A 144,179-nucleotide genomic window follows, 5' to 3' on the forward strand; every position below is an offset into this window, starting at 1 on the left:
AAGCATCCGTGCCAATAGGAAATGCAAGCATTACTATAGTGGCTTTTAGTGCCGCTGGCTTTGGAAGTCTTTGGTAGTCTACAAATGACTTCTGTGAAGCTAATTTCATGTGCTTCTGCATCCTTCTGGATCTGCAGCAAGCGAAAAATGTCTGTCAGAGTTTCGTGACTTCTGCAGATAAGTCACAATTGCAGTGGTTTCATTTGTATTAACTGGTCTGACATATGCTACGAAATGATTGCCACTTTTACAATAACTTAGTTCTTTCTTTTGGAGCTCACCTTCGATGTTCAGTTCTTCTTACTTGTTAGTCGTGAAAACTCAAATTATCGTCACTGTTACCGGTCAGAAGAATAGCAGAGCTTTCTTGAGTTCCTCTTTGGCTGAAGTTGCCTTCTGACACGTTTAGAAACGGGCGCGTTGGTTGTTTAATGTTGAGAGTTTGACCAGTTTGTTTTCTTCCCATTTTCACGTTCTAGAAACTCCTGTTTCTCCGGGCTGTCAGTTAAAAATTCTTGTTCCTCCTTTTTTTCTTCCATAATAGAGCTGCTGTAGTTGCTTTTGGAAAAGGCGGAAATTCCTTCAGTGATTCCAAGTATATTGAGCTATTTAAACAGTTACTAATCACAGGCAGAGTTACAACTGGAGCAGTGCCTGTGTTACTGGTGTCTGTTGTATCTGTCTTGTCGGTATCATTATCAGTATTTTTTGGTACATTTCCAACTACTGCACCTTCTTTACTGTTGCTCTATGAGGATAAGTAACCTTTCTAGAGACTGTCTACAGATCTTATATTGCAAAGCTGCTGACAGAACTTTTGTGCCTTCTTGAATTACACAGCCTATTCACAGCTTTCATCATTTCTTCTGTAGGTTGTTGTCGTTGTTGTTGTTGTTGTTGTGGTCTTCAGTCCTGAGACTGATTTGATGCAGCTCTGCATGCCACTCTCTCCTGTGAGCTTCTTCGTCTCCAAGTACCTACTGCAGCCTACATCCTTTTGAATCTGCTTAGTGTATTCATCTCTTGGTCTCCCTCTACGATTTTTACCCTCCATGCTGCCCTCCAATACTAAATTGGTGATCCCTTGATGCCTCAGAACATATCCTACCAACCGATCCCTTCTTGTAGACAAGTTGTGCCACAAACTTCTCTTCTCCCCAATCCTATTCAATACCTCCTCATTAGTTATGTGATCTACCCATCTAATCTTCAGCATTCTTCTGTAGTGCCACATTTCGAAAGCTTCTATTCTCTTCTTGTCCAAACTATTTACCGTCCATGTTTCACTTCCATACATGGCTACACTCCATACAAATACTTTCAGAAATGACTTCCTGACACTTAAACCTATACTCGATGTTATCAAATTTCTCTTCTTCAGAAACGCTTTCCTTGCCATTGCCAGTCAACATTTTATATCCTCTCTACTTCGACCATCATCAGTTATTTTGCTCCCCAAATAGCAAAACTCATTTACTACTTTAAGTGTCCCATTTCCTAATCTAATTCCCTCAGCATCACCTGACTTAATTCGACTACATTCCATTATCCTCGTTTTGCTTTTGTTGATGTTCATCTTATATCCTCCTTTCAAGACACTATCCATTCCGTTCAACTGCTCTTCCAAGTCCTTTGCTGTCTGACAGAATTACATTGTCATCGATGAACCTCAAAGTTTTTATTTCTTCTCCGTGGATTTTAATACCTTCTCCGAATTTTTCTTTTGTTTCCTTTACTGCTTGCTCAATATACAGATTGAATAACATTGGGCTGCAACCCTGTCTCACTCCCTTCCAGCCACTGCTTCCCTTTCATGTCCCTTGACCTTTATAACTGCCATCTGGTCTCTGTACAAATTGTAAATAGCCTTTCGCTCCCTGTATTTTACCCCTGCCCCCTTTAGAGTTTGAAAGAGAGTATTCCAGTCAACATTGTCAAAAGCTTTCTCTAAGTCTACAAATGCTAGAAACGTAAGTTTCCCTCTCCTTAATCTAGCTTCTAAGATAAGTCCTAGGGTCAGTATTGCCTCACGTGTTCCAATATTTCAACGGATTCCAAACTGATCTTCAATGATGTCAGCTTCTACCAGTTTTTCCATTCGTCTGTAAGGAATTCGATTTAGTATTTTGCAGCTGTGACTTATTAAACAGATAGTTCGTTAATTTTCACATCTGTCAACACCTGATTTCTTTGGGATTGGAATTATTATGCTCTTCTTGAAGTCTGAGGGAATTTCGCCTGTCTCATACATCTTGCTCACCAGATGGTAGAGTTTTGTCAGGACTGGCTCTCCCAAAGCTGTCAGTAGTTCTAATGGAATGTTGTCTACTCCCGGGGCCTTTTTTCGACTCAGGTCTTTCAGTGCTCTGTCAAACTCTTCACGCAGTATCATGTCTCCCATTTCATCTTCATCTACATTTTCTTCCATTTCCATAATATTGTCCTCGAGTACATCGCCCTTGTATAGACCCTCTATGTACTCCTTCCACCTTTCTGCTTTCCCTTCTTTGCTTAGAACTGGGTTTCTATCTGAGCTCTTGATATTCATACAAGTGGTTCTCTTTTCTCCAAAGGTCTCTGCAGGTAGGAAGCCAAAAGTAGCTTTTCTCTCTCTGTAGCGAACCATTTTTATTTTCATCAAGTACACTGATCAGCCAAAACATTATGACCACTGCCTATGGCGACGTCGGATGCCACCTAATGGCGTTGCGGGCACGTGACACGGTATCTGAGGTATGTAGAAAATGGGTCAAATGGCTCTGAGCACTATGGGACTTAACACCTATGGTCATCAGTCCCCTAGAACTTAGAACTGCTTAAACCTAACTAAGCTAAGGTCATCACATACATCCATGCCCAAGGCAGGATTCGAACCTGCGACCATAGCGGTCACGCAGTTCCAGACTGAAGTGCTTAGAACCGCACGGTCACACCGGCCGGCTGAAGTATGTAGGCGGAGCAGACACGAACGGGGGATCAACCTAGCGAAGATGGGCTGCAAACGTGGAAATCCACTGAGACAAGCGAAGTGAGAAAGGGGATATTATGGTTACATAGACCTGTGAACGAGTATCTTCGAAACGCCGAAGCTAGTCAAATGTTCACGTGCTACTGTCGCGAGCATCTACGGAGAGATGTAGGAAGTGACGACTGCGATTCTACGCTGTCACCAAGTATCGCCAAAATACCCGAAAAGTACCGTCTTAACTAATGCAGTCAAAATAAAGTCGTATCTAAATAGACGTTTCTCCAAATTTTACTTCCCACCACAGTATGTGACCGAGCATTTATCCCAGTTTAGCATAAAATAACCGTATTAAATAAGATTTAAGGACATTGAGAAAAAATTTGCTTCTATCATCAATAAACAAAAGAATACCAAAGTTGAGTGATGAACCCACAATTTTACACTACTCTCATTCAAAGTAATCACAACCCATGTGATTTGACAGCTACCCACCTTTGAATTACCCACTATAGAATGTTAGCACCAATAGCAAGCGAGCTTCACTGTCATTGGTCGACGTTCAAGAAATTAATGGCGGGCGCCCTTGTCCAAGTAGCAAAGTATTACAATATTTCTGGTAAATGTTCCGGCACACGAATTTAGACACATACCCTCCAAAAGTTATAAAAAATACACACGCAGCGGCAGCGGATTTAAAATGAAAAAAAATGGAAATAATTAAAAGGGAAATGGCTATTGCTAATGAAAGTCGACAATGTCTACATAGAACACACCACTTCGTGGAGAACACTTTTATTCTAAGGAAGACAAATGTTATGTGAAAGTCAGCCAAAAGGAAAAGATATTACAAATTAAAATTGTTTGCAATAATTTTGAGTCTATGACAGGAGAGCGCTGCTTTTAAATCTTATCTTGTGTGTTGTGACGATGGTCGCGATATCGACGGCAGCTGGCTGGTCCTGGCGAAACGCTGACATCTGCTCCCACGGTCGTGTGATTGCAGCTGATGATGTTTTCCTCGTAATCTGGCGGGCGGTGGTATTCACTAAGCTGCAAATCTGATTACAGTAGCGTTTCACAGGCCACAGGCTGGTCGATGTAATTGTTGTTACGGATGTCCGTATGTGCACAGTTTTAATGTTTCTGGCGCACACAATTTAAGTTTACTCATGCCACACACAGTTTATAAAACTTGCCGACCGCGAATTCTGTAGTAAGTCAATTCGTTTTAATGGAGCGCCGCGATCGCGAAAACGCGTCCTGGGCGGGAATATACTCACACACAATAGACAGTTCGCGTAAGTTCAGAAAAACTGTTACTGATTATAGGCGTCCGGTAGTTCATCGAAACGCGAATAAATACGCAAGTTCACAGTACTTGAGTGTACGAAAACGCAGTCAAAATACAAGCGCAGTTCAAGTCATAGACACAGAGCTGCAATACCGTCCATTCTCGGTTGCATTGTCATAGTTACTTCGTCTCACGCCACAGTCTCTGTATTTACTTCGCCCAGTTTCTACACTCACTATTATCATATCACGTCCTGGTATAAAACAGTCATTAAAAACATACATCGCTTGCCACTAAACTCAATCTTCACCAGCTCGTAAAAGTCACGACTCCCACAGTGAAACATGTGTCCGCCTCTCTCGCTACCCAACAATACCCCCCCCCCTCCCCCCGTTTTCTCGGATCGACTATCGATATTGCTCTCTCTCTCAATACTCTCGCCCACAGTTTATACAACATCAAAGTAAATTACATCTATGTTTACACAACTATTTTCTACCAAACTTATTACAGTAAACGATAAACAAAAAAATTAAAGCTTTCCACGATCAATAAACTCTAAACATATTTCCCTACTTGCAAAAAGAAATAATTTCCAATATATATATATATATATATATATATATATATATATATATATATATATATATCGCAAAGTAATGATGTCTTCACAAGAAGGAAAGTAAAACTGCCACTAAGCGCTAAATGGTTGGACGTCCACGACCCTTCGCAAAACGTGCGGTTCGGAGGCTTGTCTGCTCTGTAGAGCGGTATAGACGGTGATCTGTGGCATCTCTGCCGAAAGAGCATAATTCTGGTGCCGCACAATTGTTTTGGAGCACACCGTCCGTCGTACATTGGCGAACATGCAGCTCCGTAGCAGACCACACCTGCGTGTTCGCATGTTCACCCAACATCGTCAGCTACGATTGCAAAGGGTGCGGGACCATCGGGATTCGACAGTCGGTCAGTCAATCACATTTTTGCTACACTAAGTCGACGGTCGTCTCCACAAACGCCGTCATCGAGGTGAACGGCGGCTCGAAACGTGCAGCGCCCCACGGACGCAGGCTGGTGCCAGCAGCATTACGCTATGGGAGACATTCTCCTGCGCTTCCGTGGGACCTGTGGTGTGAGCGTGTAGGTGCTAGTCTGTCATTCTGGGCAACGGATTAATCTGAGATGGACCCTTTACCCTGTGGCTCTTGCAAGATGAAATTTCCACCCCCACACTACTACAGAAGTCAGACAGACGCTCCTAACGTTCTAAAGAGAAGAGCCTGAAAAACTTTCTTCTGGAGTAGTCCGCTGTAGGGAAATGACACAAAAATTCCCAAAATTTCTTACGTAACTAGTGGGATACTTGGGTACTGGAGTAGTGCTAGTTAGTGTAAGAAAAACATGGCACTAACGAAAATTATTATTTTTTTTTGCTAAAATTATGAGAAATCACAATGGCACTTTTAGTTATGAACTGAACAAGTTATTTCCGGGTTCTTTTCGGAATGTGAAATTACCTCTTAAGGATAGGATTCGCTAATGAAATTTCTATACTAGGTTTAAGATTGTCACTGTCTTGGCAGAATGGCTGAGAGCCGCACCTACTCAACTTGAATAATTATTTGTTAGAAAGTTGCTAGGTACGGTCGAGGCTGTAGTGTATGAAATGCAGTGAAGTGTAGTGTTGTGGAGGAAATATGGGGCTTGCGAGAGCTGTAGCGCACAATACCGTAAGCTGCGATGACTGCTGTCTGCGCCGCTCGCTGCTGACAAATAAGAGAACTCTCGTTCTATCTGGACTGACTTTCGCCAATCAAACTCTGCCTACGCCTCGATGAAGTCGAGGATCCCTGTTCGCCCCTAGTCTAACTATTGGCGTGGTACACCGGTCAGATAACCAGTCCACCGCGATGCCACTCAAAAATTCGCTCGCAGGCGTTTAACTGTAACTCTGTCCGTTCACACCGCACAGTAAGTGTGGCGGCCAACACAGTGAACAACACTTAATCGCAAGGACTCGATATAGAGTTGCACTCCGATTCGCTCTCGACAGAGGTGCTCCCCCAGTGAAGTACTGAGGAGAGACTTGTTCCTCGCTCCAAGAGCAACAACGGAACGGCCCCTCTCCACGCCAGACGTGAAGGGGTATATCTTTCGGTCTCTTCCATTACTCCTTCAGCTCGAGGCGTCAGGAATATCGTCTGCCAATCAACATTGCTCTTCTAAAACGGGAGAATGACGTTTCGTTTAAGGCGACCAATTCGGAAATCTGTAGCATCGGCGTTTGGCGTTTGCTGTCTCCCTGTGAAAACCTCTGAAACTGCGTGCTATGTTTGTAAAAGAATGCGTAGGATGGACCCTCCCACACAAAGTAGCGGAATTTGCTTTTAAGCCGAACACGGGGCCGTTCTCCCTTTCACTCGGGCAAACGCTGTCTGCTCTACGGGCGGTTGCCGGCCGACGTAGATAGGTTGACTCGTCCTCTGAATGGACCGGCCTCCTGGCGTGCAGTTTGCCTTTCCCGAACTAAAAGCTTTTGTGACCGTCGTGTCTTGAATGTGTGTGTGTACGCCAGCCTCGAGTATTCCAACCTCGGTGCGCACTCGCGATGTACTTGTTATTTGCATATCGTTTACATGAATTCATACAAAATTGACTTTATCTTATCGAGTTTGGGTTCGAATCAAGCGTCTTGATGTGCAGAATATGATTGTGAGGGCGTAATGTGTAAGCAATGAAGGTCAGGAGACCACGACGTCTTACAGTGGTAGTAATCGAAGACATGCAGACAACTGCGAACCACCTGCATCCTTTCTTACTCGATGTCTTCCCCGGCAGTGAAGTCATCTCTCAGCAGTGTAACTGTCCACGTCTTGGAGCCACAACCACGCTGCTGTGGTTTGAGGAACATCATAGTGAACTCCTGTTTGCTGTCTCGGCGACGAAATCCCCTGATGTAAATCCCATGGGACCCATCTGGGTCGCTGTCTGGTGAATCACTCTGTACTAAATTCAGTGGCCTGTCATTTAGGCGAAATGCATCTACATCTAATGCCACATTCCTCCACAAACCTACCAACAAACTGTCGGATCCCTGACACGCACAATCAGTGATGTATTTCGTTCCAAACACGGACGAACAAGTTATTACGCAGGTGGTCATAATGTTTTGGCTCATCAGTTTATGCTCACTGTGACCCAGAAAAAATTGCTCACTCTGCACAGCGACTTCCTTCCCCATTCTTCCCTATCCCGATGACATTTTTGTCCCCTGCCCCACATCACCAACCAACATATTCATTCAGTCACATATAGATATTATAACTCAGTTTTTAATATGGTATGAAGAGACAATGCCCATGATAACTGCTTGCCTTCTTGAAATTTGTTTTCTGGAAGATGAGGAAGTACAAATAATTCAAATCAAATGTGTGTGAAATATTATGGGACTTAACTGCTAAGGTCATCAGTCCCTAAGCTTACACACTCATCATCATCATCATCAGTTATCTGCTATATTAGAAGGTCCTTTGCCTCTCCATTTTCTGCGATCCATTGCTTCCTTCTTAAGGCTGCTGTATGTTGTACCGTCCATCACGTCATCCAGTATCTGGAATCTCTTCCTTCCTCGCTTCCTTTTCCCTTCTACATAACCTTCTAAAACTGTTTTTATCAGTCAGTCATTCTTTCTTAGTATATGCCCAATCCAATTTCTTTTTTTCTCATTATTACATCTAGTAACTGTCTTTTCTCTCCCACTCTTCTCAGTACCTCTTCATTTTTTACTCTGTCCATCCAACTCATTCTTTCCATCTTCCGCCATGTCCAGATCTCAAAAGCCTCCAGCCTTTCTCTGTCTTTTTTCCTCATAGTCCACGTTTCAGCGCCATATAGAAGAACACTGCACACAAGACATTTTATGAGTCTCTTTCTGAGTTCTCTGTCCAGACCGCTGCAGAAGATTCTCCTTTTCTTATAAAACGCCTCTTTTGCCATTGCTATGCTTGTTTTAATTTCTGTGGTGCACTTCGAGTCGGTGTCTATCCTGCTTCCAAGATACTTAAAATTTTGTACCTGTTCTAGTATTTCTCCATTCAGCATAATTTTTATTTCCTCCTAGTGCCAATACTTTTGTTTTATTTGTGTTAATTTTCATTCCATATTTTTTTCCGTTAGTTGCAATGGTGTCCACCAAATCCTGTAATTCTTTCCCCCTGTGGCTAGAAGGACCATGTCATAAGCAAATCTCAAACACCCTACTCTTCTTCCTCCAATTTCTACTCCTTTGTCATCTAATGAGCATTGGTCAATCATATTTTCCAAGTAGAGGTTGAAAAGAGTAGGTGATAAACAGCATCCTTGTCTTACTCCTTTTCCTAGTCTGATCCAGTCTGTACTTTCTCCTCTCACTTTAACTGAGACTTTTTGATTAAATATAATGAGTTTATAAGTCTTCTGGTTTTCCAGTCCACTCTCTTTCCCTCATTATAGTCGCCAGCTTCCACACTACTTAACCTAAATTATCCTAAGGACCAACACACACCTATGCCCGAGGGAGGACTTGAACCTCCGCCGGGACCAGCCGCATATACAAACGTGTCAAAATTTGCAGAGGAAAGTAGTAAAACACTAGACTCACAACTTCAGTACTCTAGCATCATTCATCCATCTAGTTTTCAGTCTCCTAGATGTTAAGAGAGTGTAGGCTACATGTGCAAAATTATGACGGTATCCTGACAGTCACAGATTTAATATAACCAAATGCTCACTGTGTCCCAATACTGTGTGGCCCAGTCTCCCCTACGCATAAACGTTTTTGGCGATTGGCAGCCGAGTTTTGGGCATTTAAAGGGCATTTAATGATCGTTGCTCGACCTAATCCTGCCGACAGCCCACAGAAATTTACAGGTATAAGGCTGACATGACCCTAAAAGAACCAAGTGTTTACCTTCTCGTAGGGTAAATGTTCGTCACAAATAGTGCTACTGTATTTGGGGTAAAATTATACACTTTGCTTTGAAACTGTAGAGGGAACAATGTAATAGTTATTGAAACCAACTGATGCATGTCCAGTATTTGCCACCCACCACTGTGAAAACTCTCTGAGCCAAATTATCTCATTCAGTGTGCTTTGTCAGAATTAGTGGGTCTTACAGAATTGCGATCTCATTCTCACGGTTTGTCCCCATCTACATCACGTACACCACATCTGCATCTACATGGTGATAGTTACTGAGCTATATGAAATAAAATCTTCATAACTTCTGAATGGTTTACCTTAGGACGTTCAAACTGCACGGTTGGCCGCGGGGCATGATGGGAATTAATATACGCCTTGTTGTTTCGTTTAATGATGAAGCCCACTTCCATCTGGATGGGTTCGTCAGCAAGCAAAACTGGCGCGCGATCGAGAAGTCTCTTCACCCTCAACGTTTGTCTGTGTGATGTGCAGTGGCCAGTCATGGAATAACCGGTAACGTATTCCTCGATGGCACGGTGACTGCATGAAGGTTTTTGAAGATGGTTTCATCCCCACTATCCAAAGCAACCCTGATTTCGACACGTTGTGCAAGACGGAGCTCGACCCCATCGAAGCAGGAGAGTGTTTGATGTCCTCGAGGGGCACTTCAGGGACTGCATTCTGGCTCTGGAGTATCCAGAGGCCACTAGTATGGTCCTCGATTGGCCGCCATATTCTCCTTTTTGTGGGGCTATATTAAAGGCAAGGTGTACAGCAATAACCCCAAAACCACTGTTGAGCTGAAAACAGCCATTCAGGCTGTAACAGTTCTTAGTGTTTCTTCCCGTTCCATTCACGTATTGAGTGCGGGAAGATTGTTTGTTTGAAGCCTCTGTGCGTACTGTAATTTCTCTATGTCAGCCAAGCGTAGGGGACTGTAGTATATTCCTAGAGTCATCATTTAAAGCCGTCTCTTGAAACTTTGTTAATAGACATTCTCAGGGTAGTTTACGTCTATCTTCGAGAGTCTTCGAGTTCAGTTCCTCCAGTATCTCTGTGACACTCTCCTATGCACTAGTCAAACCTGTGACCTTTCGTGTTGCCCTTCTCTGTACACGTTCAATATCTCCTCTTAGCCATATTTGGTACCAGTCGTACACACTTAAGCAATTTTCGCAGGCTGGTCGCACAAGTGATATAAGCAATCTCCTTTGTAGTCCGACTGCATTTCCCCGGTATTCTACCAGTAAACCGATGTCTACCATCTGCTTCACCCATGACTGAGCCTATGTGATCATACTATTTCATGTTCGTACAAAGTGTTACACCCAGGTATTTGTGTGAGTTGTCCGATACCAACAGTGACTCTCTGGTATTATAGTCATAGGATATTACGTTTTTGTTTTGTGAGGTGCACAATTTTACATTTATGAACATTTAAAGCAAGTTGTCAGTCTCTGCACCACATTGAAATCTTATCAATCTTAATATTCTTGCAGCGTCTTTCAGATAGTACTTTGTTATACAGTACTGTACCATCTGCAAAAAGCCTCATTTTACTATTAATATTGTCTGCAAAGTCATTAATGTACAACAGGAACAGCAAGGGTCCCAACACTTTCCCCAGAGGTAAACCTGAGGTTGCTTCTACATCTGACGACGATTCTCCATCCATTCTGAATAACACAAGCATTGCAGTATCGCATTTAGCAGCTGATATTGGGCAAGTGACTTTCAAGTAAAACGTCTTCTCTTTACGAGTATATACATAACGGATTCACAACTGCGAAGACATTTCATATATTTCATAACGGCTTAGTCACTGCAGTGAATGACCGATGGAACACTGAATCTTAATTCGGAATAACACAGGTATTGCCCATATTGGATGGACTACTAGTTCCAAAACTGCTGAGGAATTGGCTATTGCATTAAAGGTAAGATGACCACTGGTTTGACTGAATGCAACTGATACGTAGGTGTTCTCGTTGCATAATTTCCGACTGGAGACAATTTCTCTAGAGCTCTCGCAGCCTCTGGGAAATGTTGAAAAAATAGTCTGATAGTTTATATCTTTCAGGCTATCTGGTGTCACACATTCATGATAAATTGGAAGCATATTTTCAACGCGTAGTCGATTCTCTAAAAGTAGTTTATAGCGTCGTTTACAATGACAACAGTATTCGTAATTTCTGGCACTGCATTTGCATTGTTACCTTCAAGTTTGAGTTTGTGGCTTGAGCAAAGAAATTGTGAGGATCGAAATATTTCTTTCTGAAAATGGCCTGTACACCGCTCTCTCTGGCTTCCATTGTAGAACAGCCATCGAAGACAAATCCTACACAATCTCTTGCGGTGCGCAATAACCCTTCCCCAGTGAAGTAGACACCCCGTTCCTTGAAATGACCCGGGCGTCACAGATCTTGTGTCTAACCGCGACCAGAACGAAACTTGTTGCACCATTCCACAATGGTTTCCGACAGACATGCTTCCTCACAGACATTCTTCATTCTCTGACTGATGTCTACCGTTGTTTGCCCTTCGGCAGTGAAGAAAAGAACAACAGCACGTAGTTGCTGTTTGGACGCATTTGGTGATAAGTCGTCATAGTTCACGTTTCGGCATTTTCTACACGCACGTCAGGAAGGCACAAATATCACACCAGTCCCTTGCCTACATGTCGGAGCTTATATACCCGCATCGGAGTTGCGCTACGTTGCATATGTTCTGTAGTAACGCCTTCAAACGTAAACTTTTTGGTCTGACCTTGTATAAGGATGTTGGATATTTCTCGTTCTTGTTGATGCTGGCTAACTACAACACAGCACATACTCTGAACATTACAGACAAGAAATCAATGTGAGCCCTTTAATAGGCCGTTCACTGTGTTATCATTTAAACTTGAGGTGCCATGGATAAACAAATGTCGATTGTGAATGATGTGGACTGCTGAGTGTTCTCTTTTGTCTTTGACACAGTTGCTGATGCCTGATAACACCCCTTGTCGTGAGATACTTTTAAAAACCACATACCAAACAGGAATAAATCAGAGACACGCGACTCTTGTGTAAATATTGATTTTTTATGTGAATAAACAAAGGGTTTAGCAGAAGATTACAACTTTAATACGCAGATCTGTAACAAAGAAAGAAAAAGTAATATCCACGGTTCTTTTGGGTGCACGTTTAGCTATCGGTAACACAAAATCTCTGCTATAAACTTCAGACTGCAGCGCTAAGTCCCTCAAGTTCGAATGTCGGGTAATTTCCGAGAATGATTGCGAATCGAAGTTGCGGTGTGCAAACGATACAGATCGAACGTGCGATCGTAAATCGATCATGCGACTATGGTGGCGAGCGTTATGAGTATGTTTAAGGCGTTCGCTACAGCAACGACATAAGAAGGCGTTACAAAAATACTTGTAATTGCAAAGGAGACGACATACCTTACTCGTCGTCGGTGTTGTCATCATGTGAAAGTCCATTACGGTGGTCTGGATGGATAATTTGGAAGAGTCGAACCGTGTATTCTTCCTGATATTCGTTCGTTTCCCGTACTGTCCGCAATGAAATTGTCACAGTATTTCAGTACTGAAACTGTTCTTGCGAAGTTTTATACACTTCGCACCACCACAGTCTATACAGTCCCTTCTTCCCTCGTCTGGTAGTGCTCTATATCGAGACAAAAAGTCAAACCATTTTCTACGCTGGATAAACATGGAACTGGATTCTTCCATGTGAGAGAATCCGCGGAAGAAACGTCAAGAACACCAGACCTCCCACTCACTACAGACATAAATCGACTGGGATTCCCTAGCAACTCACAAATAATTCGCGGGGGTTTGTAATTTAGAGCAACTAAGGTAACGACGGAAAACAGATAAAAAGGACGATCACATATAATTGATCACAACCCCCGCCACCAGAGTCGCATGATCGATTTGCGATCGCACGTTCGATGTGTATCGTTTGGACACCGCAACTTCGATAGTCAATCATTCTTGGAAGTTACCGAATGTCGAATCTTTGATCTTTATAATTACAGTCATATTAATGTCTTTAAGCATTTGGGGGATTGTTTCTGTAAATATACAGGTGGGCAGAGGGCTAGTGCAATCGACGTTACTATTTACAAAACAATACACTACTTCAGTTCAAATATTTTATTTTTAGCTCATGTCAAAATTCTGTACGACTGATGCGCAACTTTCAGTCACGAGATTGTTTTCGCGCCACGTACTATTTTCTCTATGTTTTCCCGCGACGAATAATTGCTCTTTGAACGGCGTAGGTGTTGTGGCGTAACAAGCTTGCTACGCTACACTGGGAAGGGAGCCGAAAGAAAGGCACGCGTACACACACGCCGACTGGCGTGAATTCTGGAACAAGATAGTATTGAATGGTAGCAAGAAAAGTACGTAGCTGCTTTATACTTAACTTTTAATCTTTGTTGGTTACACGTTCTTCTTGAGACATTTACACGATAACTCTCAAACTAGGTAAGGCTAATGGCGCCTTGCTAGGTCGTAGCCATGGACTCAGCAGAAGGCTATTCTAACTGTCTCTCGGCAATTGAGAGGAAGGCTTCGTCCGTATTGTCGCTAGCAATGTCGTCCGTACAACTGGGCGAGTGCTCTATCGTATATCGAGACCTGCCTTGTGGTGGCGCTAGGTCTGCGATCACACAGTGGCGACACGCGGGTCCGACATGTACTAATGGACCGCGGCCGATTTAAGCTACCACCTAGCAAGTGTGGTGTCTGGCGGTGACACCACATTCCTCCCCCGCAAATCGGCGAACGGTCGTGAGATAAGGCTTCCGCCCGCCGTGGGGAGGACCCCATGTTGACGTATGCGATGAGGTGGGGAGCCTAACAACAGGCGAGGCTGTGCCACCCGCACCCGGCCATTCGGTCCGAGGGGAGCTAGGAACCGCCTGAAAACCTAGTCCAGGGTGCACGTCAACATGCGGTGTATGCGCCCGGAAAGAGACAGGAGGGGCCGAAGGGTTGACCTCCATTGCGTCGGGGTACCCGACGCGTGAAGACGCCATGTGGTCCGGAGCGGGCAAGAGTTCCAAGGCGGAGGACGGCTGGTCACGGGAAGCGATCGGCGGCGCGTGACCCAGGGAGGCGCTTGGCGGCTGCAGCGAAGCGTCCACTGCAGGCGGCGCCGGCGGGTGGCTGCGGCGGCGCGTCGCCAAGGGGCAAATTGGAAGGCATCGTCGGTAACACCTGGGGATGAGGCGAGCCAGTAGATGGGTCCCCAGGGCGCTGACCGGACGGCACCGTCGCTGAAAGCAGACGGGGAGCGGCAGAACCCGTGCGACGACAGAGGCGCAGCTGATTGAGATGCCGACGCACCTCACCAGAGGCCCCCAAAACCAAATACATTGCGCGGCCGAGGCAGCGAAGAATGCGCCCTGCGAGCCAACGCCGTGAACCGCGATAGGTGCGATAGAATACAACGTCGCCTGGAGCGAAAGCAGGAGTCTGCCGCTGCACAGGAACCTGATGCGGCGGATGCAGCAAAGACATCAAGGTTCGATGAGGACGACCATGGAGCAACTCAGCCGGCGAGCTGAGAGCGATACGATGACAAAAAGAGCAACAAGGCGTCCTCCCGAGACTGCGACTCTTTCAACTTCAACATCTGTGACTTGAAAGTCCGGACCAATCGTTCAGCGGCACCGTTGGATTGAGGCGAAAACGGCGCGGATGTCAGATGTTGAATACCATTGGCCTGGCAGAATGACTGAAATTCTGCGTACATGAATTGTGGGCCATAGTCGGAAACAATAGTCTGCGGAAGACCTTCAATGCAAAACATAGCAGACAACGCGTGGATGGTGGCAGAGGACGTCGTGGAAGACATCCGGACAACAAAAGGAAAATTACGGAAGGCATCTACCAGAACCAACCATCGAGCATTCCAGAATGGACCAGCAAAATCGATGTGCAAGCGTTGCCAAGGGGAAGTGGCTTTTGGCCATGCAAAAACTTTCCGCAGCGGTGCGGATTGTTGTTCGGCACACGCCATGCAAGAAGAACACATATTCGTAATTGCAGCATCGATTCCGAACCAAGTACAGTGCTGACGAGCAAGTTGTTTCGTTCGCACTATACCCCAATGTCCTTGGTGAAGAAGCCGTAAAACAGAGGACTGTAACGAACGTGGGACCACTACTCTGGACTGATCATTATCAGAACGCAACAACAAAACACCACGTCGAACAAAAAGTCTCTCCTTGTGAGCCAAAAATCGGCGAACTAACGGATCCTTGATCCGAGACTTTGACAAAGGCCATTGCGTAGCAACAAAACGCAAAGCGGTAGCAAGGACAGGGTCAGCAGCTGTGGCTGTAGCTACACGACGAAAATCAATCGGAAACGATTCGACCACTTCATCGGTTTCCGAATCAATGAACATGCAAGCAAGTTCGGAAGAATCGAATGCTTTATCCTGAGCAACAGGCAAACGGGACAACGCATCGGCGTTTCCGTGCTTAGCAGTGGACCGATACAAGATATCGTAGCGGTACTGCGAGAGGAAAATAGACCAGCGAATGAATTTCTGCGCTGTACGTGGAGGTACAGGCTCGGTCGGATGAAAAAGCGATGTCAAAGGTTTGTGGTCTGTGATGATGGTAAAGTGACGACCATACAAGAAATCATGGAACTTAGTAACACCAAACACGAGAGCCAAAGCTTCTTTCTCTATCTGTGAATAATTGCTTTGCGCAGACGAGAGCAATTTGGACGCAAAGGCAATAGGGCGATCATGGGAGCCAACTTTGTGCGCAAGCACAGCACCGATCCCGAAATCCGATGCATCTACCATCAACAAAAGTGGTTTCCGGGGATCGAAAGGCGTGAGGCAAGTATTAGAGAGCAACGCCGATTTCAACTGGCGAAAGGCGCGTTCGCATTCTGGCGTCCAGACGAACGGAACACCTGTACGGCGTAAGAGATGAAGCGGAGCTGAAATGGAAGAGGCATTGCGCACATTCACACACACCTTGTGATGCTAAATCGTGTAATGTTCTTGCGACTTCATCACGCAATGCGTGGGGAACATAGCGCGCTCTGAAAAATCTCGGTTGCGCGTTGACTTTCAGTTCCAAATGTGCTTCATAGTTTTTAGCGCAACGTAAGCCCGGTGCAAAAATGTCTGCAAATTCGTCACACAGACGAGAAACACTGTCTGCAGGCACAGTCTGATTCACTGATAGGACCTGATTTACAATAGACTTGTTAAACAATTGAAATAAATCTAAACCAAACAAGTTCACTGCAGTAGAAGAACGAAGAACGTAAAATGACACAAGTTTTGTTTGTCCCTTGTATGTTGCAAGAAGAGTGCACTGTCCTAACACAGGGATCGGCTGTCCTGAATAACTTTTTAACTGAACATTTGCGGCACGCAACGGAGGTGCGCCCAGTTGTTTGTACGTGTCGTGATTGAGCAATGAAACTGCAGCTCCGGTATCGAGCTGGAATGGTATGACCTTGCCATTAAAGTCCAAATCTACAATAAGTTTAGTGTCCTGCTGACGACAAGAGCGACTGTTTTGTGCCAATTGAACTGATACAGGCACAGCATCACTTGCTAATTGACGTGATTTCCGGCGACGTCGACGCACAGTTTTTGTGGGACGAACACAGTCACTGTTAGAGAAGTCACTGTTAGAGAAAGTGGCACTGGACGAAGCGGAAGTAACGACATGAATATCAATGGGCGAAGGTCCACAAGCCTGAGTGTCCTCGGTTCGATTCCGGCGCGATGCAAAGGGCCTGGAATGGTTGTGATTGTCTGATCTGAGCTTTTTCTGGCAAACACTTTGAACATGTCCTTTCCTACTGCAGAAATAGCAAATAGCTTGGCGTGACGGGCAATGTTCACGCGAATGTCTAGTAGCACACCGCGGGCATGATTTCACTGCACTTGTGTGCTGGCGCGGCACACCTGGTTTAAAGCATGGCGGCAGCTGTGCGGACGTGTGCGAGGGCAGTTTACCGGGTCGCGCAGCGCGCCCGGCGGGCCGGTTAATGTTACACACTGCTGGCGAAGTTTCAAAAGATTCCTGAGCACAGTCAAGTGTGTCTTGTCTATCCAATATGTCTATCACTTGTTGAAGGGAGGGATTAACCAGTTTCAAAATTTGCTCCCGTATGCGAACATCAGAAACGTTCTGTGCAATTGCATCACGCACCATTGTATCTGAATAAGAAAGGCCACAGTCACATTCAAAGGCACAGTCCCTAGTAAGTCCTTGCAATGTTGCTACCCACTCCCTATTACTTTGACCGGCCATACGTTTCGTACGAAAGAAAGTATACCTTTTTGCAACCACATTAACTGTTTCTTTGAAATAGGCATCTAAAGCAAACAAAATTTCTTCGTAGGACAGAGTTGCTACGTCGCGTCGGGGAAACAATTTCACTATCACACGGTAGGTGGACACACCGACACAAGAAAGCAAAAACGGCTGCCGCTCATTACCTTGAATTCTGTAGGCGGCGAGGTGGAAGCCGAACTGTCGGGACCATTCTGGCCACGACTCGTGGTTCGGGTCGTAGTTCCTAAAAGGCGGTGCAACTGCGAGTTGTGGCTGCGGTAGCGGTGAAGCGGCGGCGGCCGCATCGGTTTGAATGGCACGTTGACCCTGGACGAGCTGTCCAAGGGCATCCAATAACGCCTGCGTCTGCTGATTCTGCCAGCGATAAAATTCGGACAGTACATCTGGCGAAGCCATGACACAAGTAAATGTAAGCAATTAGAAAGAACAAGACCCTTTCCGTTGTCTCGTCGCCAATCTGTTGTGGCGTAACAAGCTAGCTACGCCACACTGGGAAGGGAGCCGAAAGAAAGGCACGCGTACACACACGCCGACTGGCGTGAATTCTGGAACAGGATAGTATTGAATGGTAGCAAGAAAAGTACGTAGCTGCTTTATACTTAACTTTTAATCTTTGTTGGTTACACGTTCTTCTTGAGACATTTACACGATAACTCTCAAACTAGGTAAGGCTAATGGCGCCTTGCTAGGTCGTAGCCATGGACTCAGCAGAAGGCTATTCTAGTAGGTATTCGAGCAGCCGTGCCTTCGAGACACTTGTCTTGTTTTGTCTGTCTTCGACAGTTACATACGAGGCGGATTCGGAGCCTCCAGTATTCTACACAAGAGTTCTATTACACAAGATTTTATTTTCGGTTTCCAGAGTCCAGCAGAAAGTTCTCTTGGCGATAAGGTAAGAGATAATTAACTTTTGTAGCGCAAAATGAGAGTTACGCGCAATTAGTAGCGATTGTTCTCATAGATAGTTACGAAAATGTGTGATGTTTGTGTTCTTCGAGGATGTTAAGGTTGTGTTGTTATTGCACATGTCAACATATATGAAAAACATACGTGGTCGAATTGGATGCAGTTTCTCGTGTTCTGCAGCTTCTGCGACATTCATTTCCTTCACGATCACCCCATAGGCAAAATACCTACGGTACTGAAATGCTGTTTCTTTCGGTTGTCAGTGGCCTGGAATAGATGACAAACTAACTGCGGGTGTTTTTAATGTCGCTGCTCCATAGTTTTACGTACATAATCTGCTGCCTGGCAAGCTAATGGTTGTAAGTTGCAAACATTCTCTTAATGGTGCTAACTGCCTTGTACGTTTAGTACCGCTCAACTGTTGCAATGTTCCGTGAAGTGTTTTCTCTAGAATGTGTTTAGTCAATCTTGGCATTATGTTTAATAAATGCAAATTATTCGTTAGCAGGTTGCGTAAAAGTTTCATGTGTTCCTTTTTTGACATCGTATACGAGCGCGCAAGCTCGCGCATGCGAACACGTACACACGCTCGCGAGTGTTGTGTGTGTGTGTGTGTGTGTGTGTGTGTGTGTGTGTGTGTTTGTATTTCTCAAGATCGAAATATATTAATTTTGCTCCCTCAACCCCTTTTCAGGGTGTAAGATTAGTTTCGACTCCAATTAAATAAATTCGGATTGCACTGTTGCAAGTTTGAACACACAAATATAACGCAGATCTCCATCAGTTACGTACTTTCGCGCCATAATATAATAAACGGTAGTTTCCTTATGTTTAGTGATCATTTCTGAGACTGTATCAGTTAATGTGTGGTTGCAATTGTGTGGTTGTAGATTACATCGTGAAAATTATTGGCCTACAAATTCTGCTTCACTTCCATCCAAACTGCCTGCTCTGTTTAGTCATTTTGATTTAGTGACCGCTTTTTCTCAGCAGTTGTTCACTGATCCATACAACCATCCTGAACAGGTATTCAGATACTCCCGATCTCTGCTGAAAGCCCGATGGAATCTCTCAATACATATACAGCAGAGTTGATATCTCGGCAATAAGTACAGATCGCGCCTCTAGCTCACAGTTACAACACAATGCAAACTGTCCTTCTGCAGTATTTGTTGATCACAATCGTGATCTTTCGTGTTACGTGGTGAACGTAGAACAACTTCTTAATAATTCTAAACTGCAGGTTATCAGAAACCGAATGAGGCGGCGTAAGAAGCAGCGATCTTTCAGGTACGAATACGTCCTCTGGGAAGTACAGTAAAAGAACACTCGCTGTTATGTAACTTGGTGCAACTGCAAAATCTAATTTACTGTGCAAGGATTAATTGTATGTAACAGGGTTGCGGCAGCTGTCCCAGATGCTCAATGGCTTCCAACCATTTTTGAGGAGACGGATGTCCGACGCCTTTGGTGAGTGAACTTTGTTCGATAATTGAACGTTCGTGCCATGTAGATCAATATGAAATACCTGCCACATTGGGTCTTTGTGCTGCAACAGTCACCAATCTCTACACCATACGCAGTTTGATTCACGAAGATATGCAAATATTTTGATATGTTATTCTACAAGTAAAGCGAAAGAAAAAAGTGCGTATAAACATAGGCCCGCAAATGTTAAGTTACGGAGTACGGATAATAAAATACTTTGCCTGAAATTTAGCAACTTCGCTAACATAACTGTATGAGGTTAAAGTAAAGCACGATTTCCACTATATTAAAACATGTCCTAGGCGTGTATCTGCAGTAGTTTTCCAGAACATGCAGAGAAGCAAAGGCGTAATTACGTAATTTTTTAATTTATGAACTACTCAGCCCTATTTGTTTTTTAAATTCCAGACAGTTGCACAAAGTTTTCAACAAAAGTTTTAGAGAATTTAATTTTGGAAAAATGATGGTAATAACGTTAACTGAAACTGTATGAATGTGTCAGATAAGCTGCTTTTATTAATACCACAGCACACGTGAATTCATGTTAAACCAGAAAAAACGAAGCTCAGTGTTATGGAAGTTGTACAGTGTACATAAAATTTCACAATACATTCAGAATAAATGTTGAAAAATATATCCACCGAGTTCAATGCATTTAGCTGCACGTGAATGAACATATTTTGTTGCTCGTTTCAGTTTCACAGGTTTGTTCTTCATTTCGTGTATTGCATTCATAATGCGAACATTTAAATTTTTACGAAATTATGTCTTTGCTTCTCTGGTTGTTCTGGAAAACTGCGGCATATACACGTCTGAGACATGTTTTATTAGATTCACCAGATTCATAACAACTAAATAAATGGAAATTGTGGTTAACTTTTACCAAACACAGTTTTGTGATGGCTTCATATTAGCAAAGTTGCTAAATTTCAGGCAAAATCTTTTATTGGCCGTAACTCCGTAACTAAACATTTGCGGACCTATGTTTATATGAACATTTTCTTTCGTGTTACTTGTAGAATAACATATTAAAGTATTTGCATATCTTCGTGAGTCACCCTGTATGTTTTTGCATTCCAAGTCACAAAATTCCTGACTTGATTCAAATGGCTCTGAGCACTATGCGACTTAACTTCTGAGGTCATCAGTCGCCTAGAACTTAGAACTAATTAAACCTAACTGACCTAAGGACATCACAGACATCCATGCCCGAGGCAGGATTCGAACTTGCGACCGTAGCGGTCGCTCGGCTCCAGACTGTGGTGCCTAGAACCGCACGGCCACTCCGACCGGCTAAAATTCCTGACTTCATAAACAAACATCATATGCTTGTTTTCTCCTCGACAATGACAACCGAGAAAACTGAGTGTCGGAATCCACGCAGATTTTGAGCAGTCTGTCAGGATAATTTGAGTAACGTCAGGATCATTTAACACGACCATCGTTCTACTGAGAAAGGAAAAATTTGTGACAGTTAACCGTAAGCGGCAGCATTTCAGACGAATGTGTGACGTGTTTATCAATTTAATCCACTAATACAATTCAGTAATAATATTGCAACATAATTTATGTGATGATCAAACCTACATCAGATAAGGTCAAAAACCATCAATTTCTGTTCTGTGCAGCTACTCCTCTTTACTTAATGTCTGCGTAATCAATGAATACATGATCGAAATTACAGAATTGCGATATCACAAACTTCAACTCGCTAAAGACTCTTACGGAATGATAAACGATTGTTGGTAGACGTGTTTCTACATCTGAAAAATGACGTCTATTCCAGTGTCTTGCCAGCTGCAAGAAATGGTTCAAATGGCTCTGAGCACTATGGGGCATAACATCTGAGCTCATCAGTCCCCTAGACTCAGAACTACTTCAACCTAACTAACGTAAGGACATCACACACGTCCATGCCCGAGGCAGGATTCGAACCTGCGACCGCAGCATCCACGTGGTTCTGGACTGAAAATCCTAGAACCGCTCGGCCTTTGCCAGTTGCATAAGAGGCGATAGTAGCGCTACAATAAGAGAGCAAATTAGCTGTAACGGTCGCGAGCGTTAGTTACCTTAGACATACGACGTGATGAGTAGATGTTAGTCAAGAATGCCTTTAAGGCGACAGAGATGCCACTGAATTTGAACGAGGTCGTGTAACTGGGCTTTGAGAAGCTGGATGTTCCTTCTACGATACTGCAGAAACATTTGGGCAGAATGTAGGTACTGTACATGACTGCTAACAGCGTTGGTCTCGAGAATGTAGGAAGACAGCGCTCCAGACGGCCACGTGGCGCTACCGAGAACGAGGACCATCGTGTTCAGTATATGGTTTTGGTGTGTCATACTGCATCTGCAGTAGAAATCTGAGCAGTAGTTGGCACCACAGTCACGCAACGAACTATAATAAATAGGTTACTTTCAGGACAGGTCCAAGCCAGACGCGCTGTATAGTTTATTCCACTGACCCCAAAACACAGCCATTTTCAACTTCAGTGGTGTCAACCGAGAGCTCAGTGGAGGCCAGAGTGGAGGTATATTGTGTTTGTCAAAGAAAACCGGTTCTGCCTCGGTGCAAGTGACGGCCGTGTGTTGGACAGAAGGGAATTACATATCGTCTTTATAGGAACAATAGTTCAGGGACACAAATATGATTAGGCCAGTATAGAACAAATGTAATATAAGGAACCTGGCACATCATCGTCACAAGTCTTTTAATGAATGTCATCGGTCGTTTTATGCTGCTGAAAACGCTTCCCGAAAGTCGGAAAAACCACCATAACACATCACTGTACAGATATCTGCACCTATTAAAAAATACTGATAGCAAGGAGTTGTGCTTTGTCAGACTCCTTTATCCAGCATAACGATGTGCTCAGGGTTCGATCCTGAGCGTCGTCCTCTTTGCTAACACCGTTAAGGGGGGTTGGACGTCAAACGGCCCGACTTGGAGCAGGAGAGGCACCACAGGACATTTCAATTTCCACTGTCTATACTTCTACAAATAAATTTATAAAACTTTGTCAGCATGACCAGGAAGGATTCAGAATTCACACTCTTAGCAGTGGAAGTTCGAAAACATAACGAAATAATTTTTTTACATGTGAAATTTCATCATTTTTTTTTCACTTACTAATGGCAGCATTTGTTGCACAGCATGCAAACCATACTTAAAGGTGTATGAAACTCTAGAATGTTACAAATCTATTAAAAACTGTGGTAAAAGTTGAGGTAATTAACTATAGACTTTGTGTTTTTTCTAAACATGATGTTTAAAATATAACAGCTCATCCGTTTTTCATAAATTTAATAAATTCTAGAATTTCGTACACCTGTAAGTATGGTACGTATGTTGTGGAAAGTTCATCGAAGAATCTCTCTAACTTATTAATAAAAGTGTACCTATAGCAACAAATGCATCCATTAGTAAGTGTAAGAAATGATGAAATTTCACACAAAAAAAATTTGTTATGTTTTCGAAGTTCCACTGCAATGAGTGTGAATCCTGAATCCTTCCTGGTGATGCTGACAGAGTCTAATGAATTTATTTGTCAAAGTATAGACACTGGAAGTTAAAATGTTCTGTGATGCCTCTCCTGTGCTCCAAGTCGGCCCGTTTGACGTCCGAGCCCCCTTAATTCTGTAATGGCTGTCTCCTGCCAGGCGTCTCTGGCTTCCTTTTCGTTGAAGACTTTGCCATCCTTTGCATTTCTCCCCAGACTTGTCTCATTGAGCGGTGTCTTCAAAGCTGTCCCGATCGTCTTTACTCATGGAGCATCGACAATGACTTTCGTTTTTCCACTGACAAAACCGTTTGTATGAATTTCTGGGGGCGCAACTGGTTTCTTCCACTGTCTTCACATCTTGGCCCTGTTGATTTTCCGTTCGTTGAAAATACGAAATTAATGGGACTCATTCTCGATAGGACACTTTCTTGGTCCTCCCACATATCTTACCTGGCAGCCCGCTGTATGCAGTCCCTCAGTGTCCTCAATGGTATGTCCTGGGGAGCAGTTTGAACCACCCTCCCCCCTTTGGACTGGTCCCTTATCCGATCGAGACTAAACTATAGGTTCGAACAGTCGACGGGTATACTGCCGGTTCATAGTGTTTAACGGGCACAATATTTCGGCGATCGGACATGTCGCCATCGTCAGGTGCGCTGACGAACTGAGCTCCTAAGGGCTGGCGGCCAACGATGGCGACATGTCTGATCGCCGAAATATTGTGCCCGTTGGACACTATCAACTAGTAGCATACGCGTGGACTGTTCGAGCAACAAATACGCCAGGAGAAACTGAAGAATCATAGACTATGGGCGTTTTGTTTATGCATCTGCAGGTCCGTCCTTCTTATGTTGTCTCAATACTATCCACAATCGTGGCATCCGTTTGGCCACGGGCACCTTTTACACCAGCCCAGTTGAGAATCTCTATGCTATGGTCGCAGATTCGAATCCTACCCCGGGCATGAATGTGTGTGATGTCCTTAGGTTAGTTAGGTGCAAGTAGTTCTAACTTCTAGGGGAATGATGACCTCAGATATGAAGTCCCATAGTGCTCAGAGCCATTTGAACCATTTTTTGAGAGTCTGTCTGCTGAAGCTGCCGAACTACCACTGTCATACCACCGTAACTTTCTCCTCAGCAGAAACCCGTGTCATTTGTCTGCCATGCATGGCTGCCCATCCTATGCCTCCTTCTTCGATGACTCCTTTGATCACCAGTATGGGGCATGTCCCTCTTCTGGAGTTCGATTTCGGCTCTTGCTCCAGCAGCTTCATATGGAGTACACCTGTACTGTATCAAGTGGATGGTCATGTATGGGTATGGAGACAACCTCATGAATCCATAGATCCTGCATGTCAACAGGGGACTGTTCAAGCTGGTGGAGGTTCTGTAATGGTATGGGGCGTGTACAGTTGGAGTGATATGGGACCCCTGATAGTCTAGATACGACTCTGGCAGGTGATGCGTACATAAGGATCCTGCCCGGTCACCTGCATCCATTCATGTCCATTGTGCATTCTGACGGACTTCGCTAATTCCAGCAGGACAATGCGACACTCCATACGTCCATAATTGCTACAGAGTGGCTCCAGGAACACTCTTCTGACTTTAAACACGTCCGCTGGCCACCAAACTCTCCAGACATGACATTATTAAGCGTTTCTGTGATGTCTTCCAACGTGCCGTTCAGAAGAGATCTCCATCCTCTCGTACTCTTACGGATTTATGGACAGCCCTGTAGGGTTCATGGTGTCAATTTCCTCCAGTACTACTTCAGACATTCGTCGAGTCCATGCCACGTAGTGTTGTGGCACCTCTGCACGCTCGCGGGGCCTGCACGATATTAGGCATGTGTACCAGCTTCTTTCGCTCTTCGGTGTATTAGATGAGTAAGGCTGTGAGGATGTTCTTCTCGGCGGAATTGCCCGGGACACCACAGCCCATTTACGCTCCTGTTATGATTGGTGTACAGTTCCTTTAATTACACGGCTATAATTGTCCACATACCGTCTTGCAGCAAACAACAGCAATCGCGACGTGACGCAGTTTTCAACAATACATGGGTCTCTTCGACGTCCCGTGTCGTTTCTTAGCAACAGTTTGATTCGAGTCGAATGGCGAGCAACGTGAATGGTCCTGTCCACATTCAGCAGAACCTCAAGAACTCGTGAAATAGGGGCACGCGCAACGGTGGCGGTCTCTGGTAAGTCATTAACCAGCATGTGATTTCCGCCAATCCCAGGTAGCCAAGACACAGACGGTAAACCGATTGCACCTTTCTGCTGACGCATAACATTAATTCTCACATCACGTATGTTGAATGAATATGGAGATCTTCAACACAGCAGTTATATTCGAGGTAATTTAATTTTGCAAATCGATCGTCCAGACTGTTTATCACGGTTCGTCCAAAGCATCTTGTGTTGGACAACCATTAACTTCACAAATTTTGTAATTAGAGCATGATCGGAATACTACAAATTATACACGATCCTGCAAAGATGACCATATGCCAATTGCTTACTGTATTCGCTCGTGTAGTTAACATTCGACAAGCTTAGTACACCGTCGTGCTGCCGTGAAACACACGTTTTCCATGGCCCTGTCGTATGAACTAATATGTTTTTATAAGACTTTCTAACGTATTTTAGATGAATTTCAGGCATTAAGTTCTATTTTGATTCAAATCTAGTGTCCGATTCCCGATCGAAGGACGCCATGAGTTTACGATGCGAAGAATGGAAGTGGCTGTTATTAAATTTTATCTGTAATCGTTTTAGTAACTGACGTAAACGATACTGTTTATTACAAAAGTATATCACAATTTCTCTGGTTGTGGTTAGGCAGGAACCTAAGTGCAAAGCTTAAGTTGCGGTTCGTGAATCAAGTAGCAATCGTATTTATAATTTTATTTCTCGTAAACATATATGACTACTTTTTTCCGAATATGGCACCATTTCCGAAAGCAGGGTTGGCCAGATGCTTAAGAGCACAGCTGAAATTACTGCGTGTAACAGAGACTGTCTGCTATTACGGGTACATATAATCTTGCTCCTCTCAAAAACTTGGCTTTTTTTTTTCCTAATGTGCCACGATTGCCGAAGGTGATATTAGGCAGCAACTTAAGAGGACAGTTATATAGGTCAATTCTAGTTCTTCATACCACGGTTCGCTATTATTCGTGATTTTTCATTGTCTGTTGTTATTTCTTTTATGATTATTTATTTACTTTTTGTCTCTATACACCGTAGGTCAAGTCTAGTTGTCGATTCCAACGTTATTTATGTTTCTTGTTCTTCCAGAAGCATAGCGAGTGATATTAAAAAGTTAAATCTGAGACGAAATAATTAAGTCAGTAAAAATATTACGGAACACGGAATCAACAATTAGAGTTATACCATACAGGGCAATTCTCAAAGAATGCACAGCACACACCTACAGCAACAACAGTAATATAGAAAGTAATACCAAAACAGAAATCATATGACGAACCACTGCATAACCCTGCAGTGCATTCTTTTAGAATTTTCATGTGTGGTACGCTCAAATTGTCGACTTCATGTTCCTTTATTACGTCATTTTCATTAGGTGTGGGCTCCCAATACCTTTAGGATTTACCTGTATGGTATCGTTTCCTGTACTACTGCAGAAACGCGATAAACAGCAAACCTTGGAATCGACAACTAGAATTGACCTATACAACTCACATCTGGTTATCGATTTATCATTTGTTATTTTTTCGTTACTTGCGTAGAGACTGTTCTTTTAGAAATTTTGTGTTGCTTTCTCCCTATTTCCCGCTAATGTCCTGCTTTCGTTTCCTGTGAGTTACCATTTCTTCCATTTTGCGGTTGTTGTGTTCGATTTTAGTTTGTGCCCTTTCAAAACTCATGCTCCCCCGCCCCCCTCACCCCCCCCCCCCCAAGATCCAATACTCGTTATTAAGAACTACCGCTATTCCATAATACTAAGAATTTACTATGTGTGATGCTGTAGTGAACTTCAAGGCAGTCTATGGTTCTTTCACTTACTAGCGTAAACTATGATAATAATTTAGGCACTGAGAACCAGAAGGGCCCAAAGCACATAAGCAAAGTTTAGGGAAAAACAGATATTTGTGAAAATCAAATTTGTAGGGAAACCACCAGTCTCATAAGTTTGATTTTTTTAACATCCCACTATTAATATAGTTTAATATTTATTATTATTATTATTAATATTATTATTATTATTACACACCCTACAGGTCTTTATCTGACCACGTGAAGCATGTATGACTATTTGTTCCTCCTGTTCTTCCAGTACTTTTTCATTTGTTCTTTAAAGGCCCTCTTCCTTTCTTCGGTCCACTTTGGTCTTTCGGTTTTAGGTGCCGTCTTCTCTGACATTGTCTACAGACGCTTTTGTCTGTGATGTCTGCTGAATCTACCTGTGCTTCTTCAAGATAAATTTTGACTTGTGCCATCCAAGGTGTAGTGGTTTTGAACCTCTGTTTGTATCTGAGTATTCTGTTGGTGTGTCTGGTCTGTTCGAGTCTGCTGACGTGGCCGTGAAATTTTAGTTGCCCTTTTCTGATGTCCGCCGCTAGGTTGGACAACTTCTCTGTGGTGTCTCTGGAGTGAAGCCTGTCTCCATCGTTTTGGTTCAATAATTTTCCTTTTCATTTTTCTTTCCTCTGTGAGCATCTTCCCTAGGTCACCCTTGGTGTGTAGCTTCAGTGTCTCGCAGGCGTATAACACCTCAGGTTTGATTACAGTATTGTAGAGACGAATTTTGACGGAAGTGGACAGACGTTTTTTGTTGTAGATGCCCGCATTTTGTGTAAGGCTCTCTTCGTCTTCAGTAACCTGGTGTTCTGCGTGATTTTCTCCTCTCTTGTTGGTTCGAGCACTTCCCCGAGGTATTTAAAATGTTATACTCTGTTCATGTTGCCATGTTTTGTGTTTAAATTCAGTATGTTTCATTTCGTGCAGAAGAACTCTGTTTTTTGGAAGGAGATCTCTAGCCCTACTTGTTCTGCATACTCCTTGAGTACTTCTATGATGATTATTATTATTATTAATCTAATAGAGGTAATGGCGTCTTTTAACTGTAGTGTAGTTTGTAACTAATGTAAAACTAGAATCAGAACATAAGTACAGACACTTAATGCACATAGTCGTGACCTGTCCCAACACTTCAGATCCCTGTTATAATCGTTTTCATTAAGCACATTCTTTGGCTTGAGGTTCAGATGAAACCGTCTGTTCACTTTAGGCATGAAATCTAGTAGTTTTGTTGAGCCTATGTGTTTCAAGTTTGTTACAGTATTTTCTTGAGTGTTTGTGTTTCAAGGTTGCTATTTGCTTCTACTTACGTACTGGTCCACTATATTTTGCAGGGCATCTACAGACTGTGGAGAAATAGCGAATTGTCGTCTCTCTCAATGTGACTTGAAGAAATTGGTGGCCTCCTACGATTACAACGAACAAAATGAGTTTTTAAAAAAAGTAGACACTGTGTTAGACAATCAAGCAGGCGGGCCGTGTTCAAGCCCCCCGGCCACAAACGTTTTTTTATTTAGCTGTTCGCTGTGTTCAAATTTGTGTCTGTATCGTGGTGCAACGTACGTTTGCAACAGCGAGGTGTAAGGAACTGAACTATAATGACAGTTGATTCTGCACAACTACTCTATTAGCAGCCGAAAGAAATAGACTTTCGAATGGGAACCGCAAGTGTTTGATGACAAGGAGATAAGTCCACGGAACCCTCCACCAGAAAACAAATCTGGTGTGTCGTACACGGCATGAGAGAAAGTACGTGTGACATATGATAGGAATCTCTTACCGACGCACCTAATTTGAACGCCTGTAAGTGGTGAGATATGCCTCCTTGCCCAATTTAGGTTACGTTACTTTAATCAACAGTTCATGGAAACCTGTTGGGAACTTCATCATTGCAAAATTTCTTGAAAGTAAATTGTTACGACGAACATCAGTTTGGTAGTGGAGTCGGTAACATTCTCAAAGACTCTAAAAGTCTGAACGTCCATTTTACAAACTAGAATGCTGAAACCAAGGAATGAGATTTTATGGTGGGGCTTTTCTCCACGAGCTTCCAGATTTTATGAAGAAATGGGCGTCATTGTAGCCGGACAGCATTACTGCAGTAATGAATATTTGTGCCTCGGGCCATCATCGAAGCGAATACCAAAGAAACCGGACAGACAGCTTTTCGCGAATGTTCATATATACCAGTGTAGTGCAGATGTACAGCGTGGACAAAGGTGGTTCACTGTAAGATCAACAGATGTCAGGATCATGCATACTGTGGTGTGCGTACTTGAAGACTTTCAGTACACACACCATCATATTATTTGACTTGTCGCTCTAACGAAGTAGGCGAGTGTCCGCAATATGTTTCGTGGTCTTATCGTGGCGTGTTTATCTTCTGCCGTTAGGTCAGACGATAGAAATGCCACTTGCACGCTTAGAGTAGCAGATTGATGGTGACCAGCTTTAAATAGAACTTGATTATTTTCACACACATTTATTAAAATAATAACATGCATAAAAATTACTTAACTTGGTTCTGGATGCTATTTACAATTGACAGTCTGAAGTTCCTTTGGTATTGGTACGTTAATCTTATTCTCACATATATCTCTGATACTTGACAAAAGTGTCTATACACTTATCTTCATGGCTATGTACAGGAATATGGTAATCTTATTAGGGGCAGACTGAAACTTGACTATAGACTGGTACAGACAAATATAGAACTAGTACAGACTGATACAGACTAATGCTGACTGGTACAGACTGATGCAGACAAATGCAGACTGACTAATTGGAGGTCTGTACACAATCATTATTATCTCATTTTGTTCGTTATTATTTGAGGCAATTGTTCGGGGCATATGTCCCATGACACCCATTGTCGATCCATTCACTCACTTATTTTTATTACCCAGGGCAGCTAACCCTCTAACCAAACACGCCGAGCTACCATCCCACTTAACCACGACACGATTGCTCGTCCACGCTCCTTTGTGTTGCACTTGTTAAGCTTGGTCCATTTGTTGTGTCTGGCCACTCGTCTAATATAAGACGCCCAGAACGCTGTTTTCTCGGATCGCTAGTCAACAATTCAAGCAAATCAAATTAATGGAGTTTAATACAGTAAGTTCAAATAATAAAAGGGTGTCCACAATAAGACTCCAACATTTGAACTCACAAAATCTGACAGGAAACACAATTTATTGACGAACAAATACAGGGAAATCATACAGCAGCTCATCAAGTTATCATACACAGGTGGACGGTTCAGTACACTTGAACATGGGCGCCACGGGTAGCGCGAAGAATATCAAGTCTATAATCGATTTCGCCGGCCGGAGTGGCCGTGCGGTTCTAGGCGCTTCAGTTTGGAACCACGTGGCCGCTACGGTCGCAAGTTCGAATCCTGCCTCGGGCATGGATGTGTGTGATGTCCTTAGGTTAGATAGGTTTAATTAGTTCTAAGTTCTAGGCGACTGATGACCTCAGAAGTTAAGTCGCAAAGTGCTCAGAGCCTCTTGAACCATTTTGATCCCAGACTTACCACCACCTTGCCCTTTCGCAACACTCCCAGTAGCCAAAATCTGATCACACCACTTCATTATAGTCTTGAACAACGGGGGCGCTTTGTTGTAAACTCGACGAAAGTTTCTTTGCATTTGGGTCGCCGATTTTGTCTCTCCATACCACTAGACGACTTCTGCACGCTCCTTCATATCCTCCATTCTTCTAAAACAATTGATTGCAGCTCCACTAGGCGTATCAAATTTGCACACCACAAACTTGCTGAGTTGCTCTGTCTGCCTCTTCAAAATTCACAGTTCCACCATCTGTAATGAGAAACATATACGATATTAATATGTTGGAATCTCGTTGTGGACTCGCTGTACTTAACTTTGCGTATTCACAAAGGTGTGTCGCAAGCAAATGGCGTCATGCAAATAATCAGTGTCCTTTGGTATATACAGGGTGTTACAAAAAGGTAATGCCAAACTTTCAGGAAACATTCCTCACACACAAAGAAAAAAAATATGTTTGTGGACATGTGTCTGGAAACGCTTACTTTCCAAGTTAGAGCTCATTTTATTACTTCTCTTCAAATCACATTAATCATGGAATGGAAACACACAGCAACAGAACGTGCCAGCGTGACTTCAAACTCTTTGTTACAGGAAATGTTCACTATGTCCTCCGTTAGCGAGGATACATGCATCCACCCTCCGTCGCATGGAATCCCTGATGCGCTGATGCAGCCCTGGAGAATGGCGTATTGTATCACAGCCGTCCACAATACCAGCACGAAGAGTCTCTACATTTAGTACCGGGGTTGCGTAGACAAGAGCTTTTAAATGCCCCCATAAATGAAAGTCAAGAGGGTTGAGGTCAGGAGAGCGTGGAGGCCATGGAATTGGTCCGCCTCTGCCAATCCATCGGTCACCGAATCTGTTCTTGAGAAGCGTACGAACACTTCGACTGATATGTGCAGGAGCTCCATCGTACATGAACCACATGTTGTGTCGTACTTGTAAAGGCACATGTTCTAGCAGCACAGGTAGAGTATCCCGTATGAAATCATGATAACGCGCTCCATTGAGCGTAGGTGGAAGAACATGGGGCCAAATCAAGATATCACCAACAATGCCTGCCCAAACTTTCACAGAAAATCTGTGTTGATAACGTGATTGCACAATTGCGTGCGGATTCTCGTCAACCCACACATGTTGATTGTGAAAATTTACAGTTTGATCACGTTGGAATGAAGCCTTATCTTAAAGAGAACATATGCCCTGAAATGAGGATTGGCACATTGTCGGATGAACCATTCGCAGAAGTGTACCCGTGGAGGCCAATCAGCTGCTGATAGTGCCTGCACACGCTGTACATGGTACGGAAACAACTGGTTCTCCCGTAGCACTCTCCATAGAGTGACGTGGTCAACGTTACCTTGTACAGCAGCAACTTCTCTGACGCTGACATTAGGGTTATCGTCAACTGCACGAAGAATTGCCTCGTCCATTGCAGGTGTCCTCGTCGTTCTAGGTCTTCCCCAGTCGCGAGTCATAGGCTGGAATGTTCCGTGCTCCCTAAGACGCCGATCAATTGCTTCGAACGTCTTCCTGTCGGGATACCTTCGTTCTGGAAATCTGTCTCGATACAAACGTACGGCGCCACGGCTATTGCCACGTGCTAATCCATACAGCAAATGGGCATCTGTCAACTTCGCATTTGTAACCATTGCACCGACTTCAAAACCACGTTCGTGATGAACACTAACCTGTCGATGCTACGTACTGATGTGCTTGATGCTAGCACTGAAGAGCAATAAGTCGCATGTCAACACAAGTACGGAAGTCAACATTACCTTCCTTCAATTGGGCCAACTGGCGGTGAATCGAGGAAGTACAGTACATACTGACGAAACTAAAATGAGCTCTAACATGGAAATTAATCGTTTCCGGACACATGTCCACATAACATCTTTTCTTTATTTGTGTGTGAGGAATGTTTCCTGAAAGTTTGGCCGTACCTTTTTGTAACACCCTGTACAATTTCAATGCAAGCAAAAACAATACAGTTCATAAGTCACTGCTGTAGCGTTTGTTATCGCAGCTCGTCTTCCACTCTGCCGTGGCTAGGCGGCGCGGCGCTTACATTCTCTCCGTACAGAGGCCGCTGCTGTCTCGGTGTCGTCCCAGAGATGCGTTCGTCAGCGCTCTATTGGCTGACGTCCTCTCACGGCCAACTCTGCTCTTTTGTTCATGATAGTCGTGGCGGCACTTGTCGTTACACTGGAAAACCATCCACTGTTTCTATTTCGCTTCTTTTGTTTTCACAGTTCAGTACATTTTCTTCCCGTTTTCAAACTCCGTGTGTGTCCAGTTTTTGACTGGCTGTCCAGTGTGCTCTCTTACCACTAAATCTGAGGGGGATGTGACGGGGAATTTCCCGTGTGAGTAGCGACTTTGACTTACATATGATGTCATTGCTGGTAGCTGACAGGTGGACTCGGAAGCGAGAGTTTATCATCTGTTTACGACAGAACGCTAATTGGCTTTTTAAATCATAGCTGCGTAATTGAGGGAACGAAATGTCTTTCGAAATTGTTTTTTCTGCTTACGTATCGTAAAATAAGGATGGCGTGCCTTATCGCCTTTGTGCCACTCCAGTTAGTATCCTTAATACCAGTACAGTGCTGCCACATTTCCTTGGTTTCTGGTAGCGATCGCTTGAAGACGAGCTGCTGACATGTGATTCATTTTGCATTCAGATCATACTGTGCGCCATAGGTCAGGTGCCATAGTCGGCATTGCTTAATGATGTATTTCATTTCGGTTATACGTAATTTATAACAGTGAGCATCACTTATACGTGACCTCTCACGCTGTTAATCTAACACGAGTCGATTAAGCGTCCCACACACGACAGATACATCACCGGCAATGTTGTGAGCAATACAGCCTGCAATCGGCCACACAACACACATTACCCAGCAATTTCAACGAGCATTTCGAACGCCACTATGTCAGGAAATCCTCTTATCTAAATTTATCTGCCATGATTAGCAAAACTCAGTACGTCGATTATTTCTGGAAAACAAAGCGCTGAAATCTGTTAAAACTGTTTTGGAATGTTTCAGGTTGTAAAACCGTAAAATATCAACTACGATGAGGTCCAAATTTCAACAGTCTCCTCTTCATCTTTTCTTTCCGTACCTTCATAGTCTCCGGATCCGGAAACATGCAACTCCTTTTTGTGGGGCTATATTAAAGACAAGGTGTACAGCAATAACTCCAAAACCACAGCCATTCAGCAGGTCATCGACAGCATCGATGTTCTGACACTTCAGCGGGTCATGCAGAATTTTCGCTATTCGTCTGCGCCACACCATCGCCAATCATGGCAGGCATATCGAACATGTCATAGCATAAATCATTTTACATGTTCAATAAAGTTTGCGCACGCCGTAGTTTGCAACCAATTTACGTTTTTTTCATACAGTTCAATAATTGTCACCCCACACATCTACATTTATACTCTGTAAACCACGGTGAAGTGCATGGCAGAGGGTATGTCCAATTGTACCAGCTATTAGCGTTTCTTCCTGTTCCATTTACGTATAGAGTGCGGGAAGAATGATTGATTAAATGCGTCTGTGTCTGCAGTAATAACTCTAGTCTTATGTTCCCGATTCCTTTTTCAGCGAAGCGTAGGGGACTGTAGTTTATTCTTAGAGTAATCATTTAAAGCCGCTTTTTGAAGATTAAAATAGACATTCTCGGGATAGTTTACGTCTGTCTTCTAGATTCTTCCAGTTTAGTTCCTTCAGTATCTCTGTGACTCTCTCCCATGGTTAAACAAACCTGTGATCTTTCGTGCTGCCCTTCTTCCATATACGTTCCATATCCCCGCTTAGCCCTGTTTGGAACGAGTCCCACACGCATGGGCAATATTCGCAGGCTGGTCGCACGAGTGATATGTAAACAATCTCCTTCATAGACTAATTGCGCTTCCCTAGTATTCTGCCAATAAACTGAAGTCTACCATCTGCCTTACCCACGACTGAGTCTATGTGATCATTCCAGTTCGTGTCCCTACAAAGTGTTACACCCAGGTATTTGTATGAGTTGGCCGATTCCAACAGTGACTCACTGATATTAAAGTCATAGGATTCTACTTTTTGCTTTCTTTTGTGAGGTGCACAATTTTACATTTATGAACATTTAAAGCAGGTTGCCAATTTCTGCTCCACATTCAAATCTTATCAAGATCTGACTGAATATTCATGCAGCTTCTTTCAGATAATACTTTGTTATACAAAACTGCATCATTTGCAAAAAGCTCCGCATTACTATTAATATTGTATGCAAGGTCATTAATACACAACATGAGCAGCAAGGGTCCGAACACATTTCCCTAGGGTACACTCGAAGTTACGTCTACATCTGACGATATGTCTCCGCCTATTCTGAATAACACAGGCGCTGCACTGTCGTTGTCCGCTGATTCTGGACAAGCACCTTTCAAGTAAAATGTCTTCCCTGTACGGAACTATACATAATGGATATACGAGTACAGGTCGTAGACACATGGTTGGTGACATATGGAAGTTTGGGTCTGGCTGTGAGTCGCGCACAGATAGGCAAATGCTACAGCCGGCATAGTAGCTCAGCGTATTTGGTCAGAGAGCTGCCTGGTCTCTGTAACAAAAAAGTGTGTGGAAGGATCACCAAACGAACTTGACCAGATGTCATGTGACGTCCGCAACGACCAAACACAACGGAAAATTAAAAAAAAAAAAGTAAGGGGACCGGTCCGTCACAAATTTTCATGGTCATCATTCCATTATACAGCTGATAGTTACCCATATTCACAAATGTGAATACATTTTACGTATTTCATAACGTCTGTAGTTGCTGCAGTGCATGTCTGAAGGAACATTGCATCGTAATTCAGAATAACACAGGAGCTGCAATATTGACTGAACTACTAGTTTCGGAACTGCTGAGTACTTGGCTGTTGTATGTAAAGGTAAAATGTGCATTGGGTTTGTAACGGATGAATTCAACTGATACGTAGATATTCTCGTTGCATAATTCCCCTCAGTAGACAATTTTTCTAGAGCTCTCACAACCTCTGGGAAATTTTGAGAAAATAGTCTGATGGATTTATATTTTTCAGACCATCTCGTCTCACACATTCTTGTTAAATTGGGAGCGTATTTCTGACGTGTACTCGATTCTCCAAAAACGTTTATAGTGTCTTTCACAGTGGCAACAGTATTCCTAATTTCCGGCACTGCGTTTGCATCGTTCACCACAAGGTTGAGTTTGTGGCTTGAGCAATGGACGTATGATGCTCGATAATATTTCCTTATTAAAATGGCTTGTACACCATCACTTGCACTAAATGTCTCGCCATCTATTGCTTGTCATAACCTGCACGTCAACTGCTATTAATCTACAGTTAGCGTCAGCTGTAACTAAAAAATTAATAGCTTAGGAGGAGAAAAGCATTTTACATTTAAATATGGTAGAAGAAACGATGTTGTTCGTTAGAAACTTCACATAGTCATAATCCCTTACTGCCTATTAGTGAATACGCTGTTCCTTGGCGACGTAACATGCCTGCGAATAGCAGAGCGGATTGCTTATCGCTAAATTTATTATTTATATAAACTTCCCTCTCGACAGTAACGTGCCGAAGACGAAACAATTACTCCCGGATCTGCGCGAACGAGTTCGAATATCTTCTAGGGGGAAGCAGCTGCCCCACCCCCCCCTGCCCATCGCTGGGTACGCCCATGATCACACCAGTCCCTCGCCTACATATCGGATCTTACATACCTGCATCGTAGTTGCGCTACGTTGCATATGTTCTGCAGTAACGCCTTCAAACGAAACCTTTTTGATCGGACTTTGTATAAACACAGTTTCCGTAGAGGTGGGATATTTCTCGTTCTCGTTGATGTTGGCTAACTACAACACAGCACATACTCTGTACATTGTAAACAAGAAATTAATGTGAGCCCTTAGTAATACGTTCACTGCGTTATCATTTAAACTTATTGAGATCCCACTTGGTAAACAAATGTCAATTGTGAATGATGTGGACTGCTGACTGTTCTCTTATGTCTTTGACACATTTCCTAATTACTGATAAAAACCCCTTGCCGTGAGACTACTTTTAAAAACCATATACCCAATAGGAATAAATGACGAATGTTCCAGATCCACACGAATCACGTGTAAATATTGATTTTTATGCGAATAAACAAACAGAAGTTTATTTCTTTTATACGCAGATCTGTAACGCAGAAAGGAAAGGTAATATTCACTATTCTTTTGCCAGAATGTTTGGCTCTCTGTATGACAAACTGTCTGCGAAAAACTTCAGGCTACAGCGCTGAGTGCCGCAAGTTCGAATGTCAAATCTTTGACCTTTAAAAATAGTGTCATATCACTGGCTGGAAAAATTTGCGGGGATTATTTCTGTAAAGATACAGGTGACAGAGAGCTAGGGCAATCGACGTTGCTATTTACAAAACAATACATTACTTGAGTTAATAAATTTTGTTTTTGGTTTATGTGAGAATTCTGTACGACTGATGCGCAACTTTCAGTCGCGTCCGCTACGAGATTGTTTTTCCCGCCACGTATTATTTACTCTCGGAGCATTTTCCCGCGACAAATAATTGTTCTTTGAACGGCGTATGTATACGAGCAGCTGTGCTTCGCGACACTTGTGTTGTTTGCTCTGTCTTCGACAGTTACATACGAGGCGAATCTGAAGCTTCCAAGTATTCTATACAAGAGTTCTACAAGAGAAGCTTTTATTTTGGGTTTCCAGCGACCAGCAGAATGTTTTTCGGCGAAAAGGTAAGAGATACTCAACTTTCATTATCACTAGCGATGTGCTCATAGGTAGTTGGGAAAATGTGTGATGTTTGCGTTCTTTGAGGATGCTCGCAGTTTCTGCAGCTTATGCGACATTCATATCCTTCACAATTACCCATAGGTGAAATACCTACGGTACTGAAATGCTATTTCTTTCGGTTTTCAGTGGCTTGGAATGGATGACAAACTACCTGTGGATGTTTTTAATGTTCTCGTCAGTTTTTCGTAGCTAATTTAGTGTCTGACAAGCTAATGGTCGTAACTTGCAAACATTCTGTTAATGCTGCTAACTGCCTTGTACGTTTAGTACCGCTGAACTGGTGCAATAGTTCCATGAAGCGTTTTCTCTAGAATGCGTTTAGTCAGTCCTGGCACTATGTGCAATAAATGCAAATTATTCGTTAGCAGGTTGCGTAAGAGTTTCATGTGTTTATTTTTGACAGCGTATACGAGCGCGCAAGCTCGCACGTGCGAACACGTACACACGCTCGCATGTGTGTGTGTGTGTGTGTGTTTGTATTTCTCAATATTAATTTTGCTCCCTCACCCCCGACCCCTTTTCAGGATGTAAGATTAGTTTCGACTCCAATTAAAAAAAGAATCGGATTCCTCTGTTGCAAGTTTGAACTCACAAATATAACTCAGGTTTTCATCAGTTACGTAGTTTCACGCCATAATATAATAAATAGTAGTTGCCTTATGTTTGGCGATCCTTTCTGAGACTCTATATGTTAATGTGTGGTTGCAATTGTGTGGTTGTAGATTATATCGTGAAAACTATTGGCCTACAAATTCTGCCTGCTCTGATTAGTCATTTTGATTTAGTGACCGCTTTTTCTCAGCAGTTTTTCACTGAACCATACAACCATCCCCAACAGGCATTCAGATACTCCCGATCTCTGCTGAAAGCCCAATGGAATCTTTCAATACATATACAGCAGAGTTGATATCTCGGTAATAAGTGCATATCGCGCCTCTAGCTCACAGTTACAACACAATGCAAACCGTCCCTCTGCAATATTTGTTGATCACAATCGTGATCTCTCGTGTGACCTGGTGAACCTAGAACAACTTCATCTTAATAATTCTAAACTGCAGGTTATCAGAAAGCTTAGGTGCTCCCGTATTTACAGCAAACGTGGCAGGGTACGTGAAAAACCGGCAAGAAAATCGAAATCGCGGAAAAGTATGAGACGGCGTAAGAAGCAGCGGTCTTTCAGGTACGAATACGTAATCTTGGAAGTATAGTCGAAGAACATTCGCCGTTATCTAACTTCCTGCAATTGTAAAATCTAATTTACTTTTCAAGGAATAATTGTTTGAAACAGGGTTGCGGCAACTGTCCCAGATGCTCAGTGGGCCCCAACCACTTTTGAGGAGACGGGTGTGCGACGCCTCGGTGCGTGAACTTCGCCGCCTTAGGTGAGTGAACTTCGTTTGAAACTCGAACATTTGTGTCATGTAGGTCAATGTGAAATACCCACACTATTGTGTCTTTGTGCTACAACAGTCACCGTGGGGCGAAGCGTCTCTACACCATATATGTGTATGCATTCCAAATCACAAAATTCCTGTCTTCATACGTAAACATCATATACTCGTTTTCTGCTCAACTAAGACAACCCAGAAGACTGAGTACCAGAATCTACGCAGATTTTGAGCAGTCTGTCAGAATCATTTAATATGAGTAACGCCAGGATCACTAAACACGATCGTCGTCGTACTGAGAAAGGGAAAATTTGTGACAGGAACTAATTAACCTTAAACGGCAACATTTCAGAACGGAAGTGAGACGTATTTATCAATTTAATCCACTAATACACTACTGGCCATTAAAATTGCTACACCACGAAGATGACGTGTTACAGACACGAAATTTAAACGACAGGAAGAAGATGCAGTGATATGAAAATGATTAGCTTTACAGAGCATTCACACAAGGTTGGCGCCGGTGGCGACACATGCAACGTGCTGCCATGAGGAAAGTTTCCAACCGATTTCACATACACAAACAGCAGTTGACCGGCGTTGCCTGGTGAAACGTTGTTGTGATGCTTCGTGTAAAAAGGAGAAATGCGTACCATCACGTTTCCGACTTTGATAAAGGTCGAATTGTAGCCTATCGCGACTGCGGTTTATCGTATCGTGACATTGCTGCTCGCGTTGGTAGAGATCCAATGACTGTTAGCAGAATATGAAATCGGTGGGTTCAGGAGGGTAATACGGAACGCCGTGCTGCATCCCAGCGGTCTCGTATCACTAGCAGTCGAGATGACGGGCATCTTATCCGCACGGCTGCAACGGATCGTGCAGCAACGTCTCGATGCTGAGTCAACAAATGGGGACGTTTGCAAGAAAACAACCATCTGCCCGAACAGTTCGACGACGTTTGCAGCAGCACGGACTATAAGCTCGGAGACCGTGGCTGCGGTTACCCTTGACGCTGCATCACAGACAGGAGCGACTGCGATGGTGTATTCGACGACGAACCTGGGTGCACGAATGGCAAAACGTCATTTTTTCGGATGAATCCAGGTTCTGTTTACAGCATCATGATGGTCGCATTCGTGCTTGGCGACATTGCGGTGAACGCACATTGGAAGCGTGTATTCGTCATCGCCATTCTGGCGTATCACCCGGCGTGATGGTATGGGGTGCCATTGGTTACACGTCCCGGTCACCTCTTGTTCGCATTGACGGCACTTTCAATAGTGGACGTTACATTTCAGATGTGTTACGACCTGTGGCTCTACCCTTCATTCGAGCCCTGCGAAACGCTACATTTCAGCAGGATAATGCACGACCGCATGTTGCAGGTCCTGTACGGGCCTTTCTGGATACAGAAAATGTTCGACTGCTGCCCTGGCCAGCACATTCTCCAGATCTCTCACCAAGTGAAAACGTCTGGTCAATGGTGGCCGAGCAGCTGGCTCGTCACCACTACTCTTGATGAACTGTTGTATCGTGTTGAAGCTGCACGGGCAGCTGTACCTGTACACGCCATCCAAGCTCTGTTTGACTCAGTGCCCAGGCGTATCGAGGCCGTTATTACGGCCAGAGGTGGTTGTTCTGGGTACTGATTTCTCAGAATCTATGCACCCAAATTGCGTGAAAATGTAATCACTTGTCAGTTGTAATATAATATATTTGTCCAATGAATACCCGTTTATCATTTGCATTTCTTCTTGGTGTAGCAATTTTAATGGCCAGTAGTGTATAAATCAGTAATAATATTGCAACAGAATTTTTGTGGTGGTCATACCTACATCAGCCAAAGTCATAAACTATCATTTTCTGTTCAGTACAGCTACTCCTCTTTACTCAAGTCTGCGTAATCAATCAGTACATGACCGAAATTACAGAATTTCTGTATCACAAACTTCAAATCGCTAAACACACTGACGGAAAAAAAAGTCGCAACCAAGAGGGAGTCGTGTGACATAAACGATTGTTGGTAGGCGAGTTTCTGTATCTGAAAAATGACACGTATTCTAATTTCTTGCCAGTCGCCTAAGAGTGGCGAAAATAACGCCACAGTGAGACAGAAAATTAGCTTTCCTTTAAATACGAGCTGTAACGGTCGTGAGCGTTTGTAACGTTTGAGACTGGACGCGATGAGTTGATGTTAGTCAAGACTGCCTTTTGAGTGGGGCAGGACGTCAAACGGGCCGACTTGGAGCAGGAGAGGCATCACAGGACATTTTAATTTCCAGTGTCTATACTTTTACAAATAAATTCATAAAACTTTGTCAGCATCACCAGGAAGGATTCAGGATTTACACTCATTGCAGTGGAAGTTCAAAAACATAACAAATTTTTTTTTATGTGTGAAATTTCATCATTTCTTACACTTACTAATGGATGCATTTGTTGCTATAGGTACACTTTTCTTCATAAGTTAGAGACATTCCTCGATGAACTTTCCACAACATACTTACCATACTTACAGGTGTATAAAACTCTAGAATTTATTTAATTTATGAAAAAACGAATTATCTGTTGTATTTTATACTTCATGTTTCGAAAGAACACAAATTTTGTAGTTAATTAACTCAGTTTTTACCACAGTTTTTAATAGATTTGGAAAATTCTAGAGTTTCATACACCTTTACGTATGTTTTGTATGCTGTGCAAAATTCATCGAACCATCTCTCTTACTTCTGAAGAAAAGTGTACCTATAGCATCAAATGCTGCCATTGGTAAGTGAAAAAGATGATTTAATTTCACATGTAAAAAAAATTACTTCGTTATGTTTTCGAACTTCCACTGCTACGAGTGTGAATCCTGAATCCTTCCTGGTCATGCTGACAAAATTTTATGAATTTATTGGTAAAAGTATAGACAGTGGAAATTAAAATGTCCTCTGGTGCCTCTCCTGCTCCAAGTCGGCCCGTTTGGCGTCCTACCACCCTTAAGGCAACAAAGATGCCATTATCAACACCTCACTGAATTTGAACGAGGTCGTGTAATTGGGCTTTGAGAAGCTGGATGTTCCTTCTACGATACTGCAGAAATACTTGGCAGGAATGTAGGCACTGTACATGACTGCTAATTGCGTTGGTGACGAGAATGTAAGCCGGCCGTTGTGGCCGAGCTGTTCTAGGCGCTTCAGTCTGGAACCGCGCGACAGCTACGGTCGCGGGTTCGAATCCTGCCTCGGGCATGCATGTGTGTGATGTCCTTAGGTTAGTTAGGTTTAAGTAGTTCTAAGTTCTAGGGAGTGATGTGATGACCTCAGATGTTAAGACCCATAGGGCTCAGAGCCATTTCAACCATTTTTTTTTCTTTTCTTTTTAACGGGAATATAAGGTGCCAAGAAGACCGTGCTCCAGTCGGCCACGTGGCACTACCGAGAACGAAGACCATCGTGTTCAGTGTATGGTTTTGTTGTGTCATACTGCATCTGCAGTAGCAATCTGAGCAGTAGTTGGCACCACAGTCACGCAACGAACTGTAATAAATAGGTCACTTTCAGGACAGGTCCAAGCCAGACGCGCTGTATAGTTTATTCCACTGACCCCAAAACACAGCCATTTTCAACTTCAGTGGTGTCAACCGAGAGCTCATTGGAGGCCAGAGTGGAGGTATGTTGTGTTTACCAAAGAAAGCCGGTTCTGCCTCGGTGCAAGAGACGGCCGTGTGTTGGACAGAAGCGAGCCAGTTGAGGCCTGCAACCAAGCCATTTACGTGCTACACAGTCTGGTGATTCGACCTGTTGTAGTGCCATTCTTGAACAGCATTGCAGGAGACGTTTTCCAACAGGATAACGCTCGCCAACATACCATTGTTGTAAACCAAGGTGGTCGTCTACATGTTGCCTTGGCCTGCTCAATCACCAGACCAGTCTGTAATGACACCATCGGACAACAACTTCAGCGTTGCCTGCAAATAGCATTAACTGTCTCTGTACTGACCGACAAAGTGCAACAGGCATGGATAGAACTCTACCTCACAATCTGACATCCGGCACCTGCACAAAATACTGCATGTAAATGTGCATTTTTGCATGCAATATTCTGGCGCATACACTGGTTGTTAATGCACTAGCATTTCACATTTGCAATGGCTCATCTCGCACTTACATTACCCCAGCTTTGGTATACCGCTCACTGTCTGTCGATCTTCGTTCGCAGTTCACTAATACGATCTTCATTTATACTGATGGCTCTAATACCAATGACGGTGTCGGGTGTTCTTTCATTGTAGGGGCACACAGTTTCAAATACCGGCTCTGTGGCCATTGTTCGGTCTTCACAGTTGAGCTATTTGCCCTCTACCAGGCTGTTCCTTACAGCTGCCGCCGCCGACATTCTGCTTATGTCATCTGCTCTGATTCCCTCAGCGCCATCCAGAGCCTCAGTGATCCGTATCCGGTTCACCCCTTTCGTTCACCGGATCCGACGCTCTCTTCAGCAGCTGGTGGACGACGGTTCTCCGGTTACCTTTATGTGGGTTCCTGGCCGTGTCTGTATCCCTGGGAACGAAGCTGCAGATGCCGCGGCCAAGGCTGCAGTCCTCCAGCCTCGGACAGCTTCTTGTTGTGTCCCTTCATCAGATTGTAGCAGGTTCATTTGTCAGCGCATTTTATCGCTGTGGCGTGCCGATTGGTCTACACTTACTGAAAACGAGTTTCGGGCCTCGAAACCTCTCCCCACGGCTTGGACGACCTCTTCACACCCTTCTCGGCGGGAGGAGGTCGTTTTGGCCCGGTTACGGATCGGACACTGCCGGTTCAGCCACCGCCATCTGCTGACGGCTGCGCCGGCGCCGTTCTGCCCGTGTGGGCAAGTGCTGACGGTCCGCCACATTTTAACGTCCTGTCCGAAGTTTAATACACTGCGCGTTGATCTTGGCCTGCCACATACTCTGGATGACATTTTAGCGGATGACCCGGGAGCAGCTGCTGGCGTTCTTCGTTTTATCCACTTGACAAACCTGTCTAAGGACATTTGATTATGCTGTTTTCTTTTAACCCCCTGCCTGTTAATGTGCCTTTTTTAGTGTTGTCCTTTTTAGCTGCTGTTTTAACATTGTGCCTCGCAGTGCATTCATAACTTAGTATGGGCGCTAATCACCACTGTAGTTGTGCGCCCTAAAACCACAAAAAAACTTACATTACCATGTGAGCTTGCAAATCACTTACAGATGTTATAAAGACAAATGTATTCGCGAAATTTCATTACTCTACATTAATTATTTTTTGGTGTTGCATTTTTTCCCATCAGTGTGCTTTCAATAGCCTGATGTACCTAAGCACTACATTGCAACACTGTTCGACACAAATTTCGAATTACATATCATCTTTATAGGAACAATAGTTCAGGGACACAAATATGATTAGGCCAGTATAGAACAAATGTAATATAAGGAGCCTGGCACATCAGCGTCACAAGTCTTTTAATGAATGTCATCGGTCGTTTTATGCTGCTGATAACGCTTCCCGAAAGTCGGAAAAACCACCATAACACATCACTGTACAGATATCTGCACCTATTAAAAAATACTGATAGCAAGGAGTTGTGCTTTGTCAGACTCCTTTATCCAGCATAACGATGTGCTCAGGGTTCCATCCTGAGCGTCGTCCTCTTTGCTAACACCGTTAAGGGGGGTTGGACGTCAAACGGCCCGACTTGGAGCAGGAGAGGCACCACAGGACATTTCAATTTCCACTGTCTATACTTCTACAAATAAATTTATAAAACTTTGTCAGCATGACCAAGAAGGATTCAGGATTCACACTCTTAGCAGTGGATGTTCGAAAACATAACGAAATAATCTTTTTACTTGCGAAATTTCATCATTTTTTTCACTTACTAATGGCAGCATTTGTTGCTATAGGTACACTTTTCTTCATAAGTTAGAGAGATTCTTCGATGAATTTTGCACAGCATGCAAACCATACTTAAAGGTGTATGAAACTCTAGAATTTTCCAAATCTATTAAAAACTATGGTAAAAATTGAGGTAATTATCTATAATATTTGTGTTTTTTCTAAACATGATGTTTAAAATATAACAGCTCATTCGTTTTTCCATAAATTTAATAAATGCTAGAGTTTCATACACCTGTAAGTATGGTATGTATGCTGTGGAAAATTCATCGAAGAATCTCTCTAACTTATGAAGAAAAGTGTACCTATAGCAACAAATGCAGCCATTAGTAAGTGTAAAAAATGATGAAATTTCACACGTAAAAAAAATTGTTATGTTTTCGAACTTCCACTTCAATGAGTGTGAATCCTGAATCCTTCCTGGTGATGCTGACAAAGTCTTATGAATTTATCTGTAAACGTATAGACACTGGAAATTAAAATGTTCTGTGATGTCTCTCCTGCTCCAAGTCGGCCCGTTTGACATCCTACCCCCCTTAATTCTATAATGGCATCTCCGGCTTCCTTTTCGTTGAAAATTTTGCCATTTATTGGATTTCTCCACGGACCTGTCTCATTGAGCGGTGTCTTCAGCGCTGTCTCGATCGTCTTTGCTCATGGAGCATCGACAATTGCTTTCGTTTTTCCACCGACAAAACAGTTTGTATGAATTTCTGGGGGCGCAGTTGGTTTCTTCCACTGTCTTTACATCTTGGCCCTGTTGATCTTCCGTTCGTTGAAACTACGAAATTAATGGGACTCATTCTCGATAGGACACTTTCTTGGTCCTCCCACATGTCTTACCTGGCAGCCGGCTGTATGCAGTCGCTCAACGTCCTTCGTGTCCTCAGTGGTATTTCCTGGGGAGCAGATTGAACCACCCTCCCCCCTTTGGACTGGTCCCTTATCCGCTCGAAACTAGAGTATGGGTGTTTTGTTTATGCATCTGCAGGTCCGTCCTTCTTATGTCCTCTCAATACTGCCCACAATCGTGGAGTGCGTTTAGCCATGGTCACCTTTTACACATCTACATCTGCATCTACATTTATACTCCGCAAACCACCCAACGGTGTGGCGGTGGGCGCTTTACGTGCCACTGTCATTACCTCCCTTTCCCGTTCCAGTCGCGTATGGTTCGCGGGAAGAACGACTGCCGGAAAGCCTCCGTGCGCGCTCCAATCTCTCTGATTTCACATTCGTGATCTCCTCGGGAGGTATAAGTAGGGGGAAGCAATATATTCGATACCTAATCCAGAAACACACCCTCTCGAAACCTGGACAGCAAGCTACACCGCAATGCAGAGCGCCTCTCTTGCAGAGTCTGCCACTTGAGTTTGTTAAACATCTCCGTAACGCCATCACGCTTACCAAATAACCTTGTGACGAAACGCGCCGCTCTTATATGGATCTTCTCTACCTCCTCTGTCAACCCGATCTGGTACGGATCCCACACTGATGAGCAATACTCAAGTATAGGTCGAACGAGTGTTTTGTAAGCCACCTCCTTTGTTGATGGACTACATTTCCTAAGGACTCTCCCAATGAATCTCAACTTGGTACCCGCCTTACCAACAATTAATGTTATATGATCATTCCACTTCAAATCGTTCCGCACGCATACTCCTAGATATTTTACAGAAGTAACTGCTACCAGTTTGTTCCGCTACCGTATAATCATACAATAAAGGATCCTTCTTTCTATGTATTCGCAATACATTACATTTGTCGATGTTAAGGGTCAGTTGCCATTCCCTGCACCAAGTGCCTATCCGCTGCAGATCTTCTTGCATTTCGCTACAATTTTCTAATGCTGCAACTTCTCTGTATACTACAGCATCATCCGCGAAAAGCTGCATGGAACTTCCGACACTATCTACTAGGTCATTTATATACATTGTGAAAAGCAATGGACCCATAACACTCCGCTGTGGCACGCCAGAGGTTACTTTAACGTCTGTAGACGTCTCTCCATTGAGAACAACATGCTGTGTTTTGTTTGCTAAAAACTCTTCAATCCAGCCACACAGCTAGTCTGATATTCCGTAGGCTCTTACTTTGTTTATCAAGCGACAGTGCGGAATTGTATCGAACGCCTTCCGGAAGTCAAGGAAAATAGCATCTACCTGGGAGCCTATATCTAATATTTTCTGGGTCTCATGAACAAACAAAGCGAGTTGGGTCTCATACGATCGCTGTTTCCGGAATCCATGTTGATTCCTACAGAGTAGATTCTGGGTTTCCAGGAACGACATGATACGCGAGCAAAAAACATGTTCTAAAATTCTACAACAGATCGACGTCAGAGATATACGTCTATAGTTTTGCGCATCTGCTCGACGACCCTTCTTGCCTACCACCGTAACTTTCTCCTCAGCAGATACCTGTGAAATTTGTCCGCCATGCGTGGCTGCCCATCCTATGCCTACTTCTTCGATGACTTCTTTGATCACCAGAATGGGGCAAGTTAAATTTTTGACGAAATAATTAACAGCCAATCAAAATATTACGGAACACAGAATCAACAATTAGAGTGATACCATACAGGGCAATTCTCAAAGAATGCACAGCACACACCTACAGCAGCAACAGTAATATAGAAAGTAACACCAAAACAGAAATCATATAACGAACCACTCCATAATCCTACAGTGCATTCTCTTAGAATTTTCATGTGTGGTACGCTCAAATTGTCGACTTCACGTTCCTTTATTACGCCATTTTCATTAGGTGTGGGCCCTTAATCTCTTTAGGATTTACCTATATGGTACCGCTTCCTGTACTACTACAAAAAAGCGATAATGGAATCGACAATTAGAATTGAGCTATACAGCTCACTTCTGGTTATCGATCCCAAGATTTGTTATTTTTTCGTTACTTGTGCAGTATTTTCTCTTTTAGAAATTCTGTGTTGCTTACTACTTTTTTCCCGCTATGTCCTGCTTACGTTTCCCATGAGTTACTATTTCTTTCATTTTGCGGTGGTTGTGTTAGAGTTTGGTTTGTGCCCTTTCAAAACCCACACCCCCCTAAGATTCAATACTTGTTATTAAGAACTGCCGCTATTCCATAATACTACGAGTTTACTATGCTTGGTGCTGCAGTGAACTGTAAAGGTAGTCTCCGGTTCTTTCACTTACTGGCGTAAAATATGACAATAATTCAGGCACTGAGAACCAGAAGTGCCCAAAGCACATTTGCAAAGTTTAGGGAAAAACAGATATTTGTGAAAATCAAATTTTTCAGGAAACCACCAGTCTCATAGCTGTGATTTTTTTTAACATCCCATATTTCCAATTAATATAGTTAAATATTTATCATTCTTATTATTACACACCTCACAGGCCTTTATCTGACGACGCGAAGCATGTATGACTATTTGTTCCTCCTGTTCTTCCAGTACTTTTTCATTCGTTGGCTAAAGACCCTCTTCCTTTCTTCGGTCCACTTTGATCTTTCGGTTTTAGGTGCTGTCTTCTCTGACATTACTTCCCAATTGTGTATTTTGTGTCTACAGACGCTTTTGTCTGTGATGTCCGCTGAATTAAACCGTGCTTCTTCCAGATCAATTTTGACGTGTGTCATCCAAGGTGTAGTGGTTTTGAGCCTCTGTTTGTATCTTGAGTATTCTGTTGGTGCGTCTGGTCTGTGGGAGTCTGCTTACGTGGACGTGGAATTTTAGTCGCCTTTTCTGAAGTCCGCTGCGAGGTTGAAAGCCACTTCCTTTCGGCTGCTAATGAAGTAGTTAGGCAGCATCAACGGTAATTATAGGACGCTTCCTTACACCTCGCTGTTGCAAATGGACGTTGTGCCATTATACAGTCACAAATTTGAATAAGGTGAGCAGCTTAACAAGAAAAGCCACAGCCTCGGGCTTAGCCTGTGGCTAAGCCATGTCTCCGCACTATCCTTTCTTTCAGGAGTGCTAGTTCTGCAAGGTTCGCAGGAGAGCTTCTGTAAAGTGTGGAAGGTAGGAGACGAGATACTGGCAGAAGTAAAGCTATGAGGACCGGGCGTGAGTCGTGCTTCGTAAGCTCAGATAGTAGAGCACCTGCCCGCGAAAGGCAAAGGTCCCGAGTTCGAGTCTCGGTCGGGCACACAGTTTTAATCTGCCAGGAAGTTTCAAACCTGTGATCTTTCGTGCTGCCCTTCACCGTATACGTTCAATATCCCCTCTTAGCCCTATTTGGAACGAGTCCCACACGCATGGGCATTTTTTGCAAACCAGTCGCACGTGTGATGTGTAAACAATCTCCTTTGTAGACTGATTGCACTTCCCTAGTATTCTGCCAATAAACCGAAGTCTACCATCTGCTTTACCCACGACTTAACCTATGTGATCATTCGAGTTCATGTCCCTACAAAGCCCAGGTATTTGTATGAGTTGGCCGATTCCAAGAGTGACTCAATGATAATAGAGTCATAGGTTACTACTTTTTGTTTTTGTTTTATGTGGTGCACAATTTTACATTTCTGAACATTTAAAGCAAGTTGCGAATCCCTGCACCACATTCAAATCTTATCAAGATCTGACTGAATACTCATGCAGCGTCTTTCAGAAAGTACTTTGTTATACAAAACTGCATCATCTGCAAAAAGCCCCGCATTACTATTAATATTGTATGCAAGGTCATTAATACACAACATGAGCAGCAAGGGTTCCAACACACTTCCCTAGGGTCCACCTGAAGTTACGTCTACATCCTACGATGACTCTCCGCTTATTCTGAATAACACAGGCACGTCACTGTCGTTGACCGCTGATTATGGGCAAGCACCTTTCAAGTAAAATGTCTTCCCTGTACGGAACTATACATAATGGATGTACGAGTACAGGTTGTAGACACATGGTTGCTGACATATGGAAGTTTGGGTCTGGCTGTGAGTCGTGCACAGATAGGCAAATGTTACAGCCGGCATAGTAGCTCAGCGTATTTGGTCAGAGAGCTGCCTGGCCTCTGTAACAAAAAAGTGTGTGGAAGGATCACCAAACGAACTTGACCAGATGTCATGTGACGTCCGCAACGACCAAACACAACAATCAACTACGAACAACAAGCAAAAAAAAAAAAAAAAAGAGGTGAGGCAACCGCTCGCGTTAAGCGGGAAATCTGGGTTCAAGTCCCGGTACGGCACAAGTTTTCATGGTCACCATTCCATTATACAGCTGATGGTTACCCTTATTCACAAATGCGAATACATTTTATGTATTTCATAACGGCTGTAGTCGCTGCATTGCATGTCCGAAGGAACATTGCATCGTAATTCAGAATAATACAGGAGCTGCAATACCGAATGAACCACTAGTTTCGGAACTGCTGAGTACTTTGCTACTGTATGTAAAGGTAAAATGAGTATTGGTTTTGTAACGGATGAATTCAACTGATACGTAGATATTCTCGTTGCATAATTTCTGTCTGTAGACAATTTCTCTAGAGCTCACGCAGCATCTGGGAAATGTTGAGAAAATAGTCTGACGGTTTTATAATTTTCAGACCATCTCGTCTCACACATTCGTGATAAAGTGGAAGCATATTTTCCGCGTGTAGTCGATTTTCTAAAAAGAGTTTGTAGCGGTGTTTACAATGACAACAGTGTCTGTAATTTCTGGCACTGCGTTTGCATCTTTTCCCACAAGGTTGAGTTTGTGGCTTGAGCAAAGAAATTGTGAGGATCGATAATATTTCTTTCTGAAAATGGCCTGTATACTGCTCTCTCTGCCTGCCATTGTAGAACAGCCATCGGAGACAAATGCTACACATGCGATGGGTAGTTACCGGTCCACAGTGAAGGAGACGCCCCGTTCCTTGAAATGAGTCTGGCGTCGCAGATCCACCCGTATCCTGTGTCGAATCGCGACCAGCATGGAACTTGTACCATTTCACAACAGAAGTTTTCAATAGACGTGCTTCCCCGTAGACATTTTTCATTCTCCGAAGGACGTCTACCGTTGTTTGTCCTTCGGTAGCGAAGAAAAGAATAACTGCACATTGTTCCTGTTTGGACGCATTTGGTGATAACGTCGTCATAGTTCACGTTTCGGCATTTACTACACGCATGTCGGAAAGACACGAGTATCACACCAGCCCTCGTCTACTTATATACCCGCATCGGCCTTCCGCTACGTTGTATATGCGCTGCAGTAACGCCTTCAAGCGTAAACTTTTTGATCGGACCTTGTATAAACACAATTTTCCGTAGAGGTGGGATATTTCTCGTTCTCGTTGATGTTGGCTAACTACAACACAGCACATACACTGTACATTGTAAACAAGAAATTAATGTGAGCCCTCAGTAAGACGTTCACTGCGTTATCATTTAAACTTATTGAGATCCCACATGGTAAACAAATGTCGATTGTGAATGATGTGGACTGCTGAGTGTTCTCTTTTGTCTTTGACACATTTCCTAATTACTGATAAAAACCCCTTGTCGTGAGACTACTTTTAAAAACCATATACCCAATAGGAATAAATCATGAATGTTCCAGATCCACACAAATCACTTGTAAATATTCATTTTTATGCGAATAAACAAACAAATTTCTTTCTTTAATATGCAGATCTGTAACGGAGAAAGAAAAAGTAATATTCACGATTCTTTTGCCAGCTATCTGTATGACAAACTGTCTGCGAAAAAATTGAGGTTGCAGCGCTGAGTCCCACAAGTTCGAATGTCGAACCTTTGACCTTTGTAAATAGTGCCATATCATTGGGTGGAAAATTTTGGGGGATTATTTCTAGAAAGATACAGCTTGACAGAGTGCTAGGGCAATCGACGTTGCTATTTACAAAACAATCCATTACTTCATTTAATAAATTTTATTTTTAGTTTATGTCAAAATTCTGTACGACTGATGCGCAACTTTCAGTCGCGTCCGCTACTAGATTGTTTTTCCCGCCACGTATGGTTTACTCTCTGAGCGTTTTCCGCGACGAATAATTGTTCTTTGAACGGCGTATGTATACGAGCAGCTGTGCCTTCGCGACACTTGTGTTGTTTGCTCTGTCTTCGACAGTTACATACGAGGCGAATTTGAAGCTTCCAGTATTCTATACAAGAGTTCTACAAGAGAATCTGTTATTCTGGGTTTCCAGCGTCCAGCAGGAAGTTTTCTCGGCGAAAAGGTAAGAGATACTCAACTTCTGTAACTGATTCGTGATGAGTAGCGATGTGCTCATAGGTAGTTGGGAAAATGTGTGATGTTTGCGTTCTTCGAGGATGTTAAGGTTCTTCTGTTTTTATTAGACAAGTCAGCACATATGAACTGCTCAGTTTCTCGTGTCTTGCAGTTTCTGCGACAGCCATCTCCTTCACAATCACCCATACTCAAAATCCCTACGGTAACTGAAATGGGGTCTAGTGCAGCAGGGGATACAACCCGTCGGCTTTGAACAATGACGTCATTCCTTAGTCATAGATCGTAATGTCTTCACTTCGAGGCATACATAATAAAGCAGTTCTGTGTTCTAATAAGCACTATCATTAAAATAATTGAATGTTAATCTAAAAGCGATCGCTTGATATTCGGTACATCATTAAACGTGTGATTTAATTGACTTAATTGTTCCCGCACCCATTAGAATATACACATTCTTCAGTAGCTGATAAGTGTTTTTTTGGCTTTTTTAAAAAAACATCTCACTAGATAGAATAAACTGATCCTAAGATACAGATGCTTCAGTAGCTGATAAGTGTTTTTTGGCTTTTTTAAAAAAAAATCTCACGAGATAGAATAAACTGATCCTACTTTATTAAGCAATCAATAAAAAAACTAAACTAAAACATATCAGCTTCTGCTGTTATAAAAAAACTAAACTAAAACATAACAGCTTTTGCTGTTATGTTTTACTTTAGTTTTTTATTGATTGCTTAATAAAGTAGGATCGGTTCATTCTATCTTGTGAATTTTTTTTTTTTTTAAAAAGCCAAAAAACACTTATCAGCTACTGAAGGGAGCTACAACACTAAGAAGAATCGCCTCTCGGCTTTTGACAAGATCAATGTTTATCTCTCTCGCATTCCTTTGTTTCTCAACATTCTCCTCAGTTCTTTCATCTTTGTAATACATGGTCTCTGGCGACTTGTGACGTCATTGTTCAAAGCCGACGGGTTGTATCCCCTGCTGCACCAGACCCCTGAAATGGTTTTTCTTTGGATTGCCAGTGGCTTGGAATAGACAACAAGCTGGCAGCGTGCGTCTTTAATGTCGCCGCGCCATAGTATATTTCTGGTTGGTTTTACGTTCACAATCTATTGCTTCACTAGATAATGATCGTAACTTGTAAACATTCTGTTGATGGCAGTGACTGCCTTCTTCGTTTCCTACCATACAACTGGTGCAATAGTTTCTGGAATGCGTTTAGTCAGTCCTGACACTATGTGCAATAAATGTAAATTATTTGTTAGCAGGTTGCGTAAAAGTTTCATGTGTTCATTTTTGACAGTGTATACTGCGTGTGTGTGTGTTTTTCTCGGGATCGAAATATATTATTTTGCGCCCCCCTCTCCCATCGCCCACTCTTCACGGTCTAAGATTATCTTCGACTACAACGGTGTTTAAATAAAAAATTCGGATTCCTCTGTTACAACTTTAAAGCCACAAATATGATGCAGGTTTCTAACAGTTCATCTACATCAACATCTATATCATACTCCGCAACCCACCTAATGGTGTGTGCCGGAGGCTACTTTCGGCAGCACCATCTAATCCCTCCAATCCAGTTCCACTCGCGAATAGTGCGTGGGAAGAATGATTGTCGGTAAGCCTCTGTATTGACTCTAATTTCTCGAATTCCCTCGTGGTCAATAGGCGAGATGTATGTGGGGGGAAGTAATGAGTTGTCAGAAATCTCCTGAATAGTGCTGTCCCTAAATTTCAATGTGAGTTTGTTTAGTATCTCCGTAACGCTCTCTCGCCAGCTAAACGATGCCGTGACGAAACGCGCCGCTCTTCGTTGGGCCTTCTCTACCTCCTCTGTCAGTCCTACCTGACATGGATCCCAGATAGATGAACAATACTCAAGAATCGGATGAACAAGCGCCTTATAAACCACTTCTTTCGCGGATGAGTTGCATTTCCTTAATATTCTTCCGATGAATCTGAGTCTGGTGTCTGCTTTCCCCACTATCTGTTTTATATGGTCATTCTACTTAAGATCGCTCTGGATAGTTACACCTAGATATTTTATGGCAGACGCTGTCTCCAGCTGTTTGTCATCAGTAGTGTAGCTGTACAGTAGTGGATTTCTTTTCCTATGTATGAGCAATATGTTACATTTATTTACGTTCAGGGTCAAGTCAATTGTCAGGGAGTGCGTCATTCATCAGTTCTCTGCAGGTCATTCTGCAAAATCTTATTACCATCTGGCGTTGCAACTTTTTGGTATAGACAACGGCATTATCTGCGAATAGGATGATTTCCAACAATGATTGCCTATCCGAGGCGCTGGGTCCAAACGATACATATCGAACACGCGATCGTAAATCGATCATGCGACTCCTGTGGCGGGCGTTGTGATCAATTAATTGTGATCGCCATCTTTACCTGTTTCCCGTTGTTCGAGTGGGTGAGAGCCCGACGCCACCTTGGTTCCAGGCTCAGGTTCGCGTTCACCTTGAACTCAGCTCACTCCCAAAGGAGAGGACCGCGGATTCAATATACCGCTCGGGGTTTATCGAACTTCGTTCGAAGCCCGCTAATAACATCTTTATTTACACAGGTGGTTCCAAGACTACTGCTGGCGTCGGATGTGCCTTTGTCGTTGGAGACGATACCTTTCAATACCGGCTCCTTGACCAGTGTTCAAGCTTTACAGCTGAGGTTTATGCTCTCTGTCAGGCTGCTCAGTATATCCGCCACCATCGTCATTCTCCCTCTGCCATCTGCTCTGAATCTTTGAGCGCCATTCAGAGTCTCCGTGACCCACATTCGGACCACCCTCAAGTGCAACGAATTCACTGGTCCCTTCAGTCGCTAGCAGATACCGGCGCTCGTGTCCTTTTTCTGTGGATTCCTGGCCACGTGGGTGTGCCTGGGAACGAAGCTGCTGATGCTGCGGCCAAGGCTGCTGTCCTCCTGCCTCGGACAGCTTCCTTTTGTGTCCCATCAACTGATGTTAGTGGGGTTCTTTATCGGTGCGTTTCATCATTGTGGCACGAGGCTTGGTCCTCTCTCCGTGAAAATGAGCTTAGGGCCATCAAACCGATCCCGCCGGTTCGGACGACCTCCTCACGCCCTTCCCAGCGAGAGGAGGTCATTTGGCCAGGTAGCGGATTGGACATTGCCGATTTAGCCACCGCTACCTGTTGTCCGGTGACCCCGCCCCACAGTGCCCCAGTGGTCATCCATTGACCGTGCGCCATGTTTTATTGTCCTGTCCACGTTTTATTCACTCTCGTGTTGTCCTCTGCATGCCGTCTGCCTTACAGGAACTTTCAGCTGATGACGCTCGAGCAGCTGCTCGTGTCCTTCTTTTTATTACAGTCACGGACTTGTCCAAAAAAGATCTAACTCTTTTATTTTGTTTCTATGCGTCCTTGTAAGTACTTTCTGATGTTGCCCCCTTGCGTTTTTCTACGCTATTAGTGCACTAACGTTTGTGACTGGGCGCTAATGCCCTTAGTAGTTGAGCCCCCCCCACCCACAAAAAAAAATTCCCATAGTTGCTCTGAATTACATACCTCCGCGAATTATTTGTGAGTTGCTAGTGAAACCCAGACGATTTATGTCGTTATTGAGTGGGATGTCTGGTGTTCTTGATGTTTCTTTGGCGGGTTCTCTCACATGGAAAAATCTAATTTCATGTTTATCCAGCATAGAAAATTGTTTCACTTTTTGTCGCAAATATGGAGTACTACCAGACGAGAGAAGAAGGGCCTGTGTTAGAGTGTGGTGGTGCGAAGTGTGTAAAACTTCGTAAGAGCAGTTTCAATGCTGAAATATTGTTACAATTTCAGTGCGGACAGTGCGGGAAACGAACGAGTATCAGGAAGAATACATATTTGCATTCTTCCAAATTATCCATCCAGACCACCGTAATGGGCTGTAACATGACCACAACACCGACGACGAGTAAGGTAAAACGTCTCCTTTGCAATTCCAAGTATTTTTATAAAGCTCTTCTTTTGTCATTGCTGTATTGACCATCGTAAAGATACTAATAACGCCCGCCACCAGAGTTGCATGATCGATTTACGATCGCACGTTCGATATGTATCGTATCGATCCAGCGACTTCGATAGACAATCGTTTTTGGAAATTACCGCGAATGGCCTTAAAGAGCATCCGACGCTTTCTACTAGATCACTTATATATATTGTGAACAGCAACGGTCCTGTCACACTTCCCTGTGGTACTTCGGATATTACCTTTACACCTGTCTATTTTGTTCTGTTAAGAGCGACATGTTATGTTGTTGTTGTATCTGCAAGAAAGTTTTAAATCCAGTCGAAGGTCTGCTCCGATACTCCGTAAACTCGTATTCTTTTCGTTAAACGGCAATGCGGGAAGGTGTCAAATGCCTTACTGAAATCATGGAACACGGTAGCAATCTGAGCGCTGTGGATCTCATGGAGGAACAGAACGAGCTGAGTTTCGCAGGATCTCAGTTTGCCAAATCCATGTCGATTTTTATAGACTTACGTAGTTTGTCATAATAAAATAAATAGTAGATGTCTTATGTTTAGTGATCATTTCTGAGATTTTAAATGTTAATGTGTGGTTGCACTTGAGTTTTTTGTGTCGAGTTGTAGATTACATAGTGAAAATTATTGGCCCACAAATTGTGCTTTACCTCCATCCAAACTGCCTACTCTGCCTGCTGTGTTTAGTCATTCCGATTTAGTAACCGTTTTTTCTCAGCAGTTGTTCACTGATCCGTACAACGATTCTGAACAGATAATCAAATACACGCGATCTGTGCTGAAAGTCCGACGGAATCTTTCAATACAGATACAGCAGAGTTGGTTCCTCGGCAATAAGTGCAGAGCGCGCCTCTAGCTCACAGTTACAACACAATGTCAACCGTCCCTCTGCAATATTTGCTGATCACAGCCGTAGCGAAACCTTCTTTCGCGTGACCTGATGATCATAGAACAGCATCTCTTCATGATTCTAAACCGCAGATTATCAGATACCTTAGGAGCTCCCGTATATACAGCAGACGCGGCAGGGCATTTGAAAAACCAGGCAAGAAAATCGAGATCGTAAAAAAGAATGAGGCAGCGTTTTTAAGCAGCAAACTTTCAGGTACGAATACGTCCTCTTGGAAGTAGAGTCAAAGAACATTCGCCGTTATGTAACTTTCTGCAATTGTAAAATCTAGTTTACAATACAAGAAATAATTGTTTGATACAGGGTTGCAGCAGATGTCCCAGATGATCAATGGGCTCCAACCACTTTTGAGGCTACGGGTGTGTGATCCCTTCGGTGAGTGAAATTCGTTTCATAATCGAACATCTGGACAGTGTAGGTCGTTATGAAATATCCCACTATTGCGTCTTTGTGCTACAACAGTCACCATGGGGCGAAACATCTCAACATATGTGTATGCATTCCAAGTCACAAAATTCCTGACTTCATACGTAAACATCATACATACACTTGTTTCCTCCTCGTCTAAGACAACCCAGAAGACAGTACCAGAATCAACGCAGATTTTGAGCAATCTGTCAGGATCACTAAACACGACCATCATTCTACTGAGAAAGAAAATATTTGAGACAGGGACTAATTCACCTGAAAAGGCAGCATTTCAGGCGAAAGTGAGACGTGTTTATCAATTTAATCCGCTAATATAATTCAGTAATAATATTGCAATAAAATTTCTCTGGTGATCAAACTTACATTAGATAAGGTCGTAAACCGTCATTTTCTCTTCTGTGCAGCTACTCTGTTTTACTTAATGTCTGGGTAATCAGTGAATACATGATCTAAATTACTGAACTGCGATATCACAAACTTCAACTCGCTAAACACACTGACGGAAAAAAATCGCAACACCAAGAAGGAGTTGTGCGACATAAAAGATTCTTGGTAGGTGTGTTCCTGCACTTGTAAAATGGTGTCTATTCCAGTTTCTTGGCAGGCGCATAAGAGATGCGATGGTACTGCCACTATCACTTCGCTTACATGCGACACGTCTTCCGAAAGACGAAAACCGAATTTCGGAAACCGTTTTTGGCTGTCGTGTCGAAATTTTATTGTCTGAAGCGAATTTGCTAGTGCAGTTAAATATGACTCTTGGAAAACAGCTGTTACTGTCTATGATTTAAAAAATGGTTCAAATCGCTCTGAGCACTATGGGACTTAACATATGAGGTCATCAGTGCCCTAGAACTTAGAAGTACTTAAACCTAACTAACCTAAGGACATCTCACACATCCACGCCCGAGGCACGATTCGCGCGGTTCCGGACTGAAGCGCCTAGAACCGCTTGGCCACCACGACCGGCGGTTTTGATTTAGTCAGCACAATTACTGCTTCTCTTCAGTTAGACGAGGCGTAAACAGCTCCAGGGCAATATTTCTACTTATCATTCACTGCATGAGAAGCCACTTCGTCCTTATTAACTGAAAATTTTCAGAAACAATACGAAACCTGACAGCCCAAGCACATTTCAAAACCAGTTGCGTTTACATGGCAGCGAAAGTCGACTGCGGAATTGGAAAACCGGCAATGACAAGCGGATTGGAAAATTCTACTGAAATGCAGGGGGATCTGCAACGAATTGACACATGGTGCAGGGAATGGCAATTGATTCTCAATGTAGACAAGTGTAACGTGCTGCGAATACATAGAAAGAAAGATCCTTTATCATTTAGCTACAATATATCAGGTCAGCAACTAGAAGTAGTTAATTCCATAAATTATCTGGGAGTAGACAGTAGGAGTGATTTAAAATGGAATGACCATATAAAGTTGATCGTCGGTAAAGCAGATGCCAGACTGCGATTCATTGGAAGAATCCTAAGGAAATGCAGTCCGAAAACACAAGAAGTAGGTTACAGTACACTTGTTCGCCCACTGTTTGAATACTGCTCACCGGTGTGGGATCCGTACCAGATAGGGTTGATAGAAGAGATAGAGAAGATCCAACGGAGAGCAGCGCGCTCCGTTACAGTATCATTTAGTAATCGCGAAAGTGTTACGGAGATGATAGATAAGCTCCAGTGGAAGACTCTGCAAGACAGACTCTCAGTAGCTCGTTTTCGAGAACATACCTTCACCGAGGAGTAAAGCAGTATATTGCTCCCTCCTAGGTATATCTCGCGAAGAGACCATGAGGATAAAATCAGAGAGATTAGAGCCCACACAGAGGCATACCGACTATCCTGTCCACGAACAGTACGATACTGGAATAGAAGGGAGAACCGATAGAGGTTCTCAAGGTTCCCTCCACCACATACCATCAGGTGGCTTGCGGAGTATGGATGTAGATGTAGATTTCCAGAATCGACTTTGAAGCGCATACATGACCACCCAAAATCGTTATTGGGAAGTCGATGTACGAAATTCGGGTTTGGGCGTCCCGTGTAAACGGGCTGCAGGAGAGTGCAAATCCGGTTCGCTTGAAATTGGTTGGTTGGTTGGTTTGGGGAAGGAGACCAGACAGCGAGGTCATCGGTCTCATCGGATTAGGGAAGGACGGGGAAGGAAGTCGGCCGTGCCCTTTGAAAGGAACCATCCCGGCATTTGCCTGGAGCGATTTAGGGAAATCACGGAAAACCTAAATCAGGATGGCCGGACGCGGGATTGAACCGTCGTCCTCCCGAATGCGAGTCCAGTGTCTAACCACTGTGCCACCTCGCTCGGTGTTCGCTTGAAATACGCGCTGCAACGGTCGGGAGCTTTAGTTAGCTTTGAGATGGGACGTGAAGAGTTGTTATTAGTCAAAAACGCCCTTAAGGTGACAAGGATGCCATCATCAACACCTTACTGAATTTGAACGCGGTCGTGGAATTGGACTACGAGAAGCTGGATGTTACTTCTACGATATTGCAGGAATACTCGGTAGGAATGTAGGCATTGTACTTGATTGCTGGCAGCGTTGGTCATGAGACTGTACGTTCGCAACAAGACCGGGCTCCAGATGGCCTTTCATTACCGAGAGCAGAGGCCATCATGAACAGCACTCGGCTCTAGCGAATCGTACTGCTTCTGTAGCGGCTATCTGAGCAGCAGTTGCCACCACAGTGACACAATGAACTGTTACAAATCTGTTACTCCAAGGACAGCTCCGAGCCAGGCGCCCTGTACCGTGTATTCCACTGACCCCAAAACACCCCCATTTTCGGTTTGGTGGTGTCAAGTGAAAGCTCATAGGAGGGCAGGGTGGAGGTCTGTTGTGTTTTCTGATGAAAGGCGATATTGCCTCGATGCCAGTGATGGCCGTGTGTTGGATAGAAGAGAGTCAGTTGAGGGCCTGCAACCAACCCGTCTACATGCTAGACACACTGGAGCTATGATCTTGGGTCCGATTTCGTATGACAGCAGGAGCACTTTCGTGGTTATCTCACGCACTCAGACTACAAATGTGGATGCCAGTCTGATGATTCGAACTGTTCTACTGCCATTCTTGAATAGCATTGCAGATATTTTCCAACAGGATAACGCTCGCCAGCGTAGCGCTGTTGCAACCCAACATACTCGTCGACATGTTGCCTTGGCCTGTTCAATTACCAGATCTGTCTTTAATGACATCATCAGGCAACAACTTCAGCATTATTTGCAAATAGCGTTAACCGTCCCTGTACTGACCGACCAAGTGCAACAGCCATGGATATCATTCCCACAGACTGAGATCCGGCACCTGTGCAACACAATGCATCCACGTTTGCATGTTTGCATGCAACATTCTGGCTCTTATGCTTATTATTCATATACTAGCATTTCACATATGTAGTGGCTCACCTCACACTCTCAATAATTTAAGATCTTACAATGTTAATCACTTACGTATGTCACCTAGACGGATAAATTCGCGAAATTTCGTTGTTGTTGTTGTGGTCTTCAGTCCTGAGACTGGTTTGATGCAGCTCTCCATGCTACTCTATCCTGTGCAAGCTTCTGCATCTCCCAGTACTTCCTGCAACCTACATTCTTCCGAATCTGCTTAGTGTATTCATGTCTTGGTCTCCCTCTTCAATTTTTACCCTCCACACTGCCCTCCAGTGCTAAATTTGTAATCCATAGATGCCTCAGAACATGTCCTACCAACCAGTCCATTCTTCTTGTCAAGTTGTGCCACAAACTCCTCTTCTCCCCAATTCTATTCAATACCTCCTCATTAGTTATGTGATCTACCCATCTAATCTTCAGCATTCTTCTGTAGCACTACATTTCGAGAGCTTCTATTCTCTTCTTGTTCGAACTATTCATCGTCCACATTTCACTTCCATACATGGCTACACTCCATACAAATACTTTCAGAAACGACTTCCTGACATTTGAATCTATACTCGACGTTAACAAATTTTTCTTCTTTAGAAACGCTTTCTTTGCCATTGCCAGTCTACATTTCATATCCTCTGAACTTCAATCATCATCAGTCAGTTTGCACCCCAAAAAGCAAAACTCATTTACTACTTTAAGTGTCTTATTTCCTAATGTAATTACCTCAGCATCACCCGACTTAATTCGACTACATTCCATTATCCTCGTTTAGCTTTTGTTGATGTTCATCTTATATCCTCCTTTCAAGACACTGTCCATTCCGTTCAACTGCTCTTCCATGTCCTTTGCTGTATCAGACAGAATTACAATGTCATCGGCGAACCTCAAAATTTTTATTTCTTCTCCATGGATTTTAATACCTACTCCAAATTTTTCTTTCGTTTCCTTTACTGCTTGCTCAATATACAGAAATTAGACAAATCCATGCCACGTCATGTTGCGACACATCTGCATGCTCGCGTGTGCTCTACACAATGTTAGGTAGGTGTCCAACATTCTGAGCACCTTCAGTGTATAATAAAGAGTACACCTGTATCGATGACCTCGTCTGAAGCATCTGGTAACCAAACTATAATCACACATTAACAAAAAGATATTACGAGAAGTGGAGCAACCAATTTGAAAGATGCCTGAGAGTATTATGTTGTCAGTAAGTAAGCAGTAACGAAATTGTGCCTAAAAAAAATCCATGACTAACATTGTTGACTAATCATTAGGTGTCACGTAAATAACTAATGAATGTATGGTAAGTACTCAACAATTATAGTTTATAAAAGGTAGCTACAACAACTTCATATAAGTAAGAAGTATTTGATATCTAAAATGTAGAAAATTTTTATTTCCTCACAGCAGTGTGTTCTCGATACAAAGCTGCAATATTTCTTAGCCCATCGACTGTGATTTTAGAGGAAATGACACACCACCACCAACTTGATGTTCACAACAAAATGAAATCGAACATGCCCCTTTCTATTGGATTTTACTCAGGCTTTACAGGTTTAAAAAGTGCGTTCCTTCAAGTTCATATAAGAACGTAGTATTTTATTTCCAAAATGCAGTAAATCTTTTTTTCCTCACAGTAGGGTGTTCGCGTTGTAATGCTGCAATTTTTATTTGCCAATGAACTGGGCTTTTGGTGGAATTGACACACCACTAGCAGCATGATGTCCACGACGGGGGGAGGGGGGGGGGGGGGGGGGGGAAAGAGGGAAAAGAGGGAAAAGTAGTTCTCCTATTAGTATGTACACTGGCTTTGTAGTGTTTTAAAGATTGTTTTTTCAAGTTCATATAAGAACTTAGTATTTTATTACCAAAATGTAGTAAATCTGTGTTTCCTCATGTTCTCGATGTAAGGTTGCACTTTCTATTTGCCCATCAACTGGGCTTTCGATGGAATTGACACACCATGAGCAGCCTGATGTCCACGAGAGGGGATGGGTGGGGGAGGGGAAGGGGACAAGTTGTTCTTATATTGGTATGTACTCACGCTTTATTGTGTTTTAAAGATTGTTCCTTCAAGTTCATATAAGAACATTGCATTTTATTTCCAAAGTGTGGTAAATCTTTGTCTCCTCAAGGGAGGGTGTTCGCATTACAAGGCTGCAATTTTTATTTGCCCGTCAACTGGGATTTGGTGGAAATGACACACCACCAGCAGCACGATTTCCACGAGAGGGGGGCAGGCGAGGGGAAGAGGACAAGTTGTTGTTCTATTGGTATGTACTCAGGCTTTATAGTGTTTTAAAGATTGTTCGGACAAGTTCATATAACAACGTAGTGTTTTATTCTCAAAGTGTAGGAAATCTTTATTTTCTCACTGGAGGGTGTTCGCACTACAAGGCTGCAATTTTCATTTGGCCACGAACTGGGCTTTTGGTGGAAATGACACATCACCAACAGCATGATGTCCATGAGAAGAGGGGGAGACGAAGACGACAATTTGTTCTCCCATTGGCATGTACTCAGGTTTCATAGTGTTTTAAAGATTGTTTGTTCGAGTTCATATAAGTACGTGACATTTTATTTCCAAAGTGTAGTAAATCTTTGTTTTCTCACAGGAGTTGGTTCGCATTACACGGCTGCAATTTTTATTTTCCCATGAACTGGGCTTTTGGTGGAAATGACACACTGCCAGCAGCATGATGTCCACGAGAGGGGGGGGGGGGATGGGAAGAGGACAAGTTGTTCATCTAGTGGTATGTACTCAGGGTTTATAGTGTTTTAAAGATTGTTCCTTAATGTTCATATAAGAACATAGCATGTTGTTTCCAAAGTGTAGTAAATCTTTGTCTTCTCACAGGAGGGTGTTCGCATTACCAGGCTGCAATTTTTATTTGCCCATCAACTGGGCTCTTGGTGGAAATGACACACCACCAGCAGCATGATGTCCACCAGAGGGGTGGAGGGGGAGGGGATGAGGACAAGTTGTTTTTCCATCGGTATGTACACAGGCTTTATGGTGTTTTAAAGCTTGTTCGTTCAACTTTGTATAAGAACGTAGGGTTTTATTTTCAAAGTGATGTACACGTTTAGTTTCTCACGGGAGGGTATCGCATTACAAGTCTGCAATCTTTACTTGCCCAAGAAGTGGGCTTTTGGTGGAAATGACACACCACCAGCAGCATGATGTCCGCGAGAAGGGGGGGGGGGTGGGTTGGGGGAGGGGAAGAGGACAAGTTGTTCTTCTATTGATATGTACTCAGGCTTTATTGTGTCTTAAAGATAGTGTTTTAAAGATTGTTCATTCAAGTTCACATAAGAATGTAGCATTTTTTTCCAAAGTGTATTGAATCTTTGTTTTCTCACAAGAGGATGTTTGCATTACAAGGCTGCTATTTTTATTTGCCCATCAACTGGGCTCTTGGTGGAAATGACACACCACCAGCTGCATGATGTACATCTGAGAGGGGGGGGGGGGAGGGGCGGAGGACAAGTTGTTTATCTATTGGTATGTACTCAGGCTTTATAGTGTTTTAAAGATTGTTCGTTCAAGTTCATGAAATATTGTACCACTTTATTTCCAAAGTGTAGGAAATCTCTGTATTCTCACATGAGGGCATTCACATTACAAAGCTGCAATTTTATTTGCCCATGAACTGATCTTTAATTGGAAACGACACACCACATGCAGCATGATGGCCACGTGAGTGGGGAGGGAGAGGAATAGAACAAGTTGTTCTTCTATTGGTATGTACACAGGCTTTATAGTGTTTTAAGGGTTGTCTGTTCAAGTTCATATAAGAACGTAGCATTTTATTTTCAAAGTGTAGTAAACATTTGTTTTCTCACAGGAGGGTGTTCCCCATACAGGGCTTCAATTTTTATTTGCTCATCAAATGGGCTTTTGGTGGAAATGACACACAACCAGCATCTTGATGTCCACGAGAGGGGGGGAGGGGGTGGGTGGAGGGGAGAGGGGAAAATTACGAGTTGTTCTTCTATTGGTATGTACGCAGGCTTTATAGTGTTTCAAAGATGGCATTTTAAAGATTGTTCGTTGAAGTTCATATAACAACATAGCATTTTATTTCAAAAGTGTAGTAAATCATTGTTTTCTCACAGGAGGATGTTCGCATTACAAGGCTGCAATTTTTATTGGCCCATCAACTGAAATCTTGGTGGATATGACACACTACCAGCAGCATTATGACCACGAGAGTGGGAGGAGGGGGAGGGGAAGAGGACAAGTTGTCCTTCAATTGGTATGTAGTCAGGCTTTAGTGTTTAAAAGATTGTTCGTTCAAGTTCATGTAAGAACTTAGCATTTTATTTCCAAAATGTAGTAAATCTTTGTTTTCTCACAGGAGGGTGTTCACATTACAAGGATGCAATTTTTATTTGCCCATCAACTGGGCTTTCGGTGGAAATGACACACCACGTGCAGCACGATGTCCACGAGAGGGGGGAATGGGGTGGAAAGGCGAAGGGTACAAGTTGTTACACTATTGGTATGTACTCATGCTTTATAGTGTTTTAAAGATTGTTCCTTCAAGTTCATATAAGAACGTAGCATTTTATTTCCAAAGTGTAGTTAATCTTTGTTTTCTCAAAGCAGAGTTGTCGCACTACAATTCTGCAATTTTTATTTGCCCATCAACTGGGCTTTTGGTGGAAATGACACACCACCACCAGCATTACGATCACAAAAGGGGGGGGGGGGAAGAGGACAAGTTGTTGTTCTATTGGTATGTACTCACGGTTTATAGTGTTTTAAAGATTGTTCGTTCAAGTTCATATTAGAACGTAGCATTTTATTTTCAAGTGTAGTAAATCTTTGTTTCCTCACAGCAGGGTTTTCGCACTACAAGGCTGCAGTTTTTATTTGCCTGTCAACTGGGCTTTTGGTCGAAATGACACACCACCAGCAGCATGATGTCCACGAGAGGGGGTTGGAGGGGAAGAGGGCAAGTTGTTATTCTATTGGTATGTACTCACGCTTTCTAGTGTTTTAAAGATTGTTCGTTCAAGTTCATATAAGAACGTAGCAATTTATTTCCAAAGTGTATTAAATCTTTATTTTCTCACAGCAGGAATGTCGCACTACAAGGCTGCAATTTTTATTTGCCCATCAACTGGGCTTTAGGTGGAAATGACACACCACCAGCAGCACGATGTCCACGTCAGAGGGGGGGGGGCGGGGGAGGGAAGAGGACAATTTGTTATTCTGTTGGTATGCACTGATGCTTTATAGTGTTTTGAAGATTGTTCTTTCAAGTTCGTATAAGAATGTAGCATTTTTTTTCCAAAGTGTTGTAAATCTTTCTTTTCTCAAAGCAGGGTTGTCCCAGAACATGGCTGCAATTTTCATTTACCCATCAACTGGACTTGTGGTGGAAATGACACACAACCACCAGCATGATGTCCACAAAAGGGGTGGAAGAGGACAAGTTGTTATTCTATTGGTATGTACTCACGCTTTATTGTGTTTTAAAGATTGTTGGTTCACGTTCATACAAGAACGTAGCATTAAACTTCCAAAGTGTAGTAAATCTTTGCTATCTCACAGCAGAATTGTCGCACTACAAGACTACAATTTTTATTTACCCATCAACTGTGGTTTTGGTGGAAGTGACACACCACCAACAGCATGATGTCAACAAGGAGGGGGGGGGGGGTGGGGGGGGGGAAGAGGACAAGTGGTTATTCTATTGGTATGTACTCACCCTTATGGTGTTTTAAAGATTGTTCGTTGAAGTTCATATAAGAATATAACATTTTATTTCCAAAGTGTAATTAATCTTTGTTTTCTCACAGCAGGGTTGACGCACTACAAGTCTGCAATATTTATTTGCCCATCAAATGGGCTTTTGGTGGAAATGACACACCACCACCAGCATGATGTCCACAATAGTGGGGGATACAGGACAAGTTGTTATTCTATCGGTATGTACTCACGCTTTATAGTGTTTTAAAGATGGTTCATTCAAGTTCATATAAAAATGTAGTATTTTATTTCCAAAGTGTAACAAATCTTTGTTTTCTCAGAGCGGGGTTGTTGCACTACAAGGCTGCAATTATTATTTGCCCATCATCTGGGCTTTAGGTGGTAATGACACACCACCACCAGCATGATGTCCACAAGAGGGGGGGAAGAGGACAAGTTGTTATTCTGTTGGTATGTACTCACGCTTTATAGAGTGTTAAAGATTGCTCGTTCAAGTTCATATAAGAATGTAGCATTTTATTTCCAAAGTGTAATAAATCTTTGTTTTCTCACATCAGGGTTGTCGCACTACAACGCTGCAATTTTAATTTGCCCATCAACTCGGGTCTTGGTGGGAATGACACTCCTCAAGCAGCATGATGTCCATGAGAGGGGGGGAAGTGGGTCAAAAAGCGAAGGGTACAAGTTGTTATTCTATTGGTATGTGCTCACGCTTTATAGTGTTTTAAAGATTTTTCCTTCAAGTCCATATAAGAACGGAGCATTTTATTTCCAAGGTGTGATAAATATTTGTTTTCTCACAGAAGGGTGATCGCATTACAAGGCTGCTATTTTTATTTGCCAATCAAGTGGGCTTTTGGTGGAAATGACACACCACCAGCAGCATGATGTCCATGGTAGGAGGTGGGTGGGGGGGGGGGGGGTTAAGCTGAAGAGGAGAAGTTGTTATTCTATTGGAATGTACTCAGGCTTTATAGTATTTTAAAGATTGTTCGTTCAAGTTCATATAAGCACGTAGCATTTAATATCCAAGTTGTAGTAAATCTTTGTTTTCTCACAGCAGGGTGATTGCATTACAAGGCTGCAATTTTTATTTGCCCATGAAGTGGGCAATGAGTGGAAATGACACACCACCAGCAGCATGATGTCCTTGAGGGGGGGTGAGGGGGGAAGTGGAAGAGAACAAGTTGTTATTCTGCTGGTATGTACCCAGGCTATATTGCATTTTAAAGATTGTTCATTCAAGTCCATATAAGAACGTAGCATTTTATTTCCAAGGTGTAGTAAATCTTTGTTTTCTCACAGCAGGGTGATCGCATTACAAGGCTGCAATTTCTATCTGCCCATCAAGTTGGCTTTTGATGGAAATGACACACCACCAGCAGCTTGATGTCCAAGAGGGGGGGGTGGGGGGAAGAGGAAGAGGCCAAGTTGTTAATCTAGTGTTATGAACTCAGGCTTTATTGTATTTTAAAGATTCTTTGTTCAAGTTAAATTAAAAACGTGGCATTTAATTTCCAAGGTGTAGTAAATCTTTATTTTCTCACAGCAGGGTGATGGGATTACAAGGCTGCAATTTTTTTTTGCCCATCAAGTTGTCGTTTGGTGGAAATGACACACCACCAGCAGCAAGATGTCCACAAAGGGGTGGGGGGGCGGGGGGAGAGGAAGAGAACAAGTTGTTATTCTACTGGTATGTACTCAGGCTTTATAGTATTTTACAGATTGCTCGTTCAGGTTCTTCTAAGAACGTAGCATTTAATTTCCAAGGTGTAGTAAATCTTTATTTTCTCACAGCAGGGTTATCGCACTAAAAGGCTGCAATTTTAATTTTCCCATCAAGTGGGCTTTTGGTGGAAATGACACACCACCAGAAATATGATGTCCACGAGTGGGCGGTGAGGGCGGAAGTGGAAGAGAACAAGTTGTTATTCTGCTGGTATGTACATAGGCTTTATGGTATTCTAAAGATTGTTCGTTAAAGTCCACATAATAACTTAGCATTTTATTTCCTATGTGTAGTAAATCTTTGTTTTCTCACTGCAGGGAGATCGCATGACAAGGCTGTAATTTTTATTTGCCCAACAAGTGGGCTTTTGGTGGAAATGACACACCACCAGCAGTATGATGTCCATGAGTGGGGGGGGGGGGGGGTCGGGGGAAGTGGGGGGAAGTGGAAGAGGACACGTTGTTTTCTACTGGTATGTACTCAGGCTTTATAGTAGTTTAAAAATTGTTCATTTAAGTTCATATAAGAACGTAGCATTTAATGTCCAAGGTGCAGTAATTCTTTGTTTTCTCACTGCAGGGTGATCGCATTACAAGGCTGCAATTTTTAGTTGCCCATCAAGTGGTCTTTTGGTGGAAATGACGCACAACCAGCAGCATGATGTCCACGAGGGCGGGGGTGGGGAGAAAGTGCAAGAGTACAAGTTGTTATTCTACTGGTATGTACTCAGGCTTTATAGTATTTTAAAGATTGTTCGTTCAATTCCATATAAGAACGTAGCATTTTATTTCCAAGGTGTAGTAAATTTTTGTTTTCTCACAGCAGAGTGATCGCATTACAAGGCTGCAGATTTTATTTGCCCATCAAGTGGGCTTTAGGTGGAAATGACACACCACCATCAGCATGATGTCCACTAGGGGGGGGCGGGTGCGGGAGTGGAAGAGGACAAGTTGTTATTCTTCTGGTATGTACTCAGGCTTTATAGTATTTTAAAGATTGTTCGTTCAATTCCATATAAGAACGTAGCATTTGATTTTCAAGGTGTAGTAAATATTTGTTTTCTCACTGCAGGGTGATTGCATTTCAAGGCAGCAATTTTTATTTGCCCATCTAATGGGCTTTTGGTGGAAATGATGTAACAGCTGCAGCACGATGTCCACAAGTGGGGGGGGGAGGGGGGAAGTGGAAGAGGACAAGTTGTTGTTCTACTGGTATGTACTCAGATTTTATAATACTTTAAGGATAGTTCGTTCGAATTCCTATATGAACGTAGCATTTAATATCCAAGGTGTAGTAAATCTTTGTTTTCTCACTGCAAGGTGATCGCATTACAAGGCTGCAATTTCAATTTTTAGTTGCCCGTCAAGTGAGCTTTTGCTGGAAATGACACCACCACCAGCTTGATGTCTACGAAAAGGGGGGGGGGGGGGGGGTAAGAGGAAGAGGATCAATTGTTATTCTACAGGTATGTGCTCAGGCTTTAAAGTGTTTTAAAGAATGGTCGTTCAAGTTCATTTAAGAACGTAGCATTTTACTTCCACGGTGTGGTAAATCTATGTTTTCTCACAGCATGGTGATCGCATTACTAGGCTGCGATTTTTATTTGCCCATCAAGTGGGCTTTTGGTGCACATGACACTCCATCAGCAGCACGATGTCCACGAGGGGGTGATGGGGAGAGGAAGAGGACAAAATGTTATTCTACTGGTATGTGCTCCGGCTTTATAGAATTTTAAAGATTGTTCGTTCAAGTTCATATAAGAACGTACCATTTTATTTCCAAGATGAAGTAAATCTATGTTTTCTCACAGCAGGGTGATCGCATTACAAGGCTGCAGTTTTTATTTGCCCATCAAGTGGGATTTGGTGGATATGACACACCACCAGCAGCTTAGCTTCATGTCCACTTGGGGGGGGGGGGGGGGGGAAGTGGAAGAGGATAAGTTGTTATACTACTTTTATTTCCTCAGGCTTTATAGTGTTTTAAAGTTTGTTCGTTCAAGTTCATATTAGGAAAAAGCATTCTATTTCCAAAGTGTAGTAAATATTTGTTTTCTCACAGCAGGGTGATGGCACTAAAGGCTGCAATTTCTATTTGCCCATCAAGTGGGCTATTGTTGGAAATGACACACCACCAGCAGCATGATCACCACGAGAGGGGGGGGGGGGGGGAAGCGGAAGAAGACAAGATGTCATTCTACAGGTATTTATTCAGGCTTTATAGTGTTTTAAAGATTGTTCGTTTATGTTCATATAAGAATGTAGCATATTACTTCCAGTGAGTGGTAAATCTTTGTTTTCTTACTGCAGGGTGATCGCATTACAAGCGTACAATTTTTATATGCCCGTCAAGTGGGCTTTTGGTGGAAATGACACACCACCAGCAGCATGATGTCCATGAGAGGGGTTGTGTGGAGGGGGGAGTGGAAGAGGGCAAGTTTGTATTCAACTGGTATATACTCTGGCTTTATGGTGTTTTAAAGATAGTTCGTTCAATTACATATGAGAGCGTAGCATTTTATTTTCAAGGTGTTGTAAATCTTTGTTTTCTCACAGCAGGGTGATCGCATTACAAGGCTTCAATATTTATTTGGCAATCATGTGGGCTTTTCGTGGAAATGACACACCACCAGCAGCACGATGACCACGAAGGGGGGGGGGGGGGGGGTCGGGAGTGGAAGAGGACAAGCTGTTATTCTACTTGTATGTAATCATGCTTTATAGTGTTTTAAAGATAGTTCGTTCAAATTCAAATAAGAATCTGTCATTTTATTTCCAAAGTATTGGAAATCATTGTTTTCTGACAGCAGGGTGATCGCATTACAAGATTGCAATTTTTATTTGACCATCAACTGGACTCTTGGTGGAAATGACACACCGCCAGCAGCTTGATGTCCACGAAAGGGGGGAAGGGAAGTGGAAAAGGGCGTGTTGTTATTCTACTGGTATGTACTCAGGCTTTATAGTGTTACAAAGATTATTTGTTCAAGTTCATATAAGAACGTAGCAATTTATTTCCAAAGTGTAGAAATACTTTGTTTTCTCACAGCAGGGTGATCGCATTACACGGCTGCAATGTTTATTTGTCCATCAAGTGGGCTTTTGGTGGAAATGACATACCACCAGCAACATGATGTCCACGAGGGGAGGGGAGGGGGCAGGTGGAAGAGGACATGTTATTCTACTGGTATGTACTTAGGCTTTATAGTGTTTTAAATATAGTTTATTCAAGTTCATTTAAGAACGTATCATTTTATTTCCCGGGTGTAGTAAATCTTTGTTTTCTCACAGCAGGGTGATCACATTACAAGGCTGCAATTATTAATTGCCCATCAAGTGGACTTTTGGTGGAAAGGACACAGCACCAGCAGCATGACGACGATGAGAGGGGGGGGTGGGGGGGGGGGAGGGGAAGTGGAACGGACAAATTGTTATTCTTCTCTTATGTACTCAGGCTTTATAGTGTTTTAGAGATTGTTTGTTCAAGTTCATATAAGAACGTAGCATTTTATTTCCAAAGTGTAGTAAAATACAATTCTGCAATTTTTATTTGTCCATCAAGTGGGCTTTTGGTGGAAATGACACACCAGCAGCAGCATGATGTCCACTGGAAGAAGGGGTTGTAAGTGGAAGAGTACAACTTGTTATTCTACTGGTATGTACTCAGGCTTTATAGTGTTTTAATGATTGTTCGTTCAAGATCATATAAGAACGTAGCATTTTATTTCCAAGGTGTTGTAAATCTTTATTTTCCCACTGCAGGGTGATCGCAACAAAGCTGCAACTTTTATTTGCCCATCAAGTGCGCTTTTGGTGGAAATGACATCACACCAACAGCATGATTTCCACAAGAGGGGGGGTTCAAGTAAATATAAGAACGTCGCATTTCATTTCCTAAGTGTAGTAAATCTTAGTTTTCTCACAGCAGGGTGATGGCATTAAAGGCTGCAATTTTTATTTGCCCATCAAGTGGGCTTTTGGTGGAAATGACACTCCACCGGCAGCATGTGATGTCCACGAGGGGTGGCGGGGGTGGGTTGGAAGAGGCAAGTTGTTATACTACTGGTATGTACTCAGGCCTTATTGAATTTTAAAGATGGTTCGTTCAAGTTCATATAAGAATGTCGCAATTTATTTCCAGTGTGTAGCATATCTTTGTTTTCTCACACCAGGGTGATCGGATTACAAGGCAGCAGTTTTTATTTGCCCATCAAGTGGGTTTTTTGTGGAAATAACGGACCACCAGTAGCACGATATCAACGAGGGGGGGGGGGGGGGTGGTTGGGAGGGAGCGGGCAAGTGGAAGTGGACAAGATGTTATTCTACTGGTATGTACTCAGGCTTTATAGTATTTTACAGATTTTTCATTCACTTTCATATGAGAACTTAGCATTTTATTGCCAATGTGTAGTAAATCTTTGTTTTCTCACACCAGGGTGATCGCATTACAAGGCTGCGATTTTTATTTGCCCATCAAGTGGGGCTTTGGTGGATATGACGCACCACCAGCATTGTGATGTCCACGTGAGGGGGTGGAGGGGAGAAGTGGAAGAGGACAAGTTGTTATTCTACTGGTTTGTACTCTGGCTTTAAGGTTTTTTAAGGATTGTTCGTTCAAGTTCATATAAGAACTTAGCATTTTATTCCCAAGGTGTAGTAAATCTTTGTTTTCTCACAGCAGGGTGATCGCATTACAAGGCTACAATTTTTATTTGCCCATCAAGTGGGCTTTTGGTGGAAATGACACACCACCAACTGCATGATGTCCATGAGTGGGGGGGGGGGGGGGGGAAGTGGAAGAGGACAAGTTTTTATTCTCCTAGTATGTACTGAGGCCTTATAGTGTTTTAAAGATTGTTAATTCAAGTTCATATAAGAACTCAGCATTTTATTTCCAAGGTGTAGTAAATCTTTGTTTTCTCACAGCAGGGTGATCGCATTACGAGGCTGCAATTTTTATTTGCCCATCAAGTGGGCTTTTGGTGGAAATGACAAACCATCAGCAGCATGATGTCCACGGGAGGGGGGGGGGGAAGTGGAAGAGGACAAGTTGTTATTCTACTGGTATGTACTCAGGTTTTGTAGTGTTCTAAAAATAGTTGGTTCAAGTTGTTACAAGACCGTAGAATTTCATTTCTGAGGTGTAGTAAATGTTTGTTTTCTTACGGCAGGGTGATCGCATTACAAGGCTGCAATTTTCATTTGCCCGTCAAGTGGGCTTTTGGTGGAAATGACACACCACCTGCAGATTGATGACCACGTGCCGGAGAGTGGGGGGGGGGGGGGGGGGGGGGGGGGGGGGGGGAGCGGGAGTGGAAGAGGACAAGTTGTAATTCTACTGGTATGTACTCAGGCTCTATAGTGATTTAAAGGTTGTTCGTACAAGTTCACATAAAAACGTAGCATTTCATTTCCAAGGTGTAGTATATCTTTGTTATCTCACAGCAGGGTGATCACATTTCATGCCTGCAATTTTTATTTGTCGTCAAGTGGGGGGGAGTGGAGGGTGCGGGACGCGGGAGTGGAATAGGACAAGTTGTAACCCTCTCGCATGAGCTCAGGCTTTATAGTGTTTTAAAGATAGTTCGTTCAAATTTATATGAGAACGTAGCATTTCATTTCCAAGGTGTAGTAAATCTTTGTTTTCTCACAGCAGGCTGATCGCATTACATGGCTGCAATTTTTATTTGCCCATCAAGTGGGTTTTTGGTGTAAAAGACACACAACCAGCAGCATGATGACCACGAGAGGGGGCAATGGTGGAATTGGAAGAGGACACATTGTTATTCTACTCGTATGTACTCAGGCTTTATAGTGTTTTAAAGATAGTTCGTTCAACCTGATACAAGAACGTAGCTTTTTATTTCTAATGTGTAGTATATCTTTGTTTTCTCACAGCAGGATGATCGCATTACAAACCTCATATTTTTATTTGCCCATCAAAGGGGCTTTTGGTGGATATGACACACCACCAGCAGCGTGATGACCACGAGAGGGTGCGGGGAGTGGAAGAGGACATGTTATTCTGCTGGTATGTACTCTAGTTTTTACAGTGTTATAAAGATAGTTCGTTCTAGCTCTTATAAGAACGTAGCATTTCATTACCAAAATGTAGTAAATCTTTGTTTTCTCACAGCACGGTCATCGCATTATGAGTCTGCAATTTTTATTTGCCCATCAAGTGGGCTTTTGGTGGCAATGACACACCACCAGCAGCATGATGTCCACGAGAGGGGGTGAGGGCGTATTTGGAAGAGGACAAGTTGTTACACTACTGGTATGTACTCTGGCTTTATAGTGTTTTAAAAATTGTTCGTTCAACCTGATAAGAACGTAGCATTTTATTTCTAATGGGTAGTATATCATTATTTCCTCACAGCAGTGTGATCGCATTACAAGGCTGCAATTTTTATTTGCCCATCAAAGGGGCTTTTGGTGAAAATGGCACACAACCAGCAGCATAATGTCCAAGAGAGCTTGCCGGGGGGGGAGTGGAAGAGGACAAGTTGTTATTCTACTGGTATGTACTCAGGCTTTATAGTGTTTTAAAGATCATTTGTTTAAGTTCATATCAGAACGTAGTATTTTATTCCCAAGGCGTAGTAGATCGTTGTCTTCTCACAAGAGGGTGATCGCATTACAAGTCTGCAATATCTATTTGCCCATGAAGTGGGCTTTTGGTGAAAACGACACTCCACCTGCAGCATGATGATGTCCACGAGGGGTGGCGGGGGTGGGTTGGAAGAGGCAAGTTGTTATTCTACTGGTATGTACTCAGTCCTTATTGTATTTTGAAGATGGTTCGTCCAAGTTCATATAAGAATGTCGCAATTTATTTCCAGTGTGTAGCATATCTTTGTTTTCTCACACCAGGGTGATCGCATTACAAGGCGGCAGTTTTTATTTGCCCATCAAGTGGGCTTTTTGTGGAAATGACACACCACCAGCATCGTGATGTCCACGAGAGGGGGTGGTGGGGAGAAGTGGAAGAGGACAAGTTGTTATTCTACTGGTTTGTACTCTGGCTTTAAGGTTTTTTAAGGATTGTTCGTTCAAGTTCATATAAGAACTTACCATTTTATTTCCAAGGTGTAGTAAACCTTAGCTTTCTCACAGCAAGGTGATTGCATTACAAGGCTGCAATAATTATTTGTCCATCAAGTGGTCTTTTGGTGGAAATGACACACTACCAGCAGCATGATGTCCACGAGAGGGGGGGGGGTGGGGGCAAGTGGAAGAGGACAATTTGTAATTCTACTGGTATGTACTCAGGCTTTATAGTGTTTTAAAGATTGTTAAGTCAAGTTCATATAAGAACTTAGCGTTTTATTTCCAAGGTGTAGTAAATCTTTGTTTTCTCACAGCAGGGTGATCGCATTACGAGGCTGCAATTTTTATTTGCCCATCAAGTGGGCTTTTGGTGGAAATGACACACCATCAGCAGCATGATGTCCACGGGAGTGATGGGGGGGGGGGGGGGGGTAGTGGAAGAGGACAAGTTGTTATTCTACAGGTATGTACTCAGGTTTTATAGTGTTTTAAAAATAGTTCATTCAAGTTGTTATAAGAACGTAGCATTTCATTTCCAAGGTGTAGTAAATGTTTGTTTTCTTACGGCAGGGTGATCGCGTTACAAGGCTGCAATTTTTATTCTCCCATTGAGTGGGCTTTTCGTGGAAATGACACACTACCAGCAGCATGATGTCCACGAGAAGAGGGGGGTGGGGGCAAGTGGAAGAGGACAATTTGTAATTCTACTGGTATGTACTCATGCTTTATAATGTTTTAAAGATTGTTTGTACAAGTTCATATAAGAACGTAGCAATTTATTTCCAATGTGTGGTATGTCTTTGTTTTCTCACACAGGGTGATCACATTACAAGTCTCCAATTTTTATTTGCCAATGAAGTGGGCTTTTGGTGGAAATGACACACCAAAAGCAGCTTGATGTCCACTTGGTGGCGGGGAGGGGGGGTGGGACGTGGGTGTGGTAGAGGACACCTTGTTATTCTATTGCTATGTACTCAGGCTTTGTAGTATTTTAAAGATTGTTTGTTCACGTTCATATAAGAACGTAGCATATTATTTCCAAGATGTAGTAAATCTTTGTTTTCTCACAGCAGGGTGATCGCATTACAAGGCTGAAATTTTTATTTGCCCATCAAGTGGGCTTTTGGTGAAAATGAAACACCACCAACTGCATGATGTCCACGAGAGGGGGGAGGGGGGAAGTGGAAGAGGACAAGTTGTTATTCTACTGTTATGTACTCAGGCTTTGTAGTGGTTTAAAGACTATTGGTTCTAGTTCACATAAGAATGGAGCATTTTATTTCCAAGGTTTAGTAAATCTTTTTTTTCTCACAGCAGTGTGGTCGCATTACAAGGCTGCAATTTTTATTTGCCCGTCAAGTGGGCTTTTGGTGGAAATGCCACACCACCTGCAGCTTGATGTCCACGAGTGTTGGGGGGGGGGGGGGGGTGGGGGGCGTGGGTGTGCAAGAGGACAAGTTGTTATTCTACTGGTACATACTCAGGCTTTGTAGTATTTTAAAGATTGTTTGTTCAAGTTCATTTAAGAACGTAGTATTTTATTCCCAAGGTGTAGTAAATCTTTGTTTTCTCACAGCAGGGTGATCGCGTTACAAGGCTGCAATTTTTATTCTCCCATCAAGTGGGCTTTTCGTGGAAATGACACACTACCAGCAGCATGATGTCCACGAGAGGGGGGGGGGGGGGCAAGTGGAAGAGGACAATTTGTAATTCTACTGGTATGTACTCAGGCTTTATAGTGTTTTAAAGATTGTTAATTCAAGTTCATATAAGAACTTAGCGTTTTATTTCCAAGGTGTAATAAATCTTTGTTTTCTCACAGCAGGGGATCGCATTACGAGGCTGCAATTTTTATTTGCCCATCAAGTGGGCTTTTGGTGGAAATGACACACCATCAGCAGCATGATGTCCACGGGAGTGACGGGGGGGGGGGGGGGGTGGTAGTGGAAGAGGACAAGTTGTTATTCTACAGGTATGTACTCAGGTTTTATAGTGTTTTAAAAATAGTTCATTCAAGTTTTTATAAGAACGTAGCATTTCATTTCCAAGGTGTAGTAAATGTTTGTTTTCTTACGGCAGGGTGATCGCGTTACAAGGCTGCAATTTTTATTCTCCCATCGACTGGGCTTTTCGTGGAAATGACACACTACCAGCAGCATGATGTCCACGAGAAGAGGGGGGTGGGGGCAAGTGGAAGAGGACAATTTGTAATTCTACTGGTATGTACTCATGCTTTATAATGTTTTAAAGATTGTTTGTACAAGTTCATATAAGAACGTAGCAATTTATTTCCAATGGGTGGTATGTCTTTGTTTTCTCACACAGGGTGATCACATTACAAGTCTCCAATTTTTATTTGCCAATGAAGTGGGCTTTTTTTGGAAATGACACACCAAAAGCAGCTTGATGTCCACTTGGTGGCGGGGAGGGGGGGTGGGACGTGGGTGTGGTAGAGGACACCTTGTTATTCTATTGCTATGTACTCAGGCTTTGTAGTATTTTAAAGATTGTTTGTTCACGTTCATATAAGAACGTAGCATATTATTTCCAAGATGTAGTAAATCTTTGTTTTCTCACAGCAGGGTGATCGCATTACAAGGCTGAAATTTTTATTTGCCCATCAAGTGGGCTTTTGGTGAAAATGACACACCACCAACTGCATGATGTCCACGAGAGGGGGGAGGGGGGAAGTGGAAGAGGACAAGTTGTTATTCTACTGTTATGTACTCAGGCTTTGTAGTGGTTTAAAGACTATTGGTTCTAGTTCACATAAGAATGGAGCATTTTATTTCCAAGGTTTAGTAAATCTTTTTTTTCTCACAGCAGTGTGGTCGCATTACAAGGCTGCAATTTTTATTTGCCCGTCAAGTGGGCTTTTGGTGGAAATGCCACACCACCTGCAGCTTGATGTCCACGTGCTGGTGGGGTGGGGGGGGGGGGGGCTGGGAGCGGGAGTGGTAGAGGACAAGTTGTAATTCTACTGGTATTTACTCAGGCTTTATAGTGTTTTAAAGATAGTTGGTTCAACCTGATACAAGAACGTAGCTTTTTATTTCTAATGCGTAGTATATCTTTGTTTTCTCACAGCAGGGTAATCGCATTACAAGCCTCATATTTTTATTTGCCCATCAAAGGGGCTTTTGGTGGATATGACACACCACCAGCAGCGTGTTGAAAACGAGAGGGTGCGGGGAGTGTGAAGAGGACATGTTATTCTGCTGGTATGTACTCTGGTTTTTACAGTGTTATAAAGATAGTTCGTTCTAGCTCATGTAAGAACGTAGCATTTCATTACGAAATTTTGTAATTCTTTGTTTTCTCACAGCACGGTGATCGCATTACGAGTCTGCAATTTTTATTTGCCCATCAAGTGGGCTTTTGGTGGCAATGACACACCACCAGCAGCATGATGTCCACGAGAGGGGGTGAGGGTGGATTTGGAAGAGGACAAGTTGTTATTCTACTGTTATGTACTCTGGCTTTATAATGGCTTAAAAATTGTTCGTTCAAACTGATATAAGAACTAAGCATTTTATTTCTAATGGGTAGTATATCATCATTTCGTCACAGCTAGGTGATCGCATTACAAGGCTGCAATTTTTATTTGCCCATCAAAGGGGCTTTTGGTGAAAATGGCACACAACCAGCAGCATGATGTCCAAGAGAGCTTGCCGGGGGGGGGGGGGGGGGGGGGGAGTGGACGAGGACATGTTGTTATTCTGCTGGTATGTACTCAGGCTTTACAGTGTTTTAAAGGTTGTTTGTTCAAGATCATATAATAATATAGCAATTTATTTCCAAGAAGCAGATAATCTTTGTTTTCTCACAGCAGGGTGATTACATTACAAGGCTGCAATTTTTATTTGTTCATGAAGTGGGCTTTTGGTTGAAATGGCACACCATCAGCAGTATGATGTCTTCGAGAGGGGGGGGGGGGGGGGAAAGTGGAAGAGGACAAGTTGTTATTCTACTGGTATGTACTCAGGCTTTATAGTGTTTTAAAGATTGTTTGTTCAAGTTCATATAAGAACGTAGCATTTTATTTCGAATGTCTAGTATATCTTTGTTTACTCACAGCAGGGTGATCGCGTTACAAAGCTGCTATTTTTATTTGCCCATCAAGTGGGCTTTAGGTGGAAATGACACACCACCAGCAGCATGATGTCCACGACTAGGGGGGCGCGGTGGGGGGGGGTGTTGGGGGTGTGCAAGAGGAAAAGTAGTTATTCCACTGGTATGTACTCAGGCTTTATAGTGTTTTAAAGATTGTTTGTTCAAGTTCATATTAGAACGTAGCATTATATTTCGAATGTCTAGTATATCTTTGTTTTCTCACAGCAGGGTGATCGCATTACAAAGCTGCAATTTTTATTTGCCCATCAAGTGGGCTTTAGGTGGAAATGACACACCACCACCAGCATGATGTCCACGACTAGGGTGGCGCAGTGGGGGGGGGGGGGGGGGTTGGGGGATGTGCAAGAGGACAAGTAGTTATTCTACTGGTATGTACTCAGGCTTTATAGTGTTTTAAAGATTGTTCGTTCAACCTGATATAAGAACGTAGCATTTTATTTCTAATGTGTAGTATATCTTTGCTTTCTCACATCAGGGTGATCGCATTAGAAGGCTGCAATTTTTATTTGCCCATCAAAGGGGATTTTGGTGGAAATGACACACTACCAGCATCATAATGTCCACGAGTGGGTGGCGGAAGGGGGGGGGGGGAGTGAAAGAGGACATGTTGAGATTCTGCTGGTATGTACCCATGCTTTACAGTGTTTCAGGGATTGTTTGTTCAAGTTCATATTAGAATGTAGCATTTTATTTCCAAGGGGTAGTAAATGGTTGTTTTTATTACATCAGGCTGATTGCATTACGAGGCTGCCATTTTTATTTGCCCATCTAGTGGACTTTTGGTGGAAATGACACACCACCAGCAGCATGATGTTCACGAAAGGCGGGGGGGGGGGGGGGGGGGGAAGTTGAAGAGAACAACTTGTTATTCTACTGGTATATACTCACTCTTTATAGTATTTCAATGATTGTTAATTCATGTTCATATAAGAACGTTGCATTATATTTGCAAGATGTAGTAAATCTTTGTTTTCTCACTGCAGGGTGATCGCATTACAAGGCAGCAATTTTTATATTCCTATGAAGTGGGCTTTTGGTGGAAATGACACACCACCAGCAGCATGTTGTCCATGAGATGGTGGGAGGGAGGGGGGGAGTGGAAGGGGACATGTTGTTATTCCACTGGTATATACTCAGGCTTTATAGTGTTTTAAAGATTGTTCGGTCAAATTCATATAAGAACGTAGCATTTCATTTCCAAGGTGTAGAAAATCTTTGTTTTCTCACAGTAGGGTGATCGCATTACGAGGCTGCAATTTTTATTTGCCCAAGTCGAGTTTTGTTGGTAATGTCACCCGACCAGCAGCATGATGTTCTTGGGGGGGGGACTGGAAGAGGACAAGTTGTTGTTCTACGGGTATATACTTAGGCTTTATAGTGTTTTAAACATTGTTTGTTCGAGTTCATATAATAACGTAGCATTTTAATTCGGATGTGTAGTATAACTTTGTTTTTTCACAGCAGGGTGATCGCATTAAATAGCTGCAATTTTTATTTGCCCATCAAGTGGGCTTTAGGTGAAAATGACACACCACCAGCAGCATGATGTCCACGACTATGGTGGCGTGTGGGGGGGGGGGGGGCGGGTTGGGGGATGTACAAGAGGAAAAGTAGTTATTCTACTGGTATGTACTCAGGATTTATAGTGTTTTAAAGATTGTTCGTTCAACCTGATACTAGACCGTAGCATTTTATTTCTAATGTGTAGTATATCTTTGTTTTCTCACAGCAGGGTGATCGCCTTAGAAGGCTGCAATTTTTATTTGCCCCATCAAAGGGGCTTTTGGTGGAAATGACACTCCACCAGCAGCATGATGTCTACGAGAGGCGGGGCGGGGGAAGTGGAAGAGGACAAGTTGTTATTCTACTGGTATGTACTGAAGCTTTATAGTGTTTTAAAGATAGTTCGTTCTAGTTCTTATAATAACGTAGCATTTTACTTCTAATGTGTAGTATATCATTGTTTTCTCACAGCAGGGTGATCGCATTGCAAGGCTGCAATTTTTATTAGCTAATCAAAGGGGCTTTTGTTGGAAATGACACACTACCAGCAGCATGATGTCCACGAGTTGGTGGGGGGGGGGGGGGGGGCCGGGGTAGTGGAAGAGGACATTTTGTTATTCTGCTGGTATGTACCCAGGCTTTACAGTGTTTTAGGGATTGTTTGTTCAAGTTCATATACGAATGTAGCATTTTATTTCCAAGGGGTAGTAAATGTTTGTTTTTATTACACCTGGGTGATTGCATTACGAGGCTGCAGTTTTTATTTGCCCATCTAGCGGACTTTTGGTGGAAATGACACACCACGAGCAGCATGATGTCCACCTGAGGGGGGGGGGGGGGGGAGGGGGAGTGGAAAAGGACAAGTTGTTATTCTACTAGTATGTACTCAGGCTTTATAGTGTTTTAAAGATTGTTCGTTCAAGTTGAAATAAGAATGTAGCATTTTATTTCCAATGTGTGGTATATCTTTGTTGTCTCACAGCAGGGTGATCGCATTACAAGGCTGCAATTTCTATTTTCCCATGAAGTGGGCTTTTGGGTGAAATGACACACCATAAGCAACATGATGTCCACGAGAGGGGTGGGGGAAGGTGGAAAAGGACAAAGTGTTATTCTACTGGTGTGTACTCAGACTTTATAGAGTTGTAAAGATTGTTCGTTCAAGTTCATATAAGAACGTAGCATTTTATTTCTAAGGTTTAGTAAATCTTTGTTATCTCACAGTAGGGTGATCGCAATACTAGGCTGCAATTTTTATTAGCCCATCAAAGGGGATTTTTGTGGAAATGACACACTACCAGCATCATAATGTCCACGAGTGGGTGGTGGAAGGGGGGGGGGGGGGGGGTGGGAGTGGAAGAGGACATGTTGAGTTTCAGCTGGTATGTACCCAGGCTTTACAATGTGTCAGGGATTGTTTGTTCAAGTTCATATAGGAATGTAGCATTTTATTTCCAAGGGGTGGTAAATGTTTGTTTTTATTACACCAGGGTGATTGCATTACGAGGCTGCCATTTTTATTTGCCCATCTAGTGGACTCTAGGTGGAAATGACACACCACCAGCAGCATGATGTCCACGAAAGTCAAGGGGGGGGGGGGGGGAAGTTGAAGAGAACAACTTGTTATTCTACTGGTATATACTCACTCTTTATAGTATTTCTAAGATTGTTAATTCATGTCCATATAAGAACGTAGCATTATATTTCCAAGGTGTAGTATATCTTTGTTTTCTCACTGCAGTGTGATCCCATTACGCGGCTGCAATTTTTATTTGCCCGTCAAGTCGACTTTTGGTGGAAATGACACCCCACCAGCAGCATGATGTTCTTGGGAGGGGGGGGGGGGAACTGGAAGAGGACAAGTTGTTATTCTACTGGTATGTACTTAGGCTGTATAGTGTTTTAAAGATTGTTTGTTCGAGTTCATATAAGAACGTAGCATTTTATTTCCAATGTGTAGTATATCTTTGTTTTCTCACAGCATTGTGATCGCATTACAAAGCTGCAATTTTTATTTGCCCATCAAGTGGGCTTTAGGTGGAAATGACACACCACCAGCAGCATGATGTCCACGACTAGGGTGACGCGGTGGGGGGGGATTGGGGGATGTGCAAGAGGAAAAGTAGTTATTCTACTGGTATGTACTCAGGCTTTATAGTGTTTTAAAGATTGTTCGTTCAACCTGATATAAGAACGTAGCATTTTATTTCTAATGTGTAGTATATCTTTGTTTTCTCACAGCAGGGTGATCGCATTACAAGGCTGCAATTTTTATTTGCCCATCAAAGGGGCTTTTGGTGGAAATGACACACCACCAGAAGCATGACGTCCACGAGAGGGGGGCGGGGGCAAGTGGAAGTGGACAAGTTGTTATTCTACTGGTATGTACTGAAGCTTTAGAGTGTTTTAAAGATAGTTCATTCTAGTTCATATAATAACGTAGAATTTTATTTCCAAGGTGTAGTAAATCTTTGTTTTCTCATAGCAGGGTGATCGCATTACAAGGCTGCAATTTTTACTTTCCCATCGGGTGGACCTTTGGTGGAAATGACACACCACCAGCAGCATGATGTCCTCGAGAGTGTTGTGGTGGTGGTGGTGGGGGGGGGGGGGGGGGGGAGTTGAAGTGGACAAGTTCTTATTCTTCCGGTATGTACTAAGGCTTTATAGTGTTTTAAAGATTGTTTGTTCAAGTTCATATAAGTACGCAGCATTTTTCTTCCAAGGCGTAGTAAATCTTTGTTTTCTCACAGCAGGGTGATCGCATTACAAGTGTGCAATTTTTATTTGCCCATCAAGTGGGGTTTTGGTGGAAATGACACACCACCAGCTGCATGTTGTCCACGAAGGGGTGGGAGGGGGTAAGTGGAAGAGGACATGTTGTTATTCTACTTGTATGTACACAGGCATTATAGTGTTTTAAGGATAGTTTGTTCAAGTTCATATAGGAAAGTAGCAATTTATTTCTAATGTGTAGTATATCTTTGTTTTCTCACACCAGGGTGATCGCATTACAAGGCTGCAATTTTTATTAGCCCATCAAAGGGGCTTTTGGTGGAAATGGCACACTACCAGCAGCGTGATGTCCACGAGTGGGTTGGGGGGAGTGGAAGAGGACATTTTGTTATTCTGCTGGTATGTACCCAGGCTTTACAGTGTTTTATAGATTGTTTGTTCAAGTTCATATAAGAATGTAGCATTTTATTTCCAAGGTGTAGTAAATATTTGTTTTTATTACACAAGGGTGATCGCATTACGAGGCTGCAATTTTTATTTCCCCATCTAGTGGACTTTTGGTGGAAATGACACACAACCAGCAGCATGATGTCCACCTGAGGGGGGGGGGGGGGGGGGAGTGGAAGAGGACAAGTTGTTATTCTACTGGTATGTACTCAGGCTTTATAGTGTTTTAAAGATTGTTCGTTCAAGGGAATATAAGAACGTAGCATTTTATTTCCAAGGTGTAGTAAAACTTTGTTATCTCACAGTAGGGTGATCGCATTACAAGGCTGCAATTTTTATTTTCCCATCAAGTGTGCTTTTGATGGAAAAGACACACCATCAGCAGCATGATTTCCAGGAGAGTGTGGCAGTGTGGGGGGGGGGGGGGGGAGTGTAAGAGGACATGTTGTTATTCTTCCGGTATGTACTCAGTCTTTATAGTATTTTAAAGATTGTTTGTTCAAGTTCATATAAGAACATACCTTTTTTTCCCAAGGTTTAGTAAATCTTTGTTTTCTCACAGCAGGGTGATCGCATTACAAAGCTGCAATTTTTATTTGCTCATCAAGTGGGCTCTTGGTGGAAATGACACACCACCAGCAGCATGTTGTCCACGAGTGGGGGGGGGGGGGGGAAGTGGAAGAGGACAAGTTGTTATTCTACTGGTATGTACACAGGCACTATAGTGTTTTAAAGATTGTTTGTTCAAGTTCATATAGGAACGTAGCAATTTATTTCAAATGTGTAGTATACCTTTGTTTTCTCACAGCAGTGTGATCGCATTACAAGGCTTCAATTTTTATTTGCCCATCAAGTGGACTTTTGGTGGAAATGACACACCACCAGAAATCTGATGTCCACGAGTGTGGAGGGAGGGAGGGGGGGGGGGGGGGGAGTTGGGGGAAATGGAAGAGGACAAGTTGTTATTCTACTGGTATGTACTCAGGCTTTATAGTGTTTTAAAGATTGTTCGTTCAAGTACACATAAGAACGTAGCATTTTGTTTCTAATATTTATTAAATCTATGTTTTTTCACAGCAGGGTGATCGCATTACAAGGCTGCAGTTTTTATTTGCCCATCAAGTGGGCCTTTGGTGGAAATGACACTCCACCAGCAGCATGATGTCCACGAGAGGGGGGGCGGGGGCAAGTGGAAGAGGACAAGTTGTTTTTCTACGGGTATGTACTGAAGCTTTATAGTGTTCTAAAGATAGTTCATTCTAGTTCATATGATAATGTAGCATTTTATTTCCAAGGTGTAGTAAATCTTTGTTTTCTCACAGCAGAGCGATCGCGTTACAAGGATTCAATTTTCATTTGCCCATCAAGTGGGCTTTTGGTGGAAATGACACACCACCTGCAGCATGATATTTACGATAGGGGGGGGGGGGGTGTTGAAGGGGAGTGGAAGAGGACATGTTGTTATTCTGCTGGTATGTACTCAGGCTTAATAGTGTTTAAACATTGTCCGTTCAAGTTCATATAAGAATGTAGCATTTTATTACCAAGGTGACGTAAATCTTTGATTTCTCAAAGCAGTGTGTTCGCATTACAATGCTGCAATTTTTATTTTCCCATCAAGTGGGCTTTTGGTTGAAATGACACACCACCACCAGCATGATGTCCACTAGTTCGGCCGGGGGGGGGGGGGGGGGGGGGGGGTGGAGGAGGACAAGTTCTCATTTTACTGGTATGCACTCAGGCTTTATAGTGTTTTAAAGATTGTTTGTTCAGGTTCATACAGGAACGTAGTAATTTATTTCTAATGTGTAGTATATCTTTGTTTTCTCACAGCAGGGTGATCGCATTGCAAAGGTGCAATTTTTATTTGCCCATCAAGTGGGCTTTTGGTGGAAATGACACACCACCAGCAGCATGATGTCCATGAGAGGGGATGGGGGGATGTGGAACAGGACAAGTTGTTATTCTACTGGTATGTACTAAGGCTTTATAGTGTTTTAAAGATTGTTTGCTCAAGTTCATATAAGAACGTAACATTTTATTTCCAATGTTTAGGATATCTTTGTTTTGTCACAGCAGGGTGATCGCATTACAAGGCTGCAATTTTTATTTGCCCAACAAGTGGGCTTTTGGTGGAAATGACACACCACCAGAAGCCTGATGTCCACGAGTGCGGCGGGGGTGGGGGGGGGGGGGGGGAGGGGGGTGTTTGGGGGAAATGGAAGAGGGGAAGTTGTTATTCTACTGGTGTGTACTCAGCCTTTATAGTGTTTTAAAGATTGTTCATTCAAGTTCACATAAGAACGTAGCGTTTTGTTTGTAATGTTTATTAAATCTTTGTTTTCTCACAGCAGGGTTATCGCATTACAAGGCTGCAGTTTTTATTTGCCCATCAAGTGGGCCTTAGGTGGAAATGACACACCACCAGCAGCATGATGTCCACGTGAGGGGGGGGGGGGGTAGTGAAACAGGCCAAGTTGTTATTCTACTGGTATGTACTCCGGCTTTATAGTGTTTTAAAGATAGTTCGTTCAAGTTCATATAAGAACGTAGCATTTCATTTGCAAGGTGTAGTATATCTTTGTTTTCTAACAGCAGGGTGATCGAATTACAAGGCTGCACTTTTTAATTGCCAATCAAGTGGGCTTTTGGTGGAAATGACACATTACCACCAGCATGATTTCAACGAGTGGCGGGGGGGGGGGGGGGGTGGAAGAGGACAAGTTCTCATTCCACTATTATGTACTCAGGCTTTATAGCGTTTTACAGATTTTTTGTACTAGTTCATTCAAGAACATAGCATTTTATTTCTAAGGTTTAGTAAATCTTCGTTTCCTCACAGCAGCCTGATTGCATTACAACGCTGCAATTTTTATTTGCCCATGAAGTGGGCTTTTGGTGGAAATGACACACCACCAGCAGCAAGATGTCCACGTGAGGGATGGGGGAGAGTAAAAGGCGACTAGTTGTTATTCTACTCTTATGTACTCAGGCTTTATAGTGTTTTAAAGAATGTTCGTTCAAGTTCATATAAGAACGTAGCATTTTATATCTAAGGTTTAGTAAATGTTTGTTTTCTCACAGCAGGGTTATCGCATTAGAACACTGCAATTTTTATTTGCCCTTCAAATTTGCTTTTGGTGGACATTACACACCACCAGCAGCATGATGTCCACGAGTGGCGGGGGGGGGGGGGGGGGGGGGTGCGGGGACAACTGGAAGAGGACAAGTTGTTATTCTACTGGTATGTACTGAAGCTTTAGTGTGTTTTAAAGATAGTTCATTCTTGTTCATATTAGAACGTAGCATTTTATTACCAAGGTGTCGTAAATCTTTGATTTCTCAAAGCAGTGTGTTCGCATTACAAAGCTGCAATTTTTATTTGCCCAGCAAGTGGGCTTTTGGTGGAAATGACACACCACCGCCAGCATGATGTCCACTAGTGGGGGGGAGTGGAAAAGAACAAGTTCTCATTCTACTGGAATGTACTCAGGCTTTATAGTGTTTTAAAGATTGTTCGTTCAAGTTCATATAAGAACGTAGCATTTTATTTCCAAGGTGTAGTAAATCTTTATTTTCTCACAGCAGGGTGATCGCATTACATGGCATCAATTTTTATTTGCCCATCAAGTGGGTTTTTGGTTGAAAAGACACACCACCAGCAGCATGATGTCCACGAGAGTGGGCGAGGGTGGAATTGGAAGAGGACAAGTTGTTATTCTGCTGGTATGTACTCAGGCCTTATAGCGTTCTAAAGATTGTTCGTTCAACATGATATAAGAACGTAGCATTTTATTTCTAATGTGTAGTATATCTTTGTTTTCTCACACCAGGGTGATAGCATTACAATGCTGCAATGTTTATTACCCCATCAAGTGGGCTTTTGGTGGAAATGACATACCACTAGCAGCATGATGTCCACGAGAGGTGGGGGGGAAGTGGAAGAGAACAACTTGTTATTCTACTGGTATGTTTCCAGGCTATATAGTATTTTAAAGATAGTGAATTCAAATTCATATAAGAACGTAGCATTATATTTCCAAGGTGTGGTAAATATTTGCTCTCCCACACCAGTGTGACTGCATTAGAAGGCTGGAATATATATTTGCCCATCAAGTGGGCTTTTGGTGGAAATGACACATCACCAGCTTCATGATTTTTACGAGAGGCAGGGGTGGAGGCAAGTGGAAGAGGACAAGTTGTTATTCGACTGGTATGTACTCAGGCTTTAAAGTGTTTTAAAGATAATTCGTTCATGATCATATAAGAACGTAGCATTTTATTTCCAACGTGTTGTAAATCTTTGTTTTCTCACAGCAGGGCATTCGCATTACAAGGCTTCAATTTATATTTGCCCATCAAGTGGGCTTTTGGTGGAAATGACACACCACCAGCAGTATGATGTCCTCAAGAGGGGGGAGGGTCGGGAGTGGAAGAGGACAAGTTGTTGTTCTACTCGTATGTACTCAGGCAGTATAGTGTTTTAAAGATAGTTCGTTCTAGTTCATATAAGAACGTAGCATTTCATTTCCAAGGTGTAGTAAATCTTTGTTTTCTCACAGCAGGGCGATCGCGTTACAAGGATTCAATTTTAATTTGCCCATCAAGTGGGCTTTTGGTTTAAATGACAAACCACCAAAAGCAAGTTGTCCACGGTGGAGGGGTGGGAGGGGAGTGGAGGAGTACAAATTGTAATTCTACTGGTATGCACTCAGGCTTTATAGTGTTTTAAAGATAGTATGTTCAATGTCATATAAGTACGTAGCATTTTATTTCCAAGCTGTACTAAATCTTTGTTTTCTCACAGCAGGGTGATCGCATTACAAAGCTGCAATTTTTATTTTCCTATCAAGAGGGCTTTTGGAGGAATTGACACACCCCCAGCAGCATGGTGTCCACGGGGGGGGGGGGGGGGGGGGAGGGGGGATGTGGAAGAGGACAAGTTGTTATTCTACTGGTATGTACTCAGGCTTTATAGTGTTTTAAAGATAGTTCATTCAAGTTCATATAAGAACGTGGCATTTTATTTCCAAGGTGTACTAAATGTTTGTTTTTTCACAGCAAGGTGATCGCATTACAAGGCTCCAATTTTTATTTGCCCATCAAGTGGCCTTTTGGTGGAAATGATGCACCATAAGCAGCATGATATCTACGAGGGGGGGGGGGGGGGGGTGTGAACTGGAAGAGGACAAGTTGTTATACTATTGGTATGTACTTACGCTTTATAGGGTTATAAAGATTGTTTGTTCAAGTTCATATAAGAATGTGGCATTTTATTTCCAAGGTGTAGTAAATCTTTGTTTTCTCACAGCAGGGTGGCCGCATTACGAGGCTGCAATTTTTATTTGCCCATCAAGTGGGCTTTTGGTGGAAATGACACACCATCAGCAGCATGATGTCCATGAGAGGGGAGGGCGGGGACAAGTGGAAGAGGACAAGTTCGTATTCTACTGGTATGTACACAGAATTTATAGTTTTTTAAAGATAGTTCATTTTAGTTCATATAAGAATGTGGCATTTTATTTCCAAGGTGTAGTAAATCTTTGTTTTCTCACAGCAGTGTGATAGCATTACAAGGCTGCAATTTTTATTTGCCAATCAAGTGGGCTTTTGGTGGAAATGACACACCACCTGCAGCATGATTTTTACGAGATGGGGGGGGGGGGCAAACGGAAGGGAACAAGTTTTTATTCTACTGGTATTTACTCAGGATTTATAGTGTTTTAAAGATAGTTCGTTCAAGTTCATATAAAAAGGTAGCATTTTATTTCCAATGTGTAGTATATCTTTGTTTTCTCAAAGCAGGGTGATCGCATTACAATACTGCAATTTTTTTTTGTCCATCAAGTGGGTTTTTGGTGGAAAGGACACAGCACCAGCAGCATGATGTCCACGAGTAGGGGGGGGAGGGAAGTGGAAGAGGACAACTTGTTACTCTACTGGTATGTACTCAGCCTTTATAGTATTTTAAAGATTGTTAATTCGAGTTCATAAAAGAACGTAGCATTTTATTTCCAACATGTAGTACATCTTTGTTTTCTCACAGCAATGTGATCGAATTAAAAGGGTGCAATTTTTATTTGCCCATTAAGTGGGCTTTTGGTGGAAATGACACACCACCTTCAGCATGATTATTACTCAGATGGGGGGTTGGGGGCAAGTGGAAAGCGACAGGTTGTTATTCTACTGGTATGTACTCAGGCTTTATAGTGTTTTGAAGATAGTTCGTTCATGTTTATATAAGAACGTAGCATTTATTTCCAAGGTGTGGTAAATCTTTGTTTTCTCACAGCAATGTGACCGCAATACAAGGCTGCAATTTTATATTGCCCATCAAGTTGGCTTTTGGTGGAAATGACACACCACCAGCAGCATGATGTCCACGAGAGGGGGGAGGGGAAGTGTGGAAGAGGACAAGTTGTTATTCTATTTGTATGTACTCAGGATTTATTGTGTTTTAAAGATTGTGCGTTCAAGTTCATATAAGAGCATAGCATTTTATTTCCCAAGTGTAGTAAATCTTTGTTTTCTCACAGCAGGGTGATCGGATTACAAGGCTGCAATTTTTATTTGCCCATCAATTGGGCTTTTGGTGGAAACGACACACCACCAGCAGCATTATGTCCATGAGAGGGGGGGGGGGGGGGCAGTGGTGAAGAGGACAAGTTGTAATTCTGCTGGTATGTACTCAGGCCTTATAGTGTTTCAAAGATTGTTCGTTCAAGTTCATATAGGAACGTAGCATTTTCTTTCCTAAGTGTAGTAAATCTTTCTTTTCTCACAGCAGGGTGATCGGATTACAAGGCTGTAATTTTTATTTGCCCATCAAGTGGGCTTTTGTTGGAAATGACACACCACCAGCAGAATGATGTCCATGAGAGGGTGGAGGGGAAGTGGAAGAGGACAAGTAGTTGTTCTACGGGTATGTGCTCAGGCATTATAGTGCTTTGAAGGTTGTTCGATCAAGTTCATATAAGAACGTAGCATTATATTTTCTAAGTGTAGTGAATCTTTGATTTCCCACAGCAGGGTGAACGCATTACAAGGCTGTAATTTTTATTTGCCCATCAAGTGGGCTTTTGATGGAAATGACACACCACCAGCAGCTTGATGTCCACGACGGGGGGGGGGGGGGGGGGGGCGGGTAGGAAGGATGAGGACAAGTTGTTATTCTAAAGGTATGTACACATTCTTTATAGTCTTATAAAGGTTGTTCGTTCAAGTTCATATAAGAGGGTAGCATTTTATTTCCAAAATTTAGTAATTCTTTGTTTTCTCACAACAGGGTGATGGCATTAAAGCTGCAATTTTTAATTGCCCATCAAGTGGGCTTTTGGTTGAAATGACACACCACCAGCAGCATGATGTCCACGAAAGTCGACGAGGGGAAGTGGTAGAGGACAAGTGGTTATTCTACTGGAATGTACACATTCTTTATAGTGTTTTAAAGATTGTTCGCTAAAGTTCATATACGAACGTAGCATTTTATTTCCAATGTGTAGTTAATCTTTGGTTACTCACAGCAGGGAGATCGCATTACAAGGCTGCAATTTTTATTTGCCCATCTAGTGGGTTTTAGGTGGAAATGACACACCACCAGCAGCATGATGTCGACGAGGGGGGGGGGGGGGGGAGTGGAAGAGGACAAGTTGTTATTCTACTGGTACGTACTCAGGCTTTATAGCGTTTTAAAGATTGTTCGTTCAAGTTCGTATAAGAACGTAGCTTTTTATTTCCAAGGTTTAGTAAATCTTTGTTTCCTCACAGCAGGGTGATCGCATTACAAGGCTGCAATATTTATTTGTCCATCAAGTGGGCTTTAGGTGGAAATGACACACCACCTGCAGCATGATGTCCATGAGTGGTGGGGGGGGGGGGGCGAGAATGGAGGAGGACAAGTTGTTATTCTACTGGTTTGTACTCAGGCTTTATGGTGTTTTAAAGATTGTTTGTTCAAGTTCATATAAGAATGTAGCATTTTATTTCTCAAGTGTAGTAAATCTTGATTTTCTCAAAGCAGGGTGATCGCATTGCAAGGCTGCAATTTTTATTCTACTGGTATGAACACAGGCATTATAGTGTTTCCAAGATTGTTCGTTCAAGTTCATATAACAACATAGCATTTTATTTCCCAAGTGTTGTAAATCTTCGTTTTCTCACAGCAGGGAGATCGCTTCACAAGGCTGCAATTGTTATTTGCCCATCAAATGGGCTTTTGGTGGAAATGACACACCAGCAGCAGCATGATGTCGACGAGGGGGGGGGGGGGGGATTGGAAGAGGACAAGTTGTTATTCTACTAGTATGTACTCAGGCTTTATAGCGTTTTAAAGATTGTTCGTTCAAGTTCATATAAGAACGTAGCTTTTAATTCCAAGGTTTAGTAAATGTTTGTTTCCTCACTGCAGGGTGATTGCATTACATCATCATCATCTTGGACAGTTTCCAGCCACTGGCTGGGTCTGTCGGGAACACAAGCCTCTCCACCGTGTTCTGTCTTTCCACCATTCCCCCTCTTCCACCTTCGTCCAGTTCTCTCCTCTTCTCATCACACATTCCTTCACTCCCTTCACCCATCTATCTCTTGTCCTTCCTCTGGGCCTCTTCCCGTCCAGTTGCAGATCAAACATCCTCTTTGGAATTCTTCCCTCATCCATTCTCTTCATGTGTCCATACCACTGCAGTCTTGATTTTTCTATCCTGTCCTGTACTGGTTCCTCCTTTAGTCTTTCCCTCACATGCAAATTTCGCAATCTGTCTCGTCTTGTTACACCCAACCTGCTCCTCTGGAACTTCATTTCACTAGCCTGTATTCTACTTTTGTCGCTTTTGTGCATTACCCATGTCTCACTTCCGTATGTCAATATGGGGACAAAGTAGGTTCGGTATATAATTCCCTTGGATTTCTGTGGCACCTCCTTGCTCCAAATAAGCCCCCTAATGCATTTGTAGAACTGCCCTGCTTTTCTGCATCTTTCATTTATTTCCATTGCGTTTCCCCCCTTACTTTCAATCACGCTTCCCAGGTACTTGAAGTTCTCTACCACTTGTAGTTTTTCCCGTCCACAAGTTATATCCACATTTGGCCTATTCTTCTTCCTTGTTGTGACGATTATTTCACTTTTCTTTGCAGAGAAATGCATTCCATATTGTGCTGCCGTTGCCTCCCATGCATCTAACTGCTCTTGCACCTCCTTCACGCAATTTCCCCATAACATCAGGTCATCGGCAAAAAGCACTGCTTTCATTTTATGATCTCCAATTGCATCTGATACTTGCTGTAGGATTTCATCCATAACAATAATAAACAATAAAGGCGAAAGTGCACTTCCCTGTCGCAGCCCATTTTCCAGCTTGAACCATGCAGTACGTTCCCTCCCCACTTTCACACAACTCTCACTTCCCTCATACATTTTTCTGACTTTTCGTGTAATCTCTTCATCTATCCCTTTTGCGTTCAGCACATCCCAGAGCTTGTCCCTACAGATACTGTCATACGCCTTCTCAATATCCAAAAAGGCCATGATTAAGTCCTTCCCGTACTCATAGTGCCTTTCCTGCAGTTGCCTTACTGCAAATATGAGGTCCGTTGTTGATCTTCCCGGTCTGAAACCGTACTGCTCCTCTTGCAGTCTACTTTCAATACTGCTTCTTATTCTCTTCTCCAGCATCTTTTCATAGATTTTTCCACAGTGGCATAGCAGGGTGATTCCTCTGTAGTTCTCACATCTCCTTTTATCCCCTTTCTTGAAGATCGGGACTATAATTCCTTTCTTCCAATCCTCAGGAATTCTGTTCTCCTTCCACACCACCCTCAGCACTCTGTATAGCCACTGGGTTCCTACTTCTCCTGCTGCTCGTATCATATCCACTGTTACTTCGTCCCAACCTGGTGCCTTGCCCCCTTTCATCCTCTTTATGGCTTCTTCCACTTCATTCCAAGTTAGATCATCAATTTCCCCACTATTATAATCGTCTGCTGCCTTAGGCTCTCCATCGCTGTTAGTTACCTGCTTGGCAGCATTCAACAGATCTTCAAAGTACTCCTTCCAAATCTTTTTGAGCTCATGCATTTCCTCCACAACTCATCCATTATTATCCATGATCCTCAGGCACTCGCTTCTGTCATTCCTCTTATTTCTTACCATGGTGTAAAGTACTTTTTTGTTCCCTTCACTGTCCTCTTCTAACATTCTTGTCCATTTTTCCATCCACTTCTTCTTCTCCGCCCTTACTATGGTCTGTGCCGCTTTCTTGCTTTCCTTATATTTTACCCTAGCTTCCTCTGTTCGGGTCTGGAACCATTCTCTGAAGGCTTTGTTCTTTCGAAGTACTGCCTCTTTACATATGTTGTTCCACCATGGGGTTTCCCTACTTCTCCTCTTTGTGCTAGTTCTTCCGCACACAGTCTCAGCTGCCTCAACTAGAGCCCTCTTAAAATCGCCCCATTCTTCTTCCACTGTTCTCTGATCTTCCTTTGGCAGCTTCTTCCTGATCAGTGTCTGGAACTGGGTCCTCCGTTCATCCTCTTTCAGCATCCATGTCTTCAACCTTTTCTCCTGTATATCTGTTGCCCTCCTATCTTTTTTCTCTCTTAGGGTGGCTACCAACAGCCGATGGTCGCTGTCTAAGGCCTCAGATGGTATGACCTTAACATCTGTGAGGCTGCTCATCATCTGCCTATCCACTAGTACATAGTCTACTACTGAAGTTTGGGACCAGTCCCCACTGTACCAAGTTATTTTGTGACTACTCCTCTTTTTTATTTGCCCATCAAGTGCGCTTTTGGTGGAAATGACACACCACCAGCAGCAAGATGCCCACGCGTGGGGGGAGGTCGGTGTAGTGGAAGAGGACTAGCTTTGATTCTACTGGTATGTACGCAGGGTTTATAGTGTTTTAAAGATTGTTCATTCAAGTTCACATAAGAACGTATCATTTTATTTCCAAGGTGTAGTAAATCTTCGTTTTCTCACAGCAGGGTGATCGCATTGCAAGGCTGCAATTTTTATTTGCCCATCAAATGGGCTTTTGGTGGTAAAGGCACACCACCAGCAGCATGATGTCGACAAGGGGGGGGGGGGGGGAAGTGGAAGAGGACAAGTTGTTATTCTACTGGTATCTACTCGGGTTTTATAGTGTTTTAAAGATAGTTCGTTCAAGTTCCTATAAGAACGTACGACTTTATTTCCAAAGAGTAGTAAATCTTTCCTTTCTCACAGCAGGGTGAATGCATTGCAAGGCTGCAATTTTTATTTGGCCATCAAGTCGGCTCTTCGTGGAAATGACACACCACCAGCAGCATGATGTCCACGAGGGGGGGGGGGGGTGGAGTGGAAGAGGACTAGTTTTGATTCTACTGGTATGTACTCAGGGTTTATAGTGTTTTAAAGATTGTTCATTCAAGTTCACATACGAACGTATCATTTTATTTCCAAAGAGTAGTGAATCTTTGTTTTCTCGCAGCAGGGTGATCGCATTACAAGGCTGCAATTTTTATTAGCCCATCAGGTGGGATTTGAAGGAAATGACACACCACCACCAGCATGATGTGCATGTGTGGGGGGGGGGGGGGGGCGGGAAGTGTTAGAGGACAAGTTGTTATTCTACTGGTATGTACACAGGCTTAATAGTATTTTACAGATTGTTCGTTCAAGTTCATATAAGAACGTAGCATGTTATTTCCAAGGTGTAGTAAATCTTTGTGTTCTCACAGCAGGGAGAACGCGTTATAAGGCTGCAATTTTTATTTGCCCATCAAGTGTGCTTTTGGTGTAAATGACACACCACCAACAGCTTGTTGTTTGCGTGAGGAGGGGGGGGGGGGTTGTAATTGGAAGGGGATGAGTTTTTATTCTATTGGTATGTACTCTGGCCTTGTAGTGTTTTAAAAATTGTTCGTTCAGGATCATATAAGAACGTAACATTTTATTTCCCAAGTGTAGTAAATTATTGTTTTCTCACAGCAGGGTGATCGCATTACAAGGCTGCAATTTTTATTTTCCCATCAAGTGGGCTTTTGATGGAAATGACTCGGCACCAGCAGCATGAAGTCCACGATAGGGGGGAGGGGGGAGGAAGTGTCAGAGGGCAAATTGTTATTCTGCTGGTATGTAATCAGGCTTTATAGAGTTTTAAACATTGTTCGCTGAAGTTCATATAAGAACGTAGCATTTTGTTTCCTAAGTGTAGTAAACTTTGTTATCTCTCCACAGGGTGGTCGCATTACAAGGCTGCAATTTTTATTTGCCCATCAAGTGGGCTATCGGTGGAAATGACACACCACAAGCAGCATGATGTCCGCACGAGGGTGGGGGGGGGGGGGGGGGGGGAGTGGCAGAGGACATGTTTTTATTCTACTGGTATGTACACAGGCTTTATAGTGTTTTAATGATAGTTCGTTCAAGTTCATATAAGAACATAGCATTTCATTTCCAAGGTGTAGTAAATCATTGTTATCTCACAGCAGAGTGATCGCATTACAAGGTTGCAATTTTTATTTGCCCTTCAAGTGGGCTTTTGGTGGAAATGACACACCACCAGCAGCTAGATATCCACGAGAGGGTGAGGGTGGAGGGGGGGGGGGGAAGTGGAAGAGCACAAGGTGTTATTCTACAGCTATGTACTCAGATTTTATAGAGCTTTAAAGGAGGTTGTGTGTTCAAGTTCATATAAGAACGCAGCATTTTATTTCCAAGGTGTAGTAAATCTTTGTTTTCTCACGGCAGGGTGATCGCATTACAAGGCAGCAATTTTTATTTGCCCATCAAGTGGGCTTTCGGTGGAAATGACACACCACAAGCAGCATGATGTCCGCACGAGGGTGGGGGGGGGGGGGGAGTGGCAGAGGACATGTTTTTATTCTACTGGTATGTACTCAGGCTTTATAGTGTTTTAATGATAGTTCGTTCAAGTTCATATAAGAATATAGCATTTCATTTCAAAGGTGTAGTAAATCATTGTAATCTCACAGCAGAGTGATCGCATTACAAGGCTGCAATTTTTATTTGCCCTTCAATTGGGCTTTTGGTGGAAATGACACACCACCAGCAGCTAGATGTCCACGAGAGGGGCGGAGGGGGGGAAGTGGAAGAGGACAAGGTGTTATTCTACTGGTATGTACTCAGGTTTTATAGAGCTTTAAAGGTTGTGTGTTCAAGTTCATATAAGAACGTAGCATTTTATTTCCAAGGTGTAGTAAATCTTTGTTTTCCCTCAGCAGGGTGATCGCATTACAAGGCTGCTATATTTATTTGCCCGTCAATTGGGGTTTTGGTTGAAATGACACCCCATCAGCAGCATGATGTACACTAGAGGATGAGGGGGGAAGTGGAAAAGCACAAGTTGTTATTCTACTGGTATGTACACTGGCTTTATAGTCTTTTAAAGTTTGTTCGTTCAAGTTCATATTAGAACATAACATTTTATGTCCAAGGTGTAGTTAATCTTTGATTTCTCACACCTGGTGATTGCATTAAAAGGCTGCAATTTTTTTTTGCCATCGAGTGGGCTTTTGGTGGAAATGACACACCACCAGCAGCATGATGTCCACGAGGGGGGGGGGGATGGGGGAGTGGATGAGGACAAGTTGTTATTCTACTGGTCTGTACTCAGGCTTTATAGTGTTTTAAAAACTGTTCATTGAAGTTCATATAAGAACGTAGCATTTTATTTCCAAGGTGTAGTAAATCTTTGTTTTCTCACAGCAGGCTGATCACATTACTTCTGCAATTTTTATTTGCCCATCAAGTGCGCCTTTGGTGGAAATTACACACCACCAGCAGCATGATGTCCACGAGAGGGGGGGGGGGTGGAAGTTTCAGAGGACAAGTTGTTATTCTACTGATATGTAATCAGGCTTTGTAGTGTTTTAAACATTGTTCGTTGAAGTTCATATAAGAACGTAGCATTTTGTTTCCTAAGTATAGTAAACTTTGTTATCTCACCGCAGGGTGGTCGCATAACAAGGCTGCAATTTTTATTTGCCCATCAAGTGGGCTTTTGGGGGAAATGACACATCACCACCAGCTTGATGTCCACGAGAGTGGCAGGGGGGTGGAGGGGGGGTGGGAGTGGAAGGGGACAAGTTGTTATTCTACTGGTATGTACTCAGGCTTTATAGCGTTTTAAAGATTGTTCGTCCAAGTTCATGTAAGAACGTAGCTTTTTATTTCCAAGGTTTAGTTAATCTTTGTTTTCTCACAGCAGGGTGATCGCATTACAAGGCTGCAATTTTTATTTGCCCGTCAAGTGGGCTATAGGTGGAAATGACACATCACCTGCAGCGTGATGTCCATGAGTGGGGGGGGGGGGGGGGGTGAGAATGGAGAAGGACAAGTTGTTATTCGACTGGTATGTACTCAGGGTTTATAGTGTTTTAAAGATAGTTCATTCAAGTTAATTTAAGGACGTAGCATTTTATTTCCAAGGTGTAGTAAATTTTTGTTTTCTCACAGCACGGTGATCGCATTACAAGGCTGCAATTTTATATGCCCATCAAGTCGGCTTTTCGTGGAAATGACACACCACCAGCAGCATGATGTACACGAGAGTGGGTGGTGAAATGGAAGATGACTAGTATTGATTCTACTGGTATGTACTCAGGGTTTATACTGTTTTAAAGATTGTTCATTCAAGTTCACATACGAACGTAGCATTTTATTTCCAAAGAGTAGTAAATCTTTGTTTTCTCGCAGCAGGGTGATCGCATTACAAGGCTGCAATTTTTATTAGCCCATCAAGTGGGATGTGATATAAATGGCACATCACCAGCAGCATGATGTCCACGAGGGGGGTTGGGGGAAGTGAAGAGGACAAGTTGTTATTCTACTGTTATGTACACAGGCGTAATAGTGTTTTACAGATTGTTCGTTCAAGTTCATATAAGAACGTAGCATGTTTTTTCCAAGGTGTAGTAAATCTTTGTTTTCTCACAGCAGGGAGAATGCGTTATAAGGCTGCAATTTTTATTTGCCCATCTAGTGGGCTTTTGGTGTAAATGACACACCAGCAGCTGCATGATGTCCACGAGAGTGGGCGGGGGGAAGTGGAACAGGACAAGTTGTTATTCTACTGGTATGTATACATGATTTGTAGTGTTTTAAAGATTGTTCGTTCAAGTACATGTAAGAATATTGCCTAATGTTTCCAAGGTGTAGTAAATCTTGGTTTTCGCACATCAGGGAGATCGAATTATAAAGCTTCAATTTTTATTTGCCCATCTAGTGTGCTTTTGGTGTAATTGACACATCACCAGCAGCTTGATGTCCACGAGGGGTGGGGGGGGGGAGGAAGTGGAAGAGGACAAGTTGTTATTCTACTGGTATGTAGTCAGGCGTTATAGTGTTTTAAAGATGGTTCGTACAAGTTCTTATAAGAACGTAGCATTTTATTTCCAAGGTGTAGTAAATCTTTGTTTTTTCACAGCAGGGTGATCGCATTACAAGGCTGCAATTTTTATTTGCCCATCAGGTGGGCTTTTGGTGGAAATGACACACCAGCAGCAACATGATGTCCACGATAGTTTGGGGGAAGTGGAAGAGGACAAGTTGTTACTCTACTGGTATGTACTCGGGCTTTATGGTGTTTGATAGATTGTACATTCAAGTTCATATAGGACTGTAGCATTTTATATCAAAAATGTAGTAAATCTTAGTTTTCTCACAGCAGGGTGATCGCATTGCAAGGCTGCAATTTTTATTCTAGTTGTGTGTACACAGGCTTTATAGTGTTTTAAAGGATGTTCGTTCAAGTTCATTTAAGAATGTAGCATTTTATTTCCCAAGTGTAGCAAATCTTTGTATTCTCACAGCAGGGAGATCGCATTATAAGGCTGCAATTTATATTTGCCCATCAAGTGGGCATTTGGTGAAAATGACACACCACCAGCAGCATGATGTCCATGAGAGGGGGGGAGGGGCATGTGGGAGAGGACAAGTTGTTATTCTACTGGTTTGTACTTAGGCTTTATAGTGTTGTAACGATTGTTCGTTCAGGTTCATGTAAGAACGTAGCATTTTATTTCCTAGGTTTAGTAAATTTTTGTTATCTCAAAGCAGGGTGATAGCATTACAAGTCCGCAAATTTTATTTGCCCATCAAGTGGGCTTTTGGTGGAAATGACACACCACCAGCAGTATGATGTCCACGAGAGGGTGCGGGGGGAAGTGGAAGAGGACAAGTAGTTATTCTTCTGTTATGTACACTGGTTTTGTAATGTTTTAAAGACTGATCATTCAAGTTCATATAAGAACGAATCATTTTATTTTCAAGGTCTGCTAAAACTTAGTCTTCTCACAGCAGGGTGATGGCATTACAAGGCTGCAATTTTATTTGCCCATCAAGTGGGGTTTTGTTGGAAAGGATACACCACCACCAGTATGAGGACCAACAGGGATTTGGGGGGGGGGGCAGAAACGGAAGAGGACGAGTTGTTATTCTACTGGTATGTACTCAGGTTTTATAGTGTTTTAAAGATAGTTCGTTCAAGGTCATATAAGAACATAGCATGTTATTTCCAAGGTGTAGTAAATCTTTGTTTTCTCACAGCAGGGAGATCGCATTATAAGGCTGCAATTTATATTTGCCCATCAAGTTTGCTTTTGGTGGAAATGACACACCACTAGCAGCATGATGTATACCAGGGGGGGGGGGGGGGGAATAGAAGAGGACAAGTTGTTACTCCACTGTTATGTACTCAGGCTTAATAGTGTTTTTAAGATTGTTCGTTCTAGTTCATATAAGTACGTAGCATTTTATTTCCACGGTGTAGTAAATCTTTGTTTTCTCGCATCAGTGTTATCGCAGTACAAAGCTTCAAATTTCATTTGCCCATCTACTCTGCTTTTGATGGAAATGACACACCACCAGAAGCTTGATGTCGACGAGAGGGAGGGGGAGGGGGGGGGGGTGGTGTTGTAAGTGGAAGAGGGCAAGTTGTTATTCTACTGGTATGTACTCAGTCCTTACAATGTTTTAAAGATTGATTGTTCGAGTTCATAAAAGAACGTAGCATTTTATTTGCAAGGTGTAGTAAATCTTTGTTTTCTCACAGCAGGGCGATCGCATTACAAGGCTGCAATTTTTATTTGCCCATGAAGCGGGCATTTGGTGGAAATGGCATTCCACCAACAGCATGATGTATATGATAGGGGGGGGGGGGGGAATAGAAGAGGACAAGTTGTTATTCTACTGGTATATACTCAGGCTTTATAGTGTTTTAAAGATTGTTTGTTGAAGTTCATATCAGAACGTAGCATTTTATTTCCAAAGTGTAGTAAATCTTTGTTTTCTCACAGCAGGGTGATTGCATTACAAGGCTGCAATTTTTATTTGGCCATTAAGTGGGCTTTTGGTGGAAATGACACACCACCAGCAGCATGAAATCCATGGAGGGGGGGGGGGGAGGAGTGGAAGAGAACAAGTTGTTATTCCACTGGTATGTACTCAGGCTTTATAGTGTTTTAAAGGTTGATCATTCAAATTCATATAAGAACGCAGTATTTTATTTCCAAGGGTAGTTAATCTTTGTTTTCTCACAGCAGGGTGATCGCATTACTAGGCTGCAATTGTTATTTGCCCATCAAGTGGCTTTTGGTGGAAATGACATACCATCAGCAGCATGATATCCACGTGAGGCGGGGGGGGGGGGGGGGGGGGGGGGGGAAGTGCAAGGGGACAAGTTGTTATTTTCCTGGTATGTACTCAAGCTTTATAGTGTTTTAAAGATTGTTCGTTGACGTTCATATAAGAACGTAGCATTTTATTTCCCAGGTGTAGTAAATCTTTGTTTTCTCACAACAGGGTGATCACATTACAAGGCTGCAATTTTTATTTGGCCATCAAGTGGGCTTTTGGTGGAAATAACGCACCACCAGCAGCATGATGTAGACAAGAGGGGGGGGGGGGATTGGATGAGTACAAGTTGTTATGCTACTGTTATGTACTCAGGATTTATAGTGTTTTGAAGATTGTTCGGTCAAGTTCATATATGAACGTAGCATTTTATTTCCAATTTGTAGTAAATTTTTTTTTCTCACAGCAGGGTGAGGGCATTACAAGTTCGGAATTTTTATTTGCCCATCAAGTGGGCTTTTGGTGGAAATGAGATACCATGAGCAGCATGATGTCCACGTGAGGGGGGGGGGGGGAGGGGAGGTGGAAGAGTACAAGTTGTTACTCTACTGGTATGTACTCAGGCTTTTTAGTGTTCTAACGATTTTTCGTTCAAGTCCATATAAGAAGGTGGCATTTTATTTCCAAGGTGTAGTATATCTTTGATTTCTCACAGCAGGATGATCGCATTACAAGTCTGCAATTTTTTTTGCCCATCAAGTTGGCTCTTGGTGGAAATGACACCACCAGCAGCATGATGTTCACGAGAGGGGAGAGGGGGAATAGGAAGAGGACAAGTTGTTATTCTACTGGTATGTACTCAGGCTTTACAGTGTTTTAAAGATAGTTTGTTCAAGTTCATATAAGAATGTAGCATGTTATTTCCAAGTTGTAGTAAATCTTTGATTTCTCACAGCGAGGCGATTGCATTACATGGCTGGAATTTTTATTTGCCCATCAAGTGGGCTTTTGGTGGAAATGGCACACCACCAGGAGCATGATGTCCACGATGGGAGGGAGGGAGGGTGGAGGGAAGTGGAAGAGGACAAGTTGTTATTCTACTGGTACGTACTCAGGGTTTATAGTGTTTAAAAGATTGTACGTTCAAGTTCATATAAGAACGTTGCATTTTATTTCGAACGTGTTGTAAATCTTTGTTTTCTCACAGCAGGGTGATTGCATTACAAAGCTGCAATTTTTATTTGAGCATCAACTGGGCTTTATGTGGTAATGACACACTACCAGCAGCTTGATGTCCACGAGAGAGGGGGGCAGGGTTGTAAGTGGAAGAGGACAAGATGTTATTCTACTGGTATGTACTCAAGCTTTATAGTGTTTCAAAGATTGTTCATTCAAGTTCATATAAGAACGCAGAATTTTATTTCCAAGGTGTAGTAAATCTTTGTTTTCCCACATCAGGGTGATCGCATTACAAGGCTGCAATATTTATTTGCCCATCAAGTGGGCTTTTGGTGGAATTGACACACCACCGGTGCTTGATGTCCATGAGAGTGGTGGGTGGGGGGGAAGTGGAAGAGGACATGTTGTTATCCTACTGGTAAGTACTCAGACTTTATAGTGTTTTTAAGATTGTTCGTTCAAGATCATATAAGAACGTAGCATTTTATTTCCAAGGTGTAGTAAATCTTTGTTTTCCCCCATCAGGGTGATCGCATTACAAGGCTGCAATTTTTATTTGCCCATCAAGTGGGCTTTTGGTGGAAATGACACACCACCAGCAGCATGATGTCCACGAGAGGGGGGAGGGGGTAAGTGGAAGAGGACAAGTTGTTATTCTTCTCTTATGTACTCAGGCTTTGTAGTGGTTTAAAGACTATTGGTTCTAGTTCATATAAGAATGTAGCATTTTATTTCCAAGGTGTAGCAAATCTTTCTTTTCTCACAGTGGGGTGATCGCATTACAAGGCTGCAATTTTTATTTGCCCATCATGTGGGCTTTTGGTGGAAATGACACACCAGCACCAACATGATGTCCACGAAAGTTTGGGGGAAGTGGAAGAGGACAAGTTGTTACTCTACTGGTATGTACTCGGGCTTTATGGTGTTTGATAGATTGTACATTCAAGTTCATATAGGACTGTAGCATTTTATATCAAAAATGTAGTAAATCTTAGTTTTCTCACAGCAGGGTGATCGCATTGCAAGGCTGCAATTTTTATTCTAGTTGTGTGTACACAGGCTTTATAGTGTTTTAAAGGATGTTCGTTCAAGTTCATTTAAGAATGTAGCATTTTATTTCCCAAGTGTAGCAAATCTTTGTATTCTCACAGCAGGGAGATCGCATTATAAGGCTGCAATTTATATTTGCCCATCAAGTGGGCATTTGGTGAAAATGACACACCACCAGCAGCATGATGTCCATGAGAGGGGGGGAGGGGCATGTGGGAGAGGACAAGTTGTTATTCTACTGGTTTGTACTTAGGCTTTATAGTGTTGTAACGATTGTTCGTTCAAGTTCATGTAAGAACGTAGCATTTTATTTCCTAGGTTTAGTAAATTTTTGTTATCTCAAAGCAGGGTGATAGCATTACAAGTCCGCAATTTTTATTTGCCCATCAAGTGGGCTTTTGGTGGAAATGACACACCACCAGCAGTATGATGTCCACGAGAGGGTGCGGGGGGAAGTGGAAGAGGACAAGTAGTTATTCTTCTGTTATGTACACTGGTTTTGTAATGTTTTAAAGACTGATCATTCAAGTTCATATAAGAACGGATCATTTTATTTTCAAGGTCTGCTAAAACTTAGTCTTCTCACAGCAGGGTGATGGCATTACAAGGCTGCAATTTTATTTGCCCATCAAGTGGGGTTTTGTTGGAAAGGATACACCACCACCAGTATGAGGACCAACAGGGATTTGGGGGGGGGGGGGGGGGCAGAAACGGAAGAGGACGAGTTGTTATTCTACTGGTATGTACTCAGGTTTTATAGTGTTTTAAAGATAGTTCGTTCAAGGTCATATAAGAACATAGCATGTTATTTCCAAGGTGTAGTAAATCTTTGTTTTCTCACAGCAGGGAGATCGCATTATAAGGCTGCAATTTATATTTGCCCATCAAGTTTGCTTTTGGTGGAAATGACACACCACTAGCAGCATGATGTATACCAGGGGGGGGGGGGGGGGGGAATAGAAGAGGACAAGTTGTTACTCCACTGTTATGTACTCAGGCTTAATAGGGTTTTTAAGATTGTTCGTCCTAGTTCATATAAGTACGTAGCATTTTATTTCCACGGTGTAGTAAATCTTTGTTTTCTCGCATCAGTGTTATCGCAGTACAAAGCTTCAAATTTCATTTGCCCATCTACTCTGCTTTTGATGGAAATGACACACCACCAGAAGCTTGATGTCGACGAGAGGGAGGGGGAGGGGGGGGGGGGGGGGTGGTGTTGTAAGTGGAAGAGGGCAAGTTGTTATTCTACTGGTATGTACTCAGTCCTTACAATGTTTTAATGATTGATTGTTCGAGTTCATAAAAGAACGTAGCATTTTATTTGCAAGGTGTAGTAAATCTTTGTTTTCTCACAGCAGGGCGATCGCATTACAAGGCTGCAATTTTTATTTGCCCATGAAGCGGGCATTTGGTGGAAATGGCATTCCACCAACAGCATGATGTATATGATAGGGGGGGGGGGGGGGGAATAGAAGAGGACAAGTTGTTATTCTACTGGTATATACTCAGGCTTTATAGTGTTTTAAAGATTGTTTGTTGAAGTTCATATCAGAACGTAGCATTTTATTTCCAAAGTGTAGTAAATCTTTGTTTTCTCACAGCAGGGTGATTGCATTACAAGGCTGCAATTTTTATTTGGCCATTAAGTGGGCTTTTGGTGGAAATGACACACCACCAGCAGCATGAAATCCATGGAGGGGGGGGGGGGGGGAGGAGTGGAAGAGAACAAGTTGTTATTCCACTGGTATGTACTCAGGCTTTATAGTGTTTTAAAGGTTGATCATTCAAATTCATATAAGAACGCAGTATTTTATTTCCAAGGGTAGTTAATCTTTGTTTTCTCACAGCAGGGTGATCGCATTACTAGGCTGCAATTGTTATTTGCCCATCAAGTGGCTTTTGGTGGAAGTGACATACCATCAGCAGCATGATATCCACGTGAGGCGGGGGGGGGGGGGGGGGAAGTGGAAGGGGACAAGTTGTTATTTTCCTGGTATGTACTCAAGCTTTATAGTGTTTTAAAGATTGTTCGTTGACGTTCATATAAGAACGTAGCATTTTATTTCCCAGGTGTAGTAAATCTTTGTTTTCTCACAACAGGGTGATCACATTACAAGGCTGCAATTTTTATTTGGCCATCAAGTGGGCTTTTGGTGGAAATAACGCACCACCAGCAGCATGATGTAGACAAGAGGGGGGGGGGGGATTGGATGAGTACAAGTTGTTATGCTACTGTTATGTACTCAGGATTTATAGTGTTTTGAAGATTGTTCGGTCAAGTTCATATATGAACGTAGCATTTTATTTCCAATTTGTAGTAAATTTTTTTTTCTCACAGCAGGGTGAGGGCATTACAAGTTCGGAATTTTTATTTGCCCATCAAGTGGGCTTTTGGAGGAAATGAGATACCATGAGCAGCATGATGTCCACGTGAGGGGGGGGGGGGAGGGGAGGTGGAAGAGTACAAGTTGTTACTCTACTGGTATGTACTCAGGCTTTTTAGTGTTCTAACGATTTTTCGTTCAAGTCCATATAAGAAGGTGGCATTTTATTTCCAAGGTGTAGTAAATCTTTGATTTCTCACAGCAGGATGATCGCATTACAAGTCTGCAATTTTTTTTGCCCATCAAGTTGGCTCTTGGTGGAAATGACACCACCAGCAGCATGATGTTCACGAGAGGGGAGAGGGGGAATAGGAAGAGGACAAGTTGTTATTCTACTGGTATGTACTCAGGCTTTACAGTGTTTTAAAGATAGTTTGTTCAAGTTCATATAAGAATGTAGCATGTTATTTCCAAGTTGTAGTAAATCTTTGATTTCTCACAGCGAGGCGATTGCATTACATGGCTGGAATTTTTATTTGCCCATCAAGTGGGCTTTTGGTGGAAATGGCACACCACCAGGAGCATGATGTCCACGATGGGAGGGAGAGAGGGTGGAGGGAAGTGGAAGAGGACAAGTTGTTATTCTACTGGTACGTACTCAGGGTTTATAGTGTTTAAAAGATTGTACGTTCAAGTTCATATAAGAACGTTGCATTTTATTTCGAACGTGTTGTAAATCTTTGTTTTCTCACAGCAGGGTGATTGCATTACAAAGCTGCAATTTTTATTTGAGCATCAACTGGGCTTTATGTGGTAATGACACACTACCAGCAGCTTGATGTCCACGAGAGAGGGGGGCAGGGTTGTAAGTGGAAGAGGACAAGATGTTATTCTACTGGTATGTACTCAAGCTTTATAGTGTTTCAAAGATTGTTCATTCAAGTTCATATAAGAACGTAGAATTTTATTTCCAAGGTGTAGTAAATCTTTGTTTTCCCACATCAGGGTGATCGCATTACAAGGCTGCAATTTTTATTTGCCCATCAAGTGGGCTTTTGGTGGAATTGACACGCCACCGGTGCTTGATGTACATGAGAGTGGTGGGTGGGGGGGAAGTGGAAGAGGACATGTTGTTATCCTACTGGTATGTACTCAGACTTTATAGTGTTTTTAAGATTGTTCGTTCAAGATCATATAAGAACGTAGCATTTTATTTCCAAGGTGTAGTAAATCTTTGTTTTCCCCCATCAGGGTGATCGCATTACAAGGCTGCAATTTTTATTTGCCCATCAGGTGGGCTTTTGGTGGAAATGACACACCACCAGCAGCATGATGTACAGCATGGGGGGGGGGGGGGAATTGGAAGAGGACAAGTTGTTATTTCACTGGTATGTACTGAGACTTTATAGTGTTTTAAAGATAGTTCATTCAAGTTCATATAAGAACGTAGCATTTTATTTCCAAGGTGTAGTAAATCTTTGCTTTCTCACAGCAGGGTGATCGTATTACAAGGCTGCAATTTTTATATGCCCATCAAGTGGGCTTTTGGTGGAAATGACACACCACCAGCAGCATGATAAACAGCAGAGTGGGAGGGGGGGAATTGGAAGAGGACAAGTTGTTATTCCACTGGTATGTACTCAGGCTTTATAGTGAATTAAATATAGTTCGTTCAAGTTCATATAAGAATGTCACATTTTATTTCTACGGTGTAGTAAATCTTTGTTTTCTCACAGCAGGGTGATCGCATTACAAGGCTGCAAATTTTATATGCCCATCAAGTGGGCTTTTGGTGAAAATGACACACCACCAGCAGCGTGATGTCCACGAAAGTGGTGGGGGCGGGAGTGGAAGAGGACAAGTTGTTATTCTACTGGTATGCACTCAGGCTTTATAGTGTTTTAAAGGTTGTTCGTTCAAGTTCATATGAGAATGTAGCATTTCATTTCCAAGGTGTGGTAAACCTTAGTTTTCTCAGAGGTGGGTGATTGCATAACAAGGCTGCAACCTTTATTTGCCCATCAAATGAGCTTTTGGAGCAAAAAACACACCAGGCTGTGCCCACGTGGTGGGGGGGGGGGGGGGGGTAGTGGAAGAAGAGACAAGTAGATATTCTACTGAGGCTTTATAGTGTTTTAAATATTGTTGGTTCAAGTTCATATAAGAACGTAGCATTTTATTTTCAAGGTGTAGTAAATTCTGTGTTTTCTCACAGCAATACAAGGCTGCGTTTTTTATTTGCCCATCAAGTGGGCTTTTGGTGGAAATGACACACCACCATCACCTTGATGTCACCGAGAGGGAAGGGGGCGGAGTGGGCGGGAAGTGGAAGAAGACAAGTTGTTAGTCTACTGGTATTTACTCAGGCTTTATAGTGTTTTAAACATTGTTCGTTCAACTTGATATAAGAACGTAGCATTTTATTTCCAAGGTGTAGAAAATCTTTGTTACACAGCAGGGAGATCGCATTACAAGGCTGCATTTTTTATTTGCCCATCTAGTGGGGTTTTGGTGGAAATGACACACCACCAGCAGCATGATTACAACGAGGGGGGGTGGGGTGGGGAAGTGGAAGAGGACAAGTTGTCATTCTGCTGATATGTACTCATGCTTTATAGTGTTGTAAAGAATGTTTGTTCAAGTTCGTATAAGAACGTAGCATTTTATTTCCAAGGTTTAGTAAATTTGTTGTTTGCTCACGGCAGGGAAATCGCATTACAAGGCTGCAATTTTTATTTTCCCATCAGGTGTGCTTTTGGTGTAAATGACACACCACCATCAGCTTGATGTCCACGAGAGGGGGGTGGGTGGGAGGGGGCCGGAAGTGGAAGAAGACAAGTTGTTAGTCTACTGGTATGTACTGAGGCTTTAGAGTGTTTTAAACAATGTTTGTTCAACTTCATATAAGAACGTAGCATTTTGTTTCAGAGGTGTAGAAAACCTTTGTTTTGACACAGCAGGGAGATCACATCACAAGGCTGCAATTTTTATTTGCCCATCAAGTGTGCTTCTGGTGGAAATGACACACCACCAGCAGCAATATAACCACGTTGGGGGGGGGGGGGGTTTGTAAGTGGAAGAGAACAAGTTGTTATTCTACTGGTATGTACTCAGACTTTATAATATTTTAAATATTGCTCGTTCAGCTTCTTTAAAGAACATAGCATTTTATTTCCAAGGTGTGGTAAATCTTTGTTTTCTCACAGCAGGGTGATCGCAATACGAGGCTGCAAATTTTATTTGCCCATCAAGTGGGCATTTGGTAGAAATGACACACCACCAGCAGAATGATAACCACGAGGGGGGGGGGGGGGGGAAATGGAAGAGGACAAGTTGTATTTCTACTGGTATGTACTCAGGCATTATAGTGTTAGACCAATTATAGATTCCGATGCTTCACTTCAGGTTTACTGTATCCCTTGGACCTTCTTATTAACGATGAAACACAGATATTGCATCGAAATTAGCTCCAAAATCACAATGCCGACTTCACTACAAGAAGACTGACTCTTCTCACTGTCTATGTATTAAACCTTTCCTCTGAGACAAGTTTTAGATTCAGATGCTTCACTTCAGGTTTACTGTATCCCTTGGACCTTCTTATTGACGATTAAACACAGACATTGCATCGGAATTAAATACAAAAGGCACAATGCCGACTTAAGTACAAGAAGATCGACTCTTTTTAGTGTCTATGTTTTGAACCTTTCCTGTGAGACCGGTTTTAGATTCCGATGCTTCACTTCAGGATTTCTGTATCCCTTGGACCTTCATATTGACGATGAAACACAGAAATTTCATCGGAATCAAATACATAAGGCACAATGCCGACTTAAGTACAAGGAGACTGACTCTTCTTACAGTCTATGTTTTGAACCTTTTCCTGTGAGACAAGTTTTAGATTCCGATGCTTCACTTCAGGTTTACTGTATCCCTTGGACCTTCTTATTGACGATGAAACACAGAAATTGCATCGGAATTAAATACAAAAGGCACAATGCCGACTTAAGTACAAGAATACTGACTCTTCTTACTGTCTATGTTTTGAACCTTCCCTGTGAGACCAGTTTTAGATTCCGATGCTTCACTTCAGGTTTACTGTGTCCCTTGGACCTTTTTATTGACGATGAAACACAAAAATTGCTACGGAATTAATTACAAAAGGCACAATGCCGACTAAAGTACAAGAGGACAAATTCTTCTTACATACTATGATTTGACCGTTTCTTGTGAGACCAGTTTTAGATATCGATGCTTCACTTGAGGTTTACTGTATCCTTTGGACCTTCGTATTGGCGATGAAACACAGAAATTGTATCGGCTTTAAATACAAGCGGCACAATGCCGATTGAAGTACAAGAAGACTGACTCTTCTTACTGTCTATGTTTGAACCTCTCCTGTGAGACCAGTTTTAGATTCCGATGCTTAACTTCAGGTTTACTGTATCCCTTGGACCTTCTTATTGACAATGAAACACAGAAATTGCATCGGAATGAAATAGAAAATGGCACAATGCCGACTTAAGTACAAGAGGACTGACTCTTCTTACTGTCTATGTTTTGAACCTTTCCCGAGAGACCAGTCGTAGATTCCGATGCTTCACTTCAGGTTTACTGTATCCCATGGGCCTTCTTAGTGACGATGAAACACAGAAATTGCATCGGAAATACGTACAAAAGGCCCAATGCCGATTTAAGTACAAGAAAACTGACTCTTCTTACTCTCTATGCTTTGAACCTTTTCTGTGAGACCGGTTTTAGATACCGATGCTTCACTTGAGGTTTGCTGTATCCCTAGGACCTTCTTATTGACGATGAAACACAGAAATTGCATCGGAATTAAATACGAAAGGCACAATGCCGATTTAAGTACAAGAAGACGGACTCTTCTTACTGTCTATGTTTTCATTCTATCCTATGAGATCAGTTTTAGATTTCGATGTTCATTTCACGGTTACTGTATCCCTTGGACTGTCCTATTGACGATGAAACATTGAAATTGCGTCGGAATTAAATACAAAAGGCACAATGCCGAATTAAGTACATAATGACTGACTCCCCTTACTGTCTATGCTTTGAATCTTTCCTGTGAGACCAGTTTTAGATTCCAATGCTTCACTTCAGGGTTACTGTATCCCTTGGACCTTCTTATAGACGACGAAACACAGAAATTGCGCAGGAATTAAGTACAAAATTCACAATTCCGACTTAAGTAACAGAAGACTGACTCTTCTAACTGTCTATGTTTGAACCTTTCCTGTGAGACCAGTTTTAGATTCAGATGCTTCACTTCAGGTTTAATGTATCCCTTGCACCTTCTTATTGACGATGAAACACAGAAATTTCATCGGAATTAAATACAAAAGCCACAATGCCGACTTAAGTATAAGAAGACTGACTCTTCTAACTGTCTATGTTTTGAACCTTTCCTGTGAGACCAGTTTCACATTCCGATGCTTCACTTCAGGTTCACTGCAGCCCTTGGACCTTCTTATTGACGACGAAACACAGAAATTGCATCGGAATGAAATACAAAAGGCACAAAGCCGACTTAAGTACAATACGACTGTCTCTCCTTACTGTCGATGCTTTGAACCTTTCCAGTGACACCAGATTTAGATTCCGATGCTTCACTTCAGGTTTACTGTATCTCTTGGACCTTCTTACTGACGACGAAACACAGAAATTGCATCGGAATTAAATGCAAAATGCACAATACCGACTTAAGTACAAGAAGTCTGACTCTTCTTACTCTCTATGATTTGAACCTTTCCTCTGAGACCAGTTTTAGATATCGATGCTTCACTTCAGGTTTACTGTTTCTCATGGTTCGTCTCATTGACGATGAAACACAGATATTGCATCGGAACTAAATACAAAAGGCACAATGCCAACTTAAGGACATAAAGACTGACTCTTCTTACTGTCTTTGTTTTGAACCTTTCCTGTGAGACCAGTTTTAGATTCCGATGCTTCACTTCAGGTTTACTGCATCTCTTGGACCTCCTTATTGACGAGGAAACACAGAAATTGCATTGGAACGAAATTGAAAAGGCACAATGCCGACTTAAGTACAAGAAGACTCACTCGTCTTATTGTCTATGATTGAACCTCTCCTGTGTGTCCAGTTTTAGACTCCGATGCTTCACTTCAGATTTACTGTATCCCTTGGACATTCGTATCGACGATTAAACACAGAAATTGCATCCAAATTAAATACAAAAGGCACAATGCCCACTTAAGTACAAGAAGACTGCTCTTCTTACTGTCAATGCTTTGACCTTTTCCTGTTAGACCAGTTTTACATTCCGATGCATTACTTCAGGTTTACTGTCTCCCTTGGCCCTTCTTAGTAACGTGGAACACAGATATTGCATCGGAACTAAATACAAAAGGCACAATGACGACTTATGTACAAGATGACTGACTCTTCTTACTGTCTATGTTTTGGACCTATCCTCTGAGACCAATTTTAGACTCCGATGCTTCCTTTCAGGTTTCCTGTATCCCTTGGACCTTCTTATTGACGATAAAACACAGACATTGCATCGGAATAAAATACAAAAGGCACAATGCCGACTTAGGTACAAGTAGACTGACTCTCCTTACTGTCTATGCTTTGAACTTTTCCTGTAAGCCCAGTTTTAGAATCCTATGCTTCACTTCAGGTTTGCTGTATCCCTTGGACCTTCTTATTGACGATAAACACAGAAATTGCATCGGAATTAAATACAAAAGGCACAATGCCGACTTAAGTACAAGAAGACGGACTCTTCTTACTCTCTATGATTTGAACATTACCTCAGACACCAGCTTTAGATATCGATGCTCCACTTCATATTTACTGTCTCCCTTGGACCTTCTTATTGACGATGAATCACAGATATTGCATCGAAACTAAATACAAAAGGCACAATGCCGACTTAAGTACCAGAAGACTAACTCTTCTTACTCTCTATGATTTGAACCTTTCCTGTGAGACCAGTTATAGATTCCGATGCTTCACTTCAGGTTTACTGTATCCCTCGGACCTTCTTATTGACGATGGAACACAGAAATTGCATCGGAATTAAATACAAAAGGTACAAAGCCGCCTTAAGAACAAGAAGACTGATTCTTCTTACTGTCTATGTTTTGAACCTTTCCTGTGAGACCAGTTATGGATTCCGATGCTTCACTTCCGGTTTACTTTATCCCTTGGACCTTCTTATGGACGATGACGCAGAGAAATTCCATCGGAATTGAATACTAAAGGCACAATGCCGATATAAGTACAAGAAGACTGACTCTTCTTACTGTCTATGTTTTCTTTCTATCCTATGAGATCAGTTTTAGATTTCGATGTTCATTTCACGGTTACTGTACCCCTTGGACTGTCTTATTGACGATGAAACATTGAAATTGCATCGGAATTAAATACAAAAGGCACAATGCCGAATTAAGTACAAGATGACTGACTCCCCTTACTGTCTATGCTTTGAATCTTTCCTGTGAGACCAGTTTTAGATTCCGATGCTTCACTTCAGGGTTACTGTATCCCTTGGACCTTCTTATAGACGACGAAACACAGAAATTGCATAGGAATTAAATACAAAATTCACAATTCCGACTTAAGTAACAGAAGACTGACTCTTCTAACTGTCTATGTTTTGAACCTTTCCTGTGAGACCAGTTTTAGATTCCGATGCTTCACTTCAGGTTTAATGTATCCCTTGCACCTTCTTATTGACAATGAAACACAGAAATTTCATCGGAATTAAATACAAAAGGCACAATGCCGACTTAAGTATAAGAAGTGTGACTCTTCTAACTGTCTATGTTTTGAACCTTTCCTGTGAGACCAGTTTCACATTCCGATGCTTCACTTCAGGTTTACTCCAGCCCTTGGACCTTCTTATTGACGACGAAACACAGAAATTGCATCGGAATGAAATACAAAAGGCACAAAGCCGACTTAAGTACAATACGACTGACTCTTCTTACTGTCGATGCTTTGAACCTTTCCAGTGAGACCAGATTTAGATTCCGATGCTTCACTTCAGGTTTAATGTATCTCTTGGACCTTCTTACTGACGACGAAACACAGAAATTGCATCGGAATTAAATGCAAAATGCACAATACCGACATAAGTACAAGAAGTCTGACTCTTCTTACTCTCTATGATTTGAACCTTTCCTCTGAGACCAGTTTTAGATATCCATGCATCACTTCAGGTTTACTGTTCCCATGGACCGTCTCATTGACGATGAAACACAGATATTGCATCGGAACTAAATACAAAAGGCACAATGCCAACTTAAGTACGTAAAGACTGACTCTTCTGACTGTCTTTGTCTCGAACCTTTCCTGTGAGACCAGTTTTAGATTCCGATGCTTCACTTCAGGTTTACTGCGCCCCTTGGACCTCCTTATTGACGAGGAAACACAGAAATTGCATTGGAACGAAATAGAAAAGGCACAATGCCTACTTAAGTACAAGAAGACTGACTCCTCTTACTGTCAATGCTTTGAACTTTTCCTGTTAGACCAGTTTTACATTCCGATGCATTACTTCAGGTTTACTGTCTCCCTTGGCCCTTCTTATTAACGAGGAACACAGATATTGCATCGGAACTAAATACAAAAAGCACAATGACGACTTATGTACAAGATGACTGACTCTTCTTACTGCCTATGTTTTGGACCTATCCTCTGAGACCAGTTTTAGACTCCGATGCTTCCTTTCAGGTTTCCTGTATCCCTTGGACCTTCGTATTGACGATAAAACACAGACATTGCATCGGAATAAAATACAAAAGGCACAATGCCGACTTAGGTACAAGTAGACTGACTCTCCTTACTGTCTATGCTTTGAACTTTTCCTGTAAGACCAGTTTTAGAATCCGATGCCTCACTTCAAGTTTGCTGTATCCCTTGGACCTTCTTATTGACGATGAAACACAGAAAGTGCATCGGAATTAAACAAAAAAGGAACAATGCTAACTTAAGTACAGGAAGACTGACTCTTCTTATTGGCTTTGTTTTGAACCTTTCCTGTGATACCAGTTATAGATTCCGATGCTTCACTTCCGGTTTACTGTATCCCTTGGACCGTCTTATTGACGATTAAACAAAAACTGCATCGGAATTACATAAAAAAGGCACAATGCCGACATAAGTACAAGACGACTAACTGTTCTTACTCTCTATGTTTAGAACCTTTCCTGTGAGACCAGTTTAACATTTCGATGCTTCACTATAGGTTTACTGTCTCCCTTGGACCTTCTTATTGACGATGCAACACAGATATTGCATCGGAACTAAATGCAAAATGCACAATGCCGACTTAAGTACAAGAAGTCTGACTCTTCATACTGTCTATGTTTTGTTAACCTTTTCCTGTGAGACCATTTACAGATTCCGATGCTTCACTTCAGGTTTGTTGTATCCCTTGGACGTTCTTATTGACGATGATACACAGAAATTGTTCCGGAATAAAATAAAAAAGGAACAATGCCAACTTAAGTACAAGAAGACTGACTCTTCTTATTGTCTTTGTTTTCAACCTTTCCTGTGAGACCAGTTATAGATTGCGATGCTTCACTTCCGGTTTACTGTATCCTTGGACCGTCTTATTGACGATGAAACACAGAAATTACATCGGAATTACATACAAAAGGCACAATGCCGACATAAGTACAAGACGACTAACTCTTCTTACTCTCTATGTTTTGAACCTTTCCTTTGAGACCAGTTATGGATTCCGATGCTTCACTTCCGGTTTACTGTATCCCTTGGACCTTCCTATGGACGATGAAGCTAGAAATTCCATCGGAATTAAATACTAAAGACACAATGCCGATTGAAGTACAAGAAGACTGACTCTTCTTACTGTCTATGCTTTGAACCTTTCCTGTGAGACCAGTCTGAGATTTCGATGTTCATTTCAGGTTTACTTTATCCCTTGAACGTTCTTAATAACGATGACACCCAGAAATAGCATCGGAATAAAATACAAAAGGCACAATGACGACTTAAGTACAAGTAGACGGACTCTCCATACCGTCTATGCTTTGAAATTTTCCGGTAAGACCAGTTTCAGAATCCGATGCCTCACTTCAGGTTTGCTGTATCCCTTGGACCTTCTTATTGACGATGTAACACAGAAATTGCATCGGAATTAAATACAAAAGGCACAATGCCGACTTAAGTACAAGAAGACGGACTCTTCTTACTCTCTATGATTTGAACATTACCTCAGACACCAGTTTTAGATATCGATGCTTCACTTCAGGTTTACTGTCTCCCTTGGACCTTCTTATTGTCGATGAATCAGAGATATTGCATCGAAACTAAATACAAAAGGCACAATGCCGACTTAAGTACCAGAAGACTAACTCTTCTTACTCTCTATGATTTGAACCTTTCTGTGAGACCAGTTATAGATTCCGATGCTTCACTTCAGGTTTACTGTATACCTCGGACCTTCTTATTGACGATGAAACATTGAAATTGCATCGGAATTAAATACAAAAGGCACAAAGCCGAATTAAGTACAAGATGACTGACTCCCCTTACTGTCTATGCTTTGAACCTTTCCTGTGAGACCAGATTTTGATTCCGATGCTTCACTTCAGGGTCACTGTATCCCTTGGACCTTCTTATAGACGACGAAACACAGAAATTCCATAGGAATTAAATACAAAATTCACAATTCCGACTTAAGTTACAGAAGACTGACTCTTCTAACTGTCTATGTTTTGAACCTTTCCTGTGAGACTAGTTTTAGATTCCGATGCTTCACTTCAGGTTTAATGTATCCCTTGCCCTTCTTATTGACAATGAAACACAGAAATTTCATCGTAATTAAATAAAAAAGGCACAATGCCGACTTAAGTATAAGAAGACTGACTCTTCTAACTGTCTATGTTTTGAACCTTTCCTGTGAGACCAGTTTCACATTCCGATGCTTCACTTCAGGTTTACTGCAGCCCTTGGACCTTCTTATTGACGACGAAACACAGAAATTGCATCGGAATGAAATACAAAAGGCACAAAGCCGTTTTAAGTACAATACGACTGACTCTTCTTACTGTCGATGCTTTGAACCTTTCCAGTGAGACCAGATTTAGATTCCGATGCTTCACTTCAGGTTTACTGTATCTCTTGGACCTTCTTACTGACGACGAAACACAGAAATTGCATCGGAATTAAATGCAAAATGCACAATACCGACTTAAGTACAAGAAGTCGGACTCTTCTTACTCTCCATGATTTGAACCTTTCCTCTGAGACCAGTTTTAGATATCGATGCTTCACTTCAGGTTTACTGTTTCCCATGGACCGTCTCATTGACGATGAAACACAGATATTGCATCGGAACTAAATACAAAAGGCACAATGCCAACTTAAGTACATAAAGACTGACTCTTCTACTGTCTTTGTTTTGAACCTTTCCTGTGAAATCAGTTTTAGATTCCGATGCTTCACTTCAGGTTTACTGCATCCCTTGGACCTCCTTATTGACGAGGAAACACAGAAATTGCATTGGAACGAAATAGAAAAGGCACAATGCCGACTTAAGTACAAGAAGACTCACTCGTCTTATTGTCTATGATTGAACCTCTCCTGTGTGTCCAGTTTTAGACTCCGATGCTTCACTTCAGGTTTACTGTATCCCTTGGACATTCGTATCGACGATTAAACACAGAAATTGCATCCAAATCAAATACAAAAGGCACAATGCCCACCTAAGTACAAGAAGACTGACTCTTCTTACTGTCAATGCTTTGAATTTTTCCTGTTAGACCAGTTTTACATTCCGATGCATTACTTCAGGTTTACTGTCTCCCTTGGACCTTCTTATTAACGAGGAACACAGATATTGCATCGGACCTAAATACAAAAGGCACAATGACGACTTATGTACAAGATGACTGACTCTTCCTACTGCCTATGTTTTGGACCTATCCTCTGAGACCAGTTTTAGACTCCGATGCTACCTTTCAGGTTTCCTGTATCCCTTGGACCTTCTTATTGACGATAAAACACAGAGATTGCATCGGAATAAAATACAAAAGGCACAATGCCGACTTAGGTACAAGTAGACTGACTCTCCTTACTGTCTATGCTTTGAACTTTTCCTGTAAGACCAGTTTTGGAATCCGATGCCTCACTTCAGGTTTGCTGTATCCCTTGGACCTTCTTATTGACGATGAAACACAGAAAGTGCATCGGAATTAAATAAAAAAGGAACAATGCCAACTTAAGTACAGGAAGACTGACTCTTGTTATTGGCTTTGTTTTGAACCTTTCCTGTGAGACCAGTTATAGATTCCGATGCTTCACTTCCGGTTACCGTATCCCTTGGACCGTCTTATTGACGATGAAACACAAAAATTGCATCGGAATTACATACAAAAGGCACAATGCCGACATAAGTACAAGACGACTAACTCTTCTTACTCTCTATGTTTTGAACCTTTCCTGTGAGACCAGTTTTACATTCCGATGCTTCACTATAGGTTTACTGTCTCGCTTGGACCTTCTTATTGACGATGAAACACAGATATTGCATAGGAACTATATACAAAAGGCACAATACCGACTTCAGTACATAAAGACTGACTCTTCTTACTGCCTATGTTTTGGACCTTGCCTCTGAATTTAGTTTTAGACTCCGATGCTTCCTTTCTGGTTTCCCATATCCCTTGGACCTTCTTATTGACGAAAAAACACAGAAATTGAATCGGAATAAAATACAAAAGGCACAATTCCGACTTAAGTACAAGTAGACTGACTCTCCATTCTGTCTATGTTTTGAACTATTCCTGTAAAACCAGTTTTAGAACCCGATGCCTCACTTCAGGTTTGCTGTATCCCTTGGACCTTCTTATTGACGATGAAACACAGAAAGTGCATCGGAATTAAATACAAAAGGGAAAATGCCGACATAAGTACAAGACGACAAAGTCTTCTTACTCTCTATGTTTTGAACCTTTCCTGTGAGACCAGTTTTACATTCCGATGCTTCACTTTAGGTTTACTGTCTCCCTTGGACCTTCTTATTGACGATGGAACACAGATATTGCATCGGAACTAAATGCAAAATGCACAATGCCGACTTAAGTACAAGAAGTCTGACTCTACATAGTGTCTATGTTTGTAACCTTTCCTGTGAGACCATTTATAGATTCCGATGCTTCATTTCAGGTTTGTTGTATCCCTTGGACCTTCTTCTAGACGATGATACACAGAAATTGTTCCGGAATGAAATAAAAAAGGAACAATGCCAACTTAAGTACAAGAAGACTGACTCTTCTTATTGTCTTTGTTTTCAACCTTTCCTGTGAGACCAGTTATAGATTCCGATGCTTCACTTCCGGTTTACTGTATCCCTTGGACCGTCTTATTGACGATGAAACACAGAAATTACATCGGAATTACATACAAAAGGCACAATGCCGACATAAGTACAAGACGACTAACTCTTCTTACTCTCTATGTTTTGAACCTTTCCTGTGAGACCAGTTATGGATTCCGATGCTTCACTTCCGGTTTACTGTATCCCTTGACCTTCTTATGGACGATGAAGCTAGAAATTCCATCGGAATTAAATACTAAAGGCACAATGCCGATTGAAGTACAAGAAGACTGACTCTTCTTACTGTCTATGCTTTGAACTTTTCCTGTGAGGCCAGTTTGAGATTTCGATGTTCATTTCAGGTTTACTTTATCCCTTGATCGTTCTTAATAACGATGACACCCAGAAATAGCATCGGAATAAAATACAAAAGGCACAATGCCGACTTAAATACAAGAAGACGGACTCTTCTGACTCTCTATGATTTGAACATTACCTCAGACACCAGTTTTAGATATCGGTGCTTCACTTCAGGTTTACTGTCTCCCTTGGACCTTCTTATTGACGATGAATCACAGATATTGCATCGAAACTAAATACAAAAGGCACACTGCCGACTTAAGTACCAGAAGACTAACTCTTCTTACTCTCTATGATTTGAACCTTTCCTGTGAGACCAGTTATAGATTCCGATGCTTCACTTCAGGTTTACTGTATTCCTCGGACCTTCTTATTGACGATGGAACACAGAAATTGCATCGGAATTAAATACAAAAGGAACAAAGCCGCCTTAAGAACAAGAAGACTGATTCTTCTTACTGTCTATGTTTTGAACCTTTCCTGTGAGACCAGTTATGGATTCCGATGCTTCACTTCCGGTTTACTGTATCCCTTGGACCTTCTTATGGACGATGACGCAGAGAAATACCATCGGAATTAAATACTAAAGGCACAATGCCGATTTAAGTTCAAGAAGACTGACTCTTCTTACTGTCTATGTTTTCAATCTTTCCTATGAGACCAGTTTTGGATTTCGATGTTCATTTCACGGTTACTGTATCCTTTGGACTGTCTTATTGACGATGAAACATTGAAATTGCATCGTAATTAAATACAAAAGGAACAAAGCCGACTTAAGTACAAGAAGACTGATTCTTCTTACTGTCTATGTTTTAAACCTTTCCTGTGAGACCAGTTATAGATTCCGATGTTTCACTTCCGGTTTACTTTATCCCTTGGACCTTCTTATTGACGATGAAGCACAGAAAATGCCTAAGAATGAAATACAAAAGTCACAATGCCGACTTAAGTACAAGATGACTGACCCTTCTTACTGTCTATGCTTTGAACCTTTCCTGTGAGACCAGGTTTAGATTTCGTTGTTCATTTCAGGTTTCCTTTATCCCTTGGACGTTGTTAATAACGATGACACCCAGAAATTGCATCGGAATTAAATACAAAAGGCACTATGCCGACTTAAGTAGAAGAAGACTGACTCTTCTTACTGTCTATCATTGAACATTTCCGTGAGACCAGTTTTAGGCTCCGATGCTTCACTTCAGGTTTTTTGTATCCCTTGGACATTCTTATTGACGATGAAACACAGAAATCGCATCGGAATTAATTACAAAATGCACAATGCCCACTTAAGTACAAGAAGACTGACTCTTCGTACTGTCTATCTTTTGAACCTTTCCTGTGAGACCAGCTTTGGATTCCGATGCCTCACTTCAGGTTTACTGTATACCTTGGACCTTCTTATTGACGATGAAACACAGAAATTGCATCGGAACTAAATACAAAAGGCACAATGACGACTTAAGTACAAGAAGACTGTCTCTTCTTACTGCCTATGTTTTAGACCTTTCTTCTGATACCAGTTTTAGACTCCGATGCTTCCTTTCAGGTTTCCTGTATCCCTTGGACCTTCTTATTGACGATAAAACACAGAAATTGAATCGGAATAAAATACAAAAGGCACAATGCCAACTTAAGTACAAGTAGACTGACTCTCCTTACTGTCTATGCTTTGAACTTTTCCTGTAAGACCAGTTTTAGAATCCGATGCCTCACTTCAGGTTTGCTGTATCCCATGGACCTTCTTATTGACGATGAAACACAGAAAGTGCATCGGAATTAAATACAAAATGGATAATGCCGACATAAGTACAAGACGACTAACTCTTCTTACTCTCTATGTTTTGAACCCTTCCTGTGTGACCAGTTTTACATTCCGATTCTTCACTTTAGTATGACTGTCTCCCTTGGACCTTCTTATTGACGATGAAACACAGATATTCCATCGGAACTAAATGCAAAATGCACAATGCAGACTTAAGTACAAGAAGACTGACTCTTCATACTGTGTATGTTTGTAACCTTTCCTGTGAGACCAGTTATAGATTCCGATGCTTCACTTCTGGTTTACTGTATCCCTCGGACCTTCTTATTGGCGATGAAACACAGAAATTGCATCGGAACTAAATACAAAAGGAACAACGCCGACTTAAGTACAAGAAGACTGATTCATCTTACTGTCTATGTTTTGAACCGTTCCTGTGAGACCAGTTATGGATTCCGATGCTTCACTCCCGGTTTACTGTATCCCTTGGACCTTCTTATGGACGATGATGCTGAGAAATTCCATCGGAATTAAATACTAAAGGCACAATGCTGATTTAAGTACAAGAAGACTGACTCTTCTTACTGTCTATGTTTTCAATCTTTCCTATGAGACCAGTTTTGGATTTCGATGTTCATTTCACGGTTACTGTATCCCTTGGACTGTCTTATTGACGATGAAACATTGAAATTGCATCGTAATTAAATACAAAAGGAACAAAGCCGACTTAATTACAAGAAGACTGATTCTACTTACTGTCTATGTTTTGAACCTTTCCTGTGAGACCAGTTAAAGATTCCGATGCTTCACTTCAGGTTTACTGTATCCCTTGGACCTTCTTATTGACGATGATGAACAGAAATTGCATTGGAACGAAATACAAAAGGCACAATGCTGACTTAAGTAAAAAAGACTCACTCATCTTATTGTCTATGATTGAACCTGTCCGGTGTGACCAGTTTAGACTCCGATGCTTCACTTCAGGTTTACTGTATCCCTTGGACGTTCGTATTGACGATTAAACACAGAAATTGCATCCGAATTAAATACAAAACGCACAATGCCCACTTAAGTACAAGAAGACTGACTCTTCGTACTGTCTATGTCTTGAACCTTTCTGTGAGACCGGTTTTAGATTCCGATGCCTTACTTCAGGTTTACTGTATCCCTTGGACTGTCTTATTGACGATGAAACATTGAAATTGCATCGTAATTAAATACAAAAGGAACAAAGCCGACTTAATTACAAGAAGGCTGATTCTACTTACTGTCTATGTTTTGAACCTTTCCTGTGAGACCCGTTATAGATTCCGATGCTTCACTTCTGGTTTATTGTATCCCTTGGACCTTCTTATTGACGATGAAACCCAGAAATTGCATCAGCATGAAATACAAAAGGCACAATGATGACTTAAGTACAAGATGACTGACTCTCCTTACCGTCTATGATTGAACTTTCCCGTGAGACCAGTTTTAGGCTCCGATGCTTCAATTCAAGTTTACTGTATACCTTGGACATTCTTATTGACGAAGAAATACAGAAATCCCATCGGAATTAATTACAAAAGGCACAATGCCGCTTAAAAACAAGAAGACTGACTCTTCTTACTGCCTATGTTTTGGACCTTTCCTCTTAGACCAGTTTTAGACTCCGATGCTACCTTTCAGGTTTCCTGTATCACTTGGACCTTCTTATTGACGATAATAACTGAAATTGCATCGGAATAAAATACAAAAATCACAATGCCGACTTAAGTACAAGTAGACTGACTCTCCTTACTGTCCATGCTTTGAACCTTTCCTGTAAGACCAGTTTTAGAATCCGATGCCTAACTTCAGGTTTGCTGTATCCCTTGGACCTTCTTATTGACGATGAAACACAGAAAGTGCATCGGAATTAAATACAAAAGGCAAAATGCCCACATAAGTACAAGATGACTTACTCTTCTTACTGTCTATGTTTTGAACCTTTCCTGTTAGACCAGTTTTAGATTCCGTTGCTTCACTTCAGGTTTACTGTATCGCTTGGACCTTCTTATTGACGACGATACACAAATATTGCATAGGAATTAGATACAAAATTCGCAATGCCGACTTAAGTACAAGAAGACGGACTCTTCTTACTGTCTATGTTTTGAACCTTTCCTGTGAGACCGGTTCTAGATGCCGATGCTTCACTTCAGGTTTACTGTATCCCATGGACCTTCTTATTGACGATGAAACACAGAAATTGCATCGGAAATACATACAAAAGGCACAATGCCGACTTAAGTACAAGAAAACTGACTCTTCTTACTCTCTATGTTTTGAACCTTTCCTGTGAGACCAGTTTTAGATTCCGATGCTTCACTTCAGGTTTACTGTATCCCTTGGACCTTCTTATTGACGATGATGCACAGAAATTGCATCGGAAATAAATACAAAAGTCACAATGCCGACTAAAGTACATGACGACTGACCCATCTTACTGTCTATGTTTTGAACCTTTCCTGTGAGGCCAGTATTAGGTTCTGATGCTTCACTTCAGGTTTACTGCATCCCTTGGACCTTCTTATTAAGGATGAAGCACAGAAATTGCATCGGAATTAAATACCAAAGGCAAAATGCCGACTTAAGTACAAGAAGACTGACTCTTCTAACTGTCTATGATTTGAACCTTTCCTGTGAGACCAGTTTTAGATTCCGATGCTTCACTTCAGGTTTACTGTATCCCTTGGACCTTCTTATTGACGACGAAACACAGAAATTGCATCGGAATTAAATGCAAAATGCACATTGCCGACTTAAGCACAAGAAGACTGACTCTTCTTACCGTCTATGGTTGTAACTTTTCCTGTGAGACCAGTTAGAGATTCCGATGCATCACTTCAGGTTTACTGTATCCCTTGGACCTTCTTATTGATGATGAAACACAGAAATTGCTTCGGAATGGAATACAAAAGGAACAATGCTTACTTAAGTACAAGAAGACTGACTCTTCTTACTGTGTTTGTTTTGAAACTTTCCTGTGAGACCAGTTATAGATTCGGATGCTTCACTTCCGGTGTAGTGTATCCATTGGACCTCCTTATTGACGATGAAACACAGAAATTGCATCGGAATTACATACAAAAGGCACAATGCCGACTTAAGTACAAGACGACTAACTCTTCTTACTCTCCACGGTTTGAACCTTCCCTGCGAGACCAGTTATACATTCCGATGCTTCACTTTAGGTTTACTGTCTCCCTAGGACCTCCTTATTGATGATGAAACACTGAAATTGCATCGGATCTAAATACAAAGGGCACAATACCGACTTCAGTACATAAAGGCTGACTCTTCTTACTCTCTTTGTTTTAAACCTTTCCTGTGAGACCAGTTTTAGATCCCGATGCTTCACTTCCGGTTTACTGTATCCCTTTGACCTTTTTGTTGACGATGAAACACAGATATTGCATCGGAATTAAATACAAAAGGCACAATGCCGACTTAAGTACAAGAAGACTGACTCTTCTTACTCTCTATGATTTGAACCTTTCCTCTGAGACCGGTTTTAGATATCGATGCATACTTCAGGTTTACTGTATAACTTGGACATTCTTATTGACGACGAATCACGGAAATTGCATGGGAATCCACTACAAAAGGCACAAGGCCCACTTAAGTACAAGAAGACTGACTCTTCGTACTGTCTACGGCTGAACCTTTCCTGTGAGACCAGTTTTAGATTCCGATGCCTTACTACAGGTTTACTGTATCCCTTGGACTTTCTTATTGACGATGAAACACAGAAATTTCATCGGAATTAAATATTAAAAGCACAATGCCGACTTCAGTACAAGAAGACTGATTCTTCTTACTGTCTATTTTTTGAACTATTCCTGTGAGACCAGTTATAGATTTCGATGTTTCACTACAGGTTTACTGTATCCCTTGGACCTTCTTATTGTTGATGAAACACAGAAATTGCATCGGAATTAAATACAAAAGGCAAAATGCCGACATGAGTACAAGAAGACTCACTCTTCTTACTGTCTATGATTTGAAACTTTCCTGTGAGACCAGTTTTAGATTCCGTAGCTTCACTTCAGGATTACTGCATCGCTTGGACCTTCTTATTGACAACGAAACACAGAAATTGCATAGGAATTAATTACAAAATACACAATGCCGATTTAAGTACAAGAAGACGGACTCTTCTAACTGTCTATGTTTGAACCTTTCCTGTGAGACCGGTTGTAGATTCCGAGGCTTCACTTCAGGTGTACTGTATACCATGGACCTTCTTACTGACGATGAAACACAAAATTGCATCGGAAATACATACAAAAGGCACAATGCAGACTTAAGTACAAGAAAACTGACTCTTCTTACTCTCTATGATTTGAACCTTTCCTGTGAGACAAGTTTTAGATTCCGATGCTTCACTTCGGTTTACTGTATCCCTTGGACCTTCTTATTGACGATGAAACACAGAAATTGCTTCGGAATGAAATACAAAAGGATCAATGCCTATTTAAGTACAAGAAGACTGACTCTTCTTACTGTCTTTGTTTTGAACCTCTCCTGTGAGACAGTTATAGATTCCGTTGCTTCACTTCCGGTTTACTGTATCCCTTGGACCTTCTAATTGGCGATGGAACAAAGAAATTGCATCGGAAATCAATTCAAAAGGCAGAATGCCGACTTAACTACTAGAAGGCTGACTCTTCTTACTGTCTATGCCTTGAGCCTTTCCTCTGAGACCAGTTTTAGATGCCGATGCTTCACTTTAGGTTTACTGTATCCCTTGGACCTTCTTATTGACGATGAAACACAGAAATTGCATCGGAATTAAATACAAAAGGCACAATGCCGACTTAAGTACAAGAAGTCTGACTCTTCTTACTGTCTATGATTTGAACCTTTCCTGTGAGACCAGATATAGATTCCGATGCCTCACTTCCTGTTTACTGTATTCCTTTGGACCTTCTTCTTGACGATGAAACACAGAAATTGCATGGGATTTACATACAAAAGGCACAATGCTGATTTAAGTACAAGAAAACTGACTCTTCTTCCTTTCTATGTTTTGAACCTTCCCTGTGCGACCAGTTATAGATTCCGATGCTTCACATCCGGTTTACTGTATCCCTTGGACCATCTTATTGACGATGAAACACAGAAATTGCATCGGAAATAAAAACAAAAGGCACAATGCCGACTTAAGTACAAGAAGACTGACTCTTCTTAATGTCAATGTTTTGAATCTTTCCTGTGAGACCAGTTTTAGATTTCGATCTCCATTTTAGGTTTACTGTATCCCTTGGACCTTCTTATTGGCGATGGAACACAGAACTTGCATCGGAAATAAATTCAAAAGGCACAATGCCGACTTAAGTACTAGAAGACTGACTCTTCTTACTGTCTATGTCTTGAGCCTTTCCTCTGAGATCAGTTTTAGATGCCGACGCTTCACTTCAGGTTTAGTGTATCCCGTGGACCTTCTTAGTGACGATGAAACACAGAAATTGCATCGGACTTTAATACAAAAGACACAATGCCGACTTAAGCACAAGAAGACTGAGTCTTCTTACTGTCTAAGTATTGAACCTTTCCTGTGAGACCAGTTTTAGATTCCGATGCTTCACTTCAGGTTTACTGTATCACTTGGAATTTCTTATTGTCGATGAAACACAGAAATTGCATCGGAATTAAATACAAAAGGAACAATGCTGACTTAAGTACTAGAAGACTGACTCTTCTTACTGTCTATGTTTCGAAACGTACCTGTGAGATCAGTTTTAGTTTCCCATGTTTCACTTCAGGTTTACTGTATACCTTGGATCATCTTATTCACGACGAAACACAGAAATTGGTTCGGAATTAAATACAAAATTCACAATGCCGACTTAAGTACAAGAAAACTGACTCTTCTTACTGTCTATGATTTGTACCTTTCCTATGAGACCAGTTATAGATTCCGATGACTCACTTCCTGTTTACTGCATTCCTTTGGACGTTCTTATTGGCGATGAAACACAGAAGTTGCATCGGAATTAAATACAAAAGCACTATGCAGACTTAAGTACAAGAAGACTGACTTTTCTTACTGTCTATTCTTTGAACCTTTCCTGTGAGACCAGTTCAAGTTTCCGATTCTTCACTTCAGGTTTACTGTATCCCTTGAACCTTCTTATTGACAATGATACACAGAAAATGCATCGGATTTATATACAAAAGGCACAATGCTGTGTTAAGTATAAGAAGACTGACTCCTCTTACTCTCTATGTTTTGATCGTTTTCTGTGAGACCGATTATAGATTCCGATGCTTCACTTCCGGTTTACTGTATCCCTTTAACCTTCTTATTGACGATGAAACACAGAAATTGCATCGGAATTAAATACAAAAGGCACAATGCAGACTTCAGTACAAGAAGACTGACTCTTCTTACTGTCTATGTTTTGAACCTTTCCTGTGAGACCAGTTTTAGATTTCGATGTTCATTTTAGGTTTAGTGTATCACTTGGATCTTCTTATTGGCGATGGAACACAGAAATTGCATCGGAAATAAATTCAAAAGGCACAACGTAAACTTAAGTACTGGAAGACTGACTCTTCTTACTGTCTATGACTTGATCCTTTAATCTGAGACCAGTTTTAGATGCCAATGCTTCACTTCAGGTTTACTGTATCCCTTGGACCTTCTTATTGACGATGAGACACAGAAATTGCATCGGAAATAAATACAAAAGGCATAATGCCGATATAAATACAAGCCGAATGACTCTTCTTACTGTCTATGTTTCGAACCTTTCCTGTGAGACCACGTTTAGTTTCCCATGTTTCACTTCAGGCTTACTGTATCCCTTGGACCTTCTTATTGACAACGAATCACAGAAAATGCTTCGGAATTAAATACAAAATTCACAATGCCGACTTATATACAAGAAGACTGACTCGTCTTACGGTCTATGTTTTGAACCTTTCGTGTGAGACCAGTTTTAGATTCCGATTCTTCGCTTCAGGATTACTGTATCCCTTGGACCTTCTCATTGACGATGAAACACAGAAAATGCATCGGATTTTCATACAAAAGGCACAATGCTGATTTAAGTACAAGAAAACTGACTCTTCTTACTGTCTATGTTTTGATCCTTCCCTGTGCGACCAGTTATAGGTTCCGATGCTTCACTTCCAGTTTACTGTATCCCTTGGACCATCTTATTGACGATGAAACACAGAAATTGCATCGGAAATAAAAACAAATGGCACAATGCCGACTTAAGTACAAGAAGACTGACTCTTCTTAATGTCAATGGTTTGAATCTTTCCTGTGAGACCAGTTTTAGATTTCGATCTCCATTTTAGGTTTACTGTATCCCTTGGACCTTCTTATTGGCGATGGAACACAGAACTTGCATCGGAAATAAATTCAAAAGGCACAATGCCGACTTAAGTACTAGAAGACTGATTCTTCTTACTGTCTATGATTTGAAACTTTCCTGTGAGACCAGTTTTAGATTCCGTAGCTTCACTTCAGGATTACTGCATCGCTTGGACCTTCTTATTGACAACGAAACACAGAAATTGCATAGGAATTAAATACAAAATTCACAATGCCGATTTAAGTACAAGAAGACGGACTCTTCTAACTGTCTATGTTTGAACCTTTCCTGTGAGACCGGTTGTAGATTCCGAGGCTTCACTTCAGGTGTACTACTGTATACCATGGACCTTCTTACTGACGATGAAACACAGAAATTGCATCGGAAATACATACAAAAGGCACAATGCAGACTTAAGTACAAGAAAACTGACTCTTCTTACTCTCTATGATTTGAACCTTTCCTGTGAGACCAGTTTTAGATTCCGATGCTTCACTTCGGTTTACTGTATCCCTTGGACCTTCTTATTGACGATGAAACACAGAAATTGCTTCGGAATGAAATACAAAAGGAACAATGCCTACTTAAGTACAAGAAGACTGACTCTTCTTACTGTCTTTGTTTTGAACCTCTCCTGTGAGACAGTTATAGATTCCGATGCTTCACTTCCGGTTTACTGTATCTCTTGGACCTTGTAATTGGCGATGGAACAAAGAAATTGCATCGGAAATCAATTCAAAAGGCAGAATGCCGACTTAACTACTAGAAGGCTGACTCTTCTTACTGTCTATGCCTTGAGCCTTTCCTCTGAGACCAGTTTTAGATGCCGATGCTTCACTTTAGGTTTACTGTATCCCTTGGACCTTCTTATTGACGATGAAACACAGAAATTGCATCGGAATTAAATACAAAAGGCACAATGCCGACTTAAGTACAAGAAGACTGACTCTTCTTACTGTCTATGATTTGAACCTTTCCTGTGAGACCAGTTATAGATTCCGATGCCTCACTTCCTGTTTACTGTAATCCTTTGGACCTTCTTCTTGACGATGAAACACAGAAATTGCATGGGATTTACATACAAAAGGCACAATGCTGATTTAAGTACAAGAAAACTGACTCTTCTTCCTTTCTATGTTTTGAACCTTCCCTGTGCGACCAGTTATAGATTCCGATGCTTCACATCCGGTTTACTGTATCCCTTGGACCATCTTATTGACGATGAAACACAGAAATTGCATCGGAAATAAAAACAAAAGGCACAATGCCGACTTAAGTACAAGAAGACTGACTCTTCTTAATGTCAATGTTTTGAATCTTTCCTGTGAGACCAGTTATAGATTTCGATCTCCATTTTAGGTTTACTGTATCCCTTGGACCTTCTTATTGGCGATGGAACACAGAACTTGCATCGGAAATAAATTCAAAAGGCACAATGCCGACTTAAGTACTAGAAGACTGACTCTTCTTACTGTCTATGTCTTGAGCCTTTCCTCTGAGACCAGTTTTAGATGCCGACGCTTCACTTCAGGTTTAGTGTATCCCGTGGACCTTCTTAGTGACGATGAAACACAGAAATTGCATCGGACTTTAATACAAAAGACACAATGCCGACTTAAGCACAAGAAGACTGAGTCTTCTTACTGTCTAAGTATTGAACCTTTCCTGTGAGACCAGTTTTAGATTCCGGTGCTTCACTTCAGGTTTACTTCATCCCTTGGACCTTCTTATTGACGATGAAACACAGAAATTGCATCAGAATTAAATACAAAAGACACAATGCCGACTTAAGTTCAATAAGACTGACTCTTCTTAATATCTATGTTTTGAACCTTTCCTGTGAGACCAGTTTTAGATTCCGATGCTTCACTTCAGGTTTTCTGTATCACTTGGAATTTCTTATTGTCGATGAAACACAGAAATTGCATCGGAATTAAATACAAAAGGAACAATGCTGACTTAAGTACTAGAAGACTGACTCTTCTTACTGTCTATGTTTCGAAACGTACCTGTGAGATCAGTTTTAGTTTCCCATGTTTCACTTCAGGTTTACTGTATACCTTGGATCATCTTATTCACGACGAAACACAGAAATTGGTTCGGAATTAAATACAAAATTCACAATGCCGACTTAAGTACAAGAAAACTGACTCTTCTTACTGTCTATGATTTGTACCTTTCCTATGAGACCAGTTATAGATTCCGATGACTCACTTCCTGTTTACTGCATTCCTTTGGACGTTCTTATTGGCGATGAAACACAGAAATTGCATCGGAATTAAATACAAAAGCACTATGCAGACTTAAGTACAAGAAGACTGACTCTTCTTACTGTCTATTCTTTGAACCTTTCCTGTGAGACCAGTTTAAGTTTCCGATTCTTCACTTCAGGTTTACTGTATCCCTTGAACCTTCTTATTGACAATGATACACAGAAAATGCATCGGATTTATATACAAAAGGCACAATGCTGTCTTAAGTATAAGAAGACTGACTCCTCTTACTCTCTATGTTTTGATCGTTTTCTGTGAGACCGATTATAGATTCCGATGCTTCACTTCCGGTTTACTGTATCCCTTTAACCTTCTTATTGACGATGAAACACAGAAATTGCATCGGAATTAAATACAAAAGGCACAATGCAGACTTCAGTACAAGAAGACTGACTCTTCTTACTGTCTATGTTTTGAACCTTTCCTGTGAGACCAGTTTTAGATTTCGATGTTCATTTTAGGTTTAGTGTATCACTTGGATCTTCTTATTGGCGATGGAACACAGAAATTGCATCGGAAATAAATTCAAAAGGCACAACGTAAACTTAAGTACTGGAAGACTGACTCTTCTTACTGTCTATGACTTGATCCTTTAATCTGAGACCAGTTTTAGATGCCAATGCTTCACTTCAGGTTTACTGTATCCCTTGGACCTTCTTATTGACGATGAGACACAGAAATTGCATCGGAAATAAATACAAAAGGCATAATGCCGATATAAATACAAGACGAATGACTCTTCTTACTGTCTAAGTTTCGAACCTTTCCTGTGAGACCACGTTTAGTTTCCCATGTTTCACTTCAGGCTTACTGTATCCCTTGGACCTTCTTATTGACAACGAAACACAGAAAATGCTTCGGAATTAAATACAAAATTCACAATGCCGACTTATATACAAGAAGACTGACTCGTCTTACGGTCTATGTTTTGAACCTTTCGTGTGAGACCAGTTTTAGATTCCGATTCTTCACTTCAGGATTACTGTATCCCTTGGACCTTCTTATTGACGATGAAACACAGAAAATGCATCGGATTTTCATACAAAAGGCACAATGCTGATTTAAGTACAAGAAAACTGACTCTTCTTACTGTCTATGTTTTGATCCTTCCCTGTGCGACCAGTTATAGGTTCCGATGCTTCACTTCCAGTTTACTGTATCCCTTGGACCATCTTATTGACGATGAAACACAGAAATTGCATCGGAAATAAAAACAAATGGCACAATGCCGACTTAAGTACAAGAAGACTGACTCTTCTTAATGTCAATGGTTTGAATCTTTCCTGTGAGACCAGTTTTAGATTTCGATCTCCATTTTAGGTTTACTGTATCCCTTGGACCTTCTTATTGGCGATGGAACACAGAACTTGCATCGGAAATAAATTCAAAAGGCACAATGCCGACTTAAGTACTAGAAGACTGATTCTTCTTACTGACTATGTCTTGAGCCTTTCCTCTGAAACCAGTTTTAGATGCCGATGCTTCACTTCAGGTTTAGTGTATCCCGTGGACCTTCTTAGTGACGATGAAACACAGAAATTGCATCGGAATTTAATACAAAAGACACAATGCCGACTTAAGCACAAGAAGACTGAGTCTACTTACTGTCTATGTATTGAACCTTTCCTGTGAGACCAGTTTTAGATTCCGATGCTTCACTTTAGGTTTACTTCATCCCTTGGACCTTCTTATTGACGATGAAACACAGAAATTGCATCAGAATTAAATACAAATCACACAATGCCGACTTAAGTACAAGAAGACTGACTCTTCTTAATGTCTATGTTTTGAACCTTTCCTGTGAGACCAGTTTTAGATTCCGATGCTTCACTTCAGGTTTACTGTATCACTTGGAATTTCTTATTGTCGATGAAACACAGAAATTGCATCGGAATTAAATACAAAAGGAACAATGCTGACTTAAGTACCAGAAGACTGACTCTTCTTACTGTCTATGTTTCGAAACTTTCCTGTGAGATCAGTTTTAGTTTCCCATGTTTCACTTCAGGTTTACTGTATACCTTGGATCATCTTATTCACGACGAAACACAGAAATTGGTTCGGAATTAAATAGAAAATTCACAATGCCGACTTAAGTACAAGAAAACTGACTCTTCTTACTGTCTATGTTATGAAAGTTTCCTGTGAGACCAGTTTTAGATTCCGATTCTTCACTTCAGGTTTACTGTATCCATTGGACCATCTTATTGACGATGAAACACAGAAAATGCATCGGATTTACATCCAAAAGGAACAATGCTGGCTTAAGTACAAGAAGACTGACTCTTCTTACTCTCTATATTTTGAACCTGACCAGTGAGACCGGTTTTAGATTCCGATGCCTCACATCAGGTTTACTGTATCCCTTGGACCTTCTTATTGACGATGAAACACCGAAATAGCATCGGAAATAAATACAAAAAGCACAATTCCGACTTAAGTACAAGAAGACTGACTCTTCTTATTGTATGTGTTCTGAACCGTTCCTGTTAGACCAGTTTTAGACTCCGCTGCTTCACTTCAGGTTTACTGCATCCCTTGGACCTTCCTATTGACGATGAAATACAGATATTGCATCGGAATTGAATACAAAAGGAACAATGCCGACTTAAGTACAAGAAGACAGACTCTTCTTACTGTCTATGTTTTGAACCTTTTCTGTGAGAGCAGTTATAGATTCCGAAGCTTCACTTCCGGTTACTGTATCCCTTGGACCTTCTTATTGACGATGAAAAACAGAAATTGCATCGGAATTAAGTACAAAAGGCACAATGCTGACTTAAGTACAAGAAGACTGACCCATCTTACTATCTATGTTTTGAACCTTTCCTGTGAGACCAGTTTTAGATTCCGATGCCTCACTTCAGGGTAACTGTATCCCTTGGACCTTCATATTGACGATGAAACACAGTAATTGCATAGGAATTAAATACAAAATGCACAATGCCGACTTAAGTACAAGAAGACTGACTCTTCTTACAGTCTATGTTTGGAACCTTCCCTGTGAGACCAGTTATTGATTCCGATGCTTCACTTCGGAGTTACTGCATCCTTTGGACCTTCTTATTGACGATGAAACACAGAAATTGCATCGGAATGAAATACATAAGGAACAATGCCGACTTAAGTACAAAAAGACTGACTCATCTTACTGTCTATGTTTTGAACTTTTTCTGTGAGACCAGTTTTAGCTTTCGATGTTCATTTTAGGTTTACTGTACCCCTTGGACCTTCTAATTGGCGATGGAACACAGAAATTGCATCGGAAATCAATTCAAAATTTAGAATGCCGACTTAAGTACTAGAAGACTGACTCTTCTTACTGTCTATGTCTTGAACCTTTCCTCTGAGACCAGTTTTAGATGCCGATGCTTCACTTCCGGTTTACTGTATCCCTTGGACCTTCTTATTGACGATGAAAAACAGAAATTGCATCGGAATTAAATACAAAAGGCAAAATGCCGATATAAATACAAGACGAAAGACTCTTCTTACTGCCTATGTTTTGAATCTTTCCTGTGAGACCAGTTTTAGTTTACCATGTTTTACTTCAGGCTTACTGTATCCCTTGGGCCGTCTTATTGACGACGAAACACAGTAATTGCTTCGGAATTAAATAAAAAATTCACAATGCCGACTTACGTACAAGAAGACTGACTTGTCTTACGGTCTATGTTTTGAACCTTTCCTGTGAGACCAGTTTTAGATTCCGATTCTTCACTTCAGGTTTGCTGTATCAATTGGACCTTCTTATTGACGATGAAACACAGAAAATGCAACGGATTTACATACAAAAGGCACAATGCTAACTTAAGTACAAGAAGACTGACTCTTCTTACTGTCTATGTTTTGATCCTTTCCTGTGAGACCAGTTATAGATTCCGATGCTTCACTTCCGGTTTACTGTATCCCTTGGACCTTCTTATTGACGATGGAACACAGAAATTGCATCGGAAATATATTCAAAAGGCACAAAGCCGACTTAAGTACTAGAAGACTGACTCTTTTTACTATCTACGCCTTGAGCCCTTCCTCTGAGACCAGTTTTAGATGCCGATGCTACACTCCAGGTTTATTGTATCACTTGGACATTCTTATTGTCGATGAAACACAGAAATTGCACCGGAATTAAATACAAAAGGCACAATGCCGACTTAAGTAGATGAAGACTGACTCTCCTTACTGTCTATGTTTTAAACCTTTCCTGTGAGACCAGTTTTAGATTCCGATTCTTCACTTCAGGTTTACTGCATCCCTTGGACCTTCCTATTGACGATGAAACACAGAAATTGCATCGGAATTAAATACAAAAGGAACAATGCCGACTTAAGTACAAGAAGACAGACCCTTCTTACTGTCTATGTTTTGAACCTTTCCTGTGAGACCAGTTATAGATTCCGATGCTTCACTTCCAGTTTACTGTATCCCTTGGACCTTCTTATTGACGATGAAAAACAGAAATTGCATCGGAATTAAGTACAAAAGGCACAATGCCGACTTAAGTACAAGAAGACTGACTCATCTTACTATCTATGTTTAGAACCTTTCCTGTGAGACGAGTTTTAGAATTCGATGTTCATTTCTGGTTTACTGTATCCCTTGGACTTTCTTATTGACGATGAAACACAGAAATTGCATCGGAATAAAATACAAAAGGCACAATGGAGACTTAAATACAAGAAGACTTACTCTTGTTACTGTCTATGTTTTGAGCCTTTCCTGTGAGACCAATTTTACATTCCGATGCTTCACTTCAGGTTTACTGTTATCCGTCGGGCCTTCGTACCGTCGATGAGACACAGAAATTGCATCGGAATTAAATACAAATGGCACAATGCCGATTTAAGTACAAGAAGACTGACTCTTTTTACATTCGATGATTTGAGCCTTTCCCGTGAGACCAGTTTTAGATTCCGATGCTTCATTTCAGGTTTACTGTATCTCTTGGACCTTCTTATTGACGACGAAACACAGAAATTGCATCGGAGTTAAATACAAAAGGCACAATGCCGACTTAAGTACAAGAAGACTGACTCATCTTACTGTCTATGTTTTGAAACTTTCCTGTGAGACGAGTTATAGAATTCGATGTTCATTTCCGGTTTACTGTATCCCATGGACCTTCTTATTGACGATGAAACACCGGAATAGCTTCGGAATAAAATACAAAAGGCACAATGGAGACTTAAGTACAAGAAGACGGACTCTTCTTACTGTCTGTGTTTCGAACCTTTCCTGTGAGGCTAGTTTTAGATTCTGATGCTTCACTTCAGGTTTACTGCATCCCTTGGACCTTCTAATTGACGATAAAACACAAAAATTGCATCGGAATTAAATTCAAAAGGCACAATGCCCACTTAAGTACAAGAAGACTGACTCTTCTTACTGTGTATGTTTTGAAATTTTTCCTGTGAGACCAGTTACAGACTCCGATGCTTCTCTTCAGGGTTACTGTATCCCTTGGACCATCTTATTTACGATGAAACACAGAAATTGTATCGGAATTAAATACAAAAGGCAAAATGCCGATTTAAGTACAGGACGAATGACTCTTCTTACTGTCTCTGTTCTGACCCTTTCCTGTGGGACCAGTTTTAGTTTCCCATGTTTCACTTCAGGTTTACTGTAACCCCTGGACCTTCTTATTGACGACGAAACACAGAAATTGCTTCGGAATTAAATACAAATTTCACGATGCCGACTTCAGTACAAGAAGACTGACTCTTCTTACTGTCTATGTTTTGAACCTTTCCTGTGAGACCAATTTTACATTTCGATGCTTCACTTTAAGTTTACTGTATCCCTCGTACCTTCGTATTGTCGATGAGACACAGAAATTGCATCGGAATTAAATACAAATGGCACAATGCCGACTTCACTACAAGAAGACTGACTCTTCTTACATTCTATGATTTGAGCGTTTCCTGTGAGACCAGTTTTAGATTCCGATGCTTCACTTCAGATTTACTGTATCCCTTGGACCTTCATATTGACGTTGAAACACAGAAATGGCAACGGAATTAAATACAAAAGGCACAACGCCGACATATGTACAAGAGGACTGACTCCTCTTACTGTCTATGATTTGAACCTTTCCTGTGTGACCAGTTTTAGATTCCGATGCTTCACTTCAGGTTTACTGTATCACTTGGACCTGCTTATTGACGATGAAACACAGAAACTGCATCGGAATTAAATACAAAAGGAACAATGCTAACTTAAGTACAAGAGGACTGACTCTCCTTACGTTCTATGACTTGAAGAACTCCTGTGAGACCAGTTTTAGATTCTGATCCTTCACTTCATGTTTGCAGTATCCCTTGGACCTTCTTAATGACGATGAAACACAGAAATTGCATCGGAATTAAATACAAAAGGCAAAATGCCGACTTAAGTACAAGAAGACTGACTCTTCTTACAGTCTATGTTTTGAACCTTTCCTTTGAGACCATCTTTAGATTCCGATGGTTCACTTCAGGTTTACTGTATCCCTTAGACCTTCTTAGTGTCGATGAAACACAGAAATTGCATCGGAATTAAATACAAAAGGAACAATGCCGACTTAAATAAAAGAGGACTGACTCTTCTTCCGTTCTATGATTAGAACCACTCCTGTGAGACTAGTTTTAGATTCCGATGCTTCACTTGAGGTTTATAGTATCCCTTGGACCTTCTTAATGACGATGAAACACAGATATTGCATCGGAATTAAATACAAAAGTCACAATGCCAACTTAAGTACAAGAGGACTGACTCTTCTTACGTTCTATGATTTGAACCATTCCTGTGGGACCAGTTTTAGAATCTGATAGTTCACTTCAGGTTTACAGTATCCCTTGCACCTTCTTAATGACGATGAAACACAGAAATTGCATCGGATTTAAATACAAAAGGCAAAATGCCGACATAAGTACAAGAATACTGACTATTATTACAGTCTATTATTTTAACCTTTCCTGTGAGACCATCTTTAGACTCCGATGCTTCACTTCAGGTTTAATGTATTGCTAGAACCTTCTTATTGACGATGAAACACAGAAATTGCATCGGAATTAAATACAAAAGGAACAATGCCATCTTAAGTACAAGAGGACTGACTCTTCTTACGTTCTATGATTTGAACCATTTCTGTGAGACACGTTTTAGAATCCGATGCTTCACTTCAGGTTTACAGTATCCCTTGGACGTTCTTAATGACGATGAAACACAGAAATTGCATAGGAATGAAATACAAAAAGCAAAATGCCGACTTAAGTACAAGAAGACTGACTCTTCTTGCAGTCTATGTTTTAAACCTTTCCTGTGAGACCATCTTTAGATTCCGATGGTTCAATTCAGGCTTACTGTATCCCTTGGACCTTCTTATTGACGATGAAACACAGAAATTACATCGGAATTAAATACAAAAGGAACAGTGCCGACTTCAGTACAAGAAGATTGACTCTTCTTAGTGTCTATGCTTTGAAGCTCTTCTGTGAGACCATTTTTAGATTCCGATGCTTCACTTCAGGTTTACTGCATCCCTTGAGCCTTCTTATTGACGATGAAACACAGAAATTGCATCGGAATTAAATACAAAAGGAACAATGCTAACTTAAGTACAAGAGGACTGACTCTCCTTACGTTCTATGACTTGAAGAACTCCTGTGAGACCAGTTTTAGATTCTGATCCTTCACTTCATGTTTGCAGTATCCCTTGGACCTTCTTAATGACGATGAAACACAGATATTGCATTGGAATTAAATACAAAACCTAAAATGCCGAATTAAGTACAAGAAGACTGACTCTTTTTACATTCGATGATTTGAGCCTTTCCTGTGAGACCAGTTTTAGATTCCGATGCTTCACTTCAGGTTTACTGTATCCCTTGGACCTTCTTATTGACGACGAAACACAGAAATTGCATCGGAATTAAATACAAAAGGAACAATGCGGACTTAAGTACAAGAGGACTGACTCTTCTTACGTTCTATGATTTGAACCACTCCTGTTAGACCAGTTTTAGATTCCGATGCTTCACTTGAGGTTTATAGTATCCCTTGGACCTTCTTATTGACGATGAAACACAGAAATTGCATCGGAAAAAAAATACAAAAGGAACAATGCTAACTTAAGTACAAGAAGACTGAGTCTTCTTACTGTCTATAGTTTGAACCTTAACTGTGAGACCAGTTATAGATTCCGATGCCTCATTACAGGTTTACTGTATCCCTTGAACCTTCTTATTGACGATGTAACACAGAAATTACATCGGAAATAAATACAAAATTCACAATGCCGACTTATGTACAAGAAGACTGATTCTTCTTACTGTCTATGTTCTGTACCTTTCCTGTGAATCCAGTTTTAGATTCCGATGCTTCACTTCAGGTTTACTGCATCCCTTGAGCCTTCTTATTGACGATGAAACACAGAAATTGCATCGGAATTAAACACAACATGCACAATTTCGACTTCAGTACAAAAAGACAGACTCTTCTTACTTTCTATTCTTTGAACCTCTCCTGTGAGACCAGTTTTCGATTCCGATGCTTCACTTGAGGTTTACTGTATCCCTTGGACCTTCTTATTGACGATGAAACAGAGAAATTGCATCCGAATTAAATACAAAAGGCACAATGCCGACTTAAGTACAAGAAGACTGACTGTTCTTACTGTCTATGTTTTGAAACTTTCCTGTGAGACCAGTGATAGACTCCGATGCTTCACTTCCGGTTTACTGTATCCCTTGGACCATCTTATTTACGATGAAACACAGAAATTGTATCGGAATTAAATACAAAAAGAACAATTCCGACTTAAGTACAAGAACACTGACTCTTCTTACTGTCTATGTTTAGATCCTTTCCTCTGAGACCAGTTTTAGATTCCGATGCTTCATTTCACGTTTACTGTATCCCTCGGACCATCTTAATGACAATGAAACACAGAAATTGCATCGTAATTAATTACTAAAGGCACAATGCCGACTTAAGTACAAGGCGACTGAATCTTCTTACATTCTATGATTTGAGCCTTTCCTGTGAGTTCAGATTTAGATTCCTATGCTTCACTTCGGGTTAACTGTATCCCTTGGGCCTTCTAATCGACGATGAAACACAGAAATTTCATCGGAATCAAATACAAATGACAAAATGCCGATCTCAGTACAAGAAGACTGACATTGCCACTGTCTATGTTTTGAACCTTTCCTGTGAGACAAGATTTAGATTCCGATGCTTTACTTCAGGTTTACTGTATCCTTTGGACCTTCTTATTGACGATGAAACACAGCAATTGCATCGGAATTAGATACAAACAGCACAAAGCCGACTTAAGTACAAGAAGACAGACTCTTCTTATTGTCTATGTGTTGAACCTTTCTTGTGAGACCAGATTTAGATTCCGATGTTTCACTTCAGGTTTACTGTATCCATTGGACCTTCTTATTGACGATGAAACATTGAAATTGCAACGGAATTAAATACAAAAGGCACAATGCCGACTTAAGTACATGAAGACTGACTCTTCTTACATAATATGATTTGAGCCTTTCCTGTGAGACCAGTTTTAGATTCCGATGCTTCGCTTCAGATTTACTGTATCCCTTGGACCTTCTTATTGACGTTGAAACACAGAAATAGCAACGGAATTAAATACAAAAGGCACAACGCCGACTTAAGTACAAGAGGACTGACTCCTCTTACTGTCTATGATTTGAACCTTTCCTGTGAGACCAGTTTTAGATTCCGATGCCTCACTTCAGGTTTACTGTATCCCTTGGACCTTCTTATTGACGATGAAACACAGAAATTGCATCGGAATTAAATACAAAAGGCACAATGCCGACTTAAGTACAAGATGACTGACTCTTCTTATAGTCTATGTTTTAATCCTTTCCTGTGAGACCATCTTTAGATTCCGATGGTTCACTTCAGGTTTACAGTATCCCTTGGACCTTCTTATTGTCGATGAAACACAGAAATTGCATCGGAATTAAATACAAAAGGCACAATGCCGACTTAAGTACAAGAGGACTGACTCTTCTTAAGTGCTATGATTTGAACCACTCCTGTCAGACGAGTTTTAGATTCCGTTGCTTCACTTGAGGTTTACAGTATCCCTTGGCCCTTCTTAATGACGACGAAACACAGAAATTGCATCGGAATTAAATACAAAATTCACGATGCCAACTTAAGTACAAGAGGACTAACTCTTCTTACGTTCTATGATTTGAATTATTCCTGTGAGACCAGTTTTAGATTCATATGTTTCACTTCAGGTTTACAGTATCCCTTGCACCTTCTTAATGAAGATGAAACACAGAAATTGCATCGGAATTAAATACAAAAGGCAAAATGCCGTTTTAAGTACAGGACGAATGACTCTTCATACTGTCTCTGCCTTGAACCCTTCCTGTGGGACCACTTTTAGTTTCCCATGTTTCCCTTCAGGTTTACTGTATCCCTAGGACCTTCTTATTGACAACGAAACACAGAAATTGCTTCGGAATTCAATACAAAATTCACAATGCCGACTTCAGTACAATAATACTGACTCTTCTTATTTTCTATGTTTTGAACCTTTCCTGTGAGACCAATTTTACATTCCAATGCTTCACTTCAAGTTTACTGTATCCCTCGTACCTTCGTATTGTCGATGAGACACAGAAATTGCATCGGAATTAAATACAAATGGCATAATCCGGACTTCAGTACAAGAAGACTGACTCTTCTTACATTCTATGATTTGAGCCTTTCCTGTGAGACCAGTTTTAGTTTCCGATGCTTCACTTCAGATTTACTGTATCCCTTGGACCTTCTTATTGACGTTGAAACACAGAAATTGCCACGGAATTAAATACAAAAGGCACAACGCCGACTTATGTACAAGAGGACTGACTCCTTTACTGTCTATGATTTGAACCTTTCCTGTGAGACCAGTTTTAGATTCCGATGCTTCACTTCAGGTTTACTGTATCCCTTGGACCTTCTTATTGACGACGAAACACAGAAATTGCATCGGATTTAAATACAAAAGGCACAATGCCGTCTTAAGAACAAGATGACTGACTCTTCTTATAGTCTATGTTTTAAACCTTTCCTGTGAGACCATCTTTAGATTCCGATGGTTCACTTCAGGTTTACTGTATCCCTTGGACCATCTTATTTACGATGAAACACAGAAATTGTATCGGAATTAAATACAAAAAGAACAATTCCGACTTAAGTACAAGAGGACTGACTCTTCTTACGTTCTATGATTTGAACCACTCCTGTGAGACCAGTTTTAGATTCCGAAGCTTCACTTGAGGTTTATAGTATCCCTTGGACCTTCTTAATGACGATGAAACACAGAAATTGCATCGGAATTAAATACAAAAGGCAAAATGCCGACTTAAGTACAAGAAGACTGACTCTTCTTACAGTCTATTTTTTTAACCTTTCCTGTGATACCATCTTTAGATTCCGATGCTTCACTTCAGGTTTAATGTATCCCTTGGACCTTCTTATTGACGATGAAACACAGAAATTGCATCGGAATTAAATACAAAAGGAACAATGCTAACTTAAGTACAAGAGGACTGACTCTCCTCACGTTCTTTGATTTGAACAACTCCTGTGAGACCAGTTTTAGATTCCGATCCTTCACTTCTTGTTTGCAGTATCCCTTGGACCTTCGTAATGACGATGAAACACAGAAATTGCATCGGAATTAAACACAAAAGGCACAATGCCAACTTAAGTACAAGGGGACTCACTCTTCTTACGTTCTATGATTTGAACCGTTCCTGTGAGACAAGTTTTGGTATCCGATGCTTCACCTCAGGTTTACAGAATCCTTTGGTCCTTCTTAATGACGATGAAACACAGAAATTGCATCGGATTTAAATACAAAAGGCACAATGCCGTCTTAAGAACAAGATGACTGACTCTTCTTATAGTCTATGTTTTAAACCTTTCCTGTGAGACCATCTTTAGATTCCGATGGTTCACTTCAGGTTTACTGTATCCCTTGGACCATCTTATTTACGATGAAACACAGAAATTGTATCGGAATTAAATACAAAAAGAACAATTCCGACTTAAGTACAAGAACACTGACTCTTCTTACTGTCTATGTTTAGATCCTTTCCTGTGAGACCAGTTTTAGATTCCGATGCTTCATTTCGCGTTTACTGTAACCCTCGGACCATCTTATTGGTAATGAAACACAGAAATTGCATCGGAATTAATGACTAAAGGCACAATGCCGACTTAAGTACAAGAAGACTGACTCTTCTCACTGCCTATGATTTGAGCCTTTCCTGTGAGTTCAGATTTAGATTCCTATGCTTCACTTCGGGTTAACTGTATCCCTTGGGCCTTCTAATCGACGATGAAACACAGAAATTTCATCGGAATCAAATACAAAAGACAAAATGCCGATTTCAGTACAAGAAGACTGACATTGCCACTGTCTATGTTTTGAACCTTTCCTGTGAGACAAGAT

Source organism: Schistocerca piceifrons, unplaced genomic scaffold (genome assembly GCF_021461385.2).
Source record: "Schistocerca piceifrons isolate TAMUIC-IGC-003096 unplaced genomic scaffold, iqSchPice1.1 HiC_scaffold_1718, whole genome shotgun sequence".
NCBI classification, from domain to species: domain Eukaryota; kingdom Metazoa; phylum Arthropoda; class Insecta; order Orthoptera; family Acrididae; genus Schistocerca; species Schistocerca piceifrons.